Raw genomic sequence first — 144179 nt, forward strand, 5'->3', positions numbered from 1 at the left:
ATAACTCTGCCATCCATAAAGGGATTTTAATATTACCTGGCACAAATGTACCTCATAATAAGACAATAGGTCATGCACAACTTTCAGACCCCTAGCTCAAAGGTCAAGGTCACACTTAGCAGTCAAATGTTAACATAGCATGAACAGGGTCTGTTTCGTGTTCGGTCCATAACTCTGACATTCATTAAGGGATTTATATATTACTTGGCATAAATGTTCCCCATGATGAGACGATGTGTCTTGCGCAACACCCAGTACCCTAGCTTAAAGGTCAAGGTCACACTTTGAGATCAAAGGTCAGTAGGATTTTTTTTCCTGTCCAGTCTATAACTTTGTCATGCAAAACAGGATTTAGATATCAGTTGGCACAAATATTCCCCTGGATGAGACAACATGTTATGCGCAAAACCCAAGTCCAGTGTCTAATGTCAAGGTCACACTTAGAGACCAAAGGTCAGACACAAGAATGACTTTGTCTGGAGCATTTCTTCTTCATGTATGGAGGGATTTTGATGTAACTTGGCACAAATGTTCACCAACATAAGACGGATTGTCATGCGCAAGAACCAGGTCCCTAGGTCTAAGGTCAAGGTCATATTTAGAGGTCAAAGGTCAAATTCAAGAATGACTTTGTCCGGAGCATTTCTTCTTCATGCATTGAGGGATTTTGATGTAACTTGGACCAAATGTTCACCATCATGAGGCACCCTTGATTTTAGAATTACCTCCCTTTGTTTTACTATAAATAGATTTTATTGTAACTTTTTTATTACTGGCCTTAGAGAAAAATCGAGACCACTTTTCTGTGGTACAACATGCATGTTACATCCAATTTTGAGGTGTTATTTTGACCTATCTCTACTTGGTAAAGAGTTTCTTGAGTTTCTTATGGACTTATATTATATTAGATTTTTTTTTCTTTTTTAAGATTAATTTCCCTTTGTTGGTACTATAAATAACTTATATGATAACTTTTTTATAATCGGCAAAAACATTTCAATATGAAAACAACTGTGGGTTTTTATATATGCACATTTTAATCCAAGTGTGTTGTTATAACAAATTGTATATATAGTACAGTATTGTTTATACATCATTGACAGATATCAGTTCATTATGTTATACTGCAGTAGAGAACATTAGGTACCTTCCAGTAGGGGACTTTGTATTGCATGGCAATACCTCATTCACTTGTTTTTACCTAGTTTGTTGAAATAGTCCAGTCATGATGAAATCGCCAAATTGAATGTTAAGGGAAGTTTAATCTTTATGAGCAACGCAAGGTGGGGTCATTTCATACAGGTTATTTTAAACATTCAATTTATAAAAATATTTCATGATGGGAAGCTAGTGTAGTAAGTCACAATATAATTTATGATATTTTTCTTCACTTGAAATTCCCCATTTTTTTTTTAGAATTATTGTGTAATTTTATATACAGTACATTAAGTGTTGCAGAAAGTTATTTATAAACAGCACCATTTTATTTAGAAAATAAACAGGTCAGAACTTTTTTTTTAATTAATTTAAATCTCAATTTATGTTTTGAAAATAAAGTTCCATATTTGCTAAGCGTTAGTTTTGAAAAGCTTACTAATCTTTAACATTTACATAGTTCTGTACGATTCTTGTCATATATATTCCGTTGAACAACATCATATAATTACAAACAAGTACCAGGTATATTTCCGCCAAAGTTAACAAAAGAGCTAACCCACCGTTTGTTATTTTACCAATCTTTAAACATACTGAGCGTACATTGTTTAAATTCAATGTACGCTATTCAGTGTACGCTCAGAGCAATGGGTTGTTGGTAAAATATCAAAATTTCAACGAAATATAATTTATGCTATCATATAAAGTTACCCATTTTACAACTTTAACCCCTTTTTGAAAAGTCATAGAAAATACAACAAAATAACTAAAGTTTAAAAATTAGCAAAAATTGTTGCAAAGAAAATGTCAGTAAAAACAAAATATCGTCGTTTTCTTTCCCTGTCGAAAAATAAAATACAATATTTGTCAGATATTAAGCATTTTATATTTAAATACATACATCTCTGTACATATTTGTGTAAATGGTATTCACATGCTTTCTAACTTTAATAACTTTTACTTGTATTTTTGTGACTTTTTGAAATAGGGCGTGGTAGTAATATGCATTACAGTATATCTTTGCGTGATTCGATATTTGTTAATTTTGATATGCTTTTAATAATATGTTGAGCTTAATGTACGCTTTATTAATTTCTTGTATATTGGCAAAATAGCAAATGACGTATGACGTATGTGATTGTACTATGGGAAACACACATAGAACTTTCTTTTGGCCACGGGAATACCAACGTTTTTCCTTTTACAAATTATCTGGAAATGTAATGGTTGGGATATCATTATTCCTATATCGAGTCCAATGTTTCATATGCATAATTATGTCTCCCACACCACGGTGTGGTGGAAGATATATTGATTTACTCCTGTCTGTCTGTGTGTGTGTCCGTCCGTCTGTCACAAATCTTGTCAGCACTCTAAGTCGAACATTTCTCATCCGATCTTCACCAAACTTGAACACAACGTGTTTGCCAATAAGTCCTCGGCCAAGTTTGATACTAGCCAAATCGGCCCAGGCACTTCGGAATTATGGCCCTTGAATTACCGATAGGCTGCTTACTCCAACACTTATCCGATAGGCCGCTTACTCCAACACTTATTCCAAAACTATCAAAGGTATATTTTCTGTGAGTAAACAGTATATAAAAGACAGACTTTCTATTCAGATGATTAGGCAGTTGTGGGAGACATGCGCTTTTCTCAAAACAGCTACAAGTTTGTGTAGAGTATGCACAAGTTTACATATAAGCTCAATTTTAATTGACCTCACATACATTATGTCACATAATTTTGTTATATCATGTTTATGTTATGTCATTCAATTGCTGAATAAAAATGGTGACTGTATGTTAATTCTAGTATGTGTAGAAGTTAATTGCAGAATGTGTATAAAAAGTAAAAAAGCAGCGGATATTAATATACCAGATGGATGGCAAGTATGACTTCACACTATTTTCAAGTGAGTCAAAATCAGTACTATTGACCTCTTGATGGACAATATATAGACCTGTATCTGTACGAAGCGAAGTATTGCTAGGGTCTGTCACGTTCCAGGTCTTATAGCGACATTTCAACAATCACTAATGGAGGAAGACCCCCGATACCCCACTGAGCACTCAGTCGGGCACAGAAGGGCACTAGTATAATAGAAACGTGCAACGATCCTCAAGCCAGCTAAATGTCTTCCTCATGTGACCACCTGTACAGGGCTTGAACAGAGGAGAAGGACAAGTGATTCAAAGTTAGTAACCTAAACCCTCGACCACAGAGGTCCCTTTATCAGTAAGAAGCAGCATGGCAATCATTTTGATATTGATACTGCTAATTGTACCGAGTACAAATTCTGGCGCGCGTAAGATTATTTGTGTTTCTTTCTTTTTGGTGCTGTCTCCAAGCTTTCCAAGCAAAAATGCTGGTATGTCTAAGATTATTTGATTTGTGTGGCTTCCTTCTTGCTACTGCCTCCCAACAGTATCAAGTGAAAATTCTGGTGCGACTGAGATTATTTTTGCAGGTTCCTTTTTGGTGCTGCCTTCAACCGTACCAAGTAATATACTGCTGCATATAAGATTATTTTCGAAGATTCTTTCTTGGTGATGCCTTCAACCGTACAAAGTAAAATACTGGTGTGACCAAGATTAATTGTATGACTCTCTTCCTGGAACTGCATTCAACTATACCAAGTATGATACTAGTGCGACTAAGATTATTTTTGTAGCTTTCTTCTTATTGCTGTCAAACTGTGCCAAGTAAAATACCTGGTGCGACTGATCATTCGTATGGCTTCTTTTTCAACGCCTGTAAAGCTACCATATCCATTAACACCATCTTTTCAGACAAAATTTGAAGACAAATTTCAGTATTCATACTAAAAATAGAAGGTAATGTCGGTCAAGTCTCAACATAGGCATAATCTACAAAGTCAGACACAATTTTGAAATAAGTTTCATTACAAGGTGTTATCAGTGTGTGCATTTGTTTGCATATAAATCCAGAAACTTTACTTTAAACAGCTTACTCCAGAAATGTAAACAATCCTGAATACCACAAATGTGGGATTTGTTTGACGCCAAATATTGAAACAAGCTAAATGGCATTATACAGTTTAATTAGTGCTAGCCTGCATTACAGCTGATAAAGAGCTAAGCTATGTCGAGTCACGAGCGCCATTAATTAACGAAGTGTATTTGCATTTCATGGACTGTTTAATTTATTGGGCTATTTCATTTGGATAAACAAATGTTTATACTAGTGTATGAGAATATTATTGGGATACTGCTTAATTTTCGTTCATTGTTGCCAATCTTTCTACGTTTTTTCCCCGTTCAATTCTGCTCTTTGCATGGCATGAATGTCTGTTACTGTGAGTGCCATATTGAAGAAGTAACAAAGCTTCAAGATAAACAGTAACTATATCAGTATGCTTTTAAAGCATATTACTGCATATGATAGTATCTATATGTTGTAACTCTTCTGTAAGCAATATATGTATAGGGAGGAAATGGTATTCTTAAAGTGATAAAGGAACTCGAGACCCGAGCGACACAAGACTTTACAAACATCTGTATTTCACTTGCTTATTGGTCTTGCATCGGATTGGTTAGAATGCTAACTGAGGATGTCAAAGCTAGTTTGATAAGGACCAGACATAAGGTAGTATGCAATACCCACCGCTAGTGATCAACGCATGTATAAAGAAAAATGTTATAGCTGATATATTTACAAAATGGAAGACCTAAACAAAATCTTTTTTACCAGTTTACAAGATCATCAAGTGACTACAGTACTAAAATCTAGCCTGTAAAATTATCGAAATGTTTGTTTTCGCATTGGTTATAATAAAAGAATTGTCATGAAACTCTGCAGAAGAATATGTTTGTATATCAGATTTGCAATAATCTGTGAAAGCATAGCTTTCTTACGGGGTGATACTAGTATGTAAACAACTTCCGTGTGCAATGAACGGATGTACTCAAGGTAACCTTCATAAATTAGCGTTTTTTCATATTATGAAATATGACCACGTATCTCACCTAAAACATTATTTAAATGACAAAAATGTCCAGTCTTTATTTGCGTACACATCGTTTCATTGGTCCAAACATTTCTGCAATACTGTATCAATGTGTAATAAAACAATATCAACATGTTTAACACCCCAAAAGTGACCTTGGGCTTTGAGAGGCATCTGAACCTTGTGCGTCACATGTCGTCCCACAGAGACATTTAAAGTAATAATTATATCTTGCATACAGAAAAGATATGACACGTGATATGATGGTTCAAAACTGTGACCTTGACCTTTGATATAAGGCACGATGTCTCATTGAAACAAACGTTTCTGCCATATTTGAAAGATTGATTAATCGGCTAAAACGTTCTAGAAAGGGAAATCTGTAAGAAGATCCTTTGAAAGCATAGAATGCAACCAAGCAAAACAATCGCAGACGCGGTTTAATTGAGTCTGTTCATAAGAAGTAATGGAAAGTGCAACACACCTGACGCCCCTTAGAACCGGCTTTAGCGGAATTCTGTTATTGCAATATTGAATAGACTCCATAATCCATAAGGACCAGAAAATATAACAATCTCACTGAATCCAAGTACCGGGAAACTTTTTATTGACGCCACACCGCGATTTAAAATTGCTGTTGTGATAGTTGATAAAATTTGTAGGAGGATCCTTTGAAAGTATAGAATGCAACCAAGCGAAATAATAGCAGACTCGGTTAATGAGAAGTAATGGAACGTACAACACCCCTCACACACTTAGCACCGATTAAAGCGGTATTCTATTACATAAATATTAAATGGAATCCATATTTCACCCAAAACATAACAAAACAACATTGAGTTCTAATCATGTTCAATAACACTTGTTTTATCTCATCCATTGTTTCAAAACATTTTGTATGATGGGTTCAGAGCGCATTGCTTTCAATACTTTTATTTTTTCAGTTCATAGGGAAAACTCACAATTTGTGGATTTTACTCCATTTTCATATGGTAAAGTAGCACTGTATTACACGGCTTAAACATTAAAAATTATTCTCATCATTTTTGTGATATACAAATTTGCTCGCTTCACTAGAAAATAATAATAATGTTAAGATATGAAAACGCATAATTAAGTTTGCATTCATAGATATGAAAACATATATTTCAAGCTTCCGGTTATTTCTACTTAAAGGCTGACCATGCAGTTATTGATAATGTACTGCACGAATAAGATATGCAAAAACGTGTTGATAAACTATGATATCTCCTTATAGAAACTTGCCCAAGGCCGTCTTTATTCAAAGGAAACAGTCTGTTTATGGAGTGAAACTGCTGAGTGAACACCGTTTGTTAATGATAATCCTATCTATGTTACATGAATGCAAAAGGAAATAAATATATCTATGTTACATGCAATACAAGATATCACAACCATGTATCTATCAGTCCTAAAATTGCTTTCTTATTTTATGGTATTTCTAGGAACTTCTCTCATACTTTAACGCAGATATAAACAACACAAGGCTGTTTTCTTTCTATAAGGGGTTTCATCAACATATTTCAATTTGTGAAGTTCTGTTGGTTTTATCGTTTTAAGAACGCGCCCGTTAGATGATTTCACTATAGAAAATGTTACAATTTCCTCAGCGCATTTCTTGAATTGATTTTTTTTTTCAAATAACTGATCACAGACCAGTTGAAGTCTTGACTCATATCTGATTGTTACGGTGCCCCTAAAGTGACATGTTACGCACTTTTTTCCAATTAGGTAATGTGAGACTTTTTTTATTTCGTTTAAACGAAATGATTTCGTTTTAACGAAATGATTTCGTTTAAACGAAATAACTTATTTCGTTTAAACGAAATAACTTATTTCGTTTAAACGAAATCATTTCGTTATCATTTCGTTTAAACGAAATGATTTCGTTTAAACGAAATAACTTATTTCGTTTAAACGAAATGATTTCGTTTAAACGAAATAAAAAAAAGTCTCACATTACCTAACTGGAAAATAAGTGTGTAACATGTCACTTTAGGGGCACCGTAGATTGTAGTAATTACGCATGCTTTTTTCATGCCTAGAGTTAATAGGAGATGGAAAGTCTCTAGTCATTTAAGTCTATAATAGAGTATTTTCCAAATAATTTGCCTAGCCTCATTTTTTCGGTTCAGATAACTTTTTAGAAAATGATCTAATGAACTCCTTTCAGTAATAGTACTGACTGTGTAATGTCATACCAACAGTATTTTCTAGCAGCGCATGTATGGAAATTCTTTGTTTAGATAAAAACCTTAATTATCGTAATGGGCAATGAAGTCAAATACTGCTGTAGAACGTGATATGAGGATTGACATAGTAACATTACAGCTGAACAGTCACTGAGCAGTTACTGAACAGAATGTATAGGAAATATTATATCGGACGTGGGCAGTAAGACGTAGAGTAATATCGCCCCATTATGATCATTTTATATATGCGTTTACTTACTGAATATTGCTAGTGTTGCATAATGAAAATATTTACAAAATGTGTCCTGCTTTTAACATTGCTTAGATATACATATAATCTACATTTTCGCGCTCATTTGAAGTAATTTAATATAGATTAAGAGAATGCTAAAGGTCTTAAAGAAACAAAACGTCTGAGATCATTTATACTCCAACCATGATTCGTGCGGAAATGTTGTCTTGCGGCAAACAAATTTCAGGTACTATAGTTAATAAACGGTATCAAACCGAACAAAACGGACAATATTCGTAGTATTCTTTAAATAGTATACCTTAATGATAATATTATAATGCCACCTCAGGAGGGCTGTTTTGACAAGAATCTATCAAACGAACAAGGCAAATGTTTTACATGATATAGATTTTTCACCGCTTGTTTGATCTGGACATTTACGCTGACGGACCTTTAAAAATTCCAAATCTTAAGATGAATCGATTCTAACATATGGAACGAGTTCGATGATATTACGAAATCAATTTACAACATCGAACATGAGAGTACATTGTGCCCGAACTATTCCTAATCAGTTTAGAGTAGACACTTTTGAAAAAGCAAGAATTTAGTTTATAGTTTATACATAATTTATTTTAGGTCGATTGTGAATGAAGTTCTACAACTTATATTGATTACTCTCGACACCTCATTACTGATGGAATTTATCACCACGAGGGTATGAGAGTAAGAATGTACAGAGTGTTTTCTGTATACAAATAGTTTCAGAATTGATTGTACATTTAATTCTAGACCGAGATAAATGAAATCGAAAATAAAAGTAAAGTCTAACATTTTTTGTTTAAACTGTTAATGGGACCAATGAAAATAAAATAAGTAATAAAATTTCGAGATTTCGTTTCGGCAATTTGTGACCATCTAAAATTTCTGGTCTTTGGTATCATGGAGTCCAATAAATGCATATGTTATAAATTTTGCAAATGCCGGTGCCTATAAATTTTATTAACTATTTGAAGTGCTGTGTAGTGGATGTAAGTATCTCCCTGTACTCGGTGTTGTTATGTTCTTTTTTTTTTTTTTGGTTGCGATCTATACATATGGAAGTCCAAAAGATAACCGCTGTACAATGACATTAATTAGAATTCATTAAGTTTAATACGATTTGGAACATACAAACTTTCCATGTTGTTGCCAGATGACCTACGAGTCCTCGTTAGAGAATCGAGAGAATATTGTATATATGATGTATGATTCTAATCAGGTAAAACGGAAAATACATTTTTCAGAGCTTAAAGGATGGCAATTTATTCTTAGAACTTATCTGTCATTGTATTTGCCTCAGCTGCGTCTCAGCGTGTGATATATTAGCACTCTTGCATGTTCGGTGAAAGAAAAATGTTTCTTAACACACCTGAGGCTGAGAAATAATATCTCTTCTTTTTATATTTACTAAATATCATCAGTATCAGTATCAGTATCATCAGAATTTATAGACCATATTTCATTCATATAATGACTGAAGCTCATTAATTATTTCGAAAAAAATCTCAACACTTGAGCATTTGAACAATCACGAACCATTTTAAAACTTAAGGAATCAGTACGCCGAAATGAATGTTTACGAAGTTGAATATGATAGATACGGTGGTATGTTTAGGACATGCAATTATTTTTTTTAGGATTAAATTATCTTGAGCGATCAACATCTTATCTCGTGCGCACGACATCTTATCTTGAGCGATCAACATCTTAGCTCGAGCGATCAACATATTATCTCGAGCGATCAACATCTTATCTCGAGCGATCAACATATTATCTCGAGCGATCAACATCTTATCTCGAGCGATCAACATATTATCTTGAGCGATCAACATTTTATCTGGAGCGATCAACATCTTATTTCGTGCGCACGACATCTTATCTTGAGCGATCAACATATTATCTTGAGCGATCAACATCTTATCTTAAGCGATCAACATCTTATCTCGTGCGCACAACATCTTATCTTGAGCTAGCAACATCTTATCTTGAGCGATCAACATATTATCTCGAACGATCAACATCTTATCTCGTGCGCACGACATCTTATCTCGAGCGATCAAGATATCATCTTGAGCGATCACCATATTATCTTGAGCGATCAACATATTATCTCGAGCGATCAACATCTTATCTCGAGCGATCAACATATTATCTTGATCGATCAACATATTATCTTGAGCGATTAACATCTTATCTCGAGCGATCAACATCTTATTTCGTGCGCACGACATCTTATCTTGAGCGATCAACATATTATCTTGAGCGATCAACATATTATCTCGAGCGATCAACGTCTTTTCTCGGTCATCTTATCAATATATATTAAGGACCTTTGTGTGAATTCAGATCATTAGTTAAAACATACGGCTGTCACCGTTTTTGTTTTTGTTTCGATTATACTTATAACCGTTTCACATGTTTGCAGGGTTAGAAATTTAAATACGCAAACTGATAAAAAAAAAAGGCAGCAAAAATCAGTGATGATGCAAAGAAATAAATTTAAGTCCTTGACAAAAAAAATTAGTATGTAGGCTTCGCCCATATATTAAAGAATTTCCTTGTTTTCCCTTAATTCATGCATGCAACTTTTCTGCGCGAATTTATCAGTCGAACTGAATCTTTGTTCCAAGTTCATCATACACTCTTTGTTCCATGTGTTGGTTCTCCATACACTCTTTGTTCCATGTTTTAGTTCACGATACGCTCTTTGTTCCATTTGTTAGTTCACGATACGCTCTTTTTTCCATGTGTTAGTTCACGATACGCTCTTAATTACATGTATTGGTTCACCATACACTCTTTGTTCCAGGTTCACCACTCTTTGTTTCATGTGTTGGTTCACCATACACTCTTTGTTCCATGTGTTGGTTCACCATACACTCTTTGTTTCATGTGTTGGTTCACCACATACGCTCTTTATTACATGTGTTGGTTCACCATACTCCCTTTAATACATGTGTTGGTTTACCATACGCTCTTTATTACATGTGTTGGTTCACCATACGCTCCTTGTTACCTTTGTTGGTTCACCATACGCTCTTTATTACATGTGTTGGTTCTCCATACGCTCCTTGTTACCTGTGTTGGTTCACCATACTCCCTTTAATACATGTGTTGGTTTACCATACGCTCTTTATCACATGCGCTGGTTCACCGAACGAATTAGTTATTTCGTTCAAACGAAATCATTTCGTTTTAACGAAAAAGTTATTTCGTTTAAACGAAATCATTTCGTTTAAACGAAATAAAAAAAGTCTCACATTACCTAAGTGGAAAAAAAGTGCGTAACATGTCACTTTAGGGGCACCGTACTATCCAATATTACGCTGTAGCTTAATTCATAATTTTTTCATGATTCTTGCTTTTTCGCTGCAGTCGTCAGGGCAGGGTTGGTCAATAGTTTTAATATTTCAATTTACCATATTGACTGTGTACATGGTTACTAGAACTTTCATAACTTTTACATTACTTTTACTATGACCCTCGTTTTTGGCGGGAATGTTAGGCTAATAAATAGGCAGGTTTGCCCAGCAGTGGGTTTGTTCTGTGTTTGGTCGCCGAAACGAAAGGTAAAGTGTTTACCTCCTTTCACTGACCTGCCTGAACCTCTCCCTCTCTCTCTCTCCCCAGATATTATATTAGGAAATTTTAGTTGCTTATTTTTTGGGTTTTGTAATGGAGAAATTGTTATTAATGAGTTGTAAAATTTGAACAATTTAGAAAGGGTAACCAATAAAAGAAAGTGTGAACTGTGGATTGTTTTGTTTTCTTCAAAATATATTCCGAAACTAAAAAATTGATCGAACCTGGGACTTTCAGAGCTCATAATTTTGGCTCCTGTTACATCCGCATTGCGAATGTCAGTGATTCCTACTCACAAATACGCACACACGAACTATCATTTCGTTAAAACAACTTAAATAATTAATATTTTTTAAAGTGTATTATTATTTAAAAAACGAGTAACAAAACGCAGTCTTATTTTGTTTATAGGACATAATGAATAAATGAAACAGTTGTATAATCACAAAGAAGTACCATAATGTAATGATGTAATGTTTAATTTTCGATAAAGAAAGCAACGAAGCAATATATTTTTGATATATTCGGATTCATATAAAAATAACTAAATTGTATTAGCTGTATTTTGAAGGACTGATGCTCAATTCAATCTCCTCATCAATTCCGTTTCGTTTCCTCCGAAAACAATACTGGTGTTTGGACCCTCGACTTGCATGTTGAGCAGCTGAAACAGTTTTACTACCTAGCCACTAAAGCTGCTCATGTTAACATTTCTTTTACTTTTATTTCAGTAATAGCACAGCTTGGTGAGCCTCAGCCCGTGAAGAAATTTTCATCAAAGTCTGAATTTACACTGGTTTATTCTAACCTAGTTTATAGTTAACGTAGACACTGCTGCTATGGCATTTTGGTGCATGAAACAGGATTAATTTCTAACAATGGAATTGCTTTTTGTATGTTGACGTAATAAGACCGTATTTTGAACCTCTACGATAGATCCTATTGTTGACTGTGTTCATCTGGTTTGTAGACAACAAAAAATGACAGTAAACTGACAAAAAAAAAATGAATGAGAATTACATTTGATACAAGATATTAAGAAAACATGAACCACACTTGCGCAATATGTGAAAAATATCAAAGAATAACAAGATTAAATATATATGCAGAACGAATACTTTTAATCAATAAAATAATTTAAGGTGTATATCGATGACCATACAGGCAAAGATTCTTTCATTCTTATAAGAAATTCCTGTCTAACAAAGTTTCTTGCACATGTAATAAGGTATACAATCGAGCGATGTATTCGATACTTCTTCTTTCAAATCACATGTGCCATTTTAGAATTCATTTGAATGTCACACAATTTCGAGCTGGACTAGTCAGTCGTGTGAAATTAGTATGACCGTACCGGGACGAAACAGACCAGGAATCGAATTATTTCAGGTCAACTGTCTGCCTGGGACTGGTGTCAGTCAGTGCAAATCAATAAAAAAAAGGTGAAAAAGGTGGAACAATTTGAACATTAAGACGTGTCAGTATAGAAGCAAAAAAACCTCTATGACGTTCATTTCATTATCCAACGTAGTCTGTGTAAAATGAAAAAAATCTTATTTTTGAAGACATGCACGAGGCAATGAAGTGCTATAGACAAAGATAACCACGGTTGTGGCTGCGATATAGAGCCCGGGCTAAAAAAAATGAATGTTTAGCTATTTAATCGGTTAGATAGTCTGTCAGCATTCCATAATGGCCGATTACTTTCAGTTAAGGAATCGGGCAATGTTTTAACTGAACTCTTGTCAGTTACACGAACAACCTTGTTTGCAAGTGAGATAAGACATTGAAACGTTCCGAAAGGTGTTATGGTATTGCTATTTTGATTTACATAGATATTTTAGGTATCATTGCAACAGGTGAGACAACATGTATGTGCTCTCGGACAAAAACTTACCATCGTTTAGTGTCACACAAATGTAGGAGTTCTGCTACGAGAAAACGAATTTTTAAATGAATTAATGTGATCAAAGGTTTGGACTTGCATTGGTTCAAACACACCAGAAGTAGGAAAATATGCCTCTAGAGCTATTCGGTTTAAGATTTATTAAAAAGTGCCTGGTGAATCGTTAGTACTAGTAACAACATTGCGTTCCTTAATGGACAAATATACTTCCGGGCAATTCTTAGAACGAATTGGAGCTGATGTTTTGAATGGTTTAAGTGTTTGTTTCAACATAAAACGTTCACTATGATCATGAACTGCTTGGCGGAATGCCTGGATGGCCAGCAAGACATCCGTCAGGCTTACTTTTTTGCGCATGTTATAATGATAATAATTGTGAGACTTATTCTTTTTACATATTATATATATGATTTATCTTGCTAGGTTTTAGTACTTTTTTCAGTCTTGCTAAACTGACGAATCGCTATGTGAAATTAAAAGAATACTGTCGTTAAAAGTATTTTTTTTTTCGTGTTATTTCCTTTTTAGATTTACTTAAGATTAAATTTTAATGTGTTATCTTTCGCGGACGTAAAAGTTGGAAAACCAATAAACATCTGAATTGATGATGGCGTTGTATTGTTTTCAGGTTACAAACACGGCATCAACGCACCAAAGAATGCAGGAAGCACAAATCTAACCTCATTATCAGAAAAAAATCAACGTAGACTAACATAGGGATTGTCAAATGAAAACAGTTAAACACTGAAGCTTATTTACACTTTAGTACGTTAGATGTTATCCCAACAGGAAGCCAACTGAAATCTACATCTAAAGAGGATAAAAACGCACAACAACGAATGTCGCTTTAACTGAAATCAGCAAAAAATAATTACAAAGTGTGTTCAAAATAGCTTTAAATCTGCCTAGGTTTTTCAAGCTGAGTCATATTGAAACTGAGTTATAAAGGAAAGTATGTTTAGTTTTAACCTTAAAACAATCTTAGGTAATTTGGTGACTCCGGGGTTGCAGATTTTAAAAATCTTAATTTATATGTGATATTAAAACTTGCCATTTATATAAAAAAAAAAACATGTCACGGTGGAAATCCAACACAATATTTTTTGAGATATTTATTTTCAATTTTCTTTATTTTGAATCCTCCATTACATGTATATATATGTACGTACTCTTTTCATCCGAGACTCACTATTTTTTAGAAAAAATAGGTGTGCTTTTCTGTTTTATTTAAATGTAATAAAAGATAACGTACGTATGTTTCCTGTGGTACACTAAAGATCCTTTTCAGACATTTTATTATACATTGCATAGCAGTTTTGTTCCGCTGACATTTTAATATATTTTTATACAAAACTGATAATACACCTCTGATTAGAGATAGCGTCAACGTACATTTTCCTGCATACTCTCACCAAAACTACCCCCACCCTTTTCTTTGAAACATTTTGCAAATCATTTTCTAGTTTAAGGAAAATAAGTGTAAAAAAAACGATACATGTAACTATCAGGTTGACTATACTGACTGGCGATATTCAATATGAAGATACCGGTAATCTCTTAATGGTTTTGTATTAAATACAGCTAAGGTAGAAGGATTTTTTTCTTTGGCGTTGGGGTCTACCAAGAAGACGTTTTATGTGTTTTTATTTAAGTGATTATTTTCGAGTGATAGTGGTAGCTTCCCAGCATATTCATAAATTACAATGTGTATAGGTTTACATGACATGAAATTTAATACATTGCACGTGTTCTAAAAAGTTCTAGGTAATTCATTTCCATGATGAATAATATAGAGTCATTGTGCAATGGGTAATTATGCTCCAGGAAACTTGCATAATTCTTTTAGACGAATACCACCTCTTGTTTTTAATGTACGTAAATTTCGCAAATTATCTAGAAATGTAATAGCGAGGATATAATTCTTACTATACAAAGTCTAAAATTACATGCATAATGTGTACAATGTGTATTAGTGTACATTTTGTTAATGTAAGCTGTATTTTACAGCTGATCTCACATACCATATGCGCTTTTTAAATATGTTCCTGTAATTTCATTTCATGGTGGAATAAAATGACAAATGCATATTAGTTCCGGTATGTATAGCAGTTTGTAACTGTCTGTGCATAAAAAGAAACAAGCAGCGGATATGAATATAACATAAAGTTGACGATTTGTATGACTTAAACACTATTAAAGTCAGAAAACTTGACCGCTTATGTGAAACGATATAGAGCTTTATCAGTAGGATGCTTGTATTGTGGTTTAAATCACATCGTGACAATTTCAGGCCTTGTTGCAACTCCCTAGGTATCTCACATAGCATTATTTCAGACATGAGCGGGCACCCAGGATAGAAAAAGCAACCTTCCACTTTCCAGCTGAATGGCATCCTCACGTGACGACCTTAGCAGGTTTGAATCCCGAGTCAACTTAGTGATTCAAAATCAGGGACCTTAACCCTTCGGCAACAGAGGCCCCTTTTACCAGTAAGAAGCATATTCATCATTTTAACACTGGTACCTCCAACTGTATCAAGTAACATTACTGATGCGGCTAAGGATATTTGTGTAGCCTCCTCGGAGCGGTCTCAAATCGAAGTACAGTGCAGCTCAGTTTATTTACGTGACTTCCATCTAGGTGCTATTTTTTCAACCGTACATGTAATAAGACTAGAACGGCTTAAGTTATTTGTGTGGATTCCTTTTTTGGTTGCTGCCTAACACGACTTAGCATTGCTTGTATAGCCAGCAAATCGATTAAGACTAACTTTGAGGCCCAACTTAAGTATTTATACTCAGAAATGGTACAACAGTTAAGTACTGGCATTTGCATAATCTTCAAAGTAAGACATAATTTTGAAATCAGTCTCATGACACTGCTCTATCAACGCGTGTTTTTGTTTGCTGATAACTCCAAAAGTTTTACTTTAATCAGCTTACCTCAGAAATGTAAACAATCTTGAATACCACAAATACGGGATTTGTTTGATACCAAATATTGAAACAAGCTTAATGACGTTTTGCAGTTTATTTAGTGCTAACCCCTTCATTACAGCTGATAAGATTGTAAGCTTAAGGGTTTGCAATAGTCTGGAGTGTTTACTAATTAGCCAAATTCTACGGTTATCAGGTGTTGGAATTATTTAGTGTTTTATTTATTAAGCTGTCTTATTTGAAAAAAAAAATGTTTATATCAACTTATGAGGAAATTATTGGTTTCCATGCATTATAACCGGACTTCGTTATTGTCCATTCTCCCAATCGGTTTCAAATACCTAAATACCTGAATGAACGAACTGCACCAAGCCTTAACATGTGAAGATACCCACTTTGACAATATTTTATATGCAATGACAACCGTGGCCATATTATATTCAATGTATTTTAAGGTATCAAATTCGTCATTGACAGTTTCAAGAATATAGAAATCCTACATGTATGTATGGCAAGCATACGTACAAAAATATGAGTAATTTTAATACTTCAGCTTCCAGATATAGCACATTTATCGTTCCTGAAATCTAATCCGAAGAGTACTTAAAAGAAAGTTTGAATAAAGTAAGAAAGTCAAGCATTAAATGGACCATTTATCAGAAGTAAGTCGAATTTGGAGGAAGTGACATATTTAGAAAGAGCAAAAAAAAAATCTGCAGCAGAACTTTGACTGAGAACTTTAAACGGTCTTTATGTACGATTCCCTTCAAGGCGTATTCGAGGCGTATTGATCAAGACTGTAGGATTATTGCTAAGGCAAACCGACTCTTTTTGTTGATTTTGCATGTTAATTTATTTAGAAACAAATTCACATTTTTTCATTTTCATAATACAACAAAACTTCCATTTTGCAGAAAGGTCATTTTTAGTCAAAATCTGGAGCCCAATTATTTTTGGCAGTATACAAGGCAGAGTTATGGTTCTTAGCAAACAATTCGACTTTTGATAGTAAATACATGTGCACAGTTTCAACGCAAAACCTCAAATAGTTTTCAAGAAAATTGGTCATACTCAAAAACTAAACCAGCGCAATGTCAATCAGTTTAATAGAAGATCTAACGTACCAAAATTTTCATTTACTAGTATATTGGTTAAAATGTAATGATTTCATGTAGTCTGTATACAAGTATTTGGCTACAAAACAAATAAACATGCCGAAATTCACAATACATTGTAATCTATAACAGTGTAGTAAGTCAATGTCTAAATATCATAATAAGGTAACTGAATAATTCAGTCACTTATTTATGAGCAATAAAAGTTTGCTTTTCTAAACTTACTTTTATTTTGATCAGCGTACATGACTTGTGTTAGCACGTTAATAACACAAAAATGTTAATGCATCAAAAAGTTGATAACCAAGGGTTTTGTATCTGTATGAGCTATTTCCAGTATGACCTTATTTCGTTTAGACACTATATCTATGATTGTCACATCTGTTTAATTAACAGTCGTAAATATTGATTCATCGGCCATCTGCTGAAGAACAAAGACATTTTTCAACAACAAAAAATATGTACATGATGAAAGTAAGTGCTGCTCACGTAAATGTTTTTGTTACATATAAAGTTCTACTCAAATTTTGTATGTCCGTTATTTTATAGTGATGCAGATATGGTATGCAGAAGTTCTTGCACTGCTTAAATGGTCATCATGTAGTTGCATCAAATATGCTGCACAATATAAAATAAGTGCATATTATCTGTTATAAATTCTCTACATTTATTAACATAGATGAAACTATGACTATTTAGGTATTTGATCAGGAGATCAACAAGAACTACTGCTGAAAAACTGCTCAACAAAACATTAACAACATACAGAAAACTTTGAACACGTCAAAATGGTATCTCATGTTACACCATGAAGATTGTTGTGAAATGACAAGACTCGGTCATATAAACATGATTTTAGTTTTACGAAATGTTTTTGTACACATTAGATTTGTTGTTTCTTTTACTTTGTTTGACAGCCTTGGTAGAAGGTCGTGACACAAATGGATAAAATGTATTTCCATAACAAATATATCCTATATGCCAATTACATTACATTTGTAATGTAAATTTAGCCACTATAAACGGATACATCTTTTTTAATTGAAACAGTTGAAGAGTAATAACTATTATGAAAAACGCGATCGGAATAAGTGTCAGACAGACCAACTTAAGATGGAACTGAAATAAAGAAGTTGTGCCTGCGGTTATTATCCTAAGCTACATTTAAGTTTCTTTTGATTAAGCATTAAGTTGGCAAGAGGCATCAGCATTAAGAAACACACTTCCAGTCTTTAGAGACAAAGCGGGTATGAAGAGAAATGCGATTTCTTTAAAAGCATTTACCTGTCAATTCATATATCAAGTGTGACAAGTAGTTCATTTCAGTAACATGAACTAAGGTTACCTCGTGCACGTGTAGTATGATTATATCAATTAACTTTTAGTTGACTGTGTATGGGTGGGATCTGTTAATGTATAACACTGTAATAGATGGTCATGCAACAAGGAACATGGAACAAATGGCCGAGTGCGTTTAATTACAAACGTTTTTTTATCAATTTAGAAACAAGAAATTACATTCGCTCCTGTTGTTATTGATATATGTTTTCATTTTTCAGCAGACGGCTTTTGGATCGATGTTTTAACAGATGCTTCAACTACGTGTATATTATGTGTTTTGTCAATGTAAAGTAAAACCATATTATAAACAGTTCATAATGTTTAGATTCATGCACCTTACATGCAGACTTTTTGACACATAAACATTTTGTGCTATTAACGTTTTTATGTATGCCAGGGTTATTTACGAAAGCAATTATCTGCAGCTCACAGATAATTTAATGCTTTAACAAATTGTCTATTTTTACGTTCTTGTATCTTTTAACAAAGACGCTAAAATCATATTTGTAACATCTGTTAAACAATAGTCGTGAGCACTGATCAAATGGCAAAAATATTGTTCAATATAGAAGCGTCTTGTATCTACTTTATACTTCTTTACATTTGTTTCATGTACCGTGTTAAATCACCACTTGTTTCCATATACAGCCAACTGACAGCTGATAAATACTAATTAACGTATACCTATTACTGCTAGCTTGACTAATATAAATTGAACGTTGGTTTTCAAGAAATGTATGATTTGTATAGGATATAGCTATGAAGTGAAATACTGGAGAACCTGGAGAGTGCAGGCGTAACGACCGATCATGTTTTTCTTCGTGTTGAATCTTCTACCCAGCTCCACAAGATCTGACACGATGACCCCAAATGTGTGACCGTGACCTTTGATACTTAGGACTGGATATTTTATGTGACATACCATCATGTTGACAAACATTTTCTGAAAAATAAAGAAAAAGAGAATGTTTCATACAAGAATCAAGGATCCAACAGGAATGCCAACTACAGCTTATGAATGGTTGTGAAAATAATTGACAATCTCACAAAAAAGAGTAAAACAATAGGAAAATAAAGCTCAATCAAATGCAGGAACACACTGGAGATTCACTTTAGAATGGTCGGTGGCAAAAACACTAATCAATGAAGTATCAAGATGAGCCTTCAAAAATGTGTCTACATTAGACTTTTTGCCTTAGATCAATTTAGCTAATCTCATGAATAAAATTCGATAGCATCCACTAGAGTTCTATTGGATTTAATGCAAACAAGTAATTTAATTTAGTTTAGTTATAAACACCGAAAAATATTTAAATAAAATAAACAACATTTTATGATACATGACTTAGTGGAAACTGATTTAAAAACATAAATGTTCTCTGAAGATGCAATGATTTGTTTGTGTAGGAGAAATTGTATAAGGTATGTGTTTACCCTGATAACGATGTGTGTGATGGTGAGTTTTTATATAGCAGCTTTAAAACATAACCGCGATATACATAAAAGATTTCATGTTAGAAGGCTTAAAGTGAAAAGGGATGTACATTCACAAATACATAATGGCAAGCATCGGGTAGCTAATATGACCATAATTAAGGAGCCGCCGCATGCGGATAAAGACAATAGCTCTTTTAAAGGAGGAGGAGAATATACTGTGCACGTGTATATTGTAGAAGAACACCATGAAGGTACGTTACCAAAGCCAGCTCTGTCTTATCGTAAAGTATATTACAATAATTTGACATTTTTATCTAAATTTGCTGCCGAAGACCTGAGCAATATATTTCTACGCATAAGAATGAAAAACGAGAGTTATTCTACGATAAACCTGATTTAGATACTTATTATTTCGATACTAACACGACTTACTTCTAACAACGTGAGACGAGAATCAGAGGAACGTAAATTACAAAGCATTTAGAACAAGGTGCGCGCACAACATAGTTCAAGGTCGGTTTATTACAGAATAACCCGAGATTGATTTTGCTATAGTTTTAACTTTTGTTAAAAGTCTGCTTCTGTATTTTATCATTTAGCTTAGCAATCTGATTAACTGCCTCTCAAAGGACGGCTGACTACTGATAAAACGGATTTCTTTCTAAGTTAGCGAAATCATGACAAGGTAAGCTTTGTCAAATGCTAGTCAGAGACTCGTTTATTATAACGGTGTAAGATAAGAAAAAACTGCAAGAATTGTTAACACGTTGTTTTATTCACAGACACTTGGGGGTCAGCACCCCCCCCCCCCCCCACCACCACCCAATCAGTCCCTATTTCCGTCTTTTAAAACTGAGCACATGTCTCGATCATACAACAACTTCTGTTACCATTTCAACATGTTTAAAAACACTCCCATATTTTATCAATGCTCAATGTACTTGGCACAGATTTTATAAAACAAATTTCTGCAAAGAAAAGCACTTTAGAAAAGATTTAGCCTTGTTTAGATTTGAATTTGATATTATTGTATTTTGCCAAAAGGTCATACAGCAAGAAAGGTTTTGAACGTCTATATGCAGCCCGTTTGGGCATACCATGTAAAGTTTTAAGCACTGGTATCCAGCAATAGGGTAAGATAGTGTCAGGGGGGAAGGGTACTGTCGTGACTGTTTGGATTTGTGCATTCCATTTCTCTGACCACCAACATCCACACTGCCATTCATTTGTGTATACTGTTCATTCTTCCCACTCACGATTTCTCAGACATTTTAAGTTTCACGAAAAGTCAGTCTTATGTACATTTATAGCACACAAAAATAATTCATAAATCTCTACACATCTTCTTTTGATTGTTTTTACTTAGTTTACTTAATGGCACTGCTTTCGTTTTATTCTCTTCTTATCTAATTATTTATGTATAATTCATGTCACGATTCTGTCACAACTTTTCCCCCTTCTTAACCGTTTTTCTTTTTTTCTTTCTAATTTATTTGTCCTCTCTTAAAGTGTTGTTTTCATATCATGTTTTTTTTTGTATGTGTGACATAATAACAATATTTTTTCTTTAGATGTGATCCAACGCTTTCCCGTACTTTCACCATTTGTCAATATCTTATTTCAATCTCTGTTCATTTTACGTTATACTGTTTATGCTTCTAAGAACTGATCTGTTCATAATACGTTATTTTGATTAATGTCTTTCACTTCACTATCTATGTTAGGATGATATTTTACATTATTATGTTCGAAGACCATGTTAGGCTGGCTATTGCCAAATATGTTATCTTCTTCAAATAATGTTATTATCATTATTATTATAAAGGTAATAAAAATCTCAATGTTATTAGAAAACGTTTTCTGTTGTTTTTTTTTCTCATTTTATCTCAAAAGTCGTGAAATCAAAATCTCTGCTAAGTTGGTTAAATGTATATATGTTATATGAATCGTCAAACTAACAGAACAGCTACATACACAACATGTTTTGCATGCATGTTTTTTCTTTTCCACTACAACTGGAAAACATGTACCGATTGATGCTTATTGTTTACACTATTTACTTTTCTCCTCAGTGGTGTTTTTGTCATTGATCGTTCCAAAGCGGTGTCCCACTGTGTTCCTGTATTTGTCTTGTATATGTGTGAGTGTGTGTGTTGGCAGTGTGCATGTCTCGTGTTGCGAGTTGCGTTTTTTTGGAACATGATATTCCCTGTTGGATTTTTATCTTTGTTTTAGGTACATAATCCAAACGTCAATTAAAGAATGAATTCCATGATATTAGAAAAGACTATATTACAATCCAATATGAGGAATCCGATGAGTTTACTTTGCGCCCTGACAATTCATGGGCAATTTTAAGAGAATAAAAACTTAAAAGGCAATTTTTATCTGTTCTATTTACCAAGATAAACTGAGTTCTAAATACAATCAAAGCCTGATAAATCTTATGTTTTACTGTTGATGGGATAGATTAACGCAAGGAGGCCAAGGTCGGTGGTTCTATGGATGTCATCTCTGCGATAATTAGGTGAAAATATGATTATGGTTTGAATATTTGAATATACAATGTATATTTCTCTGTACATTTATTTTGGAAGAGAAAGTACAAATGGTAATGTCCAGAAAATGTCAGTTTCATAGTATCAGGATATTTATTATTCAAGGAAAGGGTGCCAAAGTAGGTACTGGGACAAAAAACACCGAGCAAGCTGTATAAATGAAAAAGCTATCACAAGTGTCGCGTATGTCAAGTGTTGGTTACTGCAAAATGCTCAAATCTAATTTTTTAACATACAACAAGTTATTGCGACCACAGATAGTTATCATGGTTATGGTAATAACTAAGTATATGTGATGTTGCAAAGCTATAGTATGTAATGATTGGTTATTATAACGAAAACATGTTCTGCCAATGTGTTTCCTTACCATACTGTGTTTCAGAGTCAAGGTGGTAAAAATTTTAATTAAAGTTTATTAACTACTATCATGATAAAATGTATACAGCATTTCAACGTTTTTGTTACATACAGGACAATTATTCCTTCTATGCATAATGCTATTTTGCTCACAACAACAAAGCAGCAAAGAAGCAAGACATACAATATGCACCCACGTAAATAGTAAGAAGTACCCCATTTCTTGATACATGTCTAAATGAAATATGGAATGTCCATTCGTCACAACTGTCCGCTCTTTTAGATAAATGATGTATGATAGAAATCATGTGAGAAGACATGAAAGCTAAAAAGCAACAACAAAGATTAATTAAATTAACAGCGAACGCAAAGTCTAGTATTTCGTTATTTCTGGTTAAGTAATAACACAGATCAGTAATGCAAATACGGAAATATGGTCACATATTGTCATAATAACTTTAGGTAAATTAATTTCCTCGGTAAATTATTAAATATTGAGATGAACAAAATCTTTACAAAATCTGAACAAGCGACATTTTAGACATTTAAGTGGAATTACACCTCTGCTCAAGAGAATGTTTGCCATTAAATATTTACGCCTCATAGACCTTTGTTTCTCACGGAGGTATGCCAAAAGTAGAAGAGGCTTTCAAGAGATGCTGTTCGAGCAAATTGTGTCTTATATTACGAGTACTTCGCATGTCAATGTTCTGTGTTTGTAGAAGATGAGAAACTTGTTTTTCAAAAGTATATTAAATTTAGTTATCATACTTATCTTGGTAAGACAACTTAAAATCAAATGCCACCTTTTGAAAGTTTACTAACTCAGTGATGAAAAATACCAGTATTTACAATCAAACAAAACTCACAGTTGTTAAACTATCTTTCGTCTGTAGTTATTTAGTGCAAAATATGGTACAGCTTTGGCATGAAAGAATACCACTAGAAAGTTTCTTTTGTTTTACTAAACGAGGAAATGACAGTCTAAAACTGTAGTGTTGAACACTTGCATTGATTTAAACTCACAAGGCGGAACGTATTTAAGGAACGCACAGCCATGCCTCAAAATCCATTTAAGGTAAACCAAAGTTAAATATTTGGTTTAAGTCGGGATGTGAAAAATAGTAAATGTCTGATAAGTGCCCAAAAGGTGGAACTTTACTTTTAGAACTTACCTGCCGTTATGTTTGTCACTCAGGTCCGTTTCATTGTTTGATATGAAAATTGTTTCTTAAAGACCCTGAAACTAAATGTAGTTTTTATACCGTTTTATACATGATCTCTGACAAAAAATATCATACTAGTAAGTGCAGTGTACGGTATATACTTTATAGTAGCCGTATCTCAGATTTTTTTCTTGCATTATATTTTCAACCCACTTTTCTTTTCTATTTTTTGATTGCATATGGACAAGGACAGTCTCACAAGACATAAAAGATTAGTAAAAGAAATGCTGATAAAATAATGTTACATAATGATATCGATATTTTATACAGAAAATAATGGCTCCTTGAAACCTATTGTGTAAAATCCACACTGAAAATTACTCTCTCCCCAACACCCATCCCAGGGATCAAACTGATAGTATTTTATTAGTTTAATAGTAAGCAAAATTTAAAAACGTAATGGGTACAACAAATGCACTTTTACGGCAAAATTGAGATTTACTTGGAAAGTCGGCTAAATCTTGATTTTCAAGTTTAAAACCGGTTGTCTACTTCTGTACTACCGATTTGAGACTGCGTTGGTGTTTGGGGAATCATTTTAGATACTAACGACAGAAATAGATGACATTTCAAGTACTTGTAGTAATTTATGGAATTAAGAAAACTAAACACACCTGATGCTAAAATTGTGCAAATGCCATTCTCAAATAAAAAAAATAATAACAAAGGTATTGATAACTGACATTTTTATTTGAAGTGCTTTAAGGCTGTGACAGAGCCCTTGCTTCTTACACCAATTTTGTACCTTTCTCTTCTTAACTTATACTACAAAGAATCTTTAGAATGACAATTACTGTACATGAAAAATTGTGATCTCATGACTTACAGATATAGACTCTTGACAGTATAATAATTAATCTGTACAAGTGGATGTATAACAAAACTTTTTATCTTAAAAAATATGTGCTGTAATATGTGTTTACTGTTTGTATAGTTATACATGTGATACTTTAATAAACAATAAAATTGTAACTCTAAAATCGTAGTACAATAATCTGTTACCACAAACTGACTTAGATAACTTTGACATTTCTTATAACGTAAAATCCACTCGTCGTCAAATTTGATTTGTATTTATTTCAAATAAATTGTAAATAATAATATGAACTTTTTATAATATAAAACTGAAATCTAGGTTTTAATCATAATTGTTTCACGAATTATTGTCGGTTTCTTCTCTCTGTATTTTGTTTCAAATATCATTAAATATGTAAATAAGATGTAGGATAATGGTGTCAGATAGGCAAAGAATGACAGCGGATATTATGTCGAATACACGAGTGTGTATTTGGCGATGCTCGAGAATTGCAGCACATGCAAATATCGGCATGACCTTTCAAGTGGTTTCGAATTATATTTATGGTTTCGTCTGTACATGTTGTTAGCGTGTACAAACATCGATATGTTTAACTGACTGAAACAGCCAGAGGAAAAAATTATTCATTTCCTGATTGTATCGGTAGAATGATAAAACATCACGTAAATGAACAATTTTCATCCTACAAGTATACTAACTATGACAAGAAAACTACGAAATAGCTTAATTATTCCATATTATAGGGATAATCGGGCGTATTAACTAGATGGGATTGCCTTGTAACATTACTTAATGATTATTGAATGTGCCATTTCAAAGCATTGACAATACAATTCTCCCCTCATTACTTCTGTTAGTTCAATGTAACTAAGGCCTTTTTGTGTTCAGTCTTGCTTTGTTGTTATCTGTGTAAAAGGCTTCTGCAAATTTGAAGCGCATTATTTACTTAGGTCTATAAATCTCCGTTTGGTTAAACAGAATTAATTGAAGACACAGAACAATTTCTTTGTGCTGGAGATCAATAAGAATAACGTATCATACATTTGCAATTAAATTGGACAAAAAGAATGTAATAAAAAAAAACCTAAAGCGACATTCTGAATATTTAAGGTCACGTATAGCGCTTTATGAAATACTTCTGTTTTATTTTAACAAGAAAATATTTTGAAAGGTCTTTAAAATCTCGAAACAAATTAGATAAAATTGATCAAAGTCCGTATAATTGCAAAAATTATAATTCACGAAATGGAATTAAATGTCTTATCCGTCACCAATTTTTGAAAACCCCATGTACCTAAAAGCTTTTACTGTTTATTATATAGTATTCTTTGCTGAAAGGAACCGTGTATCCCTCTTTAATTCATTTTATTCCCTTATATATGCAGTGAAAGAGGAGAATACCACCTTAATCACATAAAAAGGTCATTCAGTCGAAGGAAATAATTTTTTTTTTCTAAAATCTACATATGATATTAGGAATACTTTATGCAATAACACTTTTAGGTATACAAGTAAGTGTTAGCCTAAGCTGCGAACATTGTTTAAAAATTGATGATTTTTATATCCTTTACTGACCTATACTTAAGCTATACGATCAGGGTGGTTTGTATGATTTAAAGCGCCTTCCAGAAATGTTTAGACCTACGTACATTCTTAATATGAGCCGTGCCATGAGAAAACCAACATAATGGCTTTGCGACCAGCATGGATCCAGACCAGCCTGCGCATCCGCGCAGTCTGGCCAGGATCCATGCTGTTCGCTAACAGTTTCTCTAATTGCAATAGGCTTTGAAAGCGAACAGCATGGGTCCTGACCAGACTGCGCGGATGCGCATGCTGGTCTGGATCCATGCTGGTCGCAAAGCCACTATGTTGGTTTTCTCATGGCGTGGCTCATATAATAAAAAAGGTATTTCAGCGAATACGATTTCACAACGCGTCATACTCACCTTAACATTCATTTTAATAATAACTACTGTATTGAAACATCACGTATCGTTTTCTTAAAACTTTATGCATTTATCCCTCTTTTTGAATTGCATTTCAGTAATTCCATATTGGTTCGCCGCAGCCCGGAGAGAAATAATACCTAAGTCTGGAAATACACTGGTATGTCTTTCACTGACTAAGTTTAAACCGTACACTTTATAAATTGAGCCGTGCCATGAGAAAACCAACATAGTGGGTGTGCGACCAGCATGGATCCAGACCAGCCTGCGCATCCGCGCAGTCTGGTCAGGCTCCATGCTGTTCGCTTTTAAAGCCTATTGGAATTGGAGAAACTGTTAGCGAACAGCATGGATCCTGACCAGACTGCGCGGATGCGCAGGCTGGTCTGGATCTATGCTGGTCGCAAACCCACTATGTTGGTTTTCCCATGGCACGGCTCAATTTAACATTTTGACTTAAAAACAAGCGTTTACTTTTTTCTAAATTGGCCTTTTTTTGAAAAAGGAAGACATGTTTAATTGTCAAAAAAGGAAGAAATACTTAATTATCTCTAATCTGAATCTCTGAAAAGGAACCATTTATTGTGAATGGTCTTGTGGTAAGATATCGATGGGATAGCGATAATAACTTGACAAAAAAAATGAGAACATGGACTATTTCGAGTATCAGATATTAGGAACATATGAGTGTCAGAGAATAACTGTGTGGAGTCCCAGTGGAATATCTTAGATGCATTATGTTTGTTTTATGTAAATCCGCCGACAGACACCACTTTCCGGTGATAAATAGCCGTTATTGTACGAGGTGAATCAAATACTGAGATTGTCCGGATAAAATAAAATTAAAGTATCTTATACAGATCCTTCTCGGCAGAAATACCCATCCGAGATATATGACCCGACTGCAGAGCAGTCTCCTCTTGGAACACTCTGCAGACACTGATGCACAACATTGCCAAAAACGCTTCTGGGCCTGTAGCCTCGCCAAGCAAGCATCTCCTTTTTCAATATAGGAAACAATTACTACGGAAGCGCGTATCTAAAAAAACTTTGAATACTCGTCATAATGTTTTTTGATAGAAAAAGAATGTAAACTTGTATTTATATGGTATTAATATGAGCGTGAAATAATTTCAGGTACATATCGATGGGCACGCTGATCTCGAACCGCCCCTCTATGTCCCGGGATATCCAGGTTTCGCCTGGCCGCATGAATGGCAGCTTAAATTCCTAATGCAGACAAACAATGCTTTTATTCAGGTAAGAATGTTCTAACAAAATTTATTGTACATGTAATAACGTATAGAACAATGTAAGCAAGCTAAATATAGACACTTCTTCTTTCAGTAATTGTTCTTTAATTTACAGGCGTCTGCAATGACTGGACTGGTCAATCGTGTGATATGGGTATGGCCGGACTGGGTCAAAACGAATCACGAATCTGGTTATTTCATGTCAACTGTGCGCCTCGGACTGTTTTCAGTTACGCACAATGGCAATTCTACACAGAAAGGATTTTGCGCTTGTACGAAAAGTGGAATACAATCTGAATGTAGAACATTAACCAATGTAAGTAGAATGGCAAATAAAAGCAGTAGTGACGGTGATTTCATTATTCCAAGTAGTATATGCAAAATAAAGAAGATTCTTATTGTTGAAGAAATACATGAGGACAAGGCTTTAGCCTTTTTCGGAAAAAGTGACTGGATCGCAAAAAGTGAAAACATTATTCTTGATATAGACGAAGATTACTACGGTCGTAGTTATGCAATAGAACCTCTATTAAAAGCAGATCTAAGTTACAGCAGGTTAAATCGGTTATCAAGTTTAATAGCATCTTATATATGTCCAATCACTTTCACTCATGAAAAGGAATCGGACAAGTTTTTAATGGAACTCTTGTCAATTACACGAGCAAAACGTGTTTGCAAATTTACGTATAACACCCTGGAAAATTCCAAAACATGTAATGGTGTTGCAGAAATTGATTTACATAGGTATTTTAAGCATCAACTCGACAGATCTGTAACAGATAAAACAGTACGTTTGTGCTCATTGAAGTTGAGTACGAATGATTTTGTGCAGCAATTGTTAGCGAAATTAGCAACATTTACCATCAAACAAATTCGGGCTTTACAGAAGACTGGGTTCTGTTTACGAATGTCACCAAAATCACTTAGAATTTATGAAAAAGATTATAGGTTTGGACTTTGCATCGGTTCAAATATACCAGAGCAAACATCCGTATTAGAGCATAATGCGACACAGTCGGAAATTTCCACTAGATCTATTTTATTAAAATATCTTTTCAAGAAGTTAACGGATCATTCGGTCGAACTAGTGACAATATCGCGTTCAGTGAGAGATGGCTATACACCTAGGCATTTTTTTGAACAGATTGAAGTCGGTATTTTAAATGGTTTAAATATTTCTTTCAATGGAAAAATCAAAGTTCACTATGACCCTGAGCTGCTTGGCGGAATGCCCGGATGGCCTGCAAGACATCTATAAAGCTTAATGCTGTGTGCGCATGCATGCTTCTAAGTTAATTATAATTGTGATATTTCCGTCCGGGAGACTAATTCTTGACATTTTTATCTAATGTATGTAAATAATTAATTTTTTCTAGGTTCATATTTTTTTGGTTGATGAACAGCTATGTTAAAATGAATAAATGACAGCCGTTTAACAACTAAACTTCATAGTTTCGGTAGTCTTTCAGAAGTACGCGAGAAAGCCTTTCAGCTGGCTTACGGAATGTTGGTGGTTCTACTCAGTTACCCGCCCCTGTCTCAAACAATGTCCAGAGGGGCACCTAGGGTCTTCATCCACTATCAAAAGCTGAAAATGGTAATGTGTTGTTGTGACTCGTAACCCGACAAAACGAACAAATAACCGCGGAGATCTTTTTCCTTTTTATTAGGTTGACTATAGATTAAACCTTGATCCTTATCTATTGAAGACATATAAATGTCAAAAAAAAAAAAAAAATAAATCTTGAATAAGTGTTATATTTGTTGATAGTGTGGCTGTAAAAAAACTAAACTGGATTATGTAAGGGACCGAAAAACATCTTTATCAGGACGCACAATGGGAAAATGAAAATATATTAACAGAAAATAAGGAAAGGAACAGGATGTCAAAGAAGCTAAGCTGCTGGAGAACATAGAAATATCTATAAACATGTAAACAATACGAACATTTCCACAAAACAGTTCCTCTTTGCCGATATTGGTTAAACGTCATGCTGACACAATTATTATCCCCACCAAAGGCAGAGGGATGTAGATTTAGCATTATTATTATTATTTTATTATTATTATACCAGATTTATATAGCGCCCTTTTCATGATCAACACGTTCAAAGGCTCTTTACATAAAGCAAACGCAGCTAGACAGGGCGTGAAATTCATCCTCTACTAGTACAGACACTGAGCGATCTGACCAGAGGGACAGAGTGAGATAAAAGCACCCAGAACAGATAGAGAGAAATCCTTTTTAGATACAGGCCTGTCCGGCTAACTTGGCCTAACTCTTTACGAATAGACAGTCTGGTTCTTTAACGTGCCCGGTGTATAGCACCGATACACGCGAAGCCGTCTTTCCTGGGAAGAACCAGTACAGGCCTCTAAGTAAGGTGGGAGACACTCCAGAGCATCTCAGAAATTTCCAGTGCCTGGACCAGGATTCGAACTCCGGACCTCTGGATTGACAGTCCAGCGTGTTACCACTAGACCACCAGCATTGTCTTTCTAAAGAGCTATAAAATATTTGTATTTTATACTTCTTTTGTCTATCCATCTGTTCGTCCGTGCTTCCATCCGAAACTAAAAATGTTCTGAACTTTTTTAAATCATTCTGATAAGTCCATTATTCCAAATTCAGCTTGTTTTACAGGATATCAAATATTTTAAGTTCCGTAATGTTTATGTTTAAAAGGACGAAACAGCTGCCACATAAATGCTATGCATAATTACATGCCGGTTACAGAAGCACTTTAACAAGCAGGGCCCAGTTGTTCGAAACTTTTACAAGCGATTAAGCTAACGATTGATTAACTTTTAGGGGTCTTTTTCGGCATTTCAGAAGATGTACGAGGTAAGAATTATGAACACTGAAAAATCTTTACAATAAAATCAAAACATCATACTAGTGTTTCCCACCAAGTCTAGTATTTTGAATCAAAATTTAACCGGCTGTTAGTTTAACGGCCGGCTAAAGTTTCGAACAACCGGGGCCAGGGCGACAGCGATAAAGGGAGGTAATCAGAGTCAATGGATTCAATAAAATTCTTTACTTTGTTAATCGATACTGAAGCTTTTGACAGATACTAGTATTAGAGAAACCAATTACCGGAAACAGGTTTAAACAAGAATTGACTATATTTTATGTTCATAACAACAAATGTGGCAGCCAGATTGTAATCAAAGGCTTAATGAGCCTTTAAAGTACATTGCAAATATTATGCTAAGTAGTCTGCTCATTTCACCATAGTTTCACTAATATCCTTCAAATGGTTTGAGAAAAGGAGCAGATATACAATCCAATGCTTGAACACTAGACCTTCATTTGTGATTTTGGCATTAGGTAGGCACAATTGGACACAGAACGGGTGTAAATTTGTTTATTATGACATACATACATGCCAAATATCTTAAAAGCAGGGACAAATTTCTGCCTATTTGACCTTACTATACTTCCTTAACCAAACGGCAAATTGCATTCTGCACGTTGTTTCATTATGACAAACATTGCGCCAAGTCATTTTTAGATCAACTGTTTTAAAAAGATAGAGGTCAGAGGTCAGAAGAAATTTTGTTAGACAATTATAATTCCATTGTTTCTGTCAAGCAGCTATGTAGGACCACATTCGTAACAGATCGCATTTGTAACAGGTGTTACAAATGCGATCGCATATGTAACAGGTGTTACGAATGAGATCGCATATGTAACAGAAATCAAAGTAACAATTTTTGAGACAAATGTGATCGATGCCGATTTTTGATGTGACATCTGTAGGACCACATTCGTAACAGATCGCATTTGTAACAGGTGTTACAAATGCGATCGCATATGTAACACGTGTTACAAATGAGATCGCATATGTAACAGAAATCAAGCACATTTGTAACAATTTTTGAGACAAATGTGATCGATGCCGATTTTTGATGTGACATCTGATCACATTTGTCACATGTCATTTTCAATCGGAAAAATGAACAAAAAAGTGCATTTTTACATCTGAAACACATTTGTAACATGTTTTAGCTTACTTATTAGAAGTAACAAAGTCAGCTATTGTGATCATCCTTTGTACGTCGTCCGTCGTCCGACCGTCCATTTTTCTTGTGAATACGATAGAGACAACATTTATTATTTGATTTTGACAAAACTTGCACAGAACGTGTATATATCTATGATATCTCGGTTCCTTTCAAAAACCAGACATATCACGTTATTCGTCTTGAAGTCATGGCGCCAGAGATGGCAATAATTACTGATTTTAGCCTTGTGAACGAGACAGAGACCACATTATTGTTTATTTTTACTAAACTTGCACAACCGTATTGCACCATTTTACTTGGAGTAACGGCCCTTGATTTGGCAAAAAATCAAACAAACAAAAAAAAAAACAACAAAAAACATGCTGATTTTATCCTTGTCAACACAATGGAGACTACATTTATTATTTAATTTTTATTAATCCCCCAATCCCCCGCCACGAGTGGTGGGGGGGTTATAGGAATGGTCTTCGTCCGTCCTTCCGTTACATTTTTTGTCCGCTCTGTATCTCCTAAACCCCTTGTTGAAGGATTTTCATGAAACTTGGGTCAAATGATCACCTCATCAAGACAATGTACAGATTCCATGAGTCGGCCATGTCGTTTCAAGGTCAAGGTCATTTTTCATTGTCAAAGGTTTGAGCCTTCAATTTCGTGTCCGCTCTGTATCTCCTAAACACATTGAATGATATTCATGAAACTTGGGTCAAATGATCACCTCATCAAGACGATGTGCAAAACCTATGTCGTGTCCGCTCTGTATCTCCTAAACCTCTTGAAGGATAATTATGAAACTTGGATTAAATAATCACCTCATCAAGACGATGTGTAGAACTAATGAGTCAGCCATGTCGGCTCAATGTCAAGGTCACAACTCAAGGTCAAAAGTTTGAGCCTTCCATTTTGTGTCCGCTCTGTATCTCCTAAATTCATTGAAGGATTTTCATCAAACTTGGGCCAAATGATCACCTCATCAAGACAATGTGCAGAACTTATGAGTCATGTTGGCTCAAGGTCAAATTCACAATGCCGGGTCAAGGGTTTGAGCCTTCCATTTTGTGTCCCCTCTGTATCTCTTAATCCCCTTGAAGGATTCATATGAAACCTGGGTCAAATGATCCCCTATCCAAGACGATGTGCAGAATTCATGAGTCAGCCGTGCCGGCTCAAAATCAAGGTCACAACTCAAGATCAAAGTTTTAAGCCTTCCATTTCTTGCCGCTCCATATCTCCTAAACCCCTTGAAGGAATTTTATAAAACTTGGGTCAAATGATCACCTTATCAAGATGACATGCAGAACTGATGAGTCAGCCATGCCAACTCAAGGTAAGGTCACAATTAGGGTCAAAGGTTTGAGCCTTCCATTTTATGTCCACTCTGTATCTCCTAAACCCCTTGAAGGATTTACATTAAACTTAGGTCAAATGATCACCTCATCAAGAGCTCATGAGTCAGCCATGTCAACTCAAGGTCAAGGTCACAACTCAAGGTCAAAGGTTTGAGCTCTGTATCTCCTAAACCCCTTGAAGGATTTTCATGAAACTTGGGTCAAATGATCACCTCATCTAAACGATGTGCAGAATATGATTGGTCACCCTTTCACTATGCATACCAGTGGCGGGGAATTTAGCTGTCTTTGAGACTGCCTTGTTAAACTTATAAAGGATCTCACTTCCTTTAAAAACAGCCATATCGCGCCATTTTTCTCGGAATAATGGCTTAAATGGCAAAATTTGCTTATTTTAGTCTTGTGAACACAATAGAGACCATATTTATTGTTTCATTTTGACCAAACTTGTACAGAAGTTATATATCTATACCATCTCGGTTCCTTGCGAAAACCAGCTATAGAGCACCATTTGTCCTGGAGTTATGGCCCCTAAAATGACAAAATTTGCTGACTTAAGCATTGTAAACATGACATAGATCACATTTATTATTTGATTTTGACCAAACTTGCATTGAAATTATATATCATTAATATCTTGCTTTTTTCTTCGAAGAGTAGCCACACCACGTTATTTGTCTTAGAGTTATGGCCCCTGAAATGGCAAAAAAAAACCCCGCAGATTTAATAACATGTTTAGTTAGTATTACTCATGTTAGCGATAGTCGGCCATGACTATCCTCTTGTTGATTAGAGGGATATTTCCGGTCAGGTTAATATCTTGGTATCTGGCAATTAAACGTTGAAAGAATACCGTTATCATGACTGGTCTGTCGATGCACTAAAACAAGATCAAGGCAGTCTCAACTAACATAGAAAGTCTTGTAAATGCTTGTTTCCGCAGAACACCGGTATATATACATTTATGTATAATTTTAAATAGTGACTACCTTGACTATTCGAAGACTGCTCAATGTTATTGTTCTGATCCTGATGTCGTCGGCGTGCGCGGTTTCGCTGCAAGATAGGTTTTTCGTTTTTGTTTTGTTTATCTTTGTCAATTCGCATTGCTTTGAACATCAAAATTTAAAAAAAGAAAAAAAAAAAAAAAAAAAAAAACTTATACTGAAGACAATGGATACATCAAATGAAATATGTCCTATTCAAAACCCTGACGTGGACTTTATTGGATTATATTTACTAGGAGAGTTTTCTTGCCTGGCCTGGTGTCTGCATTCGTATGGAAATACTCTTATTTTGTATCTCTATAGGAGCGGCACAAGTAACTCCATCGGTGAGGTGGTGCAGTGGATAGTTTTGCAGATTACGAAACCGGCGGAGCCTGTTGAATTCCCAATCAGGGCCGGAATTTCCAGAGCTATTGTGTCTCTCATCCACCCAGTTAAGACTTTACTTGTATCGGTGCGTTTTACCAGACCCGTAAACGATTGTATGAGTGTAAACTCGTATATGAGCCAGGGTATAATTTCAGTTAATGTTAATGGGAGGAACTAACCACCGACTAGAGTGTCGAGGGATACACGTTGGAGATTGGGTGATAACTACACGTATCTGTTGCGATTTTCGCGTATCGGTGCTGTTTCCAGCTGGGAAGTTGTCTGTTACTAACATAAAGATTCTGTTGTACTGATTTTAATATTTTTGACATTTTTATCATCATAATCATCATCATCATCATCATCAGCAAAATCATCATCATCATCTTGAACTGGTCCGTTGTAGGATCAATGGTAAGATTAACTGCCCTAAACTGTATTACCTAAATACTGTTGAAAACAGGCGCTCTGAATCCAACAAACAAACATAATATTCATCAAAACCATTCTACAGGGTGCCTAAATTTGACTCGCTTGCAGTAATATGTGTAATATGATCACTACAGATTGTCAATAAATGGTTGTTATTTGTACCACAGTATTTGGAAATCTGACTAAAGCAAGTTATGATCCGGACACAAACGTATATATTACAGCAAAAAAACAAAACAGATTTAAGTTCAAAGCTGTGACCTTGATCTTGGATATAACAACATGGATCATGATGGCAACAAACATTCTATCTATGCTAATCATTTGTACCAAATAATTTAAAAATCTAACAATGCATGGGCAAGTTATACCAAGGACAAGAACCTATATATAACTGCACGAACGCACAAACTCTGCTATTTCACGGCGGGATTATAATAAACGAAGGCCTATTTCCTAAAGCGAGCTCAGTGGGGTGAGGGTAATTAAAAACTAAGATGTATTTTCTTAAAATCTCAAAGACATAAATTCGCAGCATGCACAAATCGGGCCCTCCTAGACTTAAGGCTAACGACTCCGCCCATGACAAGTTATATATAATTCGTCCCAGGACATAGCATCTTCCTGTTTGTCACCCAACTTGAGACAGCTCTGGATAACGAAAGATAGCTACAAATGTATGTCGCCACCGGGTTCGAACCAGTGACCTGACCATGTGGGTCTACCTTTCAGCTAGTCGAGGTAACGGTAGAAGAAGCCGAAGTTGTAATCATATTATAGTGGTAGTGGCAGTTGATGCAGAAATGATAATAAAAATTGAGCCAAGTCACGGGAAAATTGGCATTCAAACATTTCGTGAATTTCCGGAATCTCTATATTGAGGCTGACATGTGCATTTATGCATCTGAATTAGGGTCAGAAAACTTCATATTCAGGTAGAATAAGCCTTCATTGAAATAACAGCGAACGATGTGGGCTATGATCAGCCTGTGCGGATGCACAGGCTGATCTGGGCCCACACTGGATGCAAAGCCTCGAAAGTTCCCGAAGGCCCATTTTCTCATGGTGCGGCTCAAATAATTTTATGACGTTATTGGCGTCGACGACGACGACGCTAACTTGTGATGGTGCTTATGGCAGTCATTTATTGATGTTGCGATGACAACCAGCTGATTGAACATTTGCAGTATAAAACTCAACATGATACATATGTGCTTCTATTGTCAACCCCCATGTTGGACAAACACATTCGTAACACATTTTACCTGTTACAAATGCGATAGCATACGTACGAAATCTGTTAAAAATGCGATCTGTTACGAATGTGGTCCTACAGACATCTGATCACATTTGTCACATGTCATTTTCAATCGGAAAAATGAACAAAACAGTGCATTTTTACATCTGAAACACATTTGTAACATGTTTTAGCTCACTTGTACGAAGTGACAAAGTAAGCTGTTGTGATCATCTTTTGAACGTCGTCCGTCGTCCGACCGTCCGTCCGTTCACATTTTTCTTGTGAATACGATAGAGACAACATTTATTATTTGATTTTGACAAAACTTGAACAAACTTATATATACCTATGATATCTCGGTTCCTTTCAAAAACCAACCATATCACCTTATTCGTCTTAGAGTTATAGTCCCAGAGATGGCAATAATTACTGATTTTAGCCTTGTGAACGCGATAGAGACCATGTTTTTTTGTTTATTTTGACTAAACTTCCACACAACTTATATATCTATAAGATCTCGGTTCCTTTCAAAAACAACCGCATTGCATCATTTGACTTGGAAATACGGCCCCTGAATTGGCAAAACAATACTGTTTTTATCCTTGTCAACACAATGGAGACTGCATTTGTTATTTAATTTTTATTAAACTTATGAACGATCTCACTTCCTTTAATAACGGCCATATCGCGCCATTCGTCTCGGAGTTATGGCTGAAATGGCAAAATTTGCTTATTTTAGTCTTGTGAAGACATTAGAGAGAGACCATATTTATTATTTCATTTTGACCAAACTTGTATAGAAGTTATATATCTATAACATCTCGGTTCCTTGCGAAAACCAGCTATATAGCACCATTTGTCCTGGAGTTATGGCCCTTAAAATGACAAAATTTGCTGACTTTAGCATTGTAAACATGACAGAGATCACATTTGTTATTTGATTTTGACCAAACTTGCATTGAAATATTATATCATTAAAATCTTGCTTTTTTTTCTCGAAGACTATTTGTCTTAGAGTTAGGGCCCCTGAAATGGCAAATATCGCAGATTTAATAACATGTATAATATAGTATTACTCATGTGAGTTATAGCGGGTCATGACGACCCTCTTGTTGATTAGAGGGATATTTCCGGTCAGGTTAATATCTTGGTACAGGTTTGTTATCTGGCAATTAAACTAGGCAAGAATACAGTTATCATGACTGGTCTGTTCATAGTACCATGGTACTACATGTACATATCACTTATAAATTTCCCATATCGGTTTTGGTTTGTAAGATTTCATTTTTACTAAATGCATATGAATATGTATGATTAAAGGGGAAGATGCACACCACATGCAATCCCTGTTCAACTTTTATAATCGGTATATCACTGGTTGTATCGCTTCAACAACAAATAAAATGCACTAAAATCAAGATCAATGCATTCTCAGCTAACATAGAAGTCTTGTAAAAGCTTGTTTCCGTAGAACACCGGGTATATATACATGTATGTATACTTTAAAATAGTGACTAGCTTGACTATTCTTAGACTGCTCATGGCTATTGTTCTGATCCTGATGTCGTCGGCGTCCGCGGGTTCGCTACAAGATAGGTTTTTCGTTTTCGTTTTGTTTATCTTTGTCAATTTGCATTGCTTTAAACATCAAAAATAAAAAAAAACTTAAACTGACGACAATTGATACATCAAATGAAATATGTCCCATTTAAAACCCTGACGTGAACTCTATTGGGTTATATTTAATAAGAGAGTTTTCTTGCCAGGCCTGGTGTCTGCATTCGGGCCCGAATTTCCAGAGATATTGTGTTTCTCATCCACCCAGTTAAGACTTTACGTGTATCGGTGCGTTTTACCAGACCCGTAAACGAACGTACGAGTGTAAACTCGTATATGAGCCAGGGTATAATTTCAATTGAAATTAATGGGAAGAACTAACCATCGGCTAGAGTGTCAAGGGACGAACTTTCGAGACCGGGTGAAAGCTACTCATATCTGTTGCGATTTTCGCCTATCGGTGCTGTTTCAAGCTGGGAAGTTGTCTGTTACTAACAAAGATACTGTTGTACTGATTTTAATATTATTGACATTTTTATTATCATTATCATCATCATCATCATCATCTTCATAATCATCATCATCATCTTGGACTGGTCCGTTGTAGGATCAATGGTAAGATTATAACTGCCCTAAACTGTATTACCTAAATACTGTTGAAAACAGGCGCTCTGAATCCAACAAACAAACATAATATTCATCAAAACCATTCTACAGGGTGCCAAACTTTGAGACGTTTGCAGTAATAAGTGTAATATGATCACTACAGATTGTCACTAAATGGTGGTTATTTGTACCAAAGTATTTGGAAATCTGACTAAAGCGAGCTATGATCTGGACACAAACGTATATATTACAACAAAATAACAAAACAAATCTTAGTTCAAAGCTGTGACCTTGATCTTGGATATAGCAACATGGATCATGATCGCAACAAACCTTCTATCCATGCTGATCATTTGTACCAAATAATTTGAAATCTAATTATGCATGGGCAAGTTATACCAAGGACAAGAACCTATATATAAATGCACGAACGCACAAACTCTGCTATTTCACGGCGGGATTATAATAAAAGAAGGCCTTTTACCTCTGAGGCGGGCTCAGTGGGGTGAGGGTAATAAAAAAATAAAGTGTAATTTCTTAAAATCTCATAGACATTAGTCCGCAGCACAAGATCGGCCCCTAGACTTAAGGCTAACGACTCTGTCCATGACAAGTTATATATAATTTGTCCCACGACATAGCAACTTCCTGTTTGTCACCCAACTTGAAACAGCTCTGGATAACGAAAGATAGCTACACATGTTGACGCCACCGAGTTCGAACCAGTGACCTGAGCCTGTAGGTCTACATTTCAGCTAGTCGAGGTAACAGTAGAAGTAACTGAAGTTGTAATCATATTATAGTGGTAGTGGCAGTGGATGCAGAAATGATAATAAGAATTGAGCCACGTCACGGGAAAATTGGCATTCGGACATTTTCGTGAATTTCCGGAAAGTCTATATTCAGGCTGACCTGTGCATTTATGCATCAGAATTAGGGTCAGAAAATTCCATATTCAGGTAGAATAAGCCTTCTTTGAAATAACAGCGAACGGTGTGTTCCCGTGATCAGACTGCGTGAATGTGCAGGCTGATCTGGGCCTGATTTAGGCCCACAATGGTTGCAAAGCCTCGAATATTCCCGAATGCCCATTTTCTCATGATGCGGCTCAAATAATTTATGACGTCGATGACGACTAACTTGTGATGGTGCTTATGGCAGTCATTTAATGATGTTGCGATGGCAACCGACTGATTGAACATTTGCAGTATAAAACTCAACATGATACATATGTGCTTCTCATGTCAACCCCCATGTTGGATAAACACATTCGTAACACATTTTACCTGTTACGAATGCGATCGCATACGTACGAAATCTGTTACAAATGTGATCTGTTACAGCTATATTGTGGAGATTGGAAGTTGTGGATTACAAATTGTATAGATGGACTAACTGTGCCTTTATTTGTCCCCTTTTGAAATCTCTATCTTCAACTTTTATTAGTGGATATTATTATTTCTAAGGACATTGACTTGAAACAACAGACCACTTGACATTTCACAGGTCTAAAAATATCACAGTTTGTGTTTATATGATGCAGATAATTGTTCATATATCAACTAAAGAAGTCCTCAGGTGTTTAATACATGAACGTATCCGTTTCATTTATCTATTTTGTATGAGCAGTCTCTGTATATCATTTTTGGTATTTCACAAAAAGCAAACAGAAGCAGGCATATATTATAATTTGTAAGAGAAGATGCAAATAGAGCTGTTATGTAAACTCCAAAGGCGGCCTGCCAAAGACAACAGATATCATCGACTGATAACAGGCAATCATTCTAGCTATGAAGACTTACAGAAATAGGCCAAAGTTTTCTCCAGTATTTACCGTCAGAAACTGTTTTCAATCCTAAGGGTGCTGTGACCATAACCCTTGAGGTATTGACTCCAAAATAAGAGGTCATCTCTTAATCACAGGCAATATCACACTGGCCATAGCTTTATCAGATCAAGTGGTTCCAACGTTGTTTGAGCGGTGAATTTTACGCAGATCAGATGGCGAAATATGGCCGATACTATAAATATCCGTTCTTGTCAGTATGATTTAAAGAAATTTTTACCCGTTAAATAAAGAATCAAATGAAAACGATGGGTGCACCTGAAGCGCAAATGTGTCCTTTTTAAGCACATGTGTCTATTTAGCTGAGATTTGTGCCGTTTATTCAAACACTTCTGTACTGGTTAGGAACCATTTTCCGGACACATTTTCATGTTTCGGCTCCATTAGTCCGTAAAACAATATTTGACATAAATGACGCCCACACTGTACAAACTTCAGCTCCTTCCACATCCGATGTTGTAATCAGGGGAAGGAGATTTTTGACAGTTTTCGGTAATATCGCATCAAATATAGTGTTTATCGGGAACAAATAGTTAATAAAACACTTCTTATGTCAAGGGCTGTAGGACCACATTCGTAACAGATCGCATTTGTAACAGATTTCGTACGTATGCGATCGCATTCGTAACAGGTAAAATGTGTTACAAATGTGTTTGTCCAACATGGAGGTTGACATGAGGAGCACATATGTATCATGTTGAGTTTTATACTGCAAATGTTCAATCAGTTGGTTGTCATCGCAACATCATTAAATGACTGCCATAAGCACCATCACAAGTTAGCGTCGTCGTCGTCGACGTCAAAAAAGTCATAAAATTATTTGAGCCGCATCATGAGAAAATGGGCCTTCGGGAATCTTCGTGGCTTTGCAACCAGTGTGGACCCAGATCAGCCTGTGCATCCGCGCAGTCTGATCAAAGCCCACACCGTTCGCTGTTATTTCAAAGAAGGCTCATTTTACCTGAATATGAGATTTTCTGACCCTAATTCAGATGCGTAAATGCCAGGTCAGCCTTAATATAGAGTTTCCGGAAATTCAGGAAATTCACAAAATTGTCCGAATGCCAATTTTCCCGTGACTTGGCTCAATTTTTATTATCATTTATTCATCCACTGCCACTACCACTATAATATGATTCAGCTACTTCTACTGTTACCTCGACTAGCTGAAATGTAGACCAACATGCTCAGGTCACTGGTTCGAACCCGGTGGCGACATACATTTGTAGCTATCTTTCGTTATCAAGAGCTGTCTCAAGTTGGGTGACAAACAGGAAGTTGCTATGTCCTGGGACAAATCATACAATTTGTCATGTACGAGTCGTTAGCCTTAAGTCTAGGAGGGCCCGACCTTGTGCATGCTGCGAACTAATGTCTACGAGATTTTAAGAAATACACCTTAGTTTTTAATTACCCTCACCCCACTGAGCTCGCTTGTAAGGAAATAGGCCTTCGTTTATTATAATCCCGCCGTGAAATAGCGAAGTTTGTGCGTTCGTGCAGTTATATATAGGTTATTTATTGTCCTTGGTATAACTTGCCCATGCATTGTCAGATTTTCAAATTATTTGGTACAAATGATCAGCACGGATAGAAGGTTTGTTGCGATCATGATCAATGTTGCTATATCCAAGATCATGGTCACAGCTTTGAACTTAGATTTGTTTTGTTATTTTGCTGTACTAGTAATATATACGTTTGTGTCCGGATCATAACCCGCTTTAGTCAGATTTCCAAATACCTTGGTACAAATAACCACCATTTATTGACAATCTGTAGTGACAATATTACACATATAACTGCAAACGACTCAAATTTTGGCACCCTGTAGAATGGTTTTGATGAATATTATGTTTGTTTGTTGGATTCAGAGCGCCTGTTTTCAACAGTATTTAGGTAATACAGTTTAGGGCAGTTAATCTTACTATTGATCCTACAACGGACCAGTCCAAGATGATTATGATGATGATGATAATGATGATAAAAATGTCAAAAATATCAAAAGCAGTACAACAGTATCTTTTTGTTAGTAACAGACAACTTCCCAGCTTGAAACAGCACCGATACGCGAAAATCGCAACAGATACGTGTAGTTATCACCCGTGTATCCCTCGACACTCTAGTCGATGGTTAGTTCTTCCCATTAATATTAACTGAAATTATACCCTGGCTCATATACAAGTTTACACTCATACAATCGTTTACGGGCCTGGTAAAACGCACCGATACACGTAAAGTCTTAACTGGGTGGATGAGAGACACAATATCTCTGGAAATTCCGGCCCTGATTGGGAATTCAACAGGCTCCGACGATTTCGTAATCTGCAGAACTATCCACTGCACCACCCTCACCGATGGAGTTACTTGTGCCGCTCCTATAGAGATACAAAATAAAGAGCTTTTCCATACGAATGTAGATACCAGGCCAGGCAAGAAAACTCTCTTAGTAAATGTAATCCAATAAAGTTCACGTCGGGGTTTTGAATAGGACATATTTCATTTGATGTATCCGTTGTCGTCAATATAAGATTTTTTTTTATTTTTGATGTTCAAAGCAATGCGAATTGACAAAGATAAACAAAACGAAAACGAAAAAACCTACCTTGCAGCGAACCCGCGCACGTTGACGACATCAGGATCAGAACAATAGCCATGAGCAGTCTTCGAATAGTCAAGCTAGTCACTATTTAAAAGTATACATAAATGTATATATACCCGGTGTTCTACGAAAACTAGCTTTTACAAGACTTTGTATGTTGAGACTGCCTTGATCTTGTTTTTAGTGCATTTTATTTGTTGTTAAGCGATACAACCTATAAAAGTTGAACGGGGATTGCATGTGGTGTGCATCTTCTCCTTTAGTCATACATATTCATATATTCATGCATTCAGTATAAATGAAATCTTACAAACAAAAACCGATATGGGAAATTTATAAGTGACATGTACAATCATGTAGTACCATGCTACTATGAACAGACCAGTCATGATAACGGTATTATTTTCAAGTTTAATTGCCAGATAACAAACCAGTACCAAGATATTAACCTGACCGGAAATATCCCTGTAATCAACAAGAGGGTCGTCATGGCCCACTATCGCTAATATGAGTAATACTGTATGTATTAATATGCGAGTTTGGTCATAATCAAATAATAAATGTGATCTATGTCATGTTTACAATGCTAAAGTCAGCAAATTTTGTCATTTTAGGGACCATAAAGCCAGGACAAATGGTGCTATATAGCTGGTTTCCGCAAGGAACCGAGATGTTACAGATATATAACTTCTATACAAGTTTGGTCAAAATGAAATGAAAAATATGGTCTCTGTTGTGTTCACAAGACTAAAATAAGCAAATTTTGCCATTTCAGCCATTACTCTGATATGGCTGTTTTTAAAGGAAGTGAGATCCTTTATAAGTTTAATAAAATCAAATAATAAATGTAATCTCCATTGTATTGACAAGGATAAAATCAGCATGGTTGTTTTTTGCCAATTTAGGGGCCGTAACTCCAAGTAAAATGGTGCAATACGGTTGTTTTTGAAAGGAACCGAGATCTTATAGATATATAAGTTGTGTGCAAGTTTAGTAAAAATAAACAAAAAATGTGGTCTCTATCGCGTTCACAAGGCTAAAATCAGTAATTATTGCCATCTCTGGGGCAGTAACTCCAAGACGAATAAGGTGATATGGTTGGTTTTTGAAAGGAACCGAGATATCACAGATATATACACGTTATGTGCAAGTTTTGTCAAAATCAAATAATAAATGTTGTCTCTATCGTATTCACAAGAACAAGAGGACCATGATGGTCCTGAATCGCTCACCTCTTCCCACATGACCCAGTTTTGAGTATGACGTCGTTTTTTCTATTATTTGACATAGTGACCTAGTTTTAGAGCTCATGTGTCCCAGTTTTGAACTTGACCTAGATATTATCAAGATAAAAATTCTGACCAATTTTCAAGAAGATCCATTGAAAAATATGGTCTCTAGAGATGTCACAATGTTTTTCTATTATTTGACCTATTGACCTAGTTTTCGAAGGTACGTGACCCTGTTTTGAATTTTACCTAGATATCATCAAGGTGAACATTCTCACTAATTTTCATGAAGATCTCATGAAAAATATGGCCTCTAGAGAGGTCACAAGGTTTTTCTATTTTTATACCTACTGGCCTAGTTTTTGACCACACGTGACCCAGTTTCGAACTTGACCTAGCTATCATCAAGGTGAACATTCAGATCAATTTTCATGAAGATCCATTGAAAAATATGGCCTCTAGAGAGGTCAAAAGATTTTAATAATTTTAGAGCTACTGACCTAGTTTTTGACCGCAGTTGACACAGTTTCAAACTTGACCTAGATATCATCAAGATGAACATTCAGACAAACTTTCATACAGATCCCATGAAAAGTATGGCCTCTAGAGAGGTCACAAGGTTTTTTTATTATTTGACCTACTGACCTAGTTTTTTAAGGCACGTGACCCAGTTTCAAACTTGACCTAGATATCATCAAGGTGAACATTCAGACCAATTTTTATGGAGATCAATTCACAAGTATGGCCTCTAGAGAGGTCACAAGGTTTTTCTATTTTTAGACCTACTGACCTAGTTTTTGACCGCACATGACCCTGTTTCGAACTTGACCTAGATATCATCAAGATGAACATTCAGACCAATTTTCATAGAGATCCCATGAAAAACATGGCCTTTAGAGAGGTCACAAGGTTTCTCTATTATTTCAGCTACTGACCTAGTTTTTGATGGCACATGACCCACTTTCGAAACTTGACCTAGATATCATCAAGATGAACATTCAGACCAACTTTCATAGAGATCCCATGAAAAATATGGCCTCTAGAGAGGTCACAAGGTTTTTCTATTTTTAGACCTACTTACCTAGTTTTTGATGGCACGTGACCCAGTTTCGAACTTGACCTAGATATCATCAAGCTGAACATTCTGACCAATTTTCATGAAGATCTCATGAAATATATGCCCTCTAGAGAGGTCACAAGGTTTTTCTATTTTTAGACCTACTGACCTAGTTTTTGACCGCACGTGACCCAGTTTCGAATTAGACCTAGATATCATCAAGATGAACATTCAGACCAACTTTCATACAGATCCCATGAAAAATGTGGCATTTAGAGAGGTCACAAGGTTTTTCTATTTTTAGACCTACTTACCTAGTTTTTGAAGGCACGTGACCCAGTTTCGAATTAGATCTAGATATCATCAAGATGAACATTCAGACCAACTTTCATACCGATCCCATGAAAAATGTGGCCTTTAGAGAGGTCACAAGGTTTTTCTATTTTTAGACCTACTTACCTAGTTTTTGAAGGCACGTGACCCAGTTTCGAACTTGACCTAGATATCATCAAGATGAACATTCTGACCAACTTTCATAAAGATCCCATGAAAAATGTGACCTCTAGAGTGGTCACAAGCAAAAGTTTACGGACGCACGCATGCACGGAATACGGACACTGCGCGATCACAAAAGCTCACCTTGTCACTTTGTGACAGGTGAGCTAAAAATGTGAACGGACGGACGGTCGGACGACGGACGACATACAAAGGATGATCATAAAAGCTCACTTTGTCACTTCATACAAGTGAGCTAAAACATGTTACAAATGTGTTTCAGATGTAAAAATGCACTTTTTTGTTTGTCTCTGGGGCAATAACTCCAAGACGAGTAAAGTGATATGGTTGGTTTTTGAAAGGAACCGAGATATCACAGATATATACACGTTATGTGCAAGTTTTGTCAAAATCAAATAATAAATGTTGTCTCTATCGTATTCACAAAAAAAATGTGAACGGACGGACGGTCGGACGACGGACGACGTACAAAGGATGATCACAATAGCTCACTTTGTCACTTCGTACAAGTGAGCTAAAACATGTTACAATTGTGTTTCAGATGTAAAAATGCACTTTTTTGTTCATTTTTCCGATTGAAAATGACATGTGACAAATGTGATCAAATGTCTCATCAAAAATCGGCATCGATCACATTTGTCTCAAAAATTGTTACAAATGTGCTTGATTTCTGTTACATATGCGATCTCATTTGTAACACCTGTTACAAATGTGATCTGTTACGAATGTTGTCCTACAAGGGCTACCTCTTAAAACCAAGCGTGTGTATTTTTATAGATTTATTCGGGTTTGTTTCTGAAAAAATCGGCCGAAAACTTAATGCAACGCAGTATCGAGTGGGTCACTATGCAACGCAATCAAGTAGATACCATTCTGTGTCTTACTTGCGAAGTCTTATCCGTCTTAAAAAAAGTCATTAGATCCTCACAATAATGAATTTAAAGCGTTCTATATCATTATAATGATTCCGCCATGTCTAATATATTGTACTTTTACACTGTTATGGTTGCTTAACATTTAACATATTTTTGCGGACAACAACACAAAAACATAAAGCAAGAAAACCGTTCTGTGTGACTGTCTAACTTGCTGGGCCCTATTTCTCATATAAAAGGTCGTCCATGATGTACGTTAATACCATCTTTACCATTAATGCACGTTTAATTTCATGTAAATATAATAATAGTTGTTTTTCCTTCTAAAATAAAGTTTTCCTTTCAACTAGCATTGAGTATGGCATTATCTGGAACATTTTCATATGTCTGGCTGTTCCTTATTTCTGATATTAATCTCCTGTCTTTCCCGAAAGTGAGAAATTTTAGGCCTGGACACAATGAAGATTGTTCGACTTATACTTACTGAGTTGAGCTATCAAAGAAAAGTCAAATGTATACCATACGACCGTGTGCAAAAACGATGTATGTATTGAACACTTTTACGCATGTTACTTTTACATTTACCTTTTTGTTCTTAACCTGAGGGAAATATTGATTTAGCAATGGAATATCTGCAGTGATTGTTGTTTTATTATGTACGGCAAATGCTTTTCGGAAGACAATGATAAAATGGTAATAAAGCAAGACCTTACCAAATAAGTAAAGGTCGGCAATAAATCTCCCGCATTCAGTATACGCAAGAATTGAATGAATATTATCAAATCTATGTAATACCTAACCATAACCTTTACATCTAATAGGGGCGATTTAATGTTGGCACTAAATAACACTGCTGACAATTAAAGCGCGAAGTACTGTGAATACCTTGTGGAGGAAACAATTTTCCAAACGTACCAACATTTTTTTTTATTCCACTTCGAAGTGTTCGTTTGTCTGTCCGGCTCTTAGTATGTAAATGTTTATAACTGGAAAAAAAAAACCTACTTGTCTTTTCCTAGCAATTTATTTGTAATTTAGAAACGAACAGTGGTTGCTAACACCTAAGAGCTCAAGGGGGCCTCAAATTGCCCCCGGCCTGCAGGACCTTCGGGCCCACCGGGGAAGACCCCAGCAGGCCAAAAGCCTCCTGCCTGAAAAGTTTGAGCCTACGCCTGTGCTGTTCGCTTGACCTATCATGACGTTGCCAAATTGATATATAATATGACGTATTGATTTCAACCTATATTTCCTGTCGGGATGCAGTCATGGCTTTCCTCAAGCAAATTTCACATGGACACGTCATCAGCTCTGAGGAAATATTCCCAAGTTCATGAAGAGAAAAAGAAGTGCGACAAATGTTCCAAGCACTTTATACATCTTTAGAAAAAAACACATCAAGTCATGCGGACTAAACATGCGTTGTGAATGTGAAATTTGTGGGAAAAATTCAAACAGAAACGATATATAAATGAACACATGCGGTGTGTGCACAGACAACTTGAACTTTATGAGTGCAAAAAATGTGGAAATAAAAATAACCACAGAGCATCACTTCATTATCACAAGAAAAACTGTACATAAGCCCAGTCATCCCTATTAAGAAAATGTCTACGTTTCCAATCTTGTTTCTAATTGATGTTAAAAACTAGATACTGATTGTTTAATCAGTTTTACGAAGATAAGCTACAGTGCACATTATTGAAAAAAATATGTGTATGCATAACTTTTTACTGTTATTCAAAATGCTATACGATAGTTTTAGTATAGAATTAAAGCAACGTTACGAATAAATACCTGGTGCGTTTTATATGCAAATAACGTAATACATGCTTTAGCTTTTTTATGTTCAGACTCTAATGACTTTTAAAGACGGATAAGACTTCGCAAGTTAAGACACAGAACGGTATCCAATTGATTGCGTTGCGTAGCGACCCACTCGAAACTGTGTTGCATTAGGTTTTCGGCCGATTTTTCAGAAACAAACCCGAATACTTCTGTGAAAATACACACGCTTGGTTTTAAGAGGTAGCCCTTTACATTAAAAGTGTTTTAATAACTACTTGTTCCCGATAAACACTAAATTTGATTCGATATTGTCAAAAACTGTAAACAAATTCCTTCCCCTGCCGGACTGTACAGAAGTGTTTGAATAAATGGCACAAATCTTAGCTAAATGGACACGTGCTAAAACATGGACATATTTGCGCTTCAGGTGCACCCATCTTTTTCATTTGATTCTTTATTTAACGGGGAGAAATTTCTTTAAATCATACTTACAAGAACGGAAATTTATAGTATCGGTCATATTTCGCCATCTGATCTGCGTAAAATTCACCGCTCAAACAACGTTGGAACCACTTGATCTGATAAAGCTATGGCCAGTGTGATATTTCTTTGAAACTTGAAAGCTCACAATTCCTTCAGAAACTGATCCGAAACCAGATTCAGATTCAAGATAACTGTGACCTTGACCTTTAACCTACTGAACCCCAAAACATTTGATCAAGCAATAAATCTGTGAAATTAAAAGAATTAAGCTCAAGTTTTGTATATTTCATAAGCAGGAATTGTTTTCATTCTCAAGGTCAGTGAGACCTTGACCTTTGACCTTCTGATCCGAGACAACAGGAATAATTTACTGACCTGAGGCAATCATCCTATGAAGTTTGATGACTGTAGGCTAAAGCTTTCTTTAATTATCTAGTGGAAACAGTTACAAATCTTGGGGTCACTGTGACCTTGACCTTTAACCTACTAATCACCAATGACCTATTAATCACCAAAACAAAAGGGATCATCTTATGACCACAGGTGTCCCTCCTATGAAATCTGATAATGGTGAGACTACCAACCTCTAGTTATTGACTGAAAACCAAATAACCAACTAACCCATCAATAGACAGACAGACTAACAACCAGTGAGCTAAACAGTATAGCCCTCTTCTTGAAGTGAGACATGTTAACAGAAATCAAATTTATTTATTTTCTATTTGATACAAATCATTTTGGTGTTGAAATAACATTTAAACAAATCTAATAACCATAAACCTTTTACAAAAAAATTGTTAGTGTGTTTACGGAAGTTATGATGTTTACTAAAATTCAAATATTTGCACACCAAATTTGTTTAAATTTAAATGTTAACAGTAGTTTAGCTGGGAAAACACTGAATATCAAAATAAATGTTATATATCTGGCAAATAATGTAAATTCTGCAAGACCTTAACAATACAGTCAACTACTCTTGCTAACTTTTCCACTATTTACTGCGCATATAGGATTATTTGAGCCTTTAATTGATATATATCCTATTGTAATGATCAATACAAACAGTATGTTGCACAATTTCCCTTTGAAGTATGAAATAACAATAGAGCAGCTGGTGTGGTGAATCATGTTCTAAAAATATATAAACAAACACTATGTAATATATCTATGAAAGCTTTGTACCACAACAGACATGTGTATATTCGAACCATATACCCCATAACACAAGAAGTTCCAAGACTGTTAGGATATTTCTTCTGTAACTGAAAAAAGGCAGAGGTCCTTACAAGGATGCTACAGAACTTATTGAAGATCCGCCAGAAAACGTCCTAAGATTATCCTGTTTAGCTAGTGTCCCCTGAATTGCCCCAATTTGAAGAATTTTAACAGAGGACTTTAAAGAATGTTACAGACTTAGCTTGATGAAGATGCATAAAACACATGAGAAGCTGCTTAAAAGTATTTCTAACTTTAGCTCTAGTGGCTAAAACAATGGGGCTGGGTGCCCTATTTGACCAAAATAAAAAGAGGACATTACATTGATGTTACAAAGTTTGATATACATCCATCAAGAAGTTTATGAGCAGGAGTTTTTAAAACGTTTTGTTTTTCCTCAATTTTTCCCCCATTTGAACAAATCTGGGAAAGGACCTCACAATGATGCTACCAACCAAAATTGATGAAGATCATCATGCTGTTCATGAAAGGAAATTGTTTAATGGATTTTCTACTTTTAGCTTTTGTGGTCCGAAACGGCACAAAATGCTCCCATTTACTTGTGAATAACAGGTACAAACTGGTACAGAATCCAGGATTACAAGTGAAATATTATACTGTTGAACAAGAGCACCGCCTTGCGGGTGCTGACGCTCATCTGATTTTTTTTTTTGTATAATAAAAATACTGTCCTACCCATGATTTTCTAAGTCTAAAAAGGGCCATCATTCTTGCAAAAAGCAGGATAGAGTTATGTTTCTTGATGTACAGCGTCCACTTATGATGGTGAAAAACTGTTGCAAGTTGTAAAGCAATAGCTTTGAACTGATAGTTTATGAGACAAGAGGGTCATGATGACCCTGGATCGCTCACCAGAGTAATATGAGCTACATGTTTCAAATGTCAAACTGATGATTTTTAGAAATTTTTTGGAAGATTTTCCAATGTACAATCAAGTAACCCCTGGGGCGGGGCCAATTTTACCCCGGGGGTCATGATTTGAACAAAGTTTGTAGAAGTCTACTAGGCAATGTTACATATCAAATATCTAAGATCTAGGCCTTCTGGTTTATTTTTAGAAAATTTATGATTTTTCTATGTACAATCAAGTAACCCATGGGCCTGGGTCAATTTGACCCTGGGGGGTCAAGATTTGAACAAATTTTGTAGAGGTCCACTAGGCAATGCTACATTTGACATATCTAAGCTCTAGGCCTTCTGGTTTATTTTTTAAAAAAATTTAAGATTTTTCTATGTACAATCAGGTAACCCTATGGGGCGGAGTCAATTTGACCCCGGGGGTCATGATTTGAAAACTTTTTGTAGAGGTCCACTAGGCAATGCTACATGTCAAATATCTAAGCTCTAGGCCTTCTGGTTTATTTTTAGAAATTTTAAAGACTTTTCTATGTACAATCAAGTAACCCATGGGGCGGGGTCAATTTTGACCCCGGGGGTATGATTTGAATAAATTTTGTAGAAGTCCACTAGGCAATGCTACACGTGAAATATCTAAGCTCTATCCTTCTGGTTTATTTTTAGAAATTTTTTGAAGATTTCCCTATTTAAAATCAAGTGACCCCTGGGGCGGGGTCAATTTTGACCCCTGGGGGTCATGATTTGAACAAATTTTGTAAAGGTCCACTAGGCAATGCTTCATGTCAAATATCTAAGATCTAGGCCTTCTGGTTTATTTTTAAAAAGTTTTTGAATATTTTCCTATAAAAAATCAAGTGACCCCTGGGGCGGGGTCAATCTTGAACCCGGGGTCATGATTTGAACATACTTGGTAGAGGTCCACTAGGCAATGCTTCACACCAAATATCTAAGCTCTAGGCTTCTAGTTTTTGAGAAGAAGATTTTTAAAGTTTTTCATTTCGGTTGCCATGGCAACCAGAGTTCTCCTTGGAATTCAATTCTTTGAACAATTTTTGTAGAGCTTCACCCAAGGAACATATCTGTGAAGTTTGGATGAAATTGGCCTAGCAGTTTATGAGGAGATGTCGTTTAAAGTAAAAGTTTATGGACAACGGACACCGGACAGTGAGTGATCAGAACAGCTCACCCTGAGCCTTTGGCTCTGGTGAGCTAAAAAGCTGACTTAAACATAATACTCAACCAAGAAAACTGATTTTCTAAGTCCAAAAGGGGCAATAATTCTTGCAAAAAGCAGGATGGAGTTATGTTTCTTGATGTACAAGGTCAGCTTATGATGGTGAACAAGTGTTGCAAGTTTCAAAGCAATAGCTTTGATAGTTTAAGAGAAAAAGTTGACCTAAACATAAAACTTAACCAAGAAATCTGATATTTTCTAAGTCCAAAAGGGGCCATAAATCTTGCAAAAAGCAGGATGGAGTTATGTTTCTTGCTGTACAAGGTCAGCTTATGATGGTGAAACAATTTTTGCAAGTTTTAAAGCAATAGCTTTGATAGTTTAGAGAAAAGCTGACTAAACATAATATTAACCAAGCAAAATGATTTTTCTAAGTCCAAAAGGGGCAATAATTTTGCAAAAAGCAGGATGGAGTTATGTTTCTTGATGTACAGGGTCAGCTTATGATGGTGAACAAGTGTTGCAAGTTTCAAAGCAATAGCTTTGATAGTTTAGGAGAAAAGTTGACCTAAACATAAAACTTCACCAGCAACGCATGCGATAGTGATGACATAACTCATCATTTTTTTTCTCAAAAAGAGAGCATAAAATGGCACTTCATCTTTAAAGAACAGGCTTTTTGCTTTACTGTCAAATATGAAAAGATTTATAATAATGGAATATACAAACATTATGCTATTTTTAACAATATTTGTTTCATGGAATAATAGCCAGACAGCCATCTAGAGATTTCTAGATTCCAAAGTAGTTCTTACATCTCTAGAAGTAACTGTCAACTTCTCCATGTTAATCAAAGGAGGGAACAACTGATATCTACGAAAGGAGGATATTAGTGAACATGGAATATATTTCACCATGAAGTGGGGCAATGTTATATTTTCAGAAGCACTTGACCCTTACCCTGCTAAATTTCTATAATGAACTTGTCCATCTTTCAATTTGGACAGTACCATTAACTGTTAAACGGGGTGCATACCAAAAAGATACTGGCTGAATGGCGAACAGTGGAGATCATGATCAGACTGCACAGATGTGCAAGCTGATTATGATCTATACTGGTCGCAAAGGCAGAATCTATTGTGTCCAGAGATGTTGAAAAGACACACTCGACATCAAGTTCCATTTTATTTTATTATTTGCAGCATAAAGTTATAATATTGCCCTCAAGTAACATTATTTGAACTGACAACTAAAGAACAAAGTGTTCCATCCTGCTTTATGTACAGTCAGAAATTAAAACACATTACTGTAAAAGCACATATTTTCGCAGGGTCAAAATTTCACGAAGTTGAAATTTTGAGTATGTTTGTGAGGTTTAATTTTCGCGAAATTGTAAAAATGGTACCTACTTTAATTTAAATTATACTAATGGTGAATACTTATGCTAGGATTAATTTTCGCGAGAGGTAGGGCCTCATGAAAATAAAACCCTCCTGAAAATTTCTGCTTTTACAGTATACAAGAACATTGCCAAAGCTATATCACACGAAGTAAGTGATATGCAAGACGTGATATGGATTACACGTCACTGATATGAAATAAAATAGGGTTATTATAACAGTAGCTGGATCTGGGATGCAGTATTCGGCTCGAGTGGATTTTGCTAGATTGGATCTCACGAGGCGCGCAAGCGCCGAGTGTGATCCAACTTTGCAAAATCCACGAGAGCCGAATACAAAGTCCCAGATCCAGCTACTGTTATAATGACCCTTTTATTATATACCTTTACCATTTTGATTCTTGTTTTGTTCTTGAACGAAATCTTCAATGTTTATCGATATTAATTGGAACTTAGTGAAGTTTTTATGTGCGCTATATAGAAATGTGTCGTGTCATGCATATTAATGAAAATAGTACGGCAGCATACAATACGGAATTCTAAAGGTACAATACGGAATTTTTGTCTGTGTGTTCATATTTAATTGTAAAATACAAGCCGATTTTTTACAGAATTTATTTAGGTATATAATAAAACATTCTCTACATCAGCCCAAGGACTGATCTCATTTCTTCGTTGGTGATCCTGAGCTACCTACATGTACTAAGCTAACTTGGCCGATACATTAAGCCAAAGTAGTATTAAACTGAATGCTAAGGATCATTTCAGTAAATTTGTCAAAATTTAGAACAACAAACTTTGACAGGAAATAACAGAAGTAATTGTATTTACCATAAAAAAGATCAAATTTTATAGAATTTATAAGTTAACCTTTAGTCTGCTGGTGGCAAGTGATTCTACCTTTGCAACTAGGGCAGACCATGATCAGCCTGCATGGATACGAAGATCAGCCTGCACATCTATGCCGGCTGGTCATGGTCTGCAATGTCCATTATTCAGTCATTAAATTTTCAGTGAACAACCCTTTGAATAATAAGTGGTACTGCCCAAACTGAATAACAGACCAGTCTATTTTAGAAATATAGCTGGGTAAAGGTTAATTCTTGATGATAAAATAGAACTATTTGCCAAATGACCATTTGTTGTAAGCTGAATGTAGCTGTATTTAAAGATGTGTGTCTGTGTAAACTGAACTGATAGAGGCTAACTCAGACACCTTTTTCTCTAACACTGAATGTAGAAGTATGGGAATTAAGCTGTTGTTGTTTCATAGAATTGCATACACTAAATTTTAGCATGAATCATGCTATATTTTATAAAAATCTGACATGAAGTTTCTGCTCAATTTAGGTTGACACACATTTGAATTCTTCATAACACTTCTTAGTAATGCAGAAAAGCAACAAAAGAATACAGTATAAAAAATTCTATTTATTGACCAAAAACAACCAGGCAGAAGCCCTATATTGCTTACCAAAGCATGACTAGGGTAAGCTAAAAAATATACATCCAATGAAGATAACAGAGACGGTATCCTTCAACAAGAAATCACAGAGTGATCTTGGCGCCCACCACTGAGTCATTTTTGATTGTTCCAAATTTCAAGACTAGCTCAAGGTCAAATTTCATTTCAGTACACATCACTGTGCATGTGGCTCATGCATGCGGTCCATGCATGTGGTCCAAATTTGAAAGCTGTAGCTTGAGAAATGTGAAAGTAGGTCACACGATCAATTTCAAGGTCAAAGTTCATTTTTGTATACAAAACTATGCATGTGCTTCAAATTTGATGCCTGTAGCTTTAGAAATGTGAAAGTAGGTTACTAGGTCAATCTCAAAATCAAAATTCATTTTGGTACACAAAACTATGCATCTGGTCCAAATTTGAAGGCTGTAACTTGAGAAATGTGAAAGTAGGTCACTAGGTCAAAATCAAGGTCAAATTTCATTTCGGAACACAAAACTACGCATGTGGTCTAAATTTGAAGTCTGTACCTTCAAAAATGTGAAAGTAGGTCACTAGGTCAATCTCAGTATCAAAATTCATTTCAGTACACAAAACTATGCATGTGGTCCAAATTTGAAGGCTGTAGCTTGAGAAATGTGAAAGTAGGTCACTAGGTCAAAATCAAGGTCAAATTTCATTTCGGAACACAAAACTATGCATGTGGTCCAAATTTGAAGCCTGTACCTTCAAAAATGTGAAAGTAGGTCACTAGGTCAATGTCAAGGTCAAAGTTTTTTCCGGTGCACAAAACTATGCATGTGGTCCAAATTTGAAGGCTGTAGCTACAGAAATGTGAAAGTAGGTCACTAGGTCAAAATCAAGGTCAACTCATGTCAATGTTCATCTTGCCACTCAAAACTATTCATGTGGTCCAAATTTGAATGTTGTAGGTTATTGGCAAGATTTTAAATGCTTTTCCCTATATAAGTCTATATGAACCATGTGACCCCCGGGGGCGGGGCCATATTTGATCCTAGGGGGATAATTTGAACAAACTTGGTAGAGAACCACTAGATGATGCTACATAACAAATATCAAAGCCCTAGGCTTTGTGGTTTGGACAAGAAGATTTTCAAAGTTTTTCCCTATATAAGTCTATATAAACCATGTGACCCCCATGGCGGGGCCATATTTGACCCCAGGGGGATAATTTGAACAATCTTAGTAGAAGACCACTAGATGATGTCACATGCAAAATATCAAAGCCCTAGGCCCTGTGGTTTTGGACAAGAGGTTTTCAAAGCTTTTCCCTATATAAGTCTATATAAACCATGTGACCCCGGGGCGGGGCCATATTTGACCCCAGGGATATAATTTGAATTATCTTGGTAGAGGACCGCTAGATGATGCTTCATACTAAATATCAAAGCCCTAGGCTCTGTGGTTTTGGACAAGAAGATTTTCAAAATTTTTCCCTCTATAAATCTATGTAAATTATAAAAATAAACAAAGGGCCATAACTCACTCAATAATTGTTGAACCAGTCTGATTTTCAGGGGGACACAACTAGAGTAACAATACATCATTCAGACAAAGTTTGGTCAAAATCCCCCGAGTAGTTTCTGAGGAGATGCGATAACAAGAAATTGTTAACGGACGGACGGATGGACGGAATGACGGACGGACAGACCACGGACGCAGAGTGATTTGAATAGCCCACCATCTGATGATGGTGGGCTAAAAACAGAGCTACATCAAAGACTAATGCCAGTATGCAAAATTGCAGATTTATGTGGTAATGTTATGCCTTTATACAAACATGGTATTGTTTTCACCAGATTCAGCCACAAATATTACTAAAACAGGTTTCCACATCTATTCAGTTGACAGTTAAAGCTATGGACAAAGCTTGAAGCAGTCCATATGTGACAAAACCAGCTGTTTCTAATGTGGTAAAACAGCTACCACAGATATAAGTATATCCTCAAAAGAATATCTATTTTGTGTCCCCTTAATTACGTACTCTTGTCACTCTACACATGACAAATGGGTTTATTTGATCTTCAGACCTTGTTTTCATTTCAATTTTTTAAGACAACAATGTTAGCTTTGCATGTGTTCATTTATGCCAGAGTTGTTTTTCTACTTTAACAAATGAAGCTGTGCTGGAGAAATATTTAGCATTGGCTTCCTGGACCCTCTTCTCTGCTGCCTGGGGATTGACAATCTCAAGACCCTGAAAGTATACAATAGAATCCTTTATTTATATTTGATAAATCTTTTAAGAACAATTATAGAGTAAACTGTAGTTTAATATTCAGTCATTATATTTGATCATTCTTGTCAGAACAAATATAAAATGAACTGTGGTTTAATATCTAGTCATTATATATTTGATCATTCTTGTCAGAACAAATATTGAATGAACTGTGGTTTAATATTTATTCGTATCTGATCATTCTTGTCAGAACAAATATAGAATGAACTGTGGTTTAATGCTTATTCATATCTGATCATTCTTGTCAGAACAAATATAGAATGAACTGTGGTTTGATACCTATCTATATTTGATAAAGCCTGTCATGAATTGTGGTGTAGTATCTATTTATATTCTATAAACTATGTCGGAACAATAATAGAAAGAATATGCAATTTATCATTTTTTATATTTGGTAAACTTTGTCAGATGAATAACAGAATGAATTGTGTCCACCAACTTTTTTTTATTTAGGAATGAAATACACTGGGTGTGATTTAGTGTAAGGAGGCATACATGACCATAACCTTTAGCCTGCTAAATTTCTAAAATGGACTCTTCCATCATTCAATTTGGGCAGTACCATTTATTATTCAAATGAGTTCAATGAAAATTTACAGACTGAATAGTGCAGACCATGATCAGCCTGCATTGGTCGCAAAATCATAATCACTTTCTGCCAGCAGGCTAAAGGTTAAACAATATAAAATTAATGTATTTCATATGGAAGTGAAAACTACTGACATGTAATGCATATATTCTACATGTTGATGTAATTGCTATAAATTATATGTTACACCTTCAAGGTCAAGGTATACATTTCAATTTAAAGTACAATCCTAGTGTAAGAGCTCTTTTTTAGAACAAGAGGGCCATAATGGCCCTATATCGCTCACCTGTCATCATTACACTTAAGGACAAGAAGGTCAAAAAATCATTTATCAAGATCACTCAAAAGAATCATGAGAAAATATAGCTGAAATTTTCTTAAAGGTACAGATATGTCAAAATACACCTATAAATTGGAGGTACCATCCATGTTGTACCACAGGAAAGTGGTCTCGGTATTTCCCTACGGCAAATAATAAAAAAGTTACTAAATAAGCTATTTATTGTAACATAAAAGGGAAGTAATTAAAAAAAATACACACAAAACAAAGTCATATGACCTTTGACCCCTAAGTGTGACCTTGACCTTGAAGTGAGCCATCCGAAACATGTGCTCTGCACATCGTTTCGATGAGGTGAACATTTGTGTCAGGTTTCTTTGAAATCCTTCAAGGGTTTCAAGAGTTACAGAGCGGAAGGGAAATTGCTAACCAACAGACACAGACTGACAGATGGAAACCGAGGCCATAACATAATACGTCCCTTAGGGCGTATAAAAAGGAATCGAGATCTTATGGTGATACAAGTTGTGTGCAAGTTTGGTTAAAATCAAATAATAAATGAAGCTGCTATTGTGCAGACAAAGTCAAAATAGCTAATTTTGGCCATTTCAGGGGCCATAACTCTGGAACCCATTAAGGGATCTGGCCAGTTCAAGAAAGGAACCAAGATCTTATGGTGACACAAGTTTTGTGCAAGTTTGATTAAATTCAAATTGTAAATGAAGCTGCTATTGCGCAGACAAGGTCAAAATAGCTAATTCTGGCCCTATCAGGGGCCATAACTCTGGAACCCATGATGGAATCTGGCCAGTTCAAGAAAGGAATCAAGATCTTGTGGTGATACAAGCTGTGTGCAAGTGTGGTTAAAATTAAATCATAAATGAAGCTGCTATTGCGCAGACAAGGTCGAATTAGCTAATTTTGGCCCTTTCAGGGGCCATAACTCTGAAACCCATTATAGGATCTGGCCGGTTCAAGAAAGGAACCGAGATCTTATGGTGACACAAGTTTTGTGCAAGTTTGATTAAATTCAAATCATAAATGAAGCTGCTATTGTGCAGACAAGGTCAAAATTGCTAATTCTGGCCCTTTCAGGGGCCATAACTCTGGAACCCATAATGGGATCTGGCCAGTTCAAGAAAGGAACCAAGATCTTATGGTGATACAAGTTGTGTGCAAGTTTGGTTAAAATAAAATCATAAATGAAACCACTATCATGCAGACAAGAAATTGTGGACGGACGACGGACGGATGACGAACGAAGGGCGATCACAAAAGCTCACCCTTTCACTACGTGACAGGTGAGCTAAAAAGTTTGGACTGTAGTCGAAATAACCTGTATTGGTACAGAATACAGACAGATTAAATATTTCCCACGTTTACTTTAAGGTAGTTCTGCACGTTTGGTAAACCGGAAATGATGGCGTAATGTCATTTATCCAGATAACGTAGAATAAAGCCTGGATTTGGCGTACGGATATGAAAATTATTTTATGAATTAATGGCAACCCGTGAGTAAATTTAATACAACGGCAACGTTACTCTCTTTCTTAAGGTGAAGAAGGTGTAATGAGCGGGACTTTCAAAAACAATTTACATCCTAGATAACATACGCAGATAGCAGCAAAAGTTGATCTTCACCCGATGTACAATTATTGAAAAGATCAAAAGCACACTTTTTACGCAAATGACGTCGAAAATTCACCTTTAAGCCAGTAGTCGGAAATAGCTGTGATGTGCCGTTTTCCTGTCGGTTAATTTAGTCTTGGGGCATTCATTTTATTTAAAAAGTATTTTTGTTCCATTTTATATAATATGCCAGTCGAAACCTACATGGTGATGTAATTTTCAAATACATACTCCCGCTATTCGCTGAAGGAATGCCCTTTTAATGCAAAAATCATGCCAAAATCTTTCTATGAGATTATTATTTTTGTGTGGAATGACTAAGTAGTATGCAAAAACTCGTCCATAGAATTTAAAAAAAAAATAATTATTATCTTATAAATTTATTATACTGTAAAATGAGCAAATAAAAATCAGGGGTCACCCACTTCGTTTTCGCAGTATTGTCATAAATTTTACCCTTTTCAACATTTTTTTAACTCACACAAACTTCATGAAAATCATTCTTATAATACAGGTAATAAACAGCTATACTACAAGTTTTCGGGGGGACAATTTAGGCCCTTCCGAAATAAATGTTTTCAAAACTTCATACGCAAATGTATTCAGTCAATCTTTTTTCAGCATAGTATTAAGAATATAGACCTTATATATGACACTGTCAATTTGAAACTAAACATCTTGTATATCTCATATTTTTCATGCAAATCAAGTATAATTACCATCAAGGAAATACAAAAAATACAGTTATTTTGTGCAAGTGGTGCGTCTTTAAAACGGGATATTCGTTTGAATGAATTTTAAAATCACGTGATCCCCGATTACGGAAAAGCGATAAACACGAAAGTAGGACAAAAAACCACCCATGTCAGCCAAAGAAAATATAAAAAATAATCATTTTTCTGCACATGTTTTGACTTCAAATGAATTTTGCACGGCTATTGTAATGTACGTCCAGTGTATCGCCCTCCCGCATCGCTCGGCACCATTTTGTTTCTTAATAGAATGTAAATGACGCGACGTTGCGAAGCGTAACGTTTGGCATTCCGCCAGACGTCACTTAATTACACCTCCTTCACCTTAAGTTAAAATATGATATTAAAACATCTGACACGTTAAATAATTCAAAATAATATCTTAAAACCGGCTTGAAATATGCAGATTACTTTAATCATGGGTAAATATCTCAAAAACAAGGATATGGACCTATACATTTTATTTCACCATTTCATAGGCCATACGTTTATTTACAACTGTGAGAAGTTTCATTTAAATCTACATTGTAAAAAAATTTCTATTTGCAAAAATGTTATGAAAATTGTGATTTTCCCATAGACTCCCATTATGGAAACTTGCCTGAGGTCCAAATTTTTCAAATCATTCTAGCAAAATATCAAGCACATGGCCGTATCTTTTTTATTCCCTGAAATTTCTAAGTATATTCTGAAGTTTTGAAAAATCAGGGTTTAAAGTGGAATTATGAGCATTTTTTAAGTAAAAATCCAGGTTAAATAGATGTGTGTGTAAAAAGGGTGGAAGAAATTATAGCTTTTAACCCAATATACCAAATTCTTCCTGTTACCAGTATGAAATAATAAGTTTCAAAATATGACTTTTCTTATTTTGACTGGGGCAGTCTTTTTAAGGAAAGTCAAACTGCATGCAGGAGTTGCCTCCCTCAACTTCAGAAATCTCTACCTATAGGTAAGGGAGATCACTGCGTAGAAGATTGAAGAAAAGAACTATTATTTTATCAGTCCTATTTCTTTATTCCTAAAGCATCAACTTCAAATACTTATGTGACATTATCGTTAATTTAACACATTTAAATGCACAGCAACCGAAAATTGCTTTAAAATTTATACCAGAGGGCCATGATGGCCCTATATCACTCACCTGAGTTTAATTGCTTGCTTGAACAAATTTCTTTGCTAAAGCTTCAAAAACAAAAAACTAGGTGAGAAGGTCAGGGTAAAGATTATTCAAGATAACTACTGAAATTTGTTAAAAAATTATACAGGTGGTCCAAATCTCTTTGCTGTAGCTTTAAAAACAAGAAAGTAGGTCAGTAGGTCAGGGTTAAGAATATTACAGAGGAGTATTGAAATCTATATCAAAATTTATACATGTGGTCCAAATTTCCATGCTGTATCTTCAAAAACAAGAAAGTAGGTCAGTAGGTCACGATTAAGACTATTCAAGATGAGGATTGAAATCTGTATAAAAAATAATACAGGTGGTCTAAACTTCTATACTGTAACTTCAAAAATGAAAAAGTAGGTCAAGGTCACAGTCAAGTGACCCCTAATTACTTGGGGTCATCAGGTAATTATAATTAAACAGTCTAGGAAATATGATCAGACAAGTTTTGAAGTATTTTTTCCTAGATAACTCATACACAAGTGACCCCCAGGGCGGGGCCTCTTTTCACCCCAGGGGCATAATTTGAACAATCTTGTTAGAGAACCACTAGGCTACATACCAAATATCAAAGGCCTAGGTCTTGAACTTTGAGACAAGAAGATTTTTAATTTTTTTTCCTATATAAGTCTTTGTAAAACTTGGGACGCCCAGGGCAGGGCCTCTTTTCCCCCCAGGGACACAATTTGAACAATTTTGGTAGAGGACCACTAGGAAATGCAACATACCAAATATCAAAAACCTAGGCCTTGCAGTTTCGGGCAAGAAGATTTTTAAAGTTTTTTTCCCTATATAAGTCTATTTTAAAGTTGGGATCCCCTGGGCGGGGCCTCTTTTCACCACAGGGGCAAAATTTGAAAATTCTTCATAGAGGACCATTAGATGATGTCACATGCCAAATATCGAGGCTCTATGCCTTGAGGTTTTGGACAAGAAGATTTTTTAAGTTTTTCCTATCAGTTGCCATGGCAACCAGAGTTCTGTGTGGAATTCAATTCTTTGAAAAACTTTTGAAGGGGACCACCCAAGGAACATCCAGGCCAAGTTTCATCAACTTCCACCAAATGGTTTCAGAGGAGATGTTGTTTAAAGGAAAGTGTGGCCGGACCCCGGAGGGTGAGTGATCACAATAGCTCACCCTGAGCACTTTGTGCTCAGGTGAGCTAAAAACATTCACAAAAAAAACACCATGTGCAGTAAGATGCGCATAATGCCACTTTAATCAAATTTTACAATGTAGAAATTTTTTTGATCCGAACGTGCAGAACTACCTTAAATACCAGGTACGGTATACAACCACTACCTGATAGCCAATCATGTATATTTATACTTGGGTAAAAAACATTTATCACGGCTTTAAATCAATATTCAACAACAACAAAAACAAACTCTTGACAGCTACATTTTGGTATGTAATCTCTTAAACAGGGAATATTCAAATTACAAACAGGAAGTCTTCCCCTTTCAAAACATCTTTTTTTTTAAAACCAAAAACTATGATGTATTTCAGAAGTAAAACTGTAAACTATGAAGTATTTCAGAAGTAAAACTGTAAACTATGATGTATTTCTGTTAAACACTTAAGTTACATTTTTTTGTGTTGGTTTTATTAAGACCTCACATTTAAAAGAAATCTTTACTTTCAGTTTTTATTGGTTCGTTGGTTTATCTTTTATCACTTTCCTCTGAAATTCATTTACTTCTTTTTTTTTTGCTCATTAAATGATCAGTTGTATGAACAATTCAGTCCAACAATTTCATAATAATGTCTATACTTTGAATGATAAAATGAGGACTCAGTAGCACAGATCTAAAACATGGGAGATAAGAAGGAATGCTAACCTGTAATGGTGTGAAAGCAACACTAGACGCTGTACCAGACACCTGTTTCTTCACTGTGGTACTACCTCCCCACGTCTGCTTCTCTTTCGCTATCTTTTGCTGTAATGTATAAATATGGATACAATTATTTTTACTCTGCCACAAGTATTAGAATCTTAAAGCTGATTAGAAGAGGAAAAGATCTCAATTGCTCATTCCGAGGGTTTCAGGTTTTAGCTCTCAATTCGAGGTTATTAACTTGAGATTTAATTTAACTGGAGGAAACGCATGATAACTGCATGCTTTATTCATATTGCAGGTATAACTATGATATAAAGTTCAAATTAATATCAATATGATTAAATACAAAACAGAAAAGGTCATGGAAATGTTAAATTGTAAATCAAACAGTAAAATCTTAATTACTACAGTCTCAAAATAAATCTCTTTCATAGAGCTATCATTCCTGACCTCATTTTCATCATGGTTAACATTTATGAATTAGTATATCTGTTTCATGTAATAAGAGTGAAGTGTTAGATAGTTATAACGGTGGATGATATCATGTAAAAAGCAATGCAAAATGTTTACCCCAATTCCTTGAATATTTAGATGTAGATACAAGCAGCAAACCTACAATTGTTCTTCCCATCAGTTTTATATATACATGTATGAGCACCACTATGAAAAAACCAACATAGTGCATTTGCGACCAGCATGGATCCAGACCAGCCAGGCATCCGTGCAGTCTGGTCAGGATCCATACTGTTTGCTAACGGTTTCTCTAATTGCAATAGGCTTTGGAAGTGAACAGCATATATATACATGTATGAGCACCACTATGAAAAAACCAACATAGTGCATTTGCGACCAGCATGGATCCAGACCAGCCAGGCATCCGCGCGTCTGGTCAGGATCCATGCTGGTCGCAAATGCACTATGTTGGTTTTCTCGTGGTGCGCCACTATGAAAAAAACACAACAAAACTTCAGGGCTTTGCAACCAGCAAGGATTCTAATCCGTACTGTTTGTTTATCCACACATCCATACTGTTTATCACTTTCAGCACTTGTATGCAACTGATAAGTAAACAGTATGGATTCAGATCAGACTGCATAAATGTGCAGGCTGATCCAGATCCATAATGGTTGCAACTGAGCCCTTACACTTGTTTTTGCACAGTCGCACTCATATTTTCTAGCTAGTGAATGGCTGGATAACAGCCATAACAGAAATGAGTTCAAAACATTACATTAAACATTTACAAAAATTTGCTATTTTCTACGCATATCAAAGTTCCTTGATACTAAAACAATTTATTACATATTTTTAAGTGAACAATTTGTAACAGAGTTACCAAAGTCCCCCGCCTAAGGACATTTTTCACAAAATATACTGCATGCTAATACAGCATCTTGGCATGAACAAAAAATAACAAGAGTGCCAGAATGTCACAATATACGCCCGTCATGTACATGTTACAGTAAAACATTTTCTGTATAAGTTTGGTAGATAGTAAGCCAAAACAATGACAAATCCAATTCTAACAACCAGGTTAAAAAGTTTCAAGAATAAGCTATTTATAGTAGCAACAAAGAGAAGTAAGTTTTGTTTTTCTAAGTCCACAAAAAAACTCCTTACCAGGTAGAGATACCTTAAAATACACCTAAAATTTGAGAGTAACATCTATGTTGTACCACAGAAAAGTGGTCTTGATTTTTCCCTATGGTCAATTATAAAAAAGTTACAATATAAGTTATTTATAGTAACAACAAAGGGAAGTTAATCTTTAAACAAGAAGGCCAAGATGGCCCTAGGTCGCTCACCTGAGAAACACACCATAATACACCATAACAGTGTAAACATAGACCTAGTGATATCATGGAAAAAAATATTCTGACTAAGTATCATTAAAATTGGAGCAAACACAAGTATTTTTTTTATTTGACCTAGTGACCTAGTTTTTAACCCCAGACGACCCATATTCTAACTTGACCTAGATTTTATCAAGGCAATCATTCTGACTAAATTTCATGAAGATCAATTGAAAAATACAGCCTCTATCACATACACAAGGTTTTCCTTTGATTTGACCTAGTGACCTAGTTTTTGACCCCAGATGACCCATATTCAAACTTGACCTAGATTTCATCAAGGCAATCATTCTGACCGAATTTCATGAAGATCAATTGAAAAATACAGCCTCTATTGCATACACAAGGTTTCTGTTTGATTTGACCTAGTGACCTAGTTTTTGATCACAGATGACCAATAACCAAACTCAACCTAGATTTTATCTAGGCAATAATTCTGACCAAATTTCATAAAGATCAATTCTCTATCGCATACACAAGGTTTTTCTTTGATTTGACCTAGTGACCTAATTTTTCACCCAAGATGACCCATATTCAACTTTGACCAAGATTTTATTAAGGCAATCATTCTGACTGAATTTCATGAAGATCAATTGAAAAATATAGCCTCTATCGCATACACAAGGTTTTTCTTTGATTTGACCTAGTGACCTAGTTTTTGACCCCAGATGATCTTCGAACTCGGCCTAGATTTCATCAAGGTTATCATTCTGACCAAAATTCATGAAGATTAATTGAACAAGAGCACCGCCTTGTGGGTGCTGACGCTCATCTGATTTTTTTTGTATAATAGAAATATTGTCCTACCCATGATTTTCTAAGTCTAAAAAGGGCCATCACTCTTGCAAAAAGCAGGATAGAGTTATGTTTCTTGATGTACAGTGTCCACTTATGATGGTGAAAAACTGTTGCAAGTTCTAAAGCAATAGCTTTGATAGTTTATGAGAAAAGTTGACTTAAACATAATATTCAACCAAGAAAATAATTTTTCTAAGTCCAAAAGGGGCAATAATTATTGCAAAAAGCAGGATGGAGTTATGTTGCTTGCTGTACAGGGTCAGCTTATGATGGTGAACAAGAGTTGCAAGTTTTAAAGCAATAGCTTTGATAGTTTAAGAGAAAAAGTTGACCTAAACATAAAACTTAACCAAGAAATCTGATATTTTCTAAGTCCAAAAGGGGCCATAAATCTTGCAAAAAGCAGGATGGAGTTATGTTTCTTGCTGTACAGGGTCAGCTTATGATGGTGAACAAGTGTTGCAAGTTTTAAAGCAATAGCTTTGATAGTTTAGGATAAAAGCTGACCTAAACATAAAACTTAACCAAGAAAACTGATTTTCTAAGTCCAAAAGGGGCAATAATTCTTGCAAAAAGCAAGATGGATTTATTTTTCTTGATGTACAGGATCTGCTTATGATGGTGAACAAGTATTCCAAGTTTCAAAGCAAAAGCTTTGATAGTTTAGGAGAAAAGTTGACCTAAACATAAAACTTAACCAAGAAATCTGATATTTTCTAAGTACAAAAGGGGCCATAAATCTTGCAAAAAGCAAGATGGAGTTATGTTTCTTGCTATACAGGGTCAGCTTATGATGGTGAACAAGTATTCCAAGTTTCAAAGCAATAGCTTTGATAGTTTAGGAGAAAAAATGACCTAAACATAAAACTTAACCAGGCAATGCCGACGCCGACGCCGACAACCGCTCAAGTGATGACAATAACTCATCATTTTTTTTCAAAAAATCAGATGAGCTAAAAATACAGCCTCTATCGCATACACAAGGTTTTTCTTTCATTTGACCTAGTGACCTAGTTTTTGACCCCAGATGACCCATTTTCGAACTCGGCCTAGATTTCATCAAGGTAATCATTCTGACCAAAATTCATGAAGATTAATTGAAAAATACAGCCTCTATCGCATACACAAGGTTTTTCTTTGATTTGACCTAGTGACCTAGTTTTTGACCCTAGATGACCCATTTTCGAACTCGGCCTAGATTTCATCAAGGTAATCATTCTGACCAAATTTCATGAAGATCAGTTGAAAAATACAGCCTCTATCGCATACACAAGCTAAATGTTGACAGACAGACAGACGACAGACAGACGCCGGACATCAAGTGATCAGAAAAACTCACCTGAGCATTGCTCAGGTGAGATAAAAAAAGCAAAAAAAAGAGAAAGAAATTCTAAGTCCGAACAAAAATCCTTACCAAGTAGAGATAGGTAAAAAAACACCTAAAAATTGAATGTAACATGCATGTTGTACTACAGAAAAGTGGTCTCTATTTTTCCCTACGACCAGTAATAAAAAAGTTACAATATAAGCTATTTACAGTAACAACAAAGGGAACTAATTCTAAATCAGGTACCTGGTTCTTGCGCATGACACTCCGTCTCATGTTGGTTAACAATTGTGCCAAGTTACATCAAAATCCCTTCATGCATGAAGAAGAAATGCTCTGAATAAAGTCATTCTTGTATCTGACCTTTGGCCTCTAAGTGTGACCTTGACCTTAAAGCTAGGAGTCCCTTAATGAATGGCAGAGTTATGAACTGGACACGAACAGACCCTGTTAACCTTTGACTTCTAAGTGTGACCTTTACCTTGGAGCTTGGGGTCTGGGTCTTATGCATAACACATCGGTGCATAACACATCGTCTCATTATGGTAAACATTTATGCCAAGTTATTTCAAAATCCCTTCATGGATGGCAGAATATGGACCGGACATGAAACAGACCCTGTTAACCTTTGACATCTAAGTGTGACCTTGACCTTGGAGCTAGGGGTCTGGGTCTTGTGCAGGACAAGTTGTCTAATTATGGTGAACATTTATGCCAAGTTATTTCAAAATCCCTTCATGGATGGCAGTTATGGACCGGAACAAAACTGACCCTGTTAACCTTTGACCTCTAAGTGTGACCTTGACCTTGGAGGTAGGTGTCTAAGTCTTGCGCAGGACAAGTCGTCTTATTATGGGGAACATATATGCCAAGTTATTTCAAAATCCCTTAATGGATGGCAGAGTTATGGACCGGAAACGAAGTGAGACGGACGGAAGGAAGGACGGATGGATGCAGCCTATTTCTATGTCCCCCTTTTTTTCTTCGAAAAAGGCAGGGGACAGTTATCAAAATATTAGAGAGAAATATATCTGGTATTTTCACAGTGAAAAATATCAAATACATTTTTACTGATAAGGAACTATGAAATAGGTAAATTTAGTCAAAACATGAAATAAAAAGAAAATTACAGTCGAATACCGTTACCTCGATATTCAAGGGACTGTAAAACTTGCATCGACGTATCCGAAGTTCGACGTAACGATATCGACTATCTGGGACAATTTTGTACTTGTGTCGGATGTCTTTATTGTCACTATATCCAATGCTTTTTTTTCAGAGGGTTTGAAAGGGGAAAGAAATAATATAACGTAAATACGATTTTAATTTTATTGACAAATAAAAATCTTAATTAAATAGTATATACTTAAATTTAAGTTTTAAATTTTTTCGAAATATACGTGTAAACATTAGCATTTTATTCCTTCCCTAAACAAGTCTGACTGCAACTGTAATGTTCCTAGTTGAGTAGTCATTTTGACTGTGCTTCGATAACGAAAATTTGCCTGTGTAATACGCATATTGTTACTCAATCCTAAATGGCAGATACAGAAAAATATTTCATCCAAATTAGTTGTTATATTGGAAAACAATTGCCCGCTTGCACGCTGTTTTATAAGACTAATTATTGGGAATTAAATGCAAATTTCCTAACATTTGAATTGGATTAAAGGTTAAATAACAAACACACTAACTTGATTATGATAAATATATCGCCGGACAACAATAGGTTGCTTTTCACACCTTACAAATAACATGGATATTTTTTGACACGCTGTGATATCGACGAAACCAGGTGTAAAAACAATACAGGTAAGTTGACGGGACTGAGAAAACTCATCGAGCTAAACAAAATATCGAGCTAATCATATCGAGGTAATGATAAATAATTACATTAGAATATATAGGGAAAAATCGGGACCGACTAAAATACATCGTGCTAACCGGAGTAGCGAGCTAACCGATATCGAGGTAACGATATTCAACTGTAGTTTGTTTTACGTGCAAGATCAAAATATCTATGATCACTCATGAACACCATATCAGATATTTTCACTTGTGGCTATTCCACTCCTCTAGAAAGATATTTTAATCTTACACCGAAACAAACAAATATCCTCTATATCTTATTTACCAGAAGAGTTTCATTATGACATGTTTTTCAAATGATAATTTTGTTCAAGATTCTTCAACAAAATTGGGCTCAGACACTGACATAGGTAAAGTGGAAGTGACAACTCTGCATAGGAGATTATGTTAAAATATGACATATTTGTAAACTTGATAAATAAACTGAAAACCAAAACACTTTGCAAGCGAGGAATTTATTGTGAAACCATTTATATTTGTTGTGGACAATTCATGTGTATTTCCTGGTTACCTGGATCAACAAATTAAATACCCAAATATCAAATAAAGTTTCATTTTAATTTCACATATAAACCCACCAATTTATGTCCCAATGAAAAAGCCATTTTGGCTTAACCTGCAAAATTTTAAGCCAATGAAATTTTGTCATTTCACAGTATAAATAAACAAGAATGACTTACCTGTAGAGATTTGGATATTCTTGCTTTAGTTTTAGAGTCAACGACTGGTCCCCGGATTCTGCCTGTCTTTGACTTGCCAATGGTTCCCAGGGAGAATCCAAGATCTTCTTGATAAGCATCCTCTTCAATCTGTAAATATAGAAATGCTTAGAAACTATTTGTTTTGAGTGAACATGGATTAGATTTCACTGAGAAGAGATACCATTTTATATCTATCACGAGAACAAAGTGCGAGCAAGTGCTAGCGAAAATGCAAAAATTGTCTCACTTTAAGGAGAGATATATTCCCTAAATCCTAAAAAAAATTCATCTTGAGGAAAAAGAATGTAACAGGTTTTACGACATTACAAATACACACATAAAGGTCTGTTCCATTTTATTATTGGTAGCATAACATTATCAAATTCTCATCAAGTAAACCTTTTTGAATCAAGAAATATACTATAAAGAACAAAGTGCCATCACAATTTTCATCCTGATTTATCCAAAACAATAGGAGTTCATCTTGTGAAGTATTCACAATTTATACAATGTACAAGCAGATCAACAAAGCTACATCACTCTCAGTGAGATATATCCAGAGAGTAATAAAGATAATAGCTTACTGAAAAAACAAAGTACTGCATTCATTAGCATAAAAGAAAACTATAATTGATTAAGAGATCAAAGAATCACTGACATAATATGCATCATCAATAATTGGTGTTAAAAATGATAGCTTAAGGTAGTTCTGCACATCTGATAAACCGGAAGTGATAGCGTAACATCATTTAACCAGAAAACGTAGAATAAAGCCTGGATTCGGCATATGGAAATGAAAATCATTTTATCAATTAATTGAAATCTGTGAGAAAATTTATTACAATGGTACTGTTGCTATATTTCTAAAGTCAAAATATGATATTAAAACATAAGACACGTTAAAATAATCCAAATAATGTCTTAAAATTAGCATGAAATGTCCAGTTCACTTTAATCATGGTCAAATACCTCAAAAATAAGCACAATCATGGACCTATACATTTTATTTCACCAAATTATAGGCCATGTGTTTATTTACAACTGCGAGAAGTTTCATCAAAATCTACATTGTAGAAAATTTTCTATTCACAAAAATATTATGAAAGTAATGATTTTCCCATAGACTCCCATTATGAAATATTGCGTGAGGTCCAAATTTTTCAAATCAGTCTAGCAAACAAGAGGACCATGATGGTCCTGAATCGCTCACCTCTTCCCACATGTCCCAGTTTTGAGTATGACGTCGTTTTTTCTATTATTTGACATAGTAACCTAGTTTTTGAGCTCATGTGACCCAGTTTTGAACTTGACCTAGATATTATCAAGATAAAAATTCTGACCAATTTTCATGAAGATCCATTGAAAAATATGGTCTCTACAGAGGTCACAAGGTTTTTCTATTATTTGACCTGTTGACCTAGTTTTCGAAGGTAGGTGACCCTGTTTTGAACTTTATCTACATATCATCAAGGTGTATATTCTCACTAATTTTCATGAAGATCCCATGAAAAATATGGCCTCTAGAGAGGTCACAAGGTTTTTCTATTTTCATACCTACTGGCCTAGTTTTTGACCGCACGTGACCCATTTTCGAAACTGACCTAGATATCATCAAGGTGAACATTCAGATCAATTTTCATGAACATCCATTGAAAAATATGGCCTCTAGAGAGGTCAAAAGATTTTAATAATTTTAGACCTACGGACCTAGTTTTTGACCGCAGTTGACCCAGTTTCAAATTTGACCTAGATATCATCAAGATGAATATTCAGACCAACTTTCATACAGATCCCAGGAAAAGTATGGCCTCTAGAGAGGTCACAATGTTTTTTTATTATTTGACCTACTGACCTAGTTTTTTATGGCACGTGACCCAGTTTCAAACTTCACCTAGATATCATCAAGGTGAACATTCTGACCAATTTCTATGGAGATCCATTCAAAATAATGACCTCTAGAGAGGTCACAAGGTTTTTCTATTTTTAGACCTACTGACCTAGTTTTTGACCGCACATGACCCTGTTTCAAACTTGACCTAGATATCATCAAGATGAACATTCAGACCAATTTTCATACAGATCCCATGAAAAATATGGCCTTTAGAGAGGTCACAAGGTTTTTCTATTATTTGACCTACTGACCTAGTTTTTGAAGGCACGTGACCCAGTTTCAAACTTGACCTAGATATCATCAAGGTGAACATTCAGACAAACTTTCATACAGATCCCATGAAAAATATGGCCTCTAGAGAGGTCACAAAGTTTTTGTATTATTTGACCTACTGACCTAGTTTTTGATGGCATGTGACCCACTTTAGAACCTGACCTAGATATCATCAAGGTGAACATTCTCACCAATTTTCATGAAGATCTCATGAAATATATGGCCTCTAGAGAGGTCACAAGGTTTTCTATTTTTAGACCTACTGACCTAGTTTTTGACCGCACGTGACCCAGTTTCGAACTTGGCCTAGATATCAACAAGATGAACATTCAGACCAACTTTCATACAGATCCCATGAAAAATATGGCCTTTAGAGAGGTCACAAGGTTTTTCTATTATTGACCTACTGACCCAGATTTTGAAGGCACGTGACCCAGTTTCGAACTTGACCTAGATATCATCAAGGTGAACGTTCTGACTAATTTTCATGAAGATCTTGTGAAATATATAGCCTCTAGAGAGGTCACAAGGTTTTTCTATTTTTAGACCTACTGACCTAGTTTTTGAAGGCACGTGACCCAGTTTCGAACTTGACCTAAATATCATCAAGGTGAACATTCTGACCAATTTTCATGAAGATCTCATAAAATATATGGCCTCTAGAGAGGTCACAAGGTTTCTCTATTTTTAGACCTACTGACCTAGTTTTTGATGGCACGTGACCCAGTTTCAAACTTGACCTAGATATCATCTAGATAAACATTCTGACCAACTTTCATAAAGATCCCATGAAAAATGTGACCTCTAGAGTGGTCACAAGCAAAAGTTTACGGACGGACGCACGCACGGACAGACGACGGACACCGTACGATCACAAAAGCTCACCTTGTCACTTTGTGACAGGTGAGCTAAAAATCAAGCACACGACCCTATCTTTTTTATTTGCTGAATTTTCTAGGTATATTCTGCAGTTATGAAAAATCAGAGTTTAATCAAATTCTACATTGTAGAAATATTTTCGATCAAAACGTGCAGAACTACCTTAAAGTGCTTAAAGATCAAGTTGTTCATCAATTATTTAAAAATGTAAGTTTTAATTTAGTGAGAACAATTCGGGTATTAATATAGACCAAAATATGTAGCCAATTTACTGTTAAAATTCAGTTAATTACTGTTAAAAAATTACAGGTACCAGAATATTTGCACTTATGCAACAAAGTTGTCAATTTGTTTACAATGATTTGCCTTATCCAATTTCAAATTTACTCCTTTAATACATAGTCAGTGATACTATTCATCCAAAATTCAAATGTATATGTTGATTAGAATTACCTTAACAACTATGAAAATTTATGGTGGATTATGAAACAGCCTGAAAATTGAAGAGTATGTTTTTTCAAATCAAGTTCGATTATACATATGGCACTACATATACCGGTATACATATATTTCATTGATATCTTCAGCAAAACTTCTCTTATTATAAAAAAAATATGGCATGAAATAAAAGACTGTGACACAAAATGAGTGTGTTTAATGAAAAAACTCCATCACATACCTTTAACCTTAGTGACAATTTCTTTAGTTAATTTTAGCCCCCCTCTCCCCAACCATGTAAAAAATAGAAAACTTCGAATTATCAATTTCATCTGATTTTTGACAATAATTTAGAACAGATCAAACTATAAACTGTATCTCAATGTGGCAGTGTAAAAAGTACATTCTGTCTTATTATAAAGTCCCAAAACTCCATGATTTTGGTGTTTTGGGCAATTAAGAAAAAATCTTAAAGTTTTGCATCAAAATTACGGTATATTGAAAGCTATGTACTGGATCTAGGAAATTCTAAAGAATAATTTATTAAACAGTTCAAAAAAACATGTCTATATATAAACTGTGGATTTTTCCCCACAAAGATGGGGCATTTTAACTTTCATTTCTTCTTTTTTCCTCAAAAATGAAAAAAACATTCTGTTAGAAATTATATTCTAACACAACCAGCAAATAACCTACATACACTCGAAACCCGTTATAACGCTTCTCGATATACCGCGGTATTCGTTATAACGCTGTAACGTCTTGGCTCCCAAATTTTAGAGGGTAAAAAAAAATCAAAAATAAAAAAAAAATAAAAAAATCGCGGATGTTATTTAATTTGATCATAACCAGCGTTAAAACTACATCAAGTACGTGTACATTAACACCTTTCCATGACAACTGTGACAAAAATCAATTATCGTCTGCTAGCTTACTTGTTTGCGTATCGCCTTTGTTAAAGTTTCAATACATGTAGACCTGTGACAATTAGGCAATCAGTACCGTGTGACGGTGTCAAAATTAAACTGTTTGCATTAACAAGCGTGGAAGATCGGTCAGTCAACTATCAAACCGTTTAAGTTTGCACCAATTAAGTGGATGACATTAACACTCGAGTGAATAAAAATCGAACAACAGGCCCAGTTTTGTAATAAAATGCAGCCGTTTTTCATAATCATCATTCTCGGTTCGTCGGAATTTGCGAAGATTCGACGCACTGAAAGCCATATTGAGAATGTTCTCTCTTTTTAATATCGTATATTAACGACGGCGATTTAACAATTTTCTATCTTATTTATCGATTTTCTTCATGCATTCAAAATTATTTTTTTAAGACTGTCCGCGTTTTTTCTCTTTTAGTTACATAAACCCCCAGTGCAATTGCATTGCCTATGTAATTCTCATGACATCGCACTCACACAGCGTTATACATGTTTACTTCCGGATAAACAATTTCAACTTTCTTTTAGAATCACGACAAAATGAGAAGATGACACAGCGTTATAATTCTTTTAATGTATTTTTCAGTAGCATTTAAGGTAAATAAATGTCCTGTTTATACGATTCTTATTTCTTATTAACATAAAACAGCGTCCAAAATACGTCTAATACATTACCGATGGGTGGGGTATTGCATTTACCGCTGATACGATCAACCCGCGTTATAAATTTAACCCCGCTAGATCCGCGGGTCTCGAACCTTGGACCCCGATGACAGCGTTATAACGGGGTCCTAGTGTACATGTAGAGCAAAATCTATCTCTGGTTATTCTGCAATAAACCACTGCAATGATGTCATCCGATCCAGGTGCGTAGCATGGTCGTAAAAAGTACCAGGTAGTTACCATTTTTTCAAACACTGTTGATACTGGTATGTCGTGTTAGAATCGAAATAATAAGTTCCCAAGTGTGATTTATTCTAGAATGACCAGAGTTTTGCGTTCTTATGCGAAACAATATATGAGCCGTGCCATGAGAAAATCAACATAGTGGGTTTGCGACCAGCATGGATCCAGACCAGCCTGCGCATCCGTGCAGTCTGGTCAGGATCCATGCTGTTCACTGTTAGTTTCTCTAATTCCATTAGGCTTTGAAAGCGAACAGCATGGATCCTGACCAGACTGCGCGGATGTGCAGGCTGGTCTGGATCCATGCTGGTCGCAAACCCACTATGTTGGTTTTCTCATGGCACGGCTCATATCACTCAGGCCCACGGCCTTCGTGATATATTCTTATGCATAAGAGCTCAAAACTCGGGTTATTCTACGATAAACCATGTTTGGGAACTTATTATTTCTTAAGTAAAGAAAAGCTTAATTTCAAGACACTTTTATAACAATGGAGGTCATTTTGCATATCTGAATGACATTTTTACATGATTTGAAGAATTCAATAACTTTAGAACAAATCCAATGGCATACATTTTCATCAGTTATTTTGAATAAGTTGGTCCGGGTCTACAAATGAAAAAAAGTCAAAGAAAACGAAACTATAGAAACTGTTAAATCATTATAATTATCAGTCAGTAACACTGTGTCAAATTCAGTTACCTCTCCAAAGTTCATCCTGTTTGCCTGTTTTCTCATTTCTGTCAGACCAAGCCTTTCCTTCATTTTTCTTGCTCTGTAAATAAACAATAAGGTGCTACATGCTCACATATCTTAACAAACACTAGTAATGTTGTCCACATTAATCTTGCTGACAGAGATAACAAGAGGGTCATGATGACCCTGGATCGCTCACCTGAGTAATATGAGCTACATGTTTCAAATGTCAAACTGATGATAAAATATCAAGAAAGTCAGTAGGTCAAATTCATGGTCAATGAAATTCAGTTTTATGATTTGTGTGCAAAACTGTGTATGTCATCAAAATTTCAAGGCTGTATCTTAACAAGAGGGCCATGAAGGCCCTGTATTGCTCACCTGACCTACAGACCTAAAGATCATTAAGATTAACATTCTGACCAAGTTTCATTAAGATATGGTCATAAATGTGGCCTCTAAAGTGTTAACTAGCCATTCCTTTGAAATGACCCCGTGACCTAGTTTTTGACCCGATATGACCCAGATTCGAACTTGACCTAAAGATCATCAAGTTTAACATTCTGACTAAGTTTCATGAATATACAGTCATAAATGTGGCCTCTAGAGTGTTAACAAGGTTTTCCTTTGATATGACCTAGTGGCCTAGTTTTTGACCCCAAATGACCCAGATTTAAACTTGATCTAAAGATCATCAAGATTAATATTCTGACAAAGTTTCATTAAGATATGGTCATAACTGTGGCCTCTAAAGTGTTAACTAGCTTTTCCTTTGATTTGACCTGGTGACCTAGTTTTTGATCCGACATGACCCAGATTCAAACCTGCCCTAAAGATCATCAAGTTTAACATTCTGACTAAGTTTCAAGAAGATATAGTCATAAATATGGCCTCTACAGTGTTAACAAGCTTTTCCTTTGATCTGACCTAGTGACCTAGTTTTTGACCCCACCTGACCCAGATTTACAACTGACCTTAAGATCATCAAGATTTACATTCTGACCAAGTTTCATTATGATATGGTCATAAATGTGGTCTCTACAGTGTAAACTAGCTTTTCCTTTGATTTGACCTGGTGACCTAGTTTTTGATCCTACATGACCCAGATTCAAACTGGACCTTAAGATCATCAAGATTAACATTCTGGTCAAGTTTCATTAAGATTGGGCCAAAATTGTGACCTCTAGAGTGTTAACAAGCTTTTCCTTTGATTTGACCTGGTGACCTAGTTTTTGAACCCAGATGACCCAATATCGAACTCGTCCAAGATTTTATTGAGGGTAACATTCTGACCAAGTTTCATTAAGATTGGGCCAAAAATGTGACCTCTAGAGTGTTAACAAGCTTTTCCTTTGATTTGACCTGATGACCTAGTTTTTGATCCCAGATGACCCAATATCGAACTCGTCCAAGATTTTATTGAGGGTAACATTCTGACCAAGTTTCATTAAGATTGGGCCAAAAATGTGACCTCTAGAGTGTTAACAAGCTTTTCCTTTGATTTGACCTGATGACCTAGTTTTTGATCCCAGATGACCCAATATCGAACTCGTCCAAGATTTTATTGAGGGTAACATTCTGACCAAGTTTCATTAAGATTGGGCCAAAAATGTGACCTCTAGAGTGTTAACAGTCAAATTGTTGACGACGGACGGACGGACGGACGGACGGACGACGGACGACGACGGACACAGGGCGATCACTAAAGCTCACCTTGGAGCACTTCGTGCTCAGGTGAGCTAAAAAATAATAAAGTAAGTCGTCAGTAGGTCAAGGTCACAGTCAAGTGACATCATATCACTTAGGTAATTATAATTAAACAGTCTTAGAAATAGGATCAGATGATTTTTTAGGTATTTTCCCTATATAACTCACATAATAACTAAGTGACCCCAGGGCAGGGCCTCTTTTAACCCCAGGAGCATAATTTGAATAATTTTGGTAGAGGACTACTAGACAATGCATCTTACCAAATATCAAAAGCCTAGGTCATATGGTTTCAGACAAGAAGACTTTTAAAGCTTTTTCCTATATAAGTCTATGTAAAACTTGGGACCCCCGGGGCAGGGCCATATTTGACCCTAGGGGGATAATTTGAACAATCTTGGTAGAGGACCACTAGATGATGCTACATACCAAATATCAAAGCCCTAGGCCATGTGGTTTTGTACAAGAAGATTTTCAAAGTTTTCCCTATATAAGTCTATATAAAGCATGTGACCCCCGGGGCAGGACCATATTTGACCCTAGGGGGATAATTCAAACAATCTTGGTAGAGGACCACTAGATGATGCTACATACCAAATATCAAAGCCCTAGGCCATGTGGTTTTGTACAAGAAGATTTTCAAAGTTTTCCCTATATAAGTCTATATAAACCATGTGACCCCCGGGGTGGGGCCATATTTAAACAATCTTGGTAGAGGACCACTAGATGATGCTACATACCAAATATCAAAGCCCTAGGCCATGTGGTTTTGTACAAGAAGATTTTCAAAGTTTTCCCTATGTAAGTCTATATAAACCATGTGACCCCCGGGGTGAGGCCATATTTAACCCTAGGGGGATAATTTGAACAATTTTGGTAGAGGACCACTAGATGATGCTACACACCAGATATCAAAGCCCTAGGCCCTGTGGTTTTGGACAAGAAGATTTTTAAAGTTTTTCCTTTCGGTTGCCCCAACCAGAGTTCTGCATGGAATTCAATTCTTTGAACAATTCTGAAAGGGGGCCACCCAAGGATCATTCCAGTGAAGTTTGGTGTAATTCTGCCCAGTGGTTTTCAAGAAGAATTTTTTAGAAATTGTTGATGGACGACGGACTATGCACGATGGACATCAAGCGGTCGCTATAGCTCACCTTGTCACTTTGTGACAGGTGAGCTAAAAATCAAATATCACACTGGATATAATAAAATTACAGTGTACTGTACTAATGTTTTCTTTGCCATTTTGCCATGATTTAATCTGACATATTACATATTCAGTTGAAAGAATGTGGAGTGATATGTCACATGTATCATTATGATTACAAAATTAATACCTTAACAAATGCAACTACCATACTTCAAGGCATTTTGGCACAGTCCAATTTTGAATTAATTCACCAAAAACTGTGTGGTCGAATACTGACACAACTTAACTTATTTTAGTTACCCATAATATCCTAAGAAGTTTTGGTATTGTCAATATTTCCCTTTCAATAGTATGGCAAACTAGACTAACCATTAACCATGTTCAATATTTTCCAAAGTACAGGATGTAATGCTATGTAAAAAGATTAGCACCTAAAATGTTCCATTTCTTATTCAGATAGAAGTTCACTAACCTTCTTCCACCTCTTTTTTTCCTGGCCTGATCTATGGGAGCTGGCAGGGCCTTGGCTTTTTTGACTGGTGGCGGTTCTTGGAGTTTGTCAAGTTTTCCCTCTATGTCTGCACGGAACTGGTCGCCAATACTTCCATCAACACTCTCATGACAGCTGTCTACTCGTGCTGCCAGGGCACATTTACCTGATACAAGTCGTGCTGCTTTCTTTTTTAAATCCTGGAAAAACAAAGAAATCTATTATGTCTTTTTCAAAAAATTTAATATCTTTGACCTGGCCTGGCAGTTTCTTTTCCATAGCAAATCAAGGTGAAAATGAAGTTACTCTGCTTAAAACGGACTTATTCAGCCAATGATCAAATTTGAAATGAAAGTAAGACTCCAAGTATATTTGATTTTGTTTGTTTTTTGCTGGGTTAACATTACACTGACACAATTTTAGGTCATCTTCTGGTCTCTTTCTGGCATGAAATAATTTTACACCCCAAACAAAGGTTTCGAGCACATGGTGGTGTGGGGCAAGTGATTCAAAGTCAGTGCCCCTAACTACTTGGCCACATAGGCCCCCGAGTTATATGGTAATCGTCACCTCTGTGCTTAACCTGCTTCCTGATGTTAATGCAGTTGACAACTTTTTGCAAGGAGGTAAAGAAATATGTGTATGTTTCTAAAATTATATACACATCTAACCAAGTGCTTCAAGAAATATTTTTATTGATACAGTATAACAGTTACTTTCATGCATTTGAATAATTTTCAATATAATTACTTTACAGTAATAATAATAAATAATACTGTTTAAAGGATTATTATCATTTGTACCTTTACCACTTACTTAATTTTGGACAATATTGGGAATTTTTTTCCAGTATATAAAAACAAGAGGGTCATGATGACCCTATATTGCTCACCTGTTAAACCTGGCCTTGGAATCATCAAGAGAAACATTCTGACCAAGTTTCGTGAAGACATGGTCATAATGTAGCCTCTACAGTGTTAACAAGCTGTTCCTTTGATTTGAGTGGTGACCTAGTTTTTGATCCAACATAATCCAGTTTCGGGCTTGGCAAAGGAATCATCAAGATAAACATTTTTACCAAGTTTCATGAAGATAGGGTCAAAGGTATGGCCAATAGAGTGTTAAGAAGCATTTCCTTTGATTTAAGCAGGTGACATAATTTTGACCCCACATGACCCAGTTTCGAACCTGGCCTAGAAATCATCAAGGTGAACAATCTGACCAAGTTTCACGAAGATAGGGTCAAAAATTTGGCCTCAAGAGTGTTAACAAGCTTTTCCTTTCATTTGACAGGGTGACCTAGTTTTTGACCCCATATGACCAAGTTTTGAAAATGGCATAGAAATCATCAAGATAAACACTCTGACCAAGTTTCATGAAGATAGGGTCATAAATATGGCCTCTAGAATGTTAACAAGCGCTTCCTTTGATTAGTTTTTGACCCCACATGACCCAGTTTCAAACCTGGCCTAGGAATCATCATGATGAACATTCTGACCAAGTTTCATGAAGATAGGATCATAAATGTGGCCTATAGGGTGTTAACAAGCTTTTCCTTTGATTTGACCCAGTGACCTAGTTTTTGACCCCACATGACCCAGTTTCGAATTTGGCCTAGAGATCATCAAGATAAACATTCTGTGCAAGTTTGTATCAAATCAAAGCATAAATGAAACCTCTATATGGCTGAAAGGGCCAATATAGAAAATTTTGCCCCTTTCAGAGGCAGTAACTCTAGAACCCATGATGGAATCTAGCTGGTTTTCGAAAGGAACCAAGATATTATTGTGACTTAAGTTGTGTGTAAGTGCGGTTAAAATCGAATGTTAAATGTCACTTCTATCGTGTTCACAAGGTAAAATTAACAAATTTTGGCTTTTTCAGAGGTCAATTAGGAGCTGTAACTCCGAAACCTATGACTGGATCTGCCAGATTCATCATGGAATCCAAGATCTATTGTTGCTAAAGATATTTTGCAAGTCTGTATCAAATCAAACCATAAACGAAGTCTCTATATGGCTGCAAAAGCCAAAATAGAAATTTTTGGCTCTTTAATGGGCCATAACTCTGGAACCCATGATGGGATCTGGTCAGTTTTCGAAAGGAATTGAGATATTATGCCAATACAAGTTGTGTGTTTGTTTTATTAAAATCAATTGCAAAATGTGGTCTCTATCGTGTTCACAAGCCAAAAATAGCAAATTTTGGCCCTTTAAGGGACCATTACAGTTTACTGTGGAACCCATGATGCGATCTGGCCAGTTTTCGAAAGGAACCGAGATATTATGCAATACAAGTTGTGTGCAAGTTTGATTAAAATCGGTTGCAAAATGTGGTCTCTATAGTGTTCACAAGAAATTGTAAATGGACGGACGGATGACCGACAAATGACAGACGAATGACAGATGAAGGGCGATCACAAAAGCTCACTTTGTCACTACGTGACAGGCGAGCTGATAAATCTATCAAACTGTTAGATCTTACCGGTGGAGATTTTTCTATGAGGTCACACTCGTAGAGTATTCCTTGATGTGGCTGCATCACTGTTGAGGAGAATCCTGCCAGTATTTTCTTCTGTGAGCCGAGCAACATGATGTTACATGCTGGCATCTTTGACAAATTTGTTAAACCTCCAGCTACACCTGTTGTCATAGAACATAATGCATGTCAGTTATGAAGTGACATTTATAAATGCTTGGTCACCACAGTTAATATTTATCTTAGCTTTACTGTGAGGAAAGACTAAGTCTAAAAGTCGGTGTCCTCGGAAAACAGCACTAGAGTTATGAAAATTTTGGTTCTGACACAGGGAGACTTGAACCCATATATTGCAGGTTGAGTTGCTGACACCTTGACCACTATACCATCATTTCCCTTTGTCATCTTGAAATACAAATTATAATATATAGTTCCTGCCTTCATGAATTGCTTAAAACTTACAGAGATTATTTACAAATGTTATGTAGTTTGACTGTAAATGTTTTAATGAGGTACATATTTTTGAAAAGCATTTCATTTCTTTAAGAAGGGCCATGTTAACAAAATCATCTTCTTGGATTTCAGTCCAAAATTCAGTTCTCTGCAATTGAAAACTTACCCATTATTTTAGCAGCTGTGGAAGCGCCCACTATTATAGATAAGTTTGGTGCAATATATGTCATTCTTGATTCAACATACTCATGAATACGTCTCTTGTATTCACTCAGTTCTAATGCCTGTAAAGTTAAATATAAAAAGAAATAATTACAAGGAAAATTTGAAAACAAGAGGGCCAAGATGGCCCTAGGTCACTCACCTGAGTAACATACCATAACAGTGTAAACATGTTTGACCTAGTGATTTCATGGAGACAAATATTCCGACCAATTTTCATAAAGATTGGACCAAAAATGTGGCCTCGAGTGTAAATAAGCAATTTCTTTAATTTGACCTAGTGATCTAGTTTTTGACCCAACATGACCCAGATTAGAACTCATCCAAAATTTCATGAAGGCGAACATTCTGACAAGGTTTCGGGGAAGGTTGGAGCAAAAAAGTGGCCTCTAGAGTGTAAGAGTGAATGAAGTATTGCCATGCAATACAAAGTCCCCTACTGGAAGGCACCTTATTTTCTAAACTGCAGTATAACATAATGAACTGATATCTGTCAATGCTGTAAAAACAATATTGTACTATATATACAATACGTTATAACAAAACACTTGGATTAAAATTTGTATATATAAAAACCTACAGTTGTTTTCATATGGCATTTTTTTGGTCGATTATCAAAAAAGGTATCATATAAGTTATTTATAGTAACAACAAAGGGAAATTAATCCTAAAAAAAAAAAAAAAAAAAAAAAAAAAAAAAAAAAAAAAATCTATATAAGTCCACAAGAAACTCATTACCAGGTAGTGATCTTGACCTTTGAGCCAGGGGTCCAGGATTTGCGCATGACACATTGTCTCATCATGGGGAACATTTGTGCCAAGTGATATTAAAATCCCTTGATGAATGACAGACCGGACACAAAAACAGACCCTGTTCATGCCATGTTGACTGCCAAGTGTGACCTTGACATTTGAGCTAGGGGTCTGAAAGTTGTGCATGACACATCGTCTTATTATGAGGTACATTTGTGCCAAGCAATATTAAAATCCCTTCATGGATGGCAGAGTTATGGACCGGGCAGGAAAAAAGTCCTGTTGACCTTTGACTTCCAACTGTGACCATGACTTTTAAGCTAGGGGTCTCGGTTTTGCGCAAGACACGCCGTCTCATCATGGGGAACATTTGTGCCAAGTAATATTACAAGAGATCACAGAGTGATCTTGGCGCCCACCAATGTGCCATTTTTGAGTGTTCCAAATTTCAAGACTTACTGACTAGCTCAAGGTCAAATTTCATTTCCGTACACAACACTTTGCATGTGGTCCAAATTCGAAAGCTGTAGCTTGAGAAATGTGAAAGTAGGTCACTAGATCAATTTCAAGGACGAAATGTGAAAGTAGGTCACTAGGTCAAAATCAAGGTCAAATTACACTTCAGAACACAAATTTATGCATGTGGTCCAAATTTAAAGCCTGTACCTTCAAAAATGTGGAAGTAGGTCACTAGGTCAAAATCAAGGTCAAATTTTATTTCGGAACACAGAACTATGCATGTGTTCCAAATTTGAAGCCTGTACCTTCAAAAATGTGAAAGTAGGTCACTAGGTCAATGTAAAGGTCAAAGTTTGTTTCGGTACACAAAACTATGCATGTGGTCCAAATCTGAAGGCTGTAGCTTGAGAAATGTGAAAGTAGGTCAGTAGGTCAAAATCAAGGTCAAATTCCAATTCAGAACACAAAACTATGCATGTGGTCCAAATTTGAAGCCTGTACCTTCAAAAATGTGAAAGTAGGTCACTAGGTCAAAGTCAAGGTCAAAGTTTTTTTCAGTGCACAAAACTATGCAAGTGGTCCAAATTTGAAGGCTGTAGCTACAGAAATGTGAAAGAAGGGTCACTAGGTCAAAATCAAGGTCAACTCATGTCAAGGTTCATCTTGCCACTCAAAACCATACATGTGGTCCAAATTTGAATGTTGTAGGTTATTGACAAGAAGATTTTAAAATCTTTTCCCTATGTAAGTCTATATGAACCATGTGACCCCCCAGGGCGGGGCCATATTTGACCCTAGGGGGATAATTTGAACAAACTTGGTAGAGAACCACTAGATGATGCTACATTACAAATGCCAAAGCCCTAGGCTTTGTGGTTTGGACAAGAAGATTTTCAACGTTTTTCCCTATGTAAGTCTATGTAAACCATGTGACCCCCGGGGCGGAGCCATATTTGACCCTAGGGGGATAATTTGAACAATCTTAGTAGAAGACCACTAGATGATGTCATGTACAAAATATCAAAGCCCTAGGCCATGTGGTTTTGAACAAGAGGTTTTTCAAAGTTTTTCCCTATATAAGTCTATATAAACCATGTGACCCCCGGGGCGGGGCCATATTAGACCCCAAGGAAATATTTTCAATCATCTTGGTAGAGGACCACTAGATGATGCTTCATACCAAATATCAAAGCCCTAGGCTCTGTGGTTTTGGACAAGAAGATTTTCAAAGTTTTTCCCTATATAAATCTATGTAAATTATAGAAATAAACAAAGGGCCATAACTTACTAAAAAATTGTTGAACCAGTCTGATTTTCAGGGGGACACAACTAGGTACCAATACATCATTCTGACAAAGTTTGGTCAAAATTCCCCTGGTAGTTTCTGAGGAGATGCGATAACAAGAAATTGTTAACGGACGGAAGGATGGACGGACTGACGGACGGACGGAAGGACGACGGACCACGGACGCAGAGTGATTTGAATAGCCCACCATCTGATGATGGTGGGCTAAAAATCCCTTCATGGATGACAGAGTTATGAACCGGACACGAAATTGCGGACGGACGGACGGAATGATGGAAAAGCGCATTCCTATAGTCCCCGAAACCAGTAGGGGGACTAACAAACTTTTCCTTTGATTTGACCTAGTGACCTAGTTTTTGACCCCACGTGACCCAGATTCGAAATCATCCAAGACTTCATGATAACAAACATTCTGACCAAATTTTATGAAGACAGAATAAAAAATGTTGCCCCAACAGTGTAAACAAGCTTTCTCTTTGATTTGACCTGGTGGCCTAGTTTTTGACCCCACATGACCCAGATAAAAATTCATTTGAGATTTCATGGAGAGAAACATTCTGACCAAGTTTTCATGCACATCAATACAAAAATGCAGCCCCTATTGCATATGCAATGTTTTTCTTTGATTTGACCAGCTGACCTAGTTTTTGAGCCCAGATGACCCAGATTCGAACTTGACCTAGATTTCATCAAGAAAATCATTCTGATTAAATTTCACGAATATCAAGTCAAAAATGCAGCCCCTATTGCACACAGTTTTCTTTGATTTGACCGGGTGACCTAGTTTTTGACCCCAGATGACCCATATTCAAACTTGATCTAGATTTCAACAAGACAAAATTCTGACTGATTCTCATGAGTTTCAAACTTAAAATGTGGTCTCTAAAGTGTTAATAAGATTTTCCTTTGATCTGATCTAGTGACCTAGTTTTTGACCCCACATGATGCAGATTCAAATTTGGGCTAAAGATCATCAAGATAAACATTCTAAGTTTCATGAAGATATGGTCATAAATGTGGCCTCTAGCATGTTAACAAGCTTTTCCTTTGATCTGACTGGGTGACCTAGTTATTAACCCCACATGACCCAGATTCGAACTTGACAAGACAAACATTCTGACCAATTCTCATGAGTTTCAAACTTAAACTGTGGACTCTAGAGTGTTAACAAGATTTTCCTTTGATCTGGTCTAGTGACCTAGCTCTTGACCCCACATGATCCAGTTTCAAATTTAGTCTAGAGATCATCAAGACAAACATTCTGACCAAGTTTCATAAAGATTGGGTCACAACTGTGGCCTCTAGAGTGTTAACAAGCTTTTCCTTTGATTTGACCGGGTGACCTAGTTTTTGACCCCACATGACCTAGATTCAAAACTGATGTAGAGGTCATCAAGACAAACATTCTGACCAACTCTCATGAGTTTCAAACTTAAACTGTGGACTCTAGAGTGTTAACAAGATTTTCCTTTGATCTGGCCTACTGATCTAGATTTTGATCCCACATGACCCAGTTTCTAACTTGACCTAGATATCATCAAAATAAACATTCTGAACATGTTTCATAAAGATTGGGTCACAACTGTGGCACCTATGGTAAGTATAGTGTTATCTAGGTTTTACAATAATCATCGTGAGCTAAAAAGAAAAGGAGGTAATCTGACATAAATCAGTCCAGAGGTTTCTAACTTGATCATCTGAGTACCCTGATGACACTGATAAAATTTCAAATCAGTCTTGTCAGAAGTTACTGAGAAATATCCATTCAAATTAAAACAAGAGGACCATGATGGTCCTGAATCACTCACCTGTTCCCACATGATCCAGTTTTGAGTATGACGTCGTTTTTTCTATTATTTGACATAGTGACCTAGTTTTTGAGCTCATGTGACCCAGTTTTGAACTTGACCTAGATATTATCAAGATAAAAATTCTGACCAATTTTCATGAAGATCCATTGAAAAATATGGTCTCTAGAGAGGTCACAAGGTTTTTTTATTATTTGACCTATTGACCTAGTTTTTTAAGGCACGTGACCCAGTTTCAAACTTGACCTAGATATCATCAAGGTGAACATTCTGACCAATTTTCATGAAGATCCATTCCAGGGTATGGCCTCTAGAGAGGTCACAAGGTTTTTCTATTTCAAGACCTACTGACCTAGTTTTTGATTGCAGTTGACCCAGTTTCAAACTTGACCTAGATATCATCAAGATGAACATTCTGACCAATTTTTATGGAGATCCATTCACAAGTATGGCCTCTAGAGTGGTCACAAGGTTTTTCTATTTTTAGACCTACTGACCTAGTTTTTGACTGCACATGACCCTGTTTCGAACTTGACCTAGATAACATCAAGATTAACATTCCGACCAACTTTCATGAAGATCCATTGAAAAATATGGCCTTTAGAGAGGTCACAAGGTTTTTCTATCATTTGACCTACTGACCTAGTTTTTGATGGCACGTGACCCACTTTCTAATTTGACCTAGATATCATCAAGATGAACATTCAGACCAACTTTCATACAGATCCCATGGAAAATATGGCCTTTAGACAGGTCACAAGGTTTTTCTATTATTGACCTACTGACCTAGTTTTTGATGGCACGTGACCCACTTTCGAACTTGACCTAGATATCATCAAGGTGAACATTCTCACCAATTTTCATGAAGATTTCATCAAAAATATGGCCTCTAGAGAGGTCACAAGGTTTTTCTATTTTTAGACCTACTGACCTAGTTTTTGACCGCACGTGACCCAGTTTCGAATTTGACCTAGATATCATCAAGATGAACATTCAGACCAACTTTCATACAGATCCCATGAAAAATATGGCCTTTAGAGAGGTCACAAGGTTTTTCTATTATTTGACCTACTGACCTAGTTTTTGACGGCACGTGACCCACTTTCGAACTTGACCTAGATATCATCAAGGTGAACGTTCTGACCAATTTTCATGAAAATCTTGTGAAATATATGGCCTCTAGAAAGGTCACAAGGTTTTTCTATTTTTAGACCTACTGACCTAGTTTTTGACCGCACGTGACCCAGTTTCGAACTTGACCTAGATATCATCAAGATGAACATTCAGACCAACTTTCATACCATCCCATGAAAAATATGGCCTTTAGAGAGGTCACAAGGTTTTTCTATTATTTGACCTACTGACCTAGTTTTTGACTGCACGTGACCCAGTTTCGAACTTGACCTGGATATCATCAAGGTGAACGTTCTGACCAATTTTCATGAAGATCTTGTGAAATATGTGGCCTCTAGAGAGGTCACAAGGTTTTTCTATTTTTAGACCTACTGACCTAGTTTTTGAAGGCACGTGATCAAGTTTCGAACTTGACCTAGATATCATCAAGATGAACATTCAGACCAACTTTCATACAGATCCCATGGAAAATATGGCCTCCAGAGAGGTCACAAGGTTTTTCTATTATTTGACCTACTGACCTAGTTTTTGACGGCATGTGACCCACTTTCGAACTTGACCTAGATATCATCAAGGTGAACATTCTCACCAATTTTCATGAAGATTTCATGAAATATATGGCCTCTAGAGAGGTCACAAGGTTTTTCTATTTTTAGACCTACTGACCTAGTTTTTGACCGCACGTGACCCAGTTTCGAACTTGACCTAGATATCATCAAGATGAACATTCAGACCAACTTTCATACAGATCCCATGAAAAATATGGCCTTTAGAGAGGTCACAAGGTTTTTCTATTATTTGACCTACTGACCTAGTTTTTGACGGCACGTGACCCAGTTTCGAACTTGACCTAGATATCATCAAGGTGAACATTCTGACCAATTTTCATGAAGATCCATTGAAAATTATGGCCTCTAGAGAGGTCACAAGGTTTTTCTATTTTTAGACCTACTGACCTAGTTTTTGACGGCACGTGACCCAGTTTAAAACATGGCCTAGAATTTACCATGATGAACATTCTGACCCATTTTCACAAAGATCCCATGAAAAATGTGACCTCTAGAGATGTCACAAGGAAAAGGTTACGCACACACGCACAGACGCACGGACGACGGACGCTGCGCAATCACAAAAGCTCACCTTGTCACTTCGTGACAGGTGAGCTAATAAAGGGAGGTTATTTGTCAAAAATTCACTCCGGAGTTGTCTACCCTGATTGTCTGGGTCCACTGGATCACATAAATGAAATTTGGAACCAATCATGCAAGTAGTTACCAAAAATATGTTAATCTTAATTAAAGACAAAGGGAGGTAATTTGAAATAAAATCAGTCCAGAGTTATCTACCCCGATAATCTGAGACCACCTGAAGACATATACTTGAACTTTTAAATCAATCACATACACATGATTAGGACATACACATGATTAGGACTTCTGAAGAAAGAAAAATGCAAAACAATGTGAAATATAGCAATTTTTGTTAATCAAGAGCACAAAACTCTGGTCCTATTAAACTGATTTAGCTCTTGGAACTCATCCAAGATCTTTTAATCATACACATTCTGTGTAATTATTATTTGGATTGGTGAAGAAATGAAGTTGCTTGAGTGTAAACATGGGAAAATATAGCAATTTCTATAAAATCAAGGGCGAGTAACTCTAGTCCTAATGGTCAGATTTCACTTATAATCGAACTCATATGAGGTCTTATGCTCATACACATTCTGTATAAATATGATTTGGATTGCTGAAGGAATGAAGGTGTTATAGTGTAAACAAGGTAAAATATAGGGATTTTTGCAAAATCAAGGACCCATTTGTCTGATTTTGTTCAAAATTAAGCTCATCCAAGATCTTATGACAATACATATACTATGTAAATACAGTCGAATACCATTACCTCGATATTCAAGGGACTGTAAAAATGCATCGACGTATCCGAAGTTCGACGTAACGATATCGACTATCTGGGACAACTTTGTAGTTGTGTCGGACGTCTATATTGCCACTATATCCAATGATTTTTTCCGAGGGTTTGAAAGGGGAAAGAAATAATATAACGTAAATACGATTTTAATTTTATTGACAAATATGCATCAATGCAGCTGTAATGTTCCTAGTTGAGTAGTCATTTTGACTGTGCTTCGATAACGAAAATTTGCCTGTGTAATACGCATATTGTTACTCATTCCTAAATGGCAGATACAGAAAAACATTTCATCCAAATTAGTTGTTATATTGGAAAACAAGTTGCACGCTCTTTTATAAGACTAATTATTAGGAATTAAATGCAAACTTCCTAACCTTTGAATTGGATTAAAGATTAAATAACAAGCACACTAACTTGATTATGATAAATACATCACCGGACAACAATAGGTTGCTTTTCACACCTTACAAATATCATGGATATTTTTTGACACGCTTTGATATCGACGAAACCAGGTGTAAAAACATTACAGGTAAGTTGACAGGACTGAAAAATCTCATCGAGCTAAACAAAATATCGAGCTAATCATATCAAGGTAATGATGAATAATTACATTAGAATATATAGGGGAAAATCGGGACCGACTAAAACACATCGTGCTAACCGGAGTATCGAGCTAACCGATATCGAGGTAACGATATTCAACTGTACCTATGTAAATACCTTTTGGATCGGTGAAGAAATGAAGATGCTAGAGTGTAAATAACGTAAAATATAGTAATTTTTGTAAATCAAGGGCACATAACTCTGGTCCTACCAGCCTGATTTTGCTCATAATTGAACTCATCCAAGATCTTGAGGTCATACACATTCTATGTAAATATGATTAGGATTGGTGAAGAATTGAAGATGCTAGAGTGTAAGCAAAGTGAAATATGGCAAATTTTGTCAATCAAGGGCACATAACTCTGGACATACTGATCCGATCTAGCCCATAATCGAACTCATCTGAGGTCTTGTGACCAAAAACATTGTGACCAAGTTTGATTAAGATTGTTTCAAAATTGTGGAGGCCAGAGTGTAAACAAACTAAATGTGAACCGATGGACGGACAGACGACAGACTTCATCAATCCTATTAGCTCACCATGAGCCTTCTGCTCAGGTGAGCTAAAAAAGAAAGGAAAAGTTTACTTCTTATGAAAACAATACTGATTTCAACAAGAGGGCCAAGATGGCCCTAGATCGCTCACCTGAGTAACACACCATACAAGTGTAAACATGTTTTACCTAGCGATTTCATGGAGACAAATATTCTGACCAATTTTCATTAAGATTGGACCAAAAAACGTGGCCTCTTGAGTGTAAACAAGCATTTTCTTTGATTTGACCTAGTGACCTAGTTTTTTTACCCCGCATGACCCAAATTCAAACTTGCCCAAAATTTCATGAAAACAAACATTCTGACAAAGTTTTGGGAAGACTGGATCAAAATTGGCCTCTAGAGTGTATACAAGCTTTCCCTTTAATTTGACCTAGTGACCTAGTTTTTGATCGCACGTGACCCAGATTTGAAATCATCCAAGACTTCATGATAACAAACATTCTGACCAAGTTTTATGAAGATAGAATAAATTAGAAATGTGTCCATAGGACACAGATGCCCCCACTACATGACATTAAAATGACAATTTTTTCCCAGGTCAGGGGCCATAACTCCTACATGACTGGATGAATCCGGACGCGAAACCCCAGGTGCACAACTACACATGCTGACCAACATTCAAATACTTTTGGAGCTAGGCGCGACACAACACTAAAATGACCAATTTTTACAAAGTCAGGGGCCATAACTTCTACATGACTGAATGAATCCTGATGCAAAACCCCAGGTGCACAACTACACATGCTGAGCAACATTCCTGTAAAGTTTTGTGACTCTACGTCAAATACTTTTGGAACTAGGCGCAACACAACATTCTCGGAAGGAAGGACTGACGGACGGACAAGGGCAAATCTATATGCCCCCCAAAGTGGGGGCATAAAAATGTGCCCCCTAGGGTGTAAACAAGCTTATTTTTTTATTTGACCTGGTGACCTAGTTTTTGACCCCACATGACCCAGATAAAAATTCATGCAATATTTCATGCAGAAAAACATTCTGACCAAGTTTCATGCACATCAAATGAACAAGAGTGTTAACAAGCTTTTCCTTTCATTTGACCGGGTGACCTAGTTTTTGACCCCATATGACCCAGTTTCGAACCTGGCCTAGGAATCATTAAGATAAACACTCTGACCAAGTTTCATGAAGATAGGGTCATAAATGTGGCCTCAAGAGTGTTAACAAGCTTTTCCTTTGATTTGACCGGGTGACCTAGTTTATGAACCCATATGACCCAGTTTCGAATACGGCCTAGAAATCATCAAGATAAACATTCTGATCAAGTTTCATGAAGATAGGGTCATAAATGTGGCCTCTAGGTTGTTAACAAGCTTTTCCTTTGATTTGACCTGATGACCTAGTTTTTGACCCTACATGACCCAGTTTCGATACAGGCCTAGAGATCATCAAGATAAACATTCTGTGCAAGTCTGTATCAAATCAAAGCATAAATGAAACCTCTATATGTCTGAAAGGGCCAAACTAGAAAATTTTGCCCCTTCCAGGGGCAGTAACTCTAGAACCCATGAAGCAATCTAGCCGGTTTTCGAAAGGAACCGCGATCTTATTGTGACTTAAGTTGTGTGTAAGTGTGGTTAAAATCACATAAAAATGTCATTTCTATCATGTTCATAAGGTAAAAATTAACAAATTTTGGCTCTTTCAGGGGTCAATCAGGGGCCGTAACTCCGGAACCTATGATTGGATCTAACAGATTCATCATGGAATCCATGATTTATTGTTGTTGAAGGTATTTTGCAAGTTTGTATCAAATCAAACCATAAATGAAGTCTCTATATGGCTGCAAAAGCCAAAATAACAAATTTTGGCCCTTAAAGGGGCCATAACTCTTGAACCTATGATGGGATCTGGCCAGTTTTCAAAAGAAACCGAGATATTATACCAATACAAGTTGTGTGCAAGTTTGATTAAAGTTGATTGCAAAATGTGGTCTCTATCGTGTTCACAAGCGAAAAATAGCAAATTTTGGCCCTTTAAGGGGCCATAACTCTGGAACCCTTGATGGGATCTGCCAGTTTTCGAAAGGAACCAAGATATTATGCCAATACAAGTTGTATGCAAGTTTGATTAAAGCTGATTGCAAAATGTGGTCTCTATCCTGTTTACAAGCCAAAAATAGCAAATTTTGGCCTTTTAAGGGGCTATAACTGTGGAACCCATGATGGGATCTGGCCAGTTTTCGAAAGGAACCGAGATATTATGCAAATACAAGTTGTGTGCAAGTTTGATTAAAGTTGATTGCAAAATGTGGTCTCTATCGTGTTCACAAGCCAAAAATAGCAAATTTTGGCCCTTTAAGGGGCCTTAACTCTCGAACCCATGAGGGGATCTGGCCAGTTTTCAAAAGGAACCGGGATATTATGCCAATACAAGTTGTGTGCAAGTTTGATTAAAATTCATTACAAAATGTGGTATCTATCGTGTTCACAAGAAATTGTGGACTGACGGACAGACGAAGGGCGATCACAAAAGCTCACCCTGTCACTAGCTGCAGAAGAAAGCGCGATCGACTTTTATGACGCTGGATAGTGAAATTGGGTACATTTAAGGAAGCTGGTGTTTAATGACTTAAATCTGAATGAAGATATTGGACAATTGCTTAAGTCTCAAAAAATTAAACCAGTATAAAAGGAACATTACTCATGGAAAACTTCTGCAAAAGTAATGCACCATGTGTCATATCATGCGGCTAATAATTCTGAACAATATTTTAAGTTTTAATCAAATCTATTTAGTAATACTGGAGATACAGCAAAAGTGCATCGCAACTTGAACTGGAAATTCTATTAGTAAAAAGAGGGCATAACTCAGAACGTACTGGTGCCGGCATTATCGAACTTGTGTTGTATGATGTGAGTGATGATGTGGAACAACCATTTTTAGTTTGATTAAATCCATTTAGTAACAGCAGAGATATAAAAAGCATCAAAATTAAAACTAATTCTGAGTAAAAAGGGGATATAACTCATAAAACATTTGTGCCGGAGTGACTGACCTTGTGCCTTATGATGAGAATGAGGATCTGGAAAAACTAACTTAAGTTTTAATCAAATTCATTAAATAATGACAAAGATATAGTGAAAGTGCACCACAATTAACCTGAAATTCTAAGTAAAAAGGGGGCATAATTCATGAAATATTGGTGGAAGAGTTACGGCCCTTGTATCATATGATGTGGATGATGATGTAGTACAACTATTCTAAGTTTAAATCAAATCCATTTGGTAATAACAGAGATAAAGTGAGAGTACATCAACATTTTAACCTGAAATTTTAAGTACAAAAGGGGGATAACTCATAAAATACAGGTGTCACAGTTATGGCCCTTGTGTAGGTGGTGATGATGCACAATCATTTTAAGTTTGAATCAAATCCCTTGTGAAATAACAGAGATATAGTGAAAATGCATCAAAATTAACATAAAATTCTAAGTAAAAAGGGGGCATAATTCATGAAAAATTGGTGCCAAAGTTATGGACCTTGTGTCATATGTTGTTGGTGATGATGTGGAACAACTATTTTAAGTCTGAATCAAATCCATTTAGTAATAACTGAGATAAAGTGAAAGTGCACCAAAACTTTAACCTGAAATTCTAAGTAAAAAAGGGGGATAATTCATGAAATATTGGTGCCAGAGTTATGACCCTTGTGCCATATGATGTGGGTGATGATGAGGAACAACTACTTTAAGTTTGAAGCAGATCCATCAAGTAATAACAAAGATAAAGAGAAAGTGCATCAAAATTTTAACCAAAGTGCAGACGCTGAAGGACGTCGACGCCGGGTCGAGTAGGATAGCTCTACATACTTCTTATAGTCGAGCTAAAAACTATTTGTAAACTGCTAGATAAAAAGGTACAGCTTTTCAAAAGTACATTTCAGAGTCATGCATCAGCATTTGACTTAGATACAAACTTAGCTCAAATCCTGAATCTATACCATGAAAAAGGAAACCATGAGAATTGTTTATCTTTAAAAACTTCGCAAAATATTGACACAGTAACTGTGTATGTATGCGTGATTAATGTTGTTTGGTCTATTACACAACTAGATACCTACCATATCACAGGCTTCTTCAACAATCTTCATTTCATCATCTGTAAGCAATGACCTGTTGTAAAAAAAACAAAAACAGATTACTTCAGATCTACTTTCTATTTACTCTACAATGACTGTAGAGAAAGTTTCACAACTTATGTTCACTATGCTTGGTGACAGACAAGAACTTGCACCTTGGCAAGGCTTTGCAGGGACTGAACAAGTGACCTTCAAATCCAGTCTAAAATTCTTCTTATCCCTGTATCGCTATTAGGGGTGACTATTGAGGACAATTTTGACTATTGCAATACTATTGATATTACTGAAAAACTATTGCGATACTATTCGATTGCAGGTTACTATTGTGATACTATTGCAATAGTTATCGGCCACCATGTTTTATACGGTAAAACTACCAACTGGCATTATTACACAGTGTAAGACACGGCACTGTTTATAATTGCTGTTAATACACATTGAGATGTTTGTATAACTGAAATGGACAGAAATAAATCTAACATTAAATATTTTTAACATTTTTTTCTATTTCTTGCCTTCCTTAGCTTTAAAACAATAAGTAAAACAATAAACCTATGCAAGGTATACTCAAACAAATCGGCCATTTTGTTGCGAATGTCAACGTGTTTAATAACCCAACACGTCGAAAAAGACAAAAATTGACGGATCCGACTAAGGTGTACCAGCACTAAATGAAGGGCCCTACCGAACAGTTTGCTATATCATACAAGTAGCCTACTTTCTCCATGTCCATAGTACTTTTTCTCATTTAAGATAAACAGGTTATTTAAATATATTTAATCGAAGTTTCTAACTAACTTTATTAATTATCTCCAAGACTTTTCAGTCCTTTATGGTAGTTTAATTCCGTGAGGTTAATTATTGTAATGGAGACGTACATTTTCCGAGGCGCAAATGAAAGCTGGCTCTGTTTTTTGGTTTATAAATTATTAATTATTTCTGTATTTACTAAAATTTCAAAACTATCGAAACTATCGATTGTTGAAGGAACTATCGGCCATTGTTATTGGATGGTGACTTTTCTATCGATGCATACTATTGGGACACTCAGGATCGCAATGCATCGATATTTCGATGTATCGTTACACCCCTAATCGCTATGCCTTCCTTAACACATTTTTTTTTAAAAATATGCAAAAAAGTTTGTTTTTATATACATATATGTGCTCAAGTAAATGGAGATTAGCAAGAAGTTTAAGAAAGCCCTAAACTAGTACCACAGGGATGCCTTCGCCACCTGCTAAAATCAATAAAAATTTTAAGTATGAATCTGGTTAAAAACATTTGCTAAGTATTCCCCTAACTGATTACAAGACTGTATTACCTAAAACTGAAGTTTGAATGTTTGTATGAATGCCTTCAGTGGAAATCCTACATGCAAACATGAATTTTATAGGTAAACATTAAAATTCTATGCAGCAATGTAAGAATTTATACAGACAACCTACCCTTGAGTTGTAGAAGCTGTAACACTGACAACCATTATAGTGGCGGATGTGAGGATTTCTTGTAGAGCTGCATTATTCTTACTGTTGTCTAAAATGTTGTTTCCAAGTTCCTGCAAGATACAAATCATTGCACAGGTGAAATGTGTGCTGAGAGCTTCGGTTTCCATTGAAATTGTTTGCCAGTTTCAAATTTTTAGTCACCTGAAATATTCTTTTTAAACTTTCAGAATCTATGGATACATTTTAGCAAACTTGTATTTTAATGATATCATTCAAATTAATCATCAGTAACTGCAGTGAATTTAAATCAAACCTGTACTTAATAAAAATATATGGACTTATTTTTTTGTGGATTTCATGGTTGACTCAATCCACAAACCTAAATTCTAACAAAGAAGTAAAATTCCCATTCATTTTCTGTTCAAAAGTAAAAATCAAAGAATTTATATCCTCATGAATTAGCCAGTTTGGCCAAATCCATGAAATTTCCTGCCCACAAGATTAAATAATTTCACAATATTCAAATTAAGCACCAATAAGTACAGGGTACTGATCACATTCACAAGACAAGACAATCATTGCATTACCCAAAAAAGGTGCTAACTTGAGCCATATACTAAAGACTTCAATTCAATAATTTAGTATATTTCTCATCAGACAATAAAGTTTTAATCTATATGATTTAATGTGTTTTGTACACATTAAATGTCCTCTCAAAATGTGTTAAAACATATTACTGTTAAAGCACCTGACTCCCTAGCACCACTAACTCAGATATATGTTTCAAACCAAACTTCTTTATTCAAAGATTTTCCTAATTTTCACTCAAACTTTGAAAAAGTAGCTTTAAACTGCCAGAAGCAGCTCATAACAGTGTAATCTTACATACCTTAACAGTACAAACATACTGTAGAGGATCACTAATCAGTGATTCCAGTTCAGGAAATCTTTTCAGGTAATTATCTCTTGTAAATTTGTGTATCACATCTGAAACAGGTCAAAACATTTAATTTAACCCTTACCCTGCTAAATTTCTATAATGAACTTGTCCATCCTTCAATTTAGACAGTACCATTAACTGTTAAAAGAGGTGCTTACCAAACAAGAGGGTCAAGATGACCCTGGATCGCTCACCCGAGTAATATGAGCTACATGTTTCAAATGTCCAACTGATGATTTTTAGAAATTTTTTGGAAGATTTTCCGATGTACAATCAAGTAACCCCGGGGCGGAGCCAATTTTACCCTGGGGGTCATGATTTGAACAAAGTTTGTAGAAGTCTACTAGGCAATGTTACATATCAAATATCTAAGATCTAGGCGTTCTGGTTTATTTTTAGCAAATTTATGAAGATTTCCCTATGTACAATCAAGTGACCCCTGGGCCTGGGTCAGTTTGACCCTGGGGGTCAAGATTTGAACAAATTTTGTAGAGGTCCACTACGCAATGCTACATGTCAAATATCTAAGATCTAGGCCTTCTGGTTTATTTTTAGAAATTTTTTGAAGATTTTCCTATGTAAAATCAAGTGACCCCTGGGGCGGGGTCAATTTTGACCCCAGGGGTCATGATTTGAAATTTTTTTGTAGAGGTCCACTAGGCAATGCTACATGTCAAATATCTATGCTCAAAGCCTTCTGGTTTATTTTTAGAAATTTTTTGAAGATTTTCCTATGTAAAATCAAATGACCCCTGGGGCCTGGGTCAATTTTGACCCCGGGGGTCAGGATTTGAACAAATTTTGTAGAGATTCACTAGGCAATGCTACATGTCAAATATCTAAGTTCTAGGCCTTCTGGTTTATTTTTAGAAATTTTTTGAAGATTTTCCTATGTAAAATCAAGTGACCCCTGGGGCGGGGTCAATTTTGACCCCAGGGGTCATGATTTGAGCAAATTTTGTAGAGGTCCACTAGGCAATGCTACATGTCAAATATCTATGCTCTAGGGCTTCTGGTTTATTTTTGAGATTTTTTTGAAGATTTTCCTATGTTAAATCAAGTGACCCCTGGGGCGGGGTCAATTTTGACCCCGGGGTCATGATTTGAACAACTTTAGTAGAGGTCTACTAGGCAATGCTACAGGTCAAATATCTAAGCTCTAGGGCTTCTGGTTTTTGAGAAGAAGATTTTTTAAGAATTTCCTATGTAAAATCAAGTGACCCCTGGGGCGGGGGTCACGATTTGAACAAATTTTGTAGAGGTCCGCTAGGCAATGCTACATGTCAAATATCTAAGCTCTAGGCCTTCTGGTTTATTTTTAGAAAATTTTTGAAGATTTTCCTATGTAAAATCAAGTGACCCCTGGACCGGGGTCAATTTTGACCCCGGGGGTCATGATTTTAACAAATTTTGTAGAGGTCCACTAGGCAATGCTTCATACCAAATATCTAAGCTCTAGGGCTTCTGGTTTTTGAGAAGAAGATTTTTAAAGTTTTTCCTTTCGGTTGCCATGGCAACAAGAGTTCTGCATGGAATTCAATTCTTTGAACAACTTTGAAAGGGGGCCACCCAAGGATCATTCATGTGAAGTTTGGTGCAATTCTGCCCAGTGGTTTTCAAGAAGAAGATTTTTTTTAGAAATTGTTGACGGACGACGCACGACGGACATCAAGCGGTCACAATAACTCACCTTGTCACTTTGTAACAGGTGAGCTAAAAAGATACTGACTGAATGGCGAACAGTGCAGACCATGATTAGACTGCAATACGTAACAAGAGGGTCAAGATGGCCCTAGGTCGCTCACCTGTGTAACACACCATAACAGTGTAAACATGTTTTACCTAGTGATTACATGGAAATATTCTGACCAAGTTTCAGTAAGATTGGCCCAAAAAAACGTGGCATCTTGAGTGTAAACAAACATTTTCTTTGATTTGACCTAGTGACCTAGTTTTTGACCTTACATGACCCAGATATGAACTTGTCCAAGACTTCATGATAACAAACATTCTGAACAAAATTCATGAAGATAGAATAAAAAATGTGCCCCCTAGAGTGTAAACAAGCTTGTTCTTTGATTTGACCTGGTGACCTAGTTTTGACCCCACATGACCCAGATAAAAATTCATGCAATATTTCATGCAGACAAACATTCTGACCAAGTTTCATGCACATCAAATGAACAATAGTGTTAACAAGCTTTCCCTTTGATTTGACTGGTTGACCTAGTTTCTGACCCCATATGACCCAGTTTCAAACTTGGCCTAGGAATCATCAAGATAAACATTCTGACCAAGTTTTATGAAGATAGGGTCATAAATGGGGCCTCTAGGTTGTTTACAAGCTTTTCCTTTGATTTGACCTGATGACCTAGTTTTTGACCCGACATAACCTAGTTTCCAGGCCTAGAGATCATCAAGATAATCATTCTGTGCAAGTTTGTATCAAATCAAAGCATAATTAATGAAACCTCTATATGGCTGAAAAGGCCAAAATAGAAAATTTTGCCCCTTTCAGGTGCAGAAACTCTAGAACCCATGATGGAATCTAGCCGGTTTTCGAAAGGAACCGAGATCTTACTGTGACTTAAGTTGTGTGTAAGTGTGGATGAAATCAAATATAGAATGTCACTTCTATCGTGTTCACAAGGTAAAACTTACCAACTTTTGGCTCTTTTAGGGGTCAATCAGGGGCCGTTACTCTAGAACCTATGATTGGATCTGACAGATTCACCATGGAATCCAAGATTTATTGTTGTTGAAGACATTTTGCAAGTTTGTATCAAATCAAATCATAAATAAAGTCTCTATATGGCTGCAAAAGCCAAAATAGCAAATTTTGGACCTTTAAGGGGCCATAACTCTGGAACTCATGATGGGATCTGGCCAGTTTGCGAAAGGTACCGAGATATTATGCCAATACAAGTTGTGTGCAAGTTTGATTAAAGTTGATTGCAAAATGTTGTCTCTATAGTGTTCACAAGCCAAAAATAGCATATTTTGGCCCTTTAAGGGGCCATAAATCTTGAACCCATGCTGGGATCTGGCCAGTTTTCGAAAGGAAACAAGATATTATGCCAATACAAGTTGCGTGTTAGTTTGATTAAAGTTGATAGCAAAATGTGGTATCTATCGTGTTCACAAGCAAAAAATAGCAAATTTTGGCCCTTTAAAGGGGGATGTTCGTAGCGGTTGGTGGTCATAGCATGTAGCTTATTGTCTGGTTATTAAGAATCATTGTTTCATTTGTTTCATTACCCAGTGATTACTGGAAGCAAACATGACCATCCATTTCCAGCTTGACCATCTGGCCTGCTGTGATTATTTATCAGTCAGGAATATGTACTATACATGTATACTATATATTTGCATTGAACAACAGAAGTACATTGATATACTAACTGGTAATTGTTAAAGTAGCCAGTATGTACCCAGCCAGAACGCATGTGATCAAGGACCAAACTGTTCACTAATATGCGAGATATTTCCATTTTATTTTATGCATTTCAATTTCTACAGAGACGAATAGTTAGGTTTTTATCAGAAATAGTTTTTCTTATTATTGTTTATTTGATTGTTTATTCATTTTTTTCAATTATCCTGTTTTGAAAATATCATTCAAAATTGACCGACAGGGTTGTCATTAATAATCAAGTACATGTAATCCTGTGATTAATACAGCTACAAGAATAAAATGGGAAATTTCCTCATCTGAGGTGCATAATGACACTATTTTGAGAGCAAGAATATGTGATTGTTACATTGGTCTTTTACATTTTCAAGTATAGTTCAGTACATTGTAATTATATAGTATAACTGTAATTTACCAGAGTCTGAGTGCGGAATGTGGCTCTCAGTTTAAATAATTACATCTAGATACCTCATGACTAGTAAACCAGGCCAAAAAAGGTACCAAATTTTATTTTCAATACACTTATAACATTTCCATAGGTCTTTCTTATCTACATTTGCAATCTTAGACAAATAATAGCGCATTTTGTAATTTGAAATTCGTGTGTTGAGTGAAAGTATTTGTTGTAATCCTGGACCAGGTTTCATACCAACACAATTACATGGTGTCCACTTTGAATGTACAATGTATAGAATTCATTCTATGTATTATACTGTGAGGATTTTATACTGCAAATTTATTCTAAAATAAAATTCATAAGAACTCACTTAATTATAAACATATAAAATGTGTCATCATAATATTATGAAAAGGAATACCAAATAATATTGCATTATTAACATGGACACGGAATCAAATGTCTACCAGTCGGCGTGATTCCAATTCAAAGGTTGAACCGCCCCGTCTCATCCTCAAAAGTGTACGTCGACTTATGATCTAGTACGAAATTTAATTTAACTTAAAAAATCGTATATATACGGAATTTGCAGACAACACACATAACATTTACGATTTGATATTGACCAGCATATACATATAGTAATCTCATAATTAATTAATGTAATTAATCATTGATTACATCATGCTATTTTTTTATGAAATGCATCCATAATAAATTTAACTATAACCAACTTGGTGCTTGCATTTTGTTTCAGTAGTTATATGCTAGTGACGAATTAAATTTTACTGACCGTGACTACACGACCTCAAAGAATTAATAGCGAGAATGGCATTGCAAAGAAAATAATACTACCGCAGCAAAAAGCATCATTTCCACAATCTCTTTTTTATCTTGAAAAAAGAAAGTACTGATAACACCAAGCTAAACCATAAAACACATGTGATGGTAATTAATATGCAAGATAAATATATCTAGCTGACCACTAACTGAGTATCCAATTTGCTGATGACTATTAATTATTGACATGCTGGAGTGCTAATATGTTTCCCTGGGAAATGAACATCCCCCTTTAAGGGGCCATTACTCTGGAACCCATGATAGGATCTGGCCAGTTTTCGAAAGGAACTGAGATATTATGCCAATACAAGTTGTGTGCAAGTTTTATTAAAGCTGATGGTAAAATGTGGTCTCTATCATGTTCACAATCCAAATATGGCAAATTTTGGCCCTTAAGGGGCCATAACTCTGGAACCCATGATGGGATCTGGCCAGTTTTCAAAAGGAACCAAGATATTATGCCAATACAAGTTGTGTGCAAGTTTGATTAAAATCAAATACAAAATGTGGTCTCTATCGTGTTCATAAGGAAATTGTGAACGGACGACAGACGAAGGGTGATCACAAAAGCTCACCCTGTCACTATGTGACAGGTGAGCTAAAAACAACTGATAAAAATATCAGGAGTTTAAATTGCTTTTAACAAGCACTCATAAGATTTTAAATACTGTGACACAATGCCATGGTTAAAGAATCAGCACAAAATGTCTATGTCATATTACTGTCACAGGTTTTTTTTAATACATACTTATTTCATTGTCAATTTCCACAGTCAGATTATTGGCTTGAACAATCAGCTGATACTCTGGATCAAATTCCACTGGACCTGCCACTGTAAACATAGACAAACTGTTACACATCAATATTTTAAAATGTGTAGTAAGATTATAATATTTAACATTTTGTTTGAGTGAGTCACATTGAAACAATTTAATTTAATATTGTGACTATCCACCTTTTGATGGTGTATGAACACCCTATTTGTCCCCTTGGGTATTTTTACGGGCACAGACCAGCTCCTGGGTAGAATCATCAATCTTTTGTAAGCCAGCTGGGCGACTTTCTCACATGAATGAATTCTACATTCCAAGCGACATTTCAAACCCACAGAGATTTAAAGTCACCTACTTTAACCACTCAGCAACATAAGCTCACTAAAATTTAAAAGACATTATACTTCAGTCAAGTAATTTGCTGAGTTTAGAATCACATCCATACAATTTAGGTCATATGGCAACTTTCATAGCTTTTGATGGGGAGGAAGACCCCAGGGTGCCCTTTTGAGCATTATTTCTGGCATAGGCAGGCACCTGTGTAGAACCACAGACCTTCTATTACCAGAGATTTTCACCCAAAAGAAAAAGAATAGATAAGACAAACAATGTCCTTAAATTTGTGGATTTAGATAAGTCTTGCACTATATGGCAATGTGTGACCATGATGGTAAGCAAGTGTTCAAAGTTTCAAAGCCATATATCAAACAGCTAATAGACAAATGGTATGCAAGACTTAACTAATTTCTATGTCAAAACAAGAGCTGTCACTTATGGTGACAAATGCCCCTGCAGCACCTTGACATTTGACCTTGACCTTTGACCCCAAAGTCAGTAGGGGTCCTGTACTCAATAAGTACTATCAGCATGTGAAGTTTGAAGGTCCTGGGTGCAGTGGTTCGCGAGTAAAGTGCCTTCATGCAAAAAATTAACATTGGCCCGTGACCTTGACCTTTGACCTGGTGACTCCAAAATCAGTAGTGGTTGTGTACTCAATAAGTACTTTCTGCACATGAAGTTTGAAGATCCTGGGTGTAGTGGTTCGCGAGTAAAGTGCCTTCATGCAAAAAGTTAACAATGGCCCCTGTGACCTTGACCTTTGACCTGGTGACCCCAAAGTCAATAAGGAATGTGTACTCAATAAGTACTATCAGCATGTGAAGTTTGAAGGTCCTGGGTGCAGTGGTTCGCGAGTAAAGTGCCTTCATGCAAAAAGTTAACATTGGCCCTGTGACCTTGACCTTGTGACCCTAAAGTCAGTAGGGGTCGTGTACTCGATAAGTACTATCAGCATGTGAAGTTATAAGGCCCTGGGTGCAGTGGTTCGCGAGTAAAGTGCCTTCGTGCAAAAAGTTAACGTTATGACGAATGAACGAACGGACGGACAGTTGAAAACTAATATGCCTCCCTTCGGGGGCATAAAAAGGACCACAACTGAGCGATAGTCCTTGTCTTAAGGATGTATGTAACTTAATAATAAGTAGACTATGATGGCAAACAAGTGGTCAAAGTTTCAAAGCCATATGACAAACAGGTTAGGCAAAATACGTACTGGAACCAAAAACTTAACTGAATTCCAAGTCCAAAAAGGGCCATAATTCAGCCAAATAGTTGACGGAGTTATGTACTCTTGCCTACAGATGGGAATCAAAATGATAAACAAGTGTTAAAAGTTTCAAAGCCACATGTCAAATAGCTTTGACAAAACCTTGACTTGTATGAAAACTGAACCAATTTCAAAGTCCAGAAAGGGCCATAATTCAGCCAAAATAGTTGACAGAGTTATGTTCTCTTGCCTTCAGATGGAAATCATGATGATAAGCAAGTGTTCAATGTTTCAAAGCCACATATCAAATAGTTTTGACAAAACATGGACTTGTACGAAAACTGAACCAATTTCCTAGTCCAAAAAAGGCCATAATTCAGCCAAAATCCTTGATACAGTTACATACTCTTGCCTACAGGTAGAAATCATTATGATAAACAATTGTTCAAACGTTCAAAGCCACATGTCAAATAGTTTTGACAAAACATGGACTTGTACAAAAATTGTACCAATTTCCAAGTCCAAAAAGGGCCATAATTTAGCCAAAATAGTTGATAGAGTTATGTACTCTTGCCTACAAATTGAGAATGTTATGATAAACAAGTGATAAAAGTTTCAAAGCCATATGTCAAACATTTTACACAAATGTGAACTGGTACGAAAACTTAACCAAGATTTCTAAGTTAAAAGGGGGCATACCTCAGCAAAAATCCTTGATGGAGTTATGTACTCTTGCCTAAAATTGGACATGGTGATGGTACACAAGTGTTGAAAGTTTCAAAGCTTTATCTCAGACTTTGTCAAAATGCGGACTGGTACGAAAAATTTAACCAAGGTGTGATGCCGACGCCGTGGTGAGTAGGATAGCTCTACTTATTCTTCGAATAGTCGAGCTAAAAATTCTACACCCCAAGTGATGTTTCGAAACCTATATCAGTTAGGGGCAAGTGATTTAAGTCAGTGACCTTAACTGCTCAGCCATTGTAGCTAATACAAAGACATGGATCATTCTAATGGAGAATTTTTTATCACTCTAAGCAAGATAGACAAAAATACGAGGTTGTGTACTGATTTGAAATTTCCTTGAACCTTATGCTGAACTACATGTAAGTAATAAAGTAAATTTTTTATCTAGAGCAGGTCATTAAATTTATTTACCTGTAAGAGGGGACCCATAAATTTTAGGGGGTCTGGAGGCATGCCCTCTAAGAAAGTTGCTTGAAAGTATATCTCAAGTGGTGCAATCAGATGTATATCTGACATTGTTTGAGCACAAATATTTAACACAAGGTCATCTCATACATTTGTAAATTTTTAAAAATGCAGTTCTGTCGAAGTGGATAATTTTTCAAAAATGTGCTCCATTCCCCATCACTTCAGCAATTACTACTTACATCATGCTCTGTGAACAATAAGAGTTTCAATTTAAGCTTTCCAAAAATGTTTGCTTGCCAGACTTAAAGGGAATCATGTACCAGCTGTGCACCCCTAGAAGTGCCTTTATTGATATCATTTAGCAAACTAGTTTGAATGACTTTTAAATTACTGACCAGCTTCCTTTCTTTTCTGTTTGGAGTATACTTCCATTTTTTTCATCACTTCTGACAGCTGTAATTTAAATATAGTGTATCTATAATTACATAAACTATCATCTAGCATCTTAGTTTTGCAACAAATGGACTTCATTCAAAACATATTCATTGCTGACAGTATGTGAAATACTTCTAATCATTTTGTCTGAATTATAAGCAAACCTTTTAAAGTAAACTGGTGTCACAGTAGCTCTTTCACATGGCAAATTTTTTAAAGGTAAAACTAGTGACTCAATGAGTTGTGTGAACATAAATCTATTATCGTTAAACACTATTATAATATACACCTGTTGAACGGATTGCCGGCCAAAAGTTTATTATATTAAATGATCACTAGTATTATGGTTGCTTACGCAAAGCCTGCACGTTTAAAGGCAATGTCTGACAACTGTGTCTGCGAGTCGACTCTTTGACTCAGTGGTTAGAGCATTGGACTAGCACCCTAGCGACCTAGGCTTGAATCCTGCCAAAGGCAGTTGGGTATTTTCATCATAAAGTGCAATGCTCTTTGATTTGTTTGGGCTAAAAGTCGTACGATGGGAGCTCTTCCGGGATACGGACTTTATCTCGTGCCGAAAATAGCACTTTCTATGCCAAAATGGCTTACACGTCATCATAAATGATAACTTTTTTGAAGAGGGGAAGTGTTACAGCCACTTAGGCATAGCCTACGTCAGGGTGTAAACTCTTTGGCTCAATGGTTAAGACACTGGACTATCACCCGAGCAACCCGGGTTCAAATCCCGCCACTTTTCGTGATATGCTATGCTCTTTGATTTGTTACAGCTAAGTCATAAAACTAGGTTTATTCTTTAATCATGAAATATTCATGTCTAAATTTCATCCCTATGTAAAACTTATCATGCTCTCTAGCTATAAATCTTTCTTTCGCTCCATGAAAAATTATATTTTTATGTCACTATACATGCTAAAATTGTACTTAGAGTATACCCGACTGGATAATACCTCCGACAAGCTATACTTAGAAAGAACTGGTTACCAGTATTAAATACACTATTTATTTGTACCTCATGCTTCCTGCACCATTCTTAATACAGTTTAAACTAGAAAATGCTTTTGTAAAAAAGCGCATGTCTCCCCAAATGCAAAGTCCTATAGGCAAGAAGTCAATAGGGGTCAGGAGCGAAAGTCAAAGAGACACTGATGGTTGGCTGCAATAGGGATCATCTACTTGGCATGTCCAGTCATGCCGCTAAATTTCAACACTCTTGGCCTAGTGGTTCTCAAGTCACTGTTCAGGCTCCTGTGACCTTGACCTTTGATCAATTGACCTCAAAATAAATAGGGGTCATCTACTCTGCATGTCCAATCATCCTATTAAGTTTCAACATTGTAGGTCAAGTGGTTCTCAAGTTATTTCCAAAAAATGATTTTACATGAACCAGGCCACTGTGACCTTGACCTTTAATAGACTGACTCCAAAATCAATAGGGGTCATCTACTCTGCATGTTCAATCATCCTATGAAGTTTCAACATTCTGGGTCAAGTGGTTCTCAAGTTATTGATCGGAACTGGTTATCAATGTTCAGGCCCCTGTGACCTTGACCTTTAACGGAGTTACCCCAAAATTTACTCTGTATGAACAATCATCCTATGAAGTTTCAACATTCTGGGTCGAGAGGTTCTCAAGTTATTGATTGGAAATGGTTTTCCATGTTCAGGCCCCTGTGGCCTTGACCTTTAACAGAGTGACCCCAAAATCGTTAGGGGTCATCTACTCTGCATGACCAATCATCCTATGAAGTTTCAACATTCTGGGTCAAGTGGTTCTCAAGTTACTGACCGGAAATGGTTTTCAATGTTCAGGCCCCTGTGGCCTTGACCTTTCACAGAGTGACCCCAAAATCGTTAGGGGTCATCTACTCTGCATGACCAATCATCCTATTAAGTATCAACATTCTGGGTCAAGTGGTTCTCAAGTTACTGACCGGAAATGGTTTTCAATGTTCAGGCCCCTGTGACCTTGACCTTTAATGGAGTGACCCCAAAAGCGTTAGGGGTCATCTACTTTGCATGTACAATCATCCTATGAAGTTTCAACATTCTGGGTGAAGTGGTTCTTCAGTTATTTATCGGAAATGGTTTTCCATGTTCAGGCCCCTGTGACCTTGACCTTTGACGGAGTGACCCCAAAATCAATAGGGGTCATCTACTCTTCATGACCAATCATGCTATGAAGTTTCAACATTCTGGGTCAAGTGGTTCTCTAGTTATTGATCGGAAATGGTTTTCAATGTTCAGGCCCCTGTGACCTTGACCTTTGACGGAGTGACCCCAAAATCAATAGGGGTCATCTACTCTTCATGACCAATCATCCTATGAAGTTTCAACATTCTGGGTGAAGTGGTTCTCTAGTTATTGATCGGAAATGGTTTTTAATGTTCAGGCCCCTGTGACCTTGACCTTTGACGGAGTGACCCCAAAATCAATAGGGGTCATCTACTCTTCATGACCAATCATCCTATGAAGTTTCAACATTCTGGGTCAAGTGGTTCTCCAGTTATTGATCGGAAATGGTTTTCAATGTTCAGGCCCCTGTGACCTTGACCTTTGACAGAGTGACCCCAAAAACAATAGGGGACGTCTACTCCAGCACCCTACAACCCTATAAAGTTTGAAGGTTCTAGGTCAAATGGTTCTCCAGTTATTGCTCGGAAATGAAGTGTGACGTACGGACGGACGGACAGGGCAAAAACAATATGTCTCCTGGGGGAGACATAATTAATGTACAATTCTTTGCAGTATTACAACGTCTAAAGTTTTCAGTAACAAGAAGATCACAAATTTTTAAGAACTTCAGAGCACAGAACACGTTGTCTGAAACGTTGGTTAGAAATATTCAGATGTCACATGACAATATTTGCTAGAAACAAGAAGTGACACAAACACACTCCTTAAAGTCATAAAATTAATATAAACTATCCATACCTCTTCGCTGTCTCTAAGTTTTGCAATATTCCTAACAGAGTTTTTGGCAACAATGTGCGTTTCCATGGTAACATCATCAACATCAGCCAGTTCCATAGTCTGACCGTCACCTTCATGCTCCTCCACATCATCTCCTGCTTCTTCAAAATCGGCAAGTAATTCATCCGCTAACGACATTTTTTAGTCTTTGTATTTTTCTGGAAAAAGACAGAATTTTACATTAGGCCAAAATTAAGAATATGTTTGTTTGCTGTCTCCCTACCTACCCACTTAAAATGCTGCCCCCTCAAAGTTTTTATTGGACAATGCTGGTCAATATTTTTTTAAGTTGCAATATGAGAAATGCTGAATATATTTCAAGTAAGCAAAATAAAAAGTAAGAAAGTTTAAATTGTATTATTTAATTTCATCCTTTTATACAACATAATATTATACAGATGTGTCTTATTTTTACAGAAGAAATATCCTGTAAGAAACGATCATATATCTACTGTCTACTGGTAGAAGTGTAATTCCCTCACAAAAAAAAAATAACTGCCTACCTAGTACCTACCTACCCAACTTTAAAAAACAGGGTCGGGAGACAGCAAACAAAGACTTTTTTAAATGTGGCCCAATTGAAATGCTTCAGTCCATGTAAGTATCTGAAGGACCATCATTTACAATAAGGCTTTCACACGTCAGACAAATTTCAAATAGGTCGGATACCTTTTTGCAAATTTCCTGACTGAATGTCAGACAAACAAACTCCCTATTATGCTTTCTGAAACTGTTAAAGGGTAGTTTCCCTGCCTGCAGATACTGCAAACTTTGTATAAATAAATTTCATAGTGTGAGCTTTTAAGCCTAAGCAGGAAATGTGACCAGTCTGATTTACATAGACTGTTTAAGTAACGCTATACTACCAATGTCTTTAAATAATAAAGACCCTGACGTCCTTCTTTGAAAGGGAGGAAACAGGGAGGGTATGTAGCCATCCTCTCTTCCACACCATGGCAACAAACTTTCTAAATTTCAGTAAAGTTGAACTCCTGGGCTAAGACATTTTCTGATAAAGCATATAAAATATCACTAATATGTTTTACAAGCAAGAATGTTCAATGTTAAGGATCGTTCAGTTTCAATGAAGGAGACAATAAACAAGAGACCCTAAAGGTACAATAGTACTAAATAGGTAATCAAGCAACACTTCTGGGCTTCTCGGATGATGGCGGAAAGAAAAATTCCTCAATTTTTTCCCAGTTGAAGCGGAATTTTTATGTTTTATGTAAGCCAGTTCCTGTTTTCATTTGATTGTGGACCTACAGTTGACATTTTGGTAGCATTTTCAAGATTTTTTACATTTATAGAAATGTTAACTAACATTACTCATGTGTTCATACCCACATTTTAGCTGTCAGTTTGGAAACTATTCCACAGTGTTGACCTGTCAGACATAAAATCTCTCTTAGAAGATATATGACCCATTCTTTTCTTGATGTTTATTTGGTGGTTTATGTTATTTAACAACGTAAGGCTAGTAATTCTTTTAAAAATGGGCCTGGTTATGTATTGCAGCTCTCAGAAGACTGTTAATTTCATACAGAACATCAAAGCTAATTTATTTGCTACTGTTCTGCCCATAACATCAACATAGGCAACAAGGAATCGGTAAAACCGAATGATGTTCCCCGGTGCATTGTGCTTTTCTCAATACAGGGAATAATGTATTAGAAACAAAAAAAAAAAAAAAAAAAAAAAAAGGTGATAATAAAAAGAAGAAAATTTAACAAGAGCACCGCCTTGCGGGTGCTGACGCTCATCTGATTTTTTTTGTATAATAGAAATATTGTCCTACCCATGATTTTCTAAGTCTAAAAAGGGCCATCACTCTTGCAAAAAGCAGGATAGAGTTATGTTTCTTGATGTACAGTGTCCACTTAAGATGGTGAAAAACTGTTGCAAGTTTTAAAGCAATAGCTTTGATAGTTTATGAGAAAAGTTGACTTAAACATAATATTCAACCAAGAAAATGATTTTTCTAAGTCCAAAAGGGGCAATAATTATTGCAAAAAGCAGGATGGAGTTATGTTGCTTGCTGTACAGGGTCAGCTTATGATGGTGAACAAGAGTTGCAAGTTTTAAAGCAATAGCTTTGATAGTTTAAGAGAAAAAGTTTACCTAAACATAAAACTTAACCAAGAAATCTGATATTTTCTAAGTCCAAAAGGGGCCATAAATCTTGCAAAAAGCTGGATGGAGTTATGTTTCTTGCTGTACAGGGTCAGCTTATGATGGTGAACAAGTGTTGCAAGTTTTAAAGGAATAGCTTTGATAGTTTAGGATAAAAGCTGACCTAAACATAAAACTTAACCAAGAAAACTGATTTTCTAAGTTCAAAAGGGGCAATAATTCTTGCAAAAAGCAAGATGGAGTTATGTTTCTTGATGTACAGGGTCTGCTTATGATGGTGAATGAGTATTCCAAGTTTCAAAGCAAAAGCTTTGATAGTTAAGGAGAAAAGTTGACCTAAACATAAAACTTAACCAAGAAATCTGATATTTTCTAAGTACAAAAGGGGCCATAAATCTTGCAAAAAGCAAGATGGAGTTATGTTTCTTGCTATACAGGGTCAGCTTATGATGGTGAACAAGTATTCCAAGTTTCAAAGCAATAGCTTTGATAGTTTAGGAGAAAAGCTGACCTAAACATAAAACTTAACCAGGCAACGCCGACGCAGACGCCGACGCCGACAACCGCTCAAGTGATGACAATAACTCATCATTTTTTTTCAAAAAATTAGATGAGCTAATAAAGGGAGATAATTAAAAAACTAGATAAGGTAGAGTATGGTTCTTTGACACTGCGCTTCCAATCAAAGGCTTCTATCATTTTGTGAAGTTTCAATGAAATGTCATTAACACTTTACAAGTAATGCTCTGGACAGGCCTTATTTTGTATAATAAAGGGAGACAATAAAAAACAAGAGCTGTCGGAGGACAGCAACGCTCGACTATTTAACAGCCTTGTCGCTTGAATGAATAAGAAAGTCGAAAAAGGGGCATAATTTAGTAAAAAAGTAAAATAGGGTTATGGAACCTGCATAGTGCTTATCAGCTCATGACAGTGGACAAGTGTATGAAGTTTCAATCCATTCCCATTAGTGGGTACTGAGATACCAGCTTACATATAAGAATTTAACCCAAAAACTCCTAAGTTGAAAAAGGGGCATAATTTTGTAAAATGCAAAGTTGAGTTATTGACCCTTTGCACTGCACGTCATATCATGAAAGTGAACTAGTGTGTGAAGTTTCAATCCTTTCCCATTAGTGGATACTGAGATACCAGCTTACATACAAAAACTTAACCAAAAATTTCTATGTTGAAAAAGGGGCATAATTTTGTAAAAAATCAAAATAAAGTTATGGGACCTGCTTTGTGCATGTCAGATCATGACAGTGAACAAGTGTGTGAAGTTTCAATCCATTCCCATTAGTGAGTACTGAGATACCAGCTTACATACAAAACCTTAACCAAAAAATTCTAAGTCGAAAAAGGGGCATAATTTTGTAAAAAAGCAAAATAGAGTTATGGAACCTGTGCAATGTAAGTCAGTTTATCACAGTAAATAAGTGTGTGAAGTTTCAATCCATTCCCACAAGTGGTTACTGAGATACAAGCTTACATACAAAACCTTAACCAAAAATTTCTAAGTCAAAAAAGGGGCATAATTTTGTAAAAAAGCAAAACAGAGTTATGGAACCTGTGCAATGTAAGTCAGTTTATCACAGTGAATAAGTGTGTGAAGTTTCAATCCATTCCCACAAGTGGTTGCTGAGATACCAGCTTACATACAAAAACTTAACCAAATCGGGACGCCGACGCCGACGCATGGGCGAGTCCAATAGCTCTACTATTCTATGAATAGTCGAGCTAAAAACTAGGTAAAGTAGAGTTATGATTCTCTGCACTTTGTCTCAATGGCCTCTATGATTATGTGAAGATTCAATGAAATACCATTAATACTTTTCAAGTTATACTCCGGATAAAAGTGTTACGGACAGATGGATGGACAAAGTGGCAAACTTTGCCCTTTGGGAAGCATAAAAATTGAGATTTGTTCAGATATGGGTATAAATGGGCTATTCTGGTCAGATTTTGATAGAGAATGAACATTTCATTGCTTTTTGCTGCAAAAATATTGTGAAAAATAAAAAGAAACCACAATTTCACTGATTTGCCAGTGACACGCATTACTGAAAATGCCATTTAACCTTCAAAAATGATTTTTGAAAGCTGAAACTGTACTTTTCATGCAAATAAGCTACTGTTGCTACATAAATGAAACTGGCACTACCTGGTATATAATTACAGAAAGTGACTTTTTCTTATAGGTACAATAGAACTAAATAGATAATCAAACAACACTTGCGGGTTAGTTGGAAAATTGGGTAAGGAAAAATCCTCGCCTTTGCGGACCATTTACGAAATTATTTACACTTTACAGAACAGTATTATATGGGGAGATTTTTTTTTATTCATCCTGCACAAATCATTGTTTTCATTCAATGCCTTATTCAGGCCTCGACCTTGACATTTTTCAGCAGTTGCCAGCAGGTCCACCAACTGCTAAAATCTAGTAGACCTGCTCAGACTTTAGTGGATCTCCAATTCTAGCACATAAATTGTGATGTTGTAGACGTCATAACTCCATATGACTCAAAGAAACAGGACTTATTTCTTAAATAGTTAAAAAAGGAAGATCTGTAGCAATCCTGAAAAATAATTATTTTGAAAAGTGTCCCAAACTATTATCATCCGCCCGACCCATGTTGAAAGTGAAAAAAACCACATTAACAATTATCTGTAATTATTCTGTTGATAAATTAAGTAATTGGCCTTGTTTTCATCATCAATTAACAACCCCTCAAAGAGCTAGAAGTGTGTCGGTTATTATGGCATCTGAAGTGGAGATCAAAGCGGTTTAGTTGCCCGAGATTGTCATTGCATTATGTCATGTTTTCGCGCCATATGACACATCACTGACTATCTGATCATACTTTTTCGGTTCCTTAAATTGTTGAGAAGAAATCAATTAAAAAGTTTTTTCTTTATTTTTTTTTTTTAAAAGCGAATGTGCAATATCCCGAATAAACTGACATGTATTTTTTATGTGTCAAACGATGATAGTGGATATCCTACCTCTGTGACCTATTTGCCCTCAAGGAATTTACGTTACTTGAAAAGAATATCTAACAAAGTGTCGTGTCAAAAAATACATGTACAATAGATTCATTTAACTTATTAAAAACCGCAATGACATCATAGTCTGCTTTATTTTAAAACCACATTTCTATTTACGTTCACGAGGTCACATAACTTATCCTACCGCACTAACAGAAATCCATTTGCCAAAAATCGTTTTACTCCATGTATTTAGATTGCTGCCGCTTTTTCATTATTTAAGATTTTTTGTGTTTTTGTATTTTCTGGTCAAAAGTCTGAATTTTATTACAATAGTATGTATTGTTTCTTTACTTAAAGAAAGAAATAAATAATCAAGATCGTGCTGTTTGAAATTTTACAAATCATTATTATGAAAATTTGATCGTTTTTAAAGAATTTTGCCTACATTTCTGTCGATGTCTTATTTAAATTGTAACAGAATTTAAACTGTATTAATTCTCAAGCGGTGTTGAAAATTTGAAGCGATTATATTTAAAATTGTATGCACTATGCACGTTTTCTGTGTACATGTCGATAAACAAAAGTAACGGCGATGTAAGTTAGATATTATGATAGGGCTCGTGGAATGGAAAATTACCAGCATGACGTTTTGATATCTTAAAGATTTGCGGGTATATTCCAGTCAATCCAGGTAATTTTGCCTGATGTAATTTCTGAATTTGGTAAAAGTTACGACGTAAAATCCACTCGCCAGATCGGTTGAGTATACAGCGAAGTCCATTCGTCCTTTCCTGACTTTTAACTCGCCAATGCTAATAACTATAGAATGCCGTTCTTAAGGCAAAATCAACTTTCGTTTTGTGAATTCGCCTATTTGGGAACGAGTTTTTCTTCTTTTTTGCACTTTTAAGGGTTTTATTTTATTTGCAGACCGTGAAAATTGGTTGACCGTCAGTCTACCCAACATCTGATAGTTAGTGGACCTGCCGATATTTTGGTTATGTCGTTCCAACGGTCCCCCGCTAAGATCGAGACCAGTTATTATTACTGTGATGCAAACTGGAAAAAATACACCGGAATGTTTTTTAAGTTTCTAGTTTCAGGTGTTTATTTAAACCTAGATTAACAATATATATATATATATATATATATATATATATATATATATATATATATATATATGTTAAATCTGTGATAATAGCTTCACGGGACATAAGTTAGGTCATCACATGTTTCTATTGACCATATCGACATTAAGGATAAATCCCGTTTTCCGGTATTTCTGTAAATAGGGTCAGGGGGACTGGCGAGATTAACCGATATAAAGACCGTGTACAATATTAGCAATTATTTTTGCCAGAAGATAAGGATTTAGGAAAGTTCTTACTTTTTCACAATGGAAATACTATTCTACAACCTCGGCAACAATTTTTTTTGCAAAAATACTCTGTTTACCTTGAAAAATGCGAATAATTTCACACCTTCGGTATCGAGCCACGGAAGCGGTAGTGTAGAATAAAAGATAAAACTTCAAAAATAAAGTGAACTTTGAGGATATCTTTGCTACATCTTAATTACAACAATGTTTAATGATAATCTGCAATACTTTTTTTTATTCATTTTCTTTGTTTAAAACTTGAAAAAAAGGATAATCTAAACACTACCGCCATGTAGTGTAATGGCCGATACCCCCCGACCGTAAAACTGGGAACGGGTGTTTATTGGTGGTTAATACCGGAAAATGGGATTTATCCTATAGAGTGGTGGAACCTATGCTCGCGGTAATCCTATGCTCGCGGTATCTCGATAAATACGCTCCCTGCAGAAGCACAGATAAAAATATTTTATCATGTTATGTTCAACACCGACCAGTGATCATATGCCTTTACAACAAACATAGCGATAGCCGTGCGTGGGGCTTACGTGACGTATACCGGAGTCGATACATTTTAAACAATCTGTTTTCGTAGCACAAATCTCTGACAAATACGTCAAAATCACCCAGTAAAAGTTAGTATATTAGAAATCATGCATTACATTTAGATTTGAAATATATTTAAGAGCAACTTTGATAAAAAAAAATAAATTTGTAAAATCCAATAACTAATTATAATGAATTTTCATCAATCCCCCACCCCAACTTTCAAATTTGACACACAGCACAAAATGGCGGTATTTTATAAATATTTAGGAAATTTCTAATTTTGAATTAGTTTGATAAAAACAGAATTATTTTTCTTTAAAATGAAGTTTAATGACTAATATTTATATAAAACAAAAACGTTTACCGCCGAAAAATGTGTACTCCATTTCTGTAAGAGATATATACACATAGAGGCACATACCCATTAAATTTATTCATTGTTGATTCAGAACTGTTCAAAAAATTTTATGAACAGAGAAATCCCAAGGGTTTTAGATTTAAACTTCATACTGTAAATGAAGAATTTGTGTATGGGAATTATGCAAGTTAAACAGCTCTAAAAGCGCAGGGTTAAATAATATTCCTGCTAGATTTTTGAAGGATGCAGCTTCTTACTTAAAAATTCATGTTACTTTTTTAGTGAATAGTTCAATTGTTAAAAATACTGTTCCAGAAGATTTGAAAAGTGCTAAGGTTAAACCTTTATTTAAGAAAAATGATAGGTCTGATGTCTCCAACTATAGACCTGTAAGCATTTTGTCAATTGTCTCTAAAATTCTTGAAAGAGCGGTTTATAACCAGTTAGAATCTTTTCTAGTCAAAAATGGTTTAGTATATGAATTACAAAGCGGTTTTAGAGGAAACTACTCTACTGACTCATGCCTGATACATTTGACTGATCACATAAGAAATCAAACATCAAAAGGACTATATACAGGGATGATTACGTTAGATCTTCAAAAGGCTTTTGATACAGTCGACCACCAGATATTATGTCTTAAATTGAAGGTGATGGGTATCGAGTCGGTGGAGTGGTTTCGCTCATATTTAACTGGAAGGACCCAAGCTAGTCATGTGAACAATACTATGTCAGATTTTGATAATATAGTTTGTGGTGTGCCTCAGGGTAGTATACTGGGTCCATTGTTATTTTTGTGCTATGTGAATGATATGGGTATTAGCATTAGTAAAAATTGCAAGTTGATTTTATATGCTGATGATAAGAACCCAGATGTGATTAGTTCTGTTTTAGGTAATGAACTTGCTAGTTGTAGTAAATGGCTGATAGATAATAAACTATCATTACATTTAGGAAAAACAGAGTGTATTCTATTCGGCTCTAGACGTAAGCTCAATAAAATTCAAGATTTTTCAGTTCATTGTAATGGACATACAATTAAGGCACAGGGCTCTGTTAAAATACTTGGGAGCAATGTTGGATAAAGACCTATCTGCCACTTATATTGTTAATAATATTGTTAATAAAGTCAATTCAAGATTAAAGTTTTTATATCGGCAAAAGAGTTATTTAAATGAATCATTAAGAAAAACTCTATGTAATGCACTCTTACAGTGCCATTTTGATTATGCTAGTTCGTCATATTATTGTGGACTCACAAAACAATTGAAGTGTAAACTACAAATTGCTCAAAATAAGATTGTGAGATATATATTGAATTATGAATGTAGAACTTCTCTGTGTGTTTCGGATTTTAGTTATCTAGGTTTTTTAAATATTGAAAACAGGTGCAAGCAACTTAGACTTAATCATGTGTATAAAATATTTAATGACAAATGTCCGGCATATCTTAAAGAAAATTGTAAAAGGTGTAATGAACAACACCAGTATAATAGTAGAGGTAGTAGTACCAATTTTTATGTGCCAGCTGTAAATGGTTTTACAACTTCAACTTTTTATTATAATAGTATTTTAGACTGGAACCAATTACCTCAATTTATACATAATACTAAGAGTAAATATGCTTTTAAAAAGGAAGTGAAAAAGCACTTGATTTTAGATATGAAGTTGGCTGAAGATTCCAGTTATATCTATTTTTAATTGTAAGTATAGTCAAATGTAGATTTTATGTGATATGATTTTTAATGTGATAATATTGTTCGTGTAATATATGTATGTCTATGTACTGACAACATAATTGTGCACTTACTCTGCATAAACTGTATCTATTACTATTATTTAAATTATTTAAATACTTTTGTCCATTATGACAATATTTTCAAGGACCCTGTTGGAAATAAGCCGCAAGGCTTTTACAGGTTATCCTGTGTTTTTATATATATCATAATTGTGCACTATTTACCAATAATATCTGTGATATCAAAGCTGTGTTAATATATTATGTGCTGTTTAAATTCAATGTATGTGATAATTGTGTCAATGTGATGTATATATTTACACGAATAAATCTATCTATCTATCTACTATCAGGCCCTTCCCCAGAAATTTTTTAAGGTGCTGGGGTAGAGTTTGCGCGGCGGGAGGGGTGTCCCCTCCCGTGTTCGATTTTTTTTTTAAAAATCGAACCCAAATGGTGCTTTTTTAAGTATACCATATGCAAAAAAAAAAAAACACAACAACATGTATTTCATTACTTCTACATTTTCACATAATCATATAACCATCAATATATCATATACACTACACAGATGTCCACTTCTTTTATAAGTATTTTCGAACAACACATATGTCCTTCCACTTCTTTTGTACTAACACATCTGTACAAAATACCGCGAGCATAGGTTCCACCACTCTAATGTCGATATCGAGAATAATTTGTTTTAGGTGATCCCTAGCCCAGTTGGTAGAGCAGCCCGGTTAGCCCAGTTGGTATTTCCTTCTGAGTAACAGAGGCCTGGTTAGCCCAGTCAGTATAGCAGACCTATTAGCCCAGTTGGTAGAGCAACTCGGTAAGCCAGTTGGTAGGGCAGCATGGTTAAGTGACTTGCAAGCAAGACTGCCAAGAGTGGTAGGCTGGGACGATTCCTACATTTGATAGACGATTTTCTCACCAAAATACAACAGATGTAAACGTTTGAAGACATTACTATTTCATGCTTTACAGAAATATACCGTAACTTACATTTATTAACAGATAAATAGAAAAAAACGACAACAAAACGTCTTGGACTTTTTTGTCTTCGCACCGTATAAACGCTTAGATCATAGAAAAAAAGTAATATGGAAATAAAACCCGTCTTCACGAACCGTACAAGGGTCCGGTAACCGGACTAGAGTAATGCGGAAAATGTACATGATTAGTTTTCATAAAGTTGCCGTTATTACTTTAAATATTTTTTTATAAATAGCCTTCTCTCGGGTTGGAGACAGGGATTTCCCTTAATCTTCAGAATTTCCACAAAAAGTAAAACAAATACATAAATATATAAGCACAATCCAAGTCTAAAATACTTAAGAAAAGCATACAATTTTATCATTCTAATTCTACAATCCCAAGAGAAAAAAAAACGAATTCGACAAAAGCTTTCGTCACGACACAAAAACTGCTAATTGCTGTTAATCTTATCGTGTTTTTCTCGGGATTTAGTTCTATTTATGCCAATGAGTTTTCATATGTTATGTTCCGTAAACGCACAATTTTAATTAAGACGAAACACTAGTCGGCTTTTCAACAAGAACTGTGTCTGATGACAGCATTCTCGGCAATTCAATGATTGTCAGTTGAACAGATTTTCTAAGAATAGGTATATTGTTCAAATTCATGTAATAGTTATGGGAGTTGCCCTAAGAGCGCAACACCATGAAGAACGATTCATATGAGATAGATTCGGAAGTAGGGATGATTATCAAACAAAAATGCAGCGGTGCTGTTATGAAAACATTATTAGCTATGTGGAAAGAACAAACAGATATCAATGAAAACCTCTCCCGTAAAAGATGCATGAAAAAGCAGAAATGGCTGGATGAATATGAACACTCTTTCCAGACAACTCACAAGAACAAACGTTCTTTCTTCAAAGAGCAAGAATTTAAACCAGAAATCGAAAGTCTTATGCTAATGCAGTCAAACAGACACAACGGAAAGAAGCCAGTCAACGACAGGCAGATTCAGCCAAAAGGACTAGTGGTCCACAATTAATAAACATCAAGACATTGAAAGACATCCTGAACGAAATAAACACAAGTGCTCCTCAAGTTGAAACAGCAGGGCGACGAAAGAAGCAAAGAAACAATTACAGAAAAAGCAAAGAACTGGTTTTACTACAGTCCGATTCTGATGATTTTTTTTTTCGACAGCGGGAGCGACCACACATTAACACAACGCCGACTAATCTAAAATTTCAATTTCTCAAATAGACAACTTTCTGAAAATGAAATCAAAGTCTTATTAGGGTCTCAAATTTACACCATCGCCAGAAACTAAAAATACCAAAGAGCTAATCACAGATGTTAATGAATTTCATCGAAGATTAAGATTAAAGGATTTTTTTTCATAATAAGGACATAATACAAGATGATTTATTAGTAAGAAACAAAAGTAATTTTGAACCCCCAAAAGGCAGAAATTAAATCCTTGAACAATATATCTCTACAACTAATTCTTTAATTTCAAATAACAAAACTAATTATGTGCATCATAATATCTCTTTAAAAGAACGTAAAGCATTAAAGTCATTAGCAGAGGATAAAACTATAATTATTAAAGAGGCTGATAAAGGCGGTGGCATAGTAATTATGAACATAGATTTTTATAAACATAAGATCTTAGAAATGTTGAATGATGATTCATTCTATAAAGTAATGACTGATAAATGCATACAGGATACAATGAAAAAGATAAAAAAAAAAGCTTATCACTTCAATTAGTAATGTCATGACCAAAGACGAAATAAACTACTTACTGGACTTTGAATATAAATCTAGTTACTTTTACGGCCTACCTAAGCTTCACAAAAGTAAGCTAGTAAATGACAAACATATACGGCCCATTTTCTGTCCAGTTTGCCAGGAATCTACATTTTGTAAGAATTACTTACAATCTCTTTCAATGTGTACCTGAGTTGTAATATTTTTCATGGACAGGCTATGAATTAATTTGATATTTTTCAAAGTTATCAAACTTTCAAAACATATTAACAACTTTGACATGAAAAGAGCGGGGTTTAGTGTCCCTTGCCAACCGTTTGACTTGAAAAAAGCGGGGCCAAGTGCCCACTCCGGCTCTATCTTCCCTGTATATTCCGCTTATAGAATTTCATTTTTTTTCAAATCTGCCTAATAAAAAAATACATTTTTACAAAATAATTCTAAGTACGAATAGGCGGAGGACTAAGCTCCTTTCATCGCTTACAATCTCCTATCTCCCCCGTATGTTCCCTTTCTTCTATGATCTATGTCAAAATTTCGTATTTTTCGAATTTCGCCTCTTACAAAATTACAAACTTATTTTAAGTACATAATGGCCAGGGACAAAGCTCCTTACATCTCTTATTATCTCCTAAATTTCCTCTGTTACATGATCTATGACAAAATTTCATATTTTTCAAATTTCACCACTTACAAAATTACATTCTCACAAAATTTATTAAAGAAAAAAAAAGTCCATTTCATCACTTAAAATCTCCGATCTTCCCCGTTAGTTCCCCTACTTCTATCATCAAAGATAAAATTTCATATTTTTTTTAAATTTCGCCACTTACAAAATTACATTCTTACAAAACTTTTCTAAGTACGAAAAAGCCTGGAACTTAGCTTCTTTCAGCTCTTTCTATCACTTATCTTCCCCGTGTATATATATATATATATATATATATATATATATATATATATATATAAAAAATGTAAAAGTTTGTACCGGATCAAGTATATTATAAAGAAAAAATAAACAACATTACATGAGTAACATTATATTTGCCTACCGGTTTCGTTTATACTCATCAGGGCAAATAAAACAATATTGTTTTATTTGCCCTGATGAGTATAAACGAAACCGGTAGGCAAATATAATGTTACTCATGTAATGTTGTTTATTTTTTCTTTATATATATATATATATCCTTCTATAATCTATCGTCGCCGTATGGTAGAGAAAATTTCATATTTTTCAAAATTCGCCACTTACAAAATTACATTCTTACAAAAAATCTAAGGCCGGGGACTTAGTAGTCTGTTACACTGATCTGCTTAGCGAAGTATAAACGCGTTGAAGAGTCTATGGACTCAGCTCCTTTCTCTCTTACTATCGCCGATATTCCCCCGTATGTTCCCTTCTTCTGTGATCAATGATAAAATTTCATATTTTTCAAATTTCGCCCCTTACAAAATTACATTCTTACAAAAATATTTAAGTAACAAAAGGCAGGGGACGTAGCCCATTGCATCACTTAAAATCTCCGATCTTCCCCGTATGTTCTCCTACTTCTATCATCAAAGATAAAATTTCATATTTTTCAAATTTCGTCACTTACAAAATTACATTCTTACAAAAAAGAAGAGTAAGATATGGCCGGGGACGTAGCCCGTTGCATCACTTAAAATCTCCGAACCTCCCCGTATGTTCCCCTACTTCTATCATCAAAGATGATTTCATATTTTTTTCAAATTTTACCACTTACAAAATTACATTCTTACAAAATAAATCCAAATACGAAAAGGCCGGGGATTTACCTCCTTTCATCTCTTACTATCGCCGATCTTCCCCGAATGGTCCCCTTCTTCCATGATCTAAGATAAAATTTCATCTTTTTCAAATTTCTCCGCTTACAAAATTACATTCTTACAAAATAATTCCAAATACGAAAAGGCCGGGGATTTAGCTCCATCATCATCATCAGCATTTAATTCTTCACTTCTAACATCACCAGAGTCAACACCACTACGTAAATTAACACCATCATCAGCAGCAGCATCCGATTCTTCACTTCTTCCATCACCAGAGTCAACACCACTACGTTATTCAACACCATCGTTCATCAGCAGCATCCGATTCTTCACTTCTTCCATCACCAGAAACAATGCCACTAAGAACACAGTTAACATCATCACTACTTTCATCTGATTCATCAGTGCTTACAACGCCACATTCATTACTGACATCATACTCAGCTTCATCACTCCTATCAACCCCACCACATGCACAACAGTCACACCACCACCTACAGCATCCTTGCCTACAGAGTGTCCAATCCAGCCTGTAGCAACGTCATCTGGCAACAGATTTTCAGAAATTTGTGGTAAGCAATTAGAAATACAGTTCTGATGTTTTAGATATAGATGTAAATTAAATGGGTTAGAGATGAGAAATATTATGCCTGCTGAAACACAAACAGATATAAATTAAATGAACAAAAAGTTTGGCAGATAGATACTGTGTCTCTTAATTACAGTCCTTACTATCTACTCTAACTTCATATAATATAATCTTGATTTTTTTCTTAATTTTAAAATAATTCACATTCATAAATATACAGTTCACATAATGTCATTAGCCTCAAATAATTCTGTCAGTGTGATTAACATTTTCATTTTATGAAAACTGCCGAATAGTTACAGATGTTGAATATTCAACTGCAAGTTATCCCTGCCAAATTTATAATTTGTAAAATAATGGAACGGAATTTAAAACTAAGCACTTCAGTTTAATTCACAAACAATGTATACCTATATCACAATGCAAACTTCATACCAGTAAAAGTGATCTTACCTTATTATAAAAGTAACCGCAGAAAATGCGCAATCACTGTTACTGTTACATAACATAACAGAGTTAAATCACTTTTAAGAAATAATAATTATCTTTTTCAGGACCTACTGAGAAGACATCTGGCCAGAGAAAGAAAACTTTGTTGGCTGTGGCAGAAGACATGGCAGTGAAGCTTGTTAGGGATGTGGAGGCTTCCAAATGTGGTTAGTATATATTTATTAACATCCATTTGAAACACAGTTTTGTGCAAAGTTGCCAGGTAGGCTTTAAAAAAAGGTCTTTAATATATTTTCTCAAATGATTTAGAAATTCTTTTTATCCAGTTGATCTCTTCATAAAAGCAGTGTCACAATTTAACCATTTTTGGTGGATAACAATTCATATCTATTAACTAGGACTAAGTTCTAAAACTAAGCTACATGTTTGTAAAGCTGATTTTATAACAACGATTTTGCTGATCATTGTTCAGTTTAACAATCAGCAATATTGTACTTCTAACAACAATGACACAGTTCATTATCACTTAATACGGGCAATGGCAGTCATGACGCCAGTTAATCAAACATTTGGAACTAAAAAACACAGATAAAAAGAAAATAACAGTTATTATATCACTAATTCAAATCCCACAAAAACTTTTATACTCTACAAATGATGATAAAGATCACATGCAGAAATATGCATCATACAGTCTCAGATTCTTTTCATTTCTTTTTTTTCAGTTCCTCTATCACGTTGTGGCCGTCCACTTAAACGAAAGAAGATCATGGATTTATAAGAGATGATGGTCAGGTTTCCACAAAATTTCACAGTATTACATATATTTAGATAAGTTCGAGGGTAAAAACATTGTGTCATAGATGTACTGAGAATAATTGGAAACACTCAGCAGCTGAGCTGATTCGGTTTTGAACTTATGCATTACTTGGTCTGAATAAACACCTGTTTATGTATTTCCATTATATATTTGCAGTTGGCATAATAAAAAAATACAATGTACTTGATGTTGTTGCTTAATAAAAATATATGTAAAAAATACATGTATTGTTACAGTACTTGATTTTGTTGCTCTATAATGATATATGTATAGTTACATGTATTGTACTTGATTTTGTTGCTCTGTAATGATATATGTATAGTTACATGTATTGTACTTGATTTTGTTGCTCTGTAATGATATATGTATAGTTACATGTATTGTACTTGAGTTTGTTGCTCTGTAATGATGTATGTATAGTTACATGTATTGTACTTGAGTTTGTTGCTCTGTAATAACATAATGTACAACTGCAAATATTGTATCTGATTTTGTGGTCTATAATAACATTATGTAAATCAGAAGTACAGGATAGTTAAGACATGTGTGTGTGTGTTCGGGTTTAACGTCTTTTTAAAGACATGCGTCTAAGTCTAAGCAGACCTGAAATTATTGTGTTTTTTTTCTCTAAGTCATTTATTTCGAACAATGATTGTTACTATTTATAAGCAAAAATTCATTTTTCGGATTCTGAACAGCAACATAATAATTTCACCTCGTGTTAGTAAAACTGGAACATAAATTACTTTTTTTGGCTGAAATTACCAGTACAGTTATATGTCATGAGTGGTCAGTGAACTATTTATAGCTACCGGTAGTAATTACAAATGTTTCTTCTATACCTTGCAATACTTCTAATAATAGGAGGGAAAACAATAATCAATATTGACAAATATATTTATGATTCAATAGCTAAAAATGACAAAGTTATAGAAATTCCTTGTGTATCAACATGTGTTATTATGATAGAAGCTCAATCTGGGAAGCTGTATTTGGCTTGGGTGGATTTTGCTAGAGTGGTTTCCACAAGGCCGGGTGATCCATCCTTTTAAAGTCCACAAGTGCTGAATACAACAACCCCAGATCAAACTACTATTGTAATGACCCATTTATATACCTCTTACTGTGTGCTTGTTGGTGTTATTGAAAGAAATCTTTTTTTGGTGTTAAAATAGAAATGAGTTAACTTTTTGTCTCAGGTCATACGTATGAAATGAAGCAGTCAGGCAACATACAATACAAAAGGTGTAATATGTAGATATTAAGATATTTTTAATTAAAAAAAATATGTGTTTGTACTTATTATATAATTCAATCATGAAATCAAATTTACCCGTGTAAACTAAAGACTTTAGCTGTAAAGGTGTCTATTTTGCATGTTTTCCACGAACAAAACTTTGACAAGAACTGTAGGTCGTACTAAAGAAATAATCCTACCGTGCAAACTCATGGAAAGCATGCACTTATAAATGTTTTCTTTATGTTATCTTTTTTTCATGTTTTGTTTTCACTTCTAAAATACATATGATATTGCGCGTCTGTTAATTTCCCCCTTTCTTTCTTTATGTTATCTTTTTTTCATGTTTTGTTTTCACTTCTAAAATACATATGATATTGCGCGTCTGTTAATTTCCCCCTTTCTCCGTACAGTAGCGTGTAAATCATGCTGTACCTTTATCTAAATAAATGTACACATTCTCTCCCCCGCCCCCTCTTGCCAGCTTTTACTGATCGCCTAACTTGCAAATTACACTATTTCCTAAAGAAATATTCTTATTTACGTCGTTTTTCTCCTGTCGCCGAACGTTTCATATTTCAATGATATTCAGCTTTCAGTCGAAACTAATGTAATTTATGTTGATTCGTATTGTTCTCATAAACAGCTGAGTGAAAAATCAAAGCTCTGTTCTATTCTGTTCTGTTCATTTGTTTTCTATTTATTGTCTAATGAGACAATTATGAACGTTATTATTTCAAAAATCTATATTGAATCGTACATCAGTTGTTGATATACAGTTTGCAGTTCCGTAAATTAAGAAGTTACATCAGAATTGTAAGAAATCCAACAGTTTTTAATTTCTTGGTATACTTTGACATTAAATGGAAGCAAGAAGCTTTTACCCTATTACAATTATAAATATACTATTGTATTGTTTATAAAGTCAAGAACACCTACATATGTGGTAATAAGTTGTCATGTTTTGGAAAATATAATTTATTTGCCTCTAAAGTAAAAGAAATTGAAAAGTTTAGTGATTTGCACTGTATGTTCAACATAAGTGATGGTGATACTTTTAAAACAAAATTGGAAGCAAGAAGACGTTCAGTTAGAATAAATATTTTCACATTAAATTGAAGAGGAGAAATTGGTGTATACTGTCATATTTGGTAAAATATTCACAAACCAAAAGACGCCCGTCACAGAAAATTTCTTTACTCTAGCACTTGTATTTGCAAATGGAATTTTAATTTTGTGGTTGTTTAGTAATCATTGCAAGTCTTTTGTTTTTTAAGTCCACAAAAAAAAACAAACTCTTTACCAGGTAGAGATACCTTAAAATACACCAAAAATTGGGAAAGTAACATCTATGTTGTACCACAGAAAAATGATCTTGGTTTTTCCCTACGGTCAATTATAAAAAAGTTACAATATAAGTTATTTATAGTAACAACTAAGGGAAGTTAATCTTAAAAAAAAAATATAAAAAAAAATTGCAAGTCCACACAAAAATCTTTACCGGGTAGAGATTGGTCAAAATACACATCAAAATTGCATGTAGCATGCATGTTGTACTACAGAAAAGTGGTCTCGATTTTTCCATACGACTAGTAATGAAAAAGTTACGATATAAGCTATTTATAGTAACAACAAAGGGAAGTAATTCTAAAGAAAAGAACTGCGCATGACACTTCGTCTCATGATGGTGTATAATTGTGCCAAGTTACATCAAAATCCCTCCATGCATGAAGAAGAAATGCTCCGGACAAAGTCATTCTTGTATCTGACCTTTGGCCTCTAAGTGTGACCGTGACCTTAGACCTAGGGACCTGTTTTTTTGCGCACGACACTCCGTCTCATACTGGTGAACATTTGTGCCAAGTTATATCAAAATCCCTCTATGCATGAAGAAGAAATGCTCCGGACAAGGTTTTCATTCTTGTATCCTTTGACCTCTAAGTGTGGCCTTGACCTTAAACCTAGGGACCTGGTTCTTGCGCATGACACTCCGACTCATGGTGGTGAACATTTGTGCCAAGTTATATCAAAATCCCTCTATGCATGAAGAAGAAATGCTCTGGACAAGGTTTTCATTCTTGTATCCTTTGACCTCTTAAGTGTGACCTTGACCTTAGACCTAGGGACCTGGTTCTCGCGCATGACACTCCGCCTCATGGTGGTGAACATTTGTGCCAAGTTATATCAAAATCCCTCTATACATGAAGAAGAAATGCTCCGGACAAAGTTTTCATTCTTGTATCCTTTGACCTCTAAGTGTGACCTTGACCTTAGACCTGGTTCTTGCGCATGACACTCCGTCTCATGATGATGAACAATTGTGCTGACTTTCATCAAAATCCCTCCATGCATGAAGAAGATATTCTGGCGAACTGGACAGAAAATGAGACATATCTAATTACAAATGTAAGGAAACGAAAGGTGAATATTTATAATTATTTAATCCATCAGATTTAAAATTTAGACCTATTGTAGCAGGTCCAGCTTGTGAAGTACAGCGGCTCAGTAACTTAATCGACATTCTGCTAAAACCATTCATTTTTAAAGTACATGTTTAAAGTTATGTAAAGTTGACCTAGATTTCTTAAACTATATTCCAAACAAAGTAAATAAAAGTACATTATTAGTCTCGTTTGATGTTACAGCACTCTACACAATTATTGCGCACACATTAGGTATAAAAGCAATCAAATACTGGCTACACACACACCCAGAATTAATTCAAAAACGGTTCACAAAAGAGTTTATTTTTGAAGCCATTAAAACTGTACTTGAAAACAATAACTTTATATTTAATGATATTTTTTTACAATCAAATTAAGGGTACGGCTATGGGTACAAAGTTTGCACCAACATATGCTACTTTAGTTTTGGCATTTTTAGAAGAAAATTTATATAATATATATGAGAAAACTGGAAAAGATACCTTGATGATTGCTTAATATTCTGGAATAAAACAAAAGAGGATCGTAAACGATTTCATGAAATTTTGAATGATCTTCATTAAGATATTAGTATTACTATAGATTCAAGTAACCAAATATTACCATTTCTTGACATATTGGTCATTAAAAACGACACTGACATTAGAACAGATATATATTTCAAAGATACTGATACTAAACAATACCTAAACTTTCATTCATGCCACCCAAAGCACACAAAAAGAAGCATCCATTGTAACTTGGTAAGACGCATTTGTACCATCGTATCAGATTCCAAACTTAAGGCTCAAAGGCTTAAAGAACTATATGTTTCATTAATGAAACGAAATTACCCAAAGAGTACAATAAAAAAGGAATCGAATTAGCTAACAGCTTACCAAGAGAAACTCTCCTCAGACTAGTTGAAAAAGATCCAAACGAAATCATACCCTATGTATCTACATTTAACCCAAATAATAACGAGATTTTAACGTTCTCAAAAACAATATATCAATTTTAGAGACTGGTTCAATTATGAACGAATTATTAAGAGCCAATGCTATCATTAGGAGCAAAAGACAGACACTAAATTTGAAGAAACTATTAACTACAGCAAAATTTTCTGAATTCAATAAACAAAGAAACAACAGAGTTTATAAGTGCAATAGACCTAACTGTAACTTATGTAAACAAATAGAAGAATCTAATTCATTTAACTATAATGGAAAAATATTTTACTTGAATGAAAACATGTCCTGTGATGTGAAAAATGTAATTTATGTTATGACATGATCTGCGGTGACGTCAAAAGTTTTTAATGCGACCAAGAAAGAGCGCTTCTATATTTTATCTACTGTTTAGATTAAGGGCATAATTTATAGCAAAAGAGTGTTTTAACACTATTTATACACTCGGGGGGTAATACGTCGTACAAATAATTTCACTCGGGCTGCACCCTCGTGCTATTATTAAGCCCGACGTATAACCGCCCATCGTGCATAAATACATGTAAGTGTTAAAGCGCTCTTTTGCTATAAATTATTTCTTAATTATAACGTCATTAACTCCCCTGTTTGACGTCGAAATTACGTCCCTTGTTTCCTTGACGTCAACGTCAAAACTATTGAATTAATTCCCTTCATTTTATTGTTATATATTTAGACACACTGATGAGCCATTCACGGCGAAACGAGTTTGTGACTTTTATATTAAAATTTAAGAAAATCTAATCGAGCGTGTGAAGTCATTTTATAATTTTACGATATATATATATATTTTGCATGCAAATATTTAGTTTGTGTAACTTCTTTTTTTAGATGGTCTCTGTAATGCTGAAATGTGTGGCGAAGAGAGGGAGAGTGAACCAGTGTGTCACCTGCAGGAAGGATGAGAAGTCGCACATGAAGCTCCATTTCTACAAAAGCCACGTCTGTGACTATAAGTGTGTCGCCTGTGACTTTAAATGTGGTGATGCTGCCTAAAGGGACAGACACATAAACTCGCCTAGCCACTTAGAAAAATGTGATGGTGACATTGTTACTGCAGCATTGTCGCTGGTTAAATCTGCTGATCCCAAAGTGCTGAAACGGGTGAGGATGTCTTTAAACTGTCTTGGGAAGAGTTCAAGGCTGACTGGCTCATTGTAGGAGGCAAAACATTGTCTATTGAAGAAGAGAGTGCTTGATCAGATATTGACGAATGAGGATATTTTTAGTGAAACCAGCCGAAGTCCGACTCCAGCAGAAAATCATTATAAACATGACGTTATGGTTCAGACGGAAGCTTTGGACAGTAATTTAAGTGAGACGGTAAAGGCTCTTGAAAGTAAGATCGAGTCTTTAGAATCTTTTACAAAGAAACATGAGACACTATTATAGAAGGTGCTCGAGAGGTCCAACAAGGGATACGAGATGGTGTGTTCTATTCGTCGGGAACAGGATAGGTGAGGGAAAGGGACGCAAGGAGATATAAAAGGGAAGTCAAGAGACAGGTCACGATCCCGGCACTAACCAAGAAATCAGTGGATAAGGACATCAGAGATTTTGGAAAAGTAAACAGTCTCCCCGTACATTCAGCCAGAGCTGTCATATTGCGATCTTCTCAGTTCGTTCAACACGAGGATTATGTCGTGTTATTGGTACTGTTTAGTTTCTCAGCTTGAACATTTTGGCCTAGGTGGTTCCAATATTCCCGCTTTCATGTCTATGGGTATTGTATAATCACACCTTGGTTATGGTGACTGCTAATTTTGTCTTTGGCAGTTCCTGTATACTATTTCTAAAATCCAGTTTGTTTAGTTCTGCCCATTGTTTCCTCGTTTAGGGCAAACCCATGATTTTAACTGTGGATCATTTTCATGGAATTACACACAGTAAAGGTTCCATGTGCACCGCCGTATGAACTCATCTGCGGATGTCTCTAATTTTTGTACTTGTAGCAATTCTGCTCAACCCGGGGCAAAAGGGCGTGGACAGTAGCACCCATTTCAACTACCGTCGATGAACAGGCTCAATCAAACTGAGACTGCAACATTTTAGTTTTTGTCGTGTTGAGCGATCTGTGTAGTTTCCACTTTTATTTGACTTGAATTTTCTGTTTTCACACAATAAATAGCTTAAAATATTTGATTTCTTTTTGTTATACCAATAATAATTATTTTTGTCTTGCACGTGTTTCACAGATTTATTTTAGGTGCAGCGTTAGTTGTTTGGAGGTAGAATTGACCCGAAATATTTGTGGAGCAGGTGCGCGGACAATTTGCCGATAGCAATGGCCCAAGAGCGGAGACCACGAGTTCCAGCAATTCTAACCGATTCTTTTTGCAAATCAAGCATCGTATGCTACATAACGGAATCGTTCCTTGGACCTACCTCTTCCACGCTTTGGAACAATTGATACGCAAACTCGGTTTGATTGAGTCTGTTCATGAGGGAAGTGAGTGAGTTGGGTTTTACGGCGAATCGACACAAAATGGTCATATATCAGCAAGTGATCACAATAGCTTTCCCAAGCACGTCGTGCTCCAGTGAGTTTATAACATAACAAGAGCTCGTCGAACACGAAATGCCCCCCTTGATACATTCAGTAATTGCACAAGGAACAGAAATTATATGCTTACTGTAAACAAAAGTTCTACCGTTCTGGTTCAATCTGACCTTGGCCTTTAACGTATTAACCTAACAAGAGATCACAGTGATCTTGGCGCCCACCACTGAGCCATTTTTGAATGTTCCAAATTTCAAGACTAGCTCAAGGTCAAATTTCATATCGGTACAAAACACTGTGCATGTGGTCCAAATTTGAAAGCTGTGGCTTGAGAAATATGAAAGTAGGTCACTAGATCAATTTCAAAATCAAAGTTAATTTCGGTAGACAGAACTATGCATGTGCTTCAAATTTGGAGGCTGCAGCTTGAGAAATGTGAATTTATTTATTTATTTTGTTGGGTTTATTGTCGCACCGACACAATTTTAGGTCATATGGCGACTTTCCAGCTTTAATGGTGGAGGAAGACCCCAGGTGCCCCTCCGTGCATATTTCATCACAAGCGGGCACCTGGGTAGAACCACCGACCTTCCGTAAGCCAGCTGGATGGCTTCCTCACGTGAAGAATTCTACGCCCCAAATGAGGTTTCGAACCCACATCGATGAGGGGCAAATGGTTTGAAGTCAACGACTCTAACCACTCGGCCACGGAGGCCCCTGAGAAATGTGAAAGTAGGTAACAGGTAAAATTCAATGTCAAATTTCAATTCAGATCACAAAAATATGCATGCGGTCAAAATTTGAAGCTGTAGCTTCAGAAATGTGAAAGTAGGTCACTAGGTCAATCTCAAGATCAAAGTTCATTTCGGTACACAAAACTATGCATGGGGTTCAAATCTGAAGGCTGTAGCTTGAGAAATGTGAAAGTAGGTCACTAGGTCAAAATCAAGGTCAAATTTTATTTCGAAACAAAACTGTGCGCGTGGTCCAAATTTGAAGCCTATACCTTCAGAAATGTGAAAGTAGGTCACTAGGTTAATCTCAAGATCAAAGTTCATTTCGGTATACAAAATCATGCTTGTGGTTCAACTTTGAAGGCTGTAGCTTGAGAAATGTGAAAAAAAGATCACTAGGTCAAAATCAAGGTCATGTTTTATCCCGGAATACAAAACTAACCATGTGGTCCAAATCTGAAGTCTGTAGCTTCAGAAATGTGAAAGTAGGTCACTAGGTCAATCTCAAGATCAAAGTTCATTTCGGTACACAAAATTATGCTTGTGGTTCAAATTTGAAAAAGTTCACTAGGTCAAAATCAAGGTCATATTTTATTTCGGAACACAAAACTAAGCATGTGGTCCAAATCTGAAGTCTGTAGCTTCAAAAATGTGAAAGTAGGTCACTAGGTCAATAACAAGGTCAAAGTTTGTTTCGGTACACAAAATTATGCATGTGGTCCAAATTTGAAGGCTGTAGCTACAGAAATGTGAAAGCAGGTCACTAGGTCAAGATCAAGGTCAACTCATGTCAAGCTTCATCTTGCCACTCAAAACTATACATGTGGTCCAAATTTGAATGATGTAGGTTATGGACATGAAGATTCTAAGTTTTTTGCCTATACAAGTCTTTATGTACTATGTGACCCCCGGGGCGGGGCCATATTTGACCCTAGAGGGATAATTTGAACAAACTTGGTAGAGAACCACTAGATGATGCTACATTACAAATATTAAAGCCCTAGTCTTTGTGGTTTGGTCAAGATTTTCAAAGATTTTCCCTACAAAGTCTATATAAATTATGTGACCACAAGGGCGGGGCCATATTTGACCCTAGGGGAATAATTTGAACAACCTTAGTAGAGGACCACTAGATTTTGCTACATACCAAATATCAAAACCCTAGGCCCTGTGGTTTTGGACAAAAAGATCAGAAACCGTTTAACTGTTCCTGGCCAATGTGACCTTGACCATTGACCGAATGACCTCAAAATAAATTTTCCTGACACTAGGCCCAAGCGTTCTTCAGTTATAGCCCGGAAACCATTTTCCTGTTCCTGGTCACTTGACCTTTGACATACTGACCTCAAATTCAATAGGGGTCATCTGCTGGTCATGACCAACCTCCCTATAAACTCTCATGACCCTAGGCCCGAGTGTTCTAGAGTTATCATCCGGAAACCGTTTAACTGTTCAGGGTCACTGTGACCTTGACTTTTGACATACAGACCTCAAAATTAATAGGGGTCATCTGCTGGTGATGACCAACCTCCCTATCAACTTTCATGATCCTAGGCCCAAGCGTTCTTGAGTTATCATCCGGAAACGGATTGGTCTACATTCCGACCGACCGACCGATATCTGCAAAACAATATAAACCTCCTTCTTCGAAGGGGACCTAACTAGACACAAAAGGCCCGAAAATATATACATGTCCGCTCCATTTGATGATGTATACCAAGTTCCATTTTTTTCGACGGAAAAATATCAAAGCCTAAAGAAGTGTCAACTCTATACAATATAATCTTAATGAAGTTACCGACAATAAGGACATGACGCAATATTCAATTGGATGGCAACATTATGCAGCACATTAACATCGGAAGGCGTTGGTAAGATGGTAAAAACGCGAAGATACGATGGTGAAAATGGAATAGCACGATGATTAAAATGCGATAGAACGATGGTGATTACGCGATAGTACATCGACATTTCATCATCGTACAATCGCGATTTCCTTATCGTACCATCGCGTTTTCAACACCGTATAAACGTTGTTTCATCATCGTACCATCGTGCATCACGGTTTAGGATTCAATGAAAAGTTTGTCCAAACGCAACCATGTCCACATCATGTTGACGATGTACAAGTTTCATTTCAGTTAGATGCAAATCTGTAAGAGCTGAGTGCATAATATAACCTTCTTCCCTTCATCAACTAGATTTACTTTTCAACATTTGAAGTCTATCCAGGAAATCTATACAAAATATATTTTAAACCCTGCAAATAAAGCATCACCAGGAGCTTTCATTATATGAATTAACTAAACCAGATCAAACGCTGCGAGTCCATCCAATGAGCATGTTACAGTAGCTAACAGATCTAATGTTTCCGAGTTATGTTCGCCTGTCATGAACAAACTAAAACAAACCGAGTCTGCTATTATACTGTTTGCATCCTTTGCTTACTTTTCACATTGTTTTTGGATTTAACGTCGCACCGACATATGATAGGTCATATGGCGACTTTCCAGCTTTAATGGTGGAGGAAGACCCCAGGTGCCCCTCCGTGCAATTATTTCATCACAAGCGGGCACCTAGGTAGAACCACCGACCTTCCGTAAGCCAACTGGATGGCTTCCTCACATGAAGAATTCAACGCCCCGAGTGAGGCTCGAAATCGATGAGGGGCAAGTGATTTGAAGTCAGCGACCTTAACCACTCGGCCACGGAGGATCTTTATTTTTTACAGATTTTATTGATGATAAGAAGGCTAAATTATCTATATTCTAAAATTAAAAAACAGTCTTAAAAGACTCGTTTCATTTTATATTTCAGTGCATGTACTTTTTATTAACCGGCAAGTGTTTCTGCCTTTGCGACCAGTGCAGACCAAGATCAGCCTCCACATCCGTGCAGGCTGATCATGGTCTGCACTGTTCACTATTCAGTCAGTACATTTTCAGTGAATATCCCTTAGAATAATGAATGGTATAACCCAAATTGAATTTATTTATTTATTTGGGTTTTACGGCGCACCAACACAGTATAGGTTATATGGCGCCAAACAGGACTACAAATTTTGGTTTCACATCTCATTTACATCGAAATAAAAACATGAGGTATGGAATCAAAATTTGTATACCTGCTGGAATCACAGAGTTACAGCAAAACCAAGTGTTAAGACCCTATTAGTCGCCTCTTGCGAACATGCAAGGGTAAGGCAGTGGTTCCAATTCTTTTCATACACAGATCGTCCCAGAACCACATGGTGCCCCAAATTGAATGATAGACCACTCCATGTTAGAAATTTAGCAGACCAAGGGTTATATTTTCTGGTCCTTCGGGATCATTGATTTCAACTCATTTAGATTTGAAGATTGAATACTGCTTAAGCCGGTGCTAGGGGGCGTGGGCAGTGTTGCATTTTCCATTACAGCTCATGAACAGACTCAATCAAACCGAGTCTGCAATTTTCAGTTTGTTTTTGGTGCTTCCGAGGGATCTACTTTCCAGATTTTATTAATATTTCCAAACTTTTAACATCTTGTGTTACTGCTGCTTATAGCGGAGACGTGCTTGACAAAGTTCGTATCAGGAACTTCCAAAATGCATCTATTAGCATATTTCTCCACTTTATATGCTACTCTACCATATAATATTATTAATTACGTACCGATTGCTCTTTTCGGCACAAAACATTGCTAAGAGAAATGCTTATTTTTGATTCGATAAAGAACTGAAGAATTTCTTGGTTTTAAATCCTACCAGGACTGAACTGTTTTGATATCTGTCTTCTGGTCTGTTTCGTCGGGCCCTTAAGGGTGTTTCTCTTGTTGCTCTGTCTTCTGAAAAGGCATTGAGTATATACGTTTTTGGTTCTTAAGGTTTGCTTTTTATATTTTTATACACGAGCATTTTTGTGTTTTACATGCCATGCCTTTTTGTTTCCATTACGTGTGTTAGAGATTCACCTGGAGGGGATAACTTTTATTTACACTGTCCCGTGTCTTTGGAACATGGTGGGGGTAAGAGTGAGGTTGGGTGCGCACCATAAACCGGTTTAAGCTCCCCGGTGGTGTTTTTGCCACTGATCGTTTCAAGGCGGTGCCCCACTGTGTTCCTTTGTTTGTTCGTTTTGTCCTCTTGTGTAGGCTTTGTGTATGTGCTCCTTTGTTTGTTCATTTTTTCCTCGTGTGTTGGCTTTGTGTGTGTGCACGTGTATGTGTGTGTGTGTTTGTGGTGTGCACGTCTGCGTGCTGTAGGTTTCGTTTTGGGGAGGCTGCGATTTTGGTACGTGGCATTCCCTGTTTGATATTTGTCTTTGTTTTTTTTACATATTGTTTTGGTTAGGACATAGAAAACATCAAGCGTCAGTGGTTCATATAGGTCTTAATTTAAGTGTAGTTAGCCAAAATAAATTAAAGTTCACTGTTTGCCTTGTTCTCGGTGCTTCCGAGGGATCTTCTTTTCAGATTTTATTTTCTATACAACATGATCTACGGGAGGTAACGTCAATTTTTAGTTGTACTTTAAAGAAAAAGTCGAAACGTTTTAGGACCCGACTGGCATCTCAAAACGCTCAGTATAAGGAGTTTAGAAATAAGGTTCAAATTGTACTATCATGGTTTTGTCTTCCAATGACGTCTATAGGTATCTAAAACATATTCGTAATGTTTACCATGCACTTGCAATATATAATAACACGGGTTTTTAAAAAATTCAGACTTTTGGCGACATATTTCAATCCGACTCTACGCACCTTGGACGCTTGTGTATGAATGAAAAGTTTATTAAACACTTAATTCAATGATTATGTAAAAAAAACAAAGACAGATATCAAACAGGGAATGCCACGTACCAAAAAACGCAGCCTCCCCAAAACGAAACCCACAGCACGCAGACCACAAACACATTAGGACAAAACGAACAAACAAATGAAGGAACACTGTGGGGCACCGCCTTGGAACGGTCAGTGGCAAAAACACCACTGGGGAGCTTAAACCGGTTGATGATGCGCACCCAACCTCACTCTTACCCCCACCATGTTCCAAAGAAACGGGACAGTGTAAATAAAAGTAATCCCCTCCAGGTGAATGTCTAACACACGTAATGGAAACAAAAAAGGCATGGCATGTAAAACACAACAACAGGACCATGATGGTCCTGAATCGCTCACCTCTTCCCACATGACCCAGTTTTGAGTATGACGTCGTTTTTTCTATTATTTGACATAGTGACCTAGTTTTTGAGCTCATGTGACCCAGTTTTGAACTTGACCTAGATATTATCAAGATAAAAATTCTGACCAATTTTCATGAAGATCCATTGAAAAATATGGTCTCTAGAGAGGTCACAAGGTTTTTCTATTATTTGACCTATTGACCTAGTTTTCGAAAGTACGTGACCCTGTTTTGAATTTTACATAGATATCATCAAGGTGAACATTCTCACTAATTTTCATGAAGATTTCATGAAAAATATGACCTCTAGAGAGGTCACAAAGTTTTTCTATTTTTATACCTACTGGCCTAGTTTTTGACCGCACGTGACCCAGTTTCGAAACTGACCTAGATATCATCAAGCTGAATACTCAAATCAATTTTCATGAAGATCCATTGAAAAATATGGCCTCTAGAGAGGTCAAAAGATTTTAATAATTTTAGATCTACTGACCTAGTTTTTGATCGCAGTTGACACAGTTTCAAACTTGACCTAGATATCATCAAGATGAACATTCAGACTAACTTTCATACAGATCCCATGAAAAGTATGGCCTCTAGAGAGGTCACAAGGTTTTTTTATTATTTGACCTACTGACCTAGTTTTTTAAGGCATATGACCCAGTTTCAAACTTGACCTAGATATCATCAAGGTGAACATTCTGACCAATTTTTATGGAGATCCATTCACAAGTATGGCCTCTAGAGAGGTCACAAGGTTTTTTCTATTTTTAGACCTACTCACCTAGTTTTTGACGCACATGACCCAGTTTCTAACTTGACCTAGATATCATCAAGATGAACATTCAGACCAATTTTCATACAGATCCCATGAAAAATATGGCCTTTAGAGAGGTCACAAGGTTTTTCTATTATTTGACCTACTGACCTAGTTTTTGAAGGCACGTGACCCAGTTTCAAACTTGATCTAGATATCATCAAGATAAACATTCTGAACAACTTTCATACAGATCCCATGAAAAATATGGCCTCTAAAGAGGTCACAAGGATTTTCTATTATTTGACCTACTGACCTAGTTTTTGATGGCACGTGACCCAGTTTCAAACTTGACCTAGATATCATCAAGATGAACATTCTGACCAATTTTCATGAAGATCTCATGAAATATATGGCCTCTAGAGAGGTCACAAGGTTTTTCTATTTTTAGCCCTACTGACCTAGTTTTTGACCGCACGTGACCCAGTTTCAAACTTGACCTAGATATCATCAAGTTGAACATTCAGACCAACTTTCATACAGATCCCATGAAAAATATGGCCTTTAGAGGTCACAAGGTTTTTCTATTATTTGACCTACTGACCTAGTTTTTGATGGCACGTGACCCAGTTTCGAACTTGACCTAGATATCATCAAGGTGAACATTCTGACCAATTTTCATGAAGATCTTGTGAAATATATGGCCTCTAGAGAGGTCACAAGGTTTTTCTATTTTTAGACCTATTGACCTAGTTTTTGATGGCACGTGACCCAGTTTCGAACCTGACCTAGATATCATCAAGATGAACATTCTGACCAACTTTCATAAAGATCCCATAAAAAATTTGACCTCTAGAGTGGAAACAAGCAAAAGTTTACAGACGGACGGACGACGGACACCGCACGATCACAAAAGCTCACCTTGTCACTTCGTGACAGGTGAGCTAAAAATTCTTGTGTAAAAATATATAAAAAGCAAACCTTTAGAACCAAAAACGTATGTACTCAATGCCTTTTCAGAAGACAGAGCAACAAGAGAAACACCCTTAAGGGCCCGACGAAACAGGCCAGAATACAGATATCAAAGCAGTTCAGTCCTGGTAGGATTTAAAAACTGCTTATCATAGAGTCCTCCCCCTCATCCGTCAGGCACAAAGAGGGAAGCGTAGTGCCCAACTGTAAACGGGTTGAACACTAAACATGCGGTATGTCTCAAACAGTTGGGTCGTAACCTCTTTTAATAAAACGTTTTATAATTTTACCAAATACATTTGGAAAATTACCATGACCAAAGATCTGACGACGTTTGTAAACCACATTCCCATAAAAAACGGGTTTAGAAATACCTTCTCGCAGAAGTGTCTTTAAATTACTATTGAATTTTAAAACTAAATCGGAATTACGATAGTAAAATTTAGCAAAATATCTACGCAATTTGTAATAATGGTAGCCTTGCTTCAGACGATCAGATCGATGCGAAAATGGACATGCTGTTGAGCGACCTGTGAAGTTTCTACTTTTCTCTATTTTATTATCACAGCAGCGTTGTTTGTGCCGTGTGGCGGCCGTAAAAAGTCTCCCCGTACATTCAAACAGGGCGGTTATATTTCGATCTTCTCATATCGTTCAGCACGACTTTTATGTCGTGATATTGGTACTGTTTAGTTTCTCAACATGACCATTTCGGCCTGGGTGGTTCCAATACTCCCGCTTTCGTAGCCTTGGGTATTGTTTAATCACCCCTTGGATATGGTGCCTGCTTTTTAATTTTGTCTTTTGACAGTTCCTGTGATACACAGGCTCCATAACCTCAGATCCCCTTCCTAAATTCCAGTTTGTTTAGTTCTGCTCATTGTTTTCTCGTTTAGGGCAAACCTTTTACTTTATCTGGGGACCAAACGCCGCTCTTAATGGAATTACACGCCTCAACACGTGTATCATTGAAGGTTCCATGTTCATCGCCGTTTGAATACATCTGCGGATGTCTCTAAATTGCTTTTTGTATTTTTAGCATGTGTAAATGTTGAGTTCTGCTCAACGCGGGGCTAGAGGGCGTGGACGCTAGTATGCATTTCCACTACCGTCCATGAACAGGTGCAATCCGAGCCTGCAACATTTTCGTTTTTGTCGTGTTGAGCGACCTGTGAAGTTTCTACTTTTCTCTATTTTAAACATACTACGAGATTAAATGCATGACGTTATTTGATAAACGACATTGTGTCTGAAATCATTAGTCCTCCACCTCCGATTCATGTGGAGAAGTTGGCAGTTACTTGCGGAGAACAGGTTTGTACTGGTACAGACTCCAGGAACACTGGTTAGATTAACTGCCCGCCGTTACATGACTGAAATACTGTTGAAAAACGGCGTTAAACCCAAAAACAAAGACAAATACCAAACGGAATGCCACGCACCAAAAACGTAGCCTCCTCAAAACGAAATCCACAGCACGCAGATGCGTGCACCACACACACACACAGCCAACACATTAGGACAAAACGAACAAACAAAGGAACACACACAAAGCCAACACATCAGGACAAAACGAACAAACAAAGGAACACAGTGGGGCACCGCCTTGGAACGGTCAGTGGCAAAAACACCACTGGGGAGCTTAAACCGATTTATGGTGCGCACCCAACCTCACTCTTACCCCCACCATGTTCCAAAGACACGGGACAGTGTAAATAAAAGTAATCCCCTCCAGGTGAATCTCTTACACACGTAATGGAAACAAAGGCATGGCATGTAAAACACAAAAATGCTCGTGTATAAATATATAAAAAGCAAACCTTAAGAACCAAAAACGTATGTACTCAATGCCTTTTCAGAAGACAGAGCAACAAGAGAAACACCCTTAAGGGCCCGACGAAACAGGCCAAACAAGCAAACAAAAGAAACGGCGACAGTAACGGATATTTTAAAGCGAAAGTTCATTCAATATTTTAGACGTTAAATGTATCGGGACAAAAGAAAATATGTTATGATTTTTTAAATATCAACTGTCTCTCCTTAATACCATGTTACATTTCATTTTTTTTGGAGCTGTACCATGGCGACAAGCAATGTTCCTATTTATTGAAAATCAGTGATTATGTTTGTTCTCACTGTCACCTGATGTTTGCAAGGTTCTCCCTGAAGGCCGGGGATTCCGGAAAACCCTTATCAGAAATGGTAGATGAATGATTTTATTTTTGATTTATTAGGAAAACGATTTTGGACAGAATTCGATAAAAAATACATTGTTGGAACATTTAATATGCCACTTAAAGGTCAATATAGGTAAACGTTTGATTTTATCAATTCTCACACCACGATGTATGGGTAAAACAACAAAGACAAATATCAAACAGGGAATGCCACGTACCAAAATCGCAGCCTCCCCTACAGCACGCAGACGTGCACACCACAAACACACACACACACAAAGCCAACACACGAGGACAAAACGAACAAACAAAGGGACACACACACACACACAGCCTACACAAGAGGACAAAACGAACAAACAAAGGAACACAGTGGGGCACCGCCTTGGAACGGTCAGTGACAAAAACAACACTGGGGAGCTTAAACCGGTTTATGGTGCGCACCCAACCTCACTCTTACCCCCACCATGTTTCAAAGACACGGGACAGTGTAAATAAAAGTAATCCCCTCCAGGTGAATCTCTAACACACGTAATGGAAACAAAAAGGCATGGCATGTAAATAAAATCTGGAAAGTAGATCCCTCGGAAGCAAACAGTGAAAATTGCAGACTCGGTTTGATTGAGTCTGTTCATGAGCAGTAGTGGAAAATGCAACACTGCCCACGACCCTAGCACCGGCTAAAACACAAAAATGCTCGTGTATAAATATATAAAAAGCAAACCTTTACAACCAAAAACGTATGTACACAATGCCTTTTCAGAAGACCACATCGCCCAATACGACATAAAAGAAAATGTTGCAGGCTCGGTTTGACTGAGCCTTTTCATGGACGGTAGTGCAAACGTAAGCTACCTTCCACGTCCACTAGCCGCGGGTCGAGCAGAACGCAACATTAATATGTTAGCCTATAAGTACTAGAAAGTAATTTATTAGAGACATCCGCAAATGTATTCAGACGGCGGTGCAAATGGAATCTTCAATGATGCAGTGTGCAAGTCCATGAAAAGCGGCGTGTGATACCCAGATAACATAATGGCTTTGTCCTGAACGTGAAAAGAATGAACAGAACTAAACAAACTGGAATTTCGAGGGGATCTTTGGTTATGGAGCCTGCATTTCACAGAAACTGCCAAAAGAAACAATTAAAAAGGAGGGACCATATTCAAGGGGTGATTAAACATTACCCAAAGCTTTTAAAGCGGGAGTATTGGAAGCACCTAAGCTGGAATGTACAAACTGCAAAATTAAACAGTACACTAACACAGCATTATTGTCGAACGATCTGAAGAGATCAAAATATAACAGTTCTGCTATTATTCTTTTTGGGTTGCATTCTGTGCTTCCAAGGGATATTTTTACAGATTTTATTACATAACGTGCCTTCAAAGGCATTGAGTACATAAGTTTATAGTTCTTATGTAAATATACAGGAGCATTTTTGTTTTTTTGCACGCCATGCCTTTTATTTACATTGTCCTGTGACTTTGGAACATGGTGGCGGTAAGAGTAGGTGCACCATGAACCGGTTTAAGCTCTCCAGTAGCTTTGCCACTGACCGTTCCAAGGCGGTGCCCCAGGTTGTTCCTTTATTTGTTTGTTTTGTCCTTGTGTGTGTTGGTTATGTTTCAAAGTGACAGTTGTGACCCAAATCTTTATGAATCTTGGTCAGAATGTTTGTCTTGATGATCTCTAGGTCAAGTTTAAATCTGGGTCAAGTGGGGTCAAAAACTAGGTCACACGGTCAAATCAAAGGAATAGCTTGTGAACAATCTAGAGGCCAAAGTTGTAACTCAGTCTTTATGGAACATGATCAGAATGTTTGTCTTGATGATTTCTAGGTCCAGTTCGAAACTGGATCAAGTGGAGTCAAAAACTAGGTCACTAGGCTAGATCAAAGGAAATGTGAGTGTTCGGGTTTAACGTCTTTCTTAACAATTTTTCAGTCATATAAACGACGGTGTCTACTTGTAGCAGTTAGCAAAATGCCCAACTTTATAGTGCTGCCACATTGGAATATCATGCCGTAGACAGATCAAAGGAAAAGCTTGTGAACACTCGAGTGTGTGTATGTGTGTGTTCGAGTTTAACGTCTTTTTCAACAACGGAAGTGAATGAGAAGGTATTTCTAAAAAACAAAGAGAAATATCAAACAGGGAATGCCACGCACCAAAAACGCAGCCTCCTCAAAACAAAACCCACAGCACGCAGACGCGTGCACCACACACACACACACAGCCAACACATTAGGACAAAACGAACAAACAAAGGAACACACACACACACACACACACACAAAGC

At 36.0% G+C, this 144179-nt stretch overlaps 3 protein-coding genes across 3 annotated transcripts in view; 2 read left to right on the top strand and 1 right to left on the bottom strand.

The window, feature by feature from the left end:
• The window catches only part of LOC123563237 (uncharacterized), a 20015-nt gene extending 17046 nt beyond the window's left edge, over positions 1 to 2969 (top strand). Inside the window, exon 4 of the mRNA XM_045355925.2 lies at positions 1 to 2969. This exon is cut by the window's left edge and continues 2987 nt beyond it. The gene's annotated coding sequence lies outside the window, so the exon portion shown is untranslated.
• Positions 2970 to 18691: 15722 nt separating this feature from the next.
• On the top strand, positions 18692 to 29847 carry LOC123563238 (uncharacterized). The gene is made up of 4 exons (XM_045355926.2): positions 18692 to 20180; positions 26935 to 26996; positions 27974 to 28096; positions 28205 to 29847. Exons 1-4 carry the CDS (start codon positions 19865 to 19867, stop codon positions 29345 to 29347), a joined length of 1644 nt encoding a protein of 547 aa, XP_045211861.2. The 5' UTR covers positions 18692 to 19864; the 3' UTR covers positions 29348 to 29847.
• A 25299-nt stretch (positions 29848 to 55146) lies between these two features.
• On the bottom strand, positions 55147 to 119608 carry LOC123563239 (U4/U6 small nuclear ribonucleoprotein Prp31-like). Its single transcript, XM_045355927.2, has 14 exons — positions 119533 to 119608; positions 109342 to 109538; positions 106350 to 106407; positions 103229 to 103312; positions 97781 to 97878; positions 96892 to 97001; positions 95426 to 95477; positions 82734 to 82851; positions 82121 to 82278; positions 79619 to 79836; positions 76296 to 76368; positions 70245 to 70373; positions 63718 to 63816; positions 55147 to 57418 (listed from the first exon to the last, which is right to left on the bottom strand). Exons 2-14 carry the CDS (start codon positions 109516 to 109518, stop codon positions 57302 to 57304), a joined length of 1491 nt encoding a protein of 496 aa, XP_045211862.1. The 5' UTR covers positions 109519 to 109538; positions 119533 to 119608; the 3' UTR covers positions 55147 to 57301.
• Positions 119609 to 144179: the final 24571 nt, after the last annotated feature.

The sequence above is a fragment of the Mercenaria mercenaria genome, chromosome 2 (assembly GCF_021730395.1).
Source record: "Mercenaria mercenaria strain notata chromosome 2, MADL_Memer_1, whole genome shotgun sequence".
In the NCBI taxonomy this organism is placed as follows: Eukaryota; Metazoa; Mollusca; class Bivalvia; order Venerida; family Veneridae; genus Mercenaria; species Mercenaria mercenaria.

Coding starts and splice junctions, on each gene's coding strand:
- LOC123563239 (XM_045355927.2), bottom strand. CDS start 109,518: ATGTCGTTAGCGGATGAATTACTTGCCGATTTTGAAGAAGCAGGAGAT. Junction 106,408..109,341: donor AACTTAGAGACAGCGAAGAG/GTATGGATAGTT, acceptor TTTAAATTACAG/CTGTCAGAAGTGATGAAAAA. Junction 70,374..76,295: donor ACAGGATGAACTTTGGAGAG/GTAACTGAATTT, acceptor CTATATTTACAG/ATTGAAGAGGATGCTTATCA.
- LOC123563238 (XM_045355926.2), top strand. CDS start 19,865: ATGTTCTCTGAAGATGCAATGATTTGTTTGTGTAGGAGAAATTGTATA. Junction 26,997..27,973: donor CTAAGTCTGGAAATACACTG/GTATGTCTTTCA, acceptor AAATAATTTCAG/GTACATATCGATGGGCACGC. Junction 28,097..28,204: donor CAAACAATGCTTTTATTCAG/GTAAGAATGTTC, acceptor TTTAATTTACAG/GCGTCTGCAATGACTGGACT.